The sequence below is a fragment of the Mesoplodon bidens genome (assembly GCF_964165515.1).
Source record: "Mesoplodon bidens genome assembly, chromosome: 14".
Classification (NCBI taxonomy): Eukaryota; Metazoa; Chordata; class Mammalia; order Artiodactyla; family Ziphiidae; genus Mesoplodon; species Mesoplodon bidens.
In genome coordinates this window covers 29,088,461-29,210,356 of record NC_138170.1, presented here as the reverse complement: position 1 = coordinate 29,210,356, position 121,896 = coordinate 29,088,461, and the positions used below count along the sequence as shown (strand labels likewise).

Sequence of the window (121,896 nt, the reverse complement as noted above, 5' to 3'; positions counted from 1 at the left end):
CCACAACAGGAAGAGGCCCGCGTACCACCAAAAAAAAAAAAAAAAAAAAAAAACAGAGCAGAGCTCTTCCCACTGAGAGCACAGCCACCTCAGCAGGCAGCTGGGAATTCTGGGGAATCAACCAGAAAAGCCCTGAGTTTCAGTCTCCAGACAATTGCTTGGGCAGTCGAAGCAACTTTCATGCAGTGAAGATGAGGCTTCTCTGAAGGGATGGGACGCCCCAGGGTGCTGCCCCAGATTGCAGGTTCTGATTCACCTCACTGGGTGAATTAGTGAACTTCTAATCCTCTCCACCCTCAGCTCCCATTTCAACCCAAGATCTCCTTTCGGTTTCAGCTGCCTCTGTGGGGTCAGAGAACTCCTAGCCAAGGCAGATAGACTCCCGGATGCCTTCAAGACAATTTCGAAGCAAGAAAAATTAAGGTTCAAAATCACCCTGGAGTATGAAGGAAAGAGCCACATTTCCTTGAATTCAACAAGCATTGGAGTTTAAAGTTTGAGCTTGGGGGCCACTCCTGACATGGTTCTGATGGGATGTAGGGTTATTTACAGATAAAAAGAAACTCATTGTCACAGGAGGCATCATTCCATGACTGCAGTGAGGACATCTTTATATCCGCACAGTGTTCATTGTTCCCAGTGTTGTTGGGCTCACCTGGAATCCAGAACCTATCAAAGGAAAAAAACAGAGAAAAACATATTTCCAATGAATAACTGAGAGATTTCAACCCCAGCTTTGGTGCCGGGTGATAGCATCTCAAGTTTTTCCATGCCTGAGAGGAAGGGGACCAGTGATCTGTCAACCTCTGAGCCTGCAATCACCCCCCAAGTTAGGGCCACACCAGCCCACAACTCTCAAGGCCCTACAGGAACCCACAGTGCAAAGACCTAAACTTAGAACGAGGTCCCTGCCATGTCTGGGTGGACAGCCATGCTGCCAAACCGCAGAGGGCACCGAGAGGCCATGAATTTGTCCCCAGTTTCACAGCCAATTAGTGGCAGAGGTCAGCTAGATCTCTGTTCAATGCTGCTGCCCCTGGATGATGGGGAAGAATCACAAACCCTGTGGTCAGTAGGAACTATCACTCCACTCTTCATGCCCTGGCCCTGGCCCAAGAGAGCCAGCCTGGGAAGGAGGGTTCTCGGGGCTTACTTCACACTCTGGACCTTGTTGAACAGCGAGTCATCCACCCAGTACCAGTACCCCTCACTCCCTGCTTTGCTCAGGCCGATCCAGTAGAGAAGTCCACCTGCAGTCCTGTAGAGACACTCCTGCAGAGAGACAGAATGAGCAGAGGTGCTGCCACGACTCCGAGTTGGAGCATCTGTCTCTCTGGGAGTTCTTCACCCATCCTCAGTGACAGCCCGTGAACCCACAGACACAGGGTTAGGAGTCTAGACTCTGACTCCAGAGCCCATGATCTCACCTGCTCTGCTAACCCACCTCCAGATGAAAGGAGCTTGTTCAATATTCTGCCTAACCAGGTAGGGGACTTCTTGGGTCAGACAGTGTCATTAATGCTATTCACAAATACTCCTATTTTCTGGGCACATGGAAAGATTGTACTACCCTGCCCTCTTTGAAGCTACAAATACTGCATCATTTTTTTGGCCAATGAAATGTGAGCTGAAGGGATGTCCGTTGCTTCCAGCAGAAGCTTTAAGAGCCAACACACAATGTGCCATGTTCCCTTTTCTCACCTCAGCAATTGTGGAAACATATGTTGAGATGAAATCTCCTTTGACCTAAGCCCTCAGTAACCACAGTGAGCAGAACCCCTTGCTGGCCCTCATTGGACATGCAGTGTACAAGTGAGAAGTAATTCTGAAGAATTACTGATATTTGGGGACTTTTGTCACCGCAGCATAATCTCGCCCATCCTGCCTGATACAGCTACCAATACACCCCCTTCCTAGAGCCCACAGGACAGCACTCACCTGTTCACTCTCTGAGGTGACTGAGGTCAGGTGTGAATCCCTGGACAAGCAGAACTGCTGGGCACTGTACCAGGTCCTTGTGACTTGAGAAAAGTAATAGAAGTTCCCCCTGAAGTACTTCCAGCCTTGAGAAACCATCTGTAGGATGTCATCTGGAGAACAAGAGTGAAATATGTACTCTGGTGTTCCTGTTTTCTCTGGTGCTGGCTAGGTAGGGATACTTGAGTGGGATCCCAGAGACAGAGTGAATGGGGCTGGGCTCTGGGGTCTTTGGGTCCTTGTGTAGGAGCTTGGGGACATTCCCTCAGATCCTGAAAGTCTGACTGAGATTGGTAGAGTCTCTGGGCTCAGAGAGGGGAGAGTGAGAGAGGCTGAATCAAGAATCTGTGTCTCTTGTGGGGAGGAGTAATTTTCCATTGGCCATCACAAGTGTCTGAGCCCCTGGGCTCTAGGTAGAGACTAATGGAAAATGGCTGGCTTTGGATCAGGACAAAGAGACTCCCTAATGCCTTCATATTCTATGCCTCGGTGTGGGAACCCTGGCTGGTCCCTAGTGCCTTCTCTCCTGAACAGCCCCTAAGCCCTCCCCAAACCAAGTGCTGAGCCCTCTCTTCTTAACCTTCCAGCCATGGCTGCCCTGCTCCTCTCCCGCTTCCTCCACACACACGAGCCCAGTGGTGTCATGCCTAAGACTGGCAAGGTCCCACAGGCCACTGGTCAACTTGCAACGTTCTTTTCTGAGTCACTTACTTTGCTGTTGGAACAACTGGCTGATATTCTCCAAACCTCTCTGGAGTCCCCGGACCTTTGCGTTTAAAGCACTGGCTTTATCCAAATCTCTTTTTAGCTCCGGGATTTGGGCATTGAACTTATCGACTTCTTCCCAACTACTTGTTAGCATCTGCAACCGTGCATTGGCTTCCTTCATGCTGGTTTCCAACCTCCGGATCTGAGAATGCACACGATCCAGGCTGGCATTCACCATCTGGACCTGAATGCCAGCTGCTGCCACGCCACCTCTATTCCTCTTTATTTCAGAACTCAGGGTGTTGATGTTGTCCACACGACCTTTCAGCAACCGGGCATTGGTCTTGACATCTGATATTGTGCCCATAGACCAGGGATCTGGATATGAGAAAGTCAAGAGGTCAGCCAAGGGGATCCCCAGGGACTGGAGTGGGGCTGTTGCCAGGGTAATAAAAGGAAGGGGAGGGAAGGGATGGGCTCAAGCTTCCTAAGGACCCAACCCAAGGAGCAGTTGCCTACCCTGCACTCATTCATAATGTATTCATTCAACAAACATGCGATGGGCACCTTTCATGCACCAGGAACTCTGGGAGAGGCAGATCATGCAAAGATCGACAAAACATGGACTCTCTGTTAGAGGATCTCACAGGTAAGCAGAAGAGGGGGTTAGAACCCAGTTCTAAATTTTCTTTGCCTGTTCACGGCGCATTTGGTAAAGGGATGCCTTCAAACACCCCTTTGTCATACTTCCCATGTCCCTCTGGGCCGCACGGCTTATGACTGCCCATAAGCCCCTCGCGGCTATGGAAGGGAGAGCCTATGCAGACTTCTAATCTGGAGGTGATCTCTTCTCCAGAGAATACAAAAAGGGAGAATTACGAAACCACTTCTTCTCTTCCCTTGTCCCACCCCCTGTCACACTCTGTTCAGGCCACAGGCTTAGGTGCCATAGAGGAAACCAAAAGTAAGCCAAGTGGGCTCAAAGCAGAGGAAACTCTGCTCAGACCCTCCAAGTCCAAGACCAAATATGTCCTGAGGCCTTGAAGGGAGAGTGCAGGTGTTCCCTCCACCTGCTTTCTGGGGACCTAATGAGAGGAAGAAGCAGCAGAGGCCATGAGGCTTGGCAAAGCCAGAAGAGGGAGAAAGATACATCACACATCCAATGAGGAAGTAGGAAGTCTCCCTTGACATGACCTTTGTGGGAGCAGGAGAGTGAAGAGAAGGGGTCCTGTGGGGGGGGGGGCAGTGATCCCTAACACTAACCCTAACCCTAACCCTCACCTGTTGGCCAGGTTCTCCATCTAGTCAGTTGGGGCTGAGGATACAGTTGGGACACCATCCCTTGTGGGGTCAGGAAACATCATGCTCACTGTTGGTGGCTACCCACAAGGCTCTCAATCAAAGGGACATGAAACTCAGAGAGGAAGGAGGAAATGACACAGGATGAAGATGGGCAAACATTTCTTGCGGACAAAAGAGCGTGTCCTAGAGCACAAGCATGCTGATCCCTGTCAGGAAAATCTCCCCGGAATTGGAAAGGAAGGAGCAGCAGCTGATCTTACTGGGGACAGGAGTGGGTGGGTGGGGTGGAGATGGGAGGGGACTCTCTGACTGCACGTGGCAAGAGGGGAAACAAGACAAATGAAAAAGCCAGAGGCAGGAGAGACCAGCAGAGAGCGGGGGAGAGAGGGAGCCAACTGGCCATGGGGAAGGATGGAACCCAGATGGAAGCTGAGGACTTACAGAGAATGGCCTGCAGCAGGACGGAGGCGACCAGAACCAGCATCAGGAAGATGATTGCAGATGACTGTGAGAAGTCTTCCCAGAACCAGAGATGGACGCGCCTTGGGAGGAGGCTCTGCAGGAAGAAAAGGAGAACGTTCGTTGGACCAGCAAACTGTGGGTTTGGGCACAGAGCCCTGAGCAGATTCTGCACTGTAACCCTCGTGGCATAGGTGCTCCTGGCCAGCTCTCTCCCCAAAGTCCTTTTATCTAGAGGAAAAGGGAAGTGACCCCCAGAAGTCACTGTGTTATCCCAAAGTTCCCCATTCCTGGCTTAAGCACCTAGGCTACAGCTCGGTCCTCTTCTCAAGGGCCTGAGCTTTCAGGAAGAGGCCATTTGTCGTCTTCTCCGGGGGTCTATTACATAGGCACTTTAACTACCTTGTCCTCAGGCTAAGCTTTTTCTCTTATAAGACGGCTCTCATCCATCTTCCATCCTGCCATCCATTCACCCCACAAATACATATTGAATGTCTTCTAGATACCACGCACTGTGCTAGGACTGAGACACAAAGCTGAATAACTCACAGTCCTTGTACTCAAAGGGCTCACCATCTGGTAAGAAAGACATACCTGAGCAAATAAATTACAATACAGGGTGATAAGCATAATGATAGAAGAATATGTACAGTTCAAGGGAAGTACAGAGACTGGAGTCATTTTAAGAAATTCCAGGTAGAGGGATTAGCATATTGGAAAGTATGGAGTGCCTGGCAAATTATAGGTAGTTTGGCACTGTTGGAGTATAGAGTATCAATATATGACCTGAGCAGGGAGGGCTTGGGCTAAGGAGGCACCTGGGGTCAGATCATAAAGATCCTTTTGGGTTGTGTTAAGGAGCTTGAACTCTGGCTTATAGGTGATGTGGAGCCAGTGAAGGACTTTAGGCAGGAGAGAGACAAGGACAGGAACACTGAAGAAAAATCAATCTGATTGTGGTGAGGAGCAGAGATCAGGGTGTGGGGAGTCTGGAAGCAGGGAGACCAGTAAGGAGACCACTGCAATAAAATATTCTACTTCTGTTTAGGGCATCTTAGATGGTATAATATCCCTCTATAAAATAGGGCTTGGAGATTCAAACTGTAAATGTAAGATTTGGCTTCTCCTCTCTGCTTCCTGCATTTGTGAGGGTCTCAGACAATGTGGGTGGCTCAGCAATATCAGACCACGAGCTGCTCTTTCATTCATGGGAGATGCTCAGGGCAGAGAGGAGCTGATTTGGGGCTCCATGAGGGACAAAGTTTTCTCCTGGGAAGCTTCTGACACCTTGAAGAAATCTGCCAAATCTGAGAAACCTGGTATATAACAGATTCTAAACAAATATTTCTTGGAAGGTAGGAAAGAGAGGAGGGAAGAGAGGAAGAGAGGGAGGAAAGGAGAAAAAGAAGGAACTCAGTCCAGATAATTGGATGGACGGAGGGATGGATGGGTGGATGTATGGAAGATGGATGAATGGATGAAAGAGAAGTGAATGGAATAGTTGATGGCTGATCATGACTCAACTCTGAGATTCCAGCCTGTGGACCGGAATCTGTCTTCTAGAAGCTACTGCATCTTTCTATGGCCTCCAGCAGTTCTCATTCATTCCCATAATAAAGGCATGAGGCAAGTGTGGTTTTAAACCTTACCCAAAAATGCATAACAACTCTGGCCACAGGACTAGAAACCTGACCTGGCTTCACTGACCCTTAGCCAGTGGAGCTGGATGACAGGTTGGTGTCAAGGACCAAGGTTGGAGGCTAAATGACCAGGGCTAAGGAAATAGCTACCTTTACTTGCAGAGGCTTCTACTGCCTTTGATATTTGAGAGGATCCCACCTCCCTCTCTGACTGGTTCATTGTGCTTACAGACCCGTTGCTGCTCCCCTCTCCAGGCCGAATAGGCCTCAGACTAGAGCTATTTCTCTGACTGGTTGAGGGAAACCAGAGAGGACTCCACACCACACTTTCCAAGTGTTGGGAAGGAAGCTGGGTCACAAGGATGGTGTTGTATTCATCCTGTCTCATTTCCTCCCTACCCACATAACGTCCAGGCCTGCTGTCTGTTCTAAGCTTTGACGTTAGCTAATCCCACAGACTGAAGGTCTCACTCCTAATTCACTGCCAGTCTCTGAACATTTATAACCACGCCTGTTCTCTTAAAGCCGCTCACCTAGTTGAAGAGCCTTGGTTCTACCAGGGCTCAGAAGGAGTCAGAATGTTCTGTTTCTGGGCTCTCATGCTTGTTACCCAGCCTAATCCCAGGATCACCTCAGCCCTTCTGCTCCTGGTTCCTGGCCTCACATCCACGTCCCAGGGCCTGGGGATGGAGAAGAATGCAAGTTACTTTGGATTCTTGGTAGAAAGCACCACTGGGGTCCTGGTCTCCTCCTGAGGCATTTGAGGGAGAGCAACTGCCACATACCACCTTGGAATGTCTGTCCCCTTCCCTCTCTGTTGAAAAGTTGACTTTCCCCAACCTCTGTTGTTATATAGCATGAGTGATTGGTAGAATGCCCATGTGCCCTCCCAGTGGTCCCAGAAAAGGATCTGGAAGCCTCGCCAAGCTGGGACGGGACTCACTGCGTAAGGTGGGACTGGGCTTGGGGGGCATTTACTCCAAGTGATGGAAATGGAGGCTTCAGGTAGGTGTTCTGCTGATAGCTGGACAAAAGGCTGATCCAGTATGAGGAAGATAGGCAAGAAGCAACCACAATCCTGTGGGCCCTCTGGGGTTTAGAGATGGTTTCTGTAAAAGTCCCGACCATGAGGAGTTACATTTCCCACTTTGCAGGGAAGATGTGGGTCATTAGCTATTTTCCTCTGGCCATGCTTATCCGCAGGTATTTCCTGAGCAGTCTCCGTGCATCCCTCTGGGTGCTCTATGTGACCCCTAACCTGACAGCCCAGAGGAGAAAAGACCAAGTGGGAGGTGGATGCCTCAGCCTCACTTTCCAGCCAGGAAGGAGGACAATTCTCCCAGACATTTAGGAGATCCCCACTCTTCCAAACAGAGGAGGAACTTTGGGCCAGATCTAGAGTGACCAAAAATCACTGCTGTGATGAGAGAGAGGGAAGTCAGTGCTCATTTTTCTGTTGCCCCACTGCCATGCTCCTGGGGTGCTAAGGCCTCCTCTGGATAAGGATGGAAGAAGGAAACAGTTTGGCCACTCTCCCCTTCTCTGGTTGGGACTCTCCTTATGCTTGGAGGTAGACCATAGGCATAATCAATGGGAGTGGAAAAGAGACCAGGGCTGTTTGAAATGCCCCAGCAGAGCTGGGGGTCATCTCCAAGGAGTGGTGACCCGAGTCCCTCCATCCAAGGCACAGAGGAAACTAAAGTGGACAACAAACCAGGAAGAGGGGTTGGAGAGGATGGGAGGAATGGAGGGGAGGGGAGAATGAGATGAGAAAGGAGACAGTTACGACAGCTGGTCAGACTGATCCACAGGCTTCACAGGGGACTCCTGTATATAATGTGATGCCGTATTTGACCAGCAGATCCCAGATAACCAAAGGATTCCCTGCCACTCTGGATGTGTGCCCTGGGAACAGGGGATAGGGCAGAGAAACCAAGAAGAAAGAAATGGTACGTGGGGCCCTTCATCCATCCTTTCCTCTAGAATGCCTGCTCTGCACCAGCTGCAAAGAGAAAGAAAACCATGGACCCTGCCCTCAGAAACAGTGCTTCTCTTGGGAAAACATGGCATCCATCATCCCAGGGAGAAGGGAAGACTTTCCCAAGACCACAGGGGGCCTCCTCAGCTCTCCCTTGACCCTGGGAATGAGTTCCCCTTTTTTAGAACATTGTGTGAGGGCAATGTTTCTCTGGCACAGTGACAATGGGCTAGACCTCAGTGAACAGGCAGTTAAGTCTGGTACCATCATAAATAATGTGGTATGGATATGGGGGAGCTGCCTGGCTGCATGGAAGGATCACTGTGTGCCAGGCAGAGGAGGCTGCTCTGAACTATCCGGGTCAAAGAGCCCTTGCCTGTGTCCTTAGTGAGAGGGCAAATTCATGGCAGGAAAGTAACACAGGGCTCTTGGGAAAAGTATGCATAGTTTCCTTTTGTATCTTTTATTTCTTTATTAATGATATTCATTATAGAAAAAAATCCAGGTGAGTGGATTCCCACGGCTCCTGCCCAGGGACCCCTCCCCCAGAACCGGGGGATTGTGGAATGAGAGCTGACCTTTCACTTCCATGCATAATGCATAAATAACTTGTAATAATAATCATTTAGTCCTTGACCTCATGGATCCTGCTTGGCCACTGGAGTCAAGTTCCCAGTGCCCAGAGTAAGTAAAACCCAGCAAGTGTCCAGTTCTGTCTTAATGGGACTTTTTTGTGCTGCATGTACTACTCAAACCTGTGCTCAAACCCACAAAAAAGAACAGGACCTCCAAAAACCCAAAATCCCGTGACAATATCTCCAATGCCACAATGGGACATTCGTCCTCCATGAAACTAAAGTCATTAAGCCAAGAAATTATAAAATCCCAACATATGTCCACGTTCTGACGAATCATAACACCGTTCATTTTATACACCGAGGATGTGGATGGTTCCCTCCAACTTGCTTTTTCAACCTTAACTACAGGTTTCTTTTCCAAATAATTCCACTTTGCTCTTTTCAGAAAGTAAATGAGATAACTGCTCTCACCTGCAATCGTTCGCTTTTAGTTTCTTTTCCCATCTTGCTAAGGTTACAAACTTCTGTCCCCCACTAAGCTCTCCAGTTGGCCCTTTAGCTGGGTCAGTCTCCCTAATAGAACCTTGAACTTTCATTTGCTTCCTGCTGCTCTCTAGAGATATCCCTTCAGCTGCTGCTTTGATCTAGAACACTTATAATGAGTGTCTTCCGTCATATTTCAAATGGGAATATCCCCAGAGAAGTGGATGGTCTTGCCTCTCATTCATCCACTCAGGCATCCATTTATCCATCCAGTGTAACTTGTCAAGTGCCCTCTGTGTGCCAAGCTCCGTGCTGGATGCTGAGAACTCAGCCTTGAACAGAAGGGCCATGGTTCCTGCCCTGTAGGGGACTGCAATTCTCTCTGCATAATTCTTGGCACCTTGCACGTAAGAAAAATAAAATATATCCCTGATTAAGCCTAAAGCAGAGACAAAAGAAAAATGTAGTTTGAAATGGTGTAATACATGACATTTTTCCAAACTACTTTTATTTAAAACATAGTACAGAGATATAGGAACATGTTTTCATTTCCTGCAAATTGATCTGTTTCTCACAATATATCTGACTCTTAACTACAGGAGAACTACGTGCTCACACTGCCCTTGCCCAGAGCTCCCTTCCCTGGGCGGGGCGGAGGAGAAGGAGAGCTACGTGTCTAAGACCTATTGCAGTGGTCCTCACCCTCAGAGCATGTTTGTAAAGATGCAGCACCCTACCCCCAGAGATTCGGACGTAATTGGTATGGGTTGGGGCTCAAGCATCAGTATCTTTGTTAATTCTTGAGGTGAGTCACATGCAGCCAGGGTTGAAAACCACCTATCCAGTGGACAAACATGAGTCCTGGGATGGCATTCTGGCTCTGCCACACCCCAGTTGGGTGGGTGATCTGTGGACCCCTCCATCGCCTATGCCAGTTCAAGTCAAGTGAGACAACGCTATGTGGAAATATCTTGCTTAGTGCCACATAACAAGAGTTGCCCAGGCTGAAATACTGTATGTTATCACTTATATGTGGAATCTAAAAAATGCAACAAACTAGGGAATATGACAAGAAAGAAGCAGACTCACAGATATAGGGAACAAACTAGTGGTTACCAGTGGGGAGAGGGGAGAGGCAATATAGGGGTAGGAGATTAAGAGGGACAAACTTTTAGGTATAAAATAAGCTACAAGGATATATTGTACATCTGGGAAATATAGACAATATTTTATAATAACTATAAATGGAGTATAACCTTTAAATATTGTGAATCACTATATTGTATACCTGTAATTTAGATGATATTGTACAGCAACTTACTTCAATAAAAACATGAAAGTAAGAAAGAAAGAAAGTAAGAAAGAAAGAAAAGAAAGAAAGAAAGAAGGAAAATAGACTTAAAAAAAAAAAAGAGTTGCCCAGCCTGGATGCTTGGGTTTTTTTGTTTGTTTGTTTGTTTTTTCTTTTAAAGAGACAGACTTTATTTTAAGGATTTTTACATTGAAGAATTCAAAAAGTGGTACGTTTTTGGAACATACTGATCTGTATTTAAAAGGAACCATTGACAAAGATTCAACAGAAATAATCAGAACAAGCAGGAACATACAGTTAATACTACTGAAACCTACTAAAATATCTCCAGGACATATGGTTTATCCAACATAATGATACCTCTAAGTGCTGTCACTGATATGAAACTGACTGCTTCTTACTTTTCTAAACACATAGTGGTATAATTAACAACATTCAATCACTTCTGTTCTTTCCTGAATATACAAAAATTAAAATACCAACTAAAAAAATAATATATTCTTCTCTTTAAACGTTTCTTACAGATACAATTTCAATATTTTCATTCAATAGTGGTGTGGTTTAAGAGATTTTTCATTCACGAGTCAAACAACAATCCACCCAAAGGGAACTGAGCCTATAGACTAGGCTCATAGAGCAAATAAAGAGTTCTGGAATGAAGCAACTGACATTGCTAAAATACAAAACAGATAAAATTCTTAGAAAGTACATGCAATAAGCTCTACTAAGCAGCTGGCCACAGATCTAGAACATTTGACAACTTTACTGGTGATTTCAATGGGACTCCAGATGTTTCCAAACTTGAACTCTCATCTTAGGCTTTGTATTTTGCTTTTCCAGTTTCACTAATGACAAAAACATGATTCAAATCCCTGAAGTATTCATTATCGTCAAGAGCATATCCTACAACAAACTTGTCTGGAATTTCGAATCCAACAAAGTCAGCCTATATCCAACACTTCGAGGGGTCCTTGTCACCAGCAAGTTTGCAACCTTGACCATCTTTGGATTATGCTGCTTGACCAAGGAAAGCAAGGTTTGCATTGTTTTGCCAGTGTCAATTATATCTTCAACAATCAAGACATCTTTTCCAGTGAAAGTTAAGAGATCATCTCCACCAATTACTTTTATGTTGCCTGTTGGCTGGTCATTACAGTAGCTTGTCAGTCTGATAAAGTCTACAGTCATAGGAATGCATCTATCACTATTTCTGTTCAGTACTTTGATGTAATCCAGCAGGTCAGCAAAGAATTTATAGCCCCCCTTGAGCACGCAGAGGGCCACGATGTGATGGCCTCCCATTTCCTTCATCACATCTCAAGCAATCCATTCAGTCCTGTCCATAATTAGTCCAGGAGGAATAAATACCTTTTCCAAATCCTCAGCATAATGATTAGGTATACAAAATGAATCTAGGTCATAACCTGGTTCATTATCACTAACCTCAAATCCAAATAGTTTCTCTCATCTAACAGTAGGGGGAAAAAATCACCAAAAAGAGTTAAGTGATTCCTTAAAAGCCCAAACTTCTAGAAGTCTGAGATTGTTATAATCAACCCATGAGGTGCCTTTATAGAGATGCTCTAAGGCTGTTTGTGTAAGACCGCGTATTGGTCATCTTGGTATGTCCAGTCCCAAGACGCTGGGGCTGCGGGTCACCACAACGGAGCTGGCTGGCGTGCTGGAGTGCAGGCTGATTGTTGAATGAAAATGTCTGGCAGCATTGGTCCAGAGTTAAAGAGTCTTGAACCAGAAATGGAAAAGAAAAGTGAGCCACCTTGTGGCCAAAAAACAAACCTCAAGACTCTGTAGCCTAAGTGCTCTTGGGTTGCAAGTGTGTGCACGGGGCCTTGAGAAGAGTGGCCTACCGCCTGTCGGTCACACACATGGAACACAGAACACGTGCCCAGAAAATCAAAAACACACCCAGAACTTCTCACCAGAGTGAATCAGATGCCACCACTGCGTGACTGAGACAGTAATGCACAGTCTCAGAGATATCGGAGGTTCTTCAGGGGACATATCCGGAGTCTTCTCTGATGGCCAACCTTCCTTGATCCTGCCCCATTTTCCAAGTCTTCCCATTGAGTCTGAGAGCAAGGGGTTCCCTTCCCAATAAATTCTTTTTATGCTTAAATTATGCAGACATGGGCTTGTAAATCCAATCAAGAACCCTGAGTGGCATATCCACCAAGATAGCTCCGGGCTTCCCTGGTGGCACAGTGGCTGAGAGTCTGCCTGCCGATGCAGGGGACACAGGTTCGAGCCCTGGTCTGGGAAGATCCCACATGCCGCGGAGCAACTGGGCCCGTGAGCCAAACTGCTGGATCCTGTGCTCTGCAACAAGAGAGGCCACAATAGTGAGAGGCCCGCGCACCACGATGAAGAGTGGCCCCCACTTGCCGCAACTGGAGAAAGCCCTCACACAGAAATGAAGACCCAACACAGCCAAAAATGAATAAATAAATAAATAATAATTAAAAATGAATATCTGCTGGAAAAAAAAAGAGATAGCTCCTTTCCTATTGACTGACAGTTTTCCCAAAGTGTGTTGCATGGGACACTAGTCCAGAAGTATGCTCTGCCCAAAAAGGGTTCCAAGATTAAATAAGTTTGGTAAATATTCCATGCTGTGTGCCTTTTTAGAGATTCATGGTAACTGTGAGCATATTAAAGATTCTGAGACATCCTATGTTAAGAAAAGCTGTTTAGGGAATTCCCTGGTGGTCCAGTGGGTAGGACTCCATGCTTTCACTGCCGACGGCCTGAGTTTGATCCCTGGTCGGAGAACTAGGATCCCACAAGCCGTGCAGCACAAAAAAATAGAAAAGCTGTTTAACATTGTTTATATCAGAGGTTTCCATTACTGCTTTTCTTTTATGCTTACATGATGGATGACACTTCTCACTCTGACAAACCCTGGCCTAAAGCCATGAAAGGAAGATTCAGAGAGACTGCAGTTTCCTCAGATTTCCAAGTTCTAGTTTGCTCTGAAGTCTTGCCACCTTCCCAGTTTAATCTCACAAAGACTCATGGCCCCTTCACAGGTGTCCATGCTAAGCAGAGAATATCAGCACCATTCTGTTGAATAATCTGTACCTTCCGCATTAATTTCAGATGTTTCCTTTGTTTGACATTTATAAACTGTTTTATTCGGGCGTCTGTTAAGGGTCTATTTTGTTTCAGTCATCTTTTGATTCTGTCAGTATTACCAAACTAATAACTGCTTTACAAAATATCTTAAAATATGACAGGTCCCCTTTTTTAACCTTTTTATTAATTAAAATTTTCTTAGCCATCCTTAACTTGTTTTTTCAAATTAACTTTTGGCAAGTTACAAAAACAAAGTCCTATTAAGAGTGTAAGTGAAAAAAAGAAGTGTGGACTTCCCTGGTGGCACAGTGGTTAAGAATCCGCCTGCCAATGCAGGGGATACAGGTTCGATCTCTAGTCGGGGAAGATCCCGCATGTCGTGGGGCAGCTAAACGCGTGCGCCACCACTACTGAGCCTGCGCTCTAGAGACCGCGAGCCACAACTACTGAGCTCTGCGTGCCACAGCTACTGAAGCCCGTGTGCCTAGAGCCCGTGTTCCACAACAAGAGAAACCACCGCAATGAGAAGCCCGCGCACCGCAACGAGGAGTAGCCCCCTCTTGCCACAATTAGAGAAAGCCTGCGCACAGCAACAAAGACTCAATGCAGCCAAACATAAATAAATAAATAAAAGAGTGTAAGTAAAGCTCAATTTTAGTAAATTCAGTAATTTTAGTAAAGCTGTAAAATAATTTGGGAAGATTTGGTGTCCTTAAAAATAGTCTTCAGGGCTTCCCTGGTGGCGCAGTGGTTGAGAGTCCGCCTGTCGATGCAGGGGACACGGGTTCGTGCCCCGGTCCGGGAGGATCCCACATGCCGCGGAGCGGCTGGGCCCATGAGCCATGGCCGCTGAGCCTGCGCGACCAGAGTCTGTGCTCCGCAATGGGAGAGGCCACAACAGTGAGAGGCCCGCGTACCACAAAAAAAAAAAAAAAAAAAAAATAGTCTTCATACCTAGATGCACATGAAGTTTCTCTATTTCCTTTATATCTGTCAGTCAACATTTTTCAGTTTTAATGTAAGTCCTAACTTTTTTTTAAGAGAAGACAAAGTTATTATTTGCATATGACTTTTTTTTACCTATGAAATATGAAAGAAGCATCTGGAAGACTTACGTACATTGATAAGAGAGTTCAATAATCATATGGACAAAAATAATCCACATGAGTAACTTTCCTTGATATTAAAAATATGGATATGCAGAGAAATTGAGAGGATTCCAGATATATCTAGGAAAAGAATTAACAGGACTGGATAGTGGGTTTTGTATAGAGTGTAGCAGGATTAATACAATTTTTCAGAATGTTGTGTGGCTTCCTTTTGCCCTACCATCACTCTGCAGTAGAATCATGTTGGATTATATAATCTCATTCAATTTTAGAGTCCAGACTGTTGCCTCCAGATAACATTTTTCAAAGTTCTTGGCCTTCCTTGTCTCAGCACTGCTGGTGTGACTTTTGGCTACTTTATTCATTTTGTTCTTTTCATTTCGGTTGGGTGGAAGTGGGTTTGGTTAGCTAGTCAGCTCCTAGAAAACCGTCTGTAAGGTTCTCTGTGACTATCTATCGCTCACTCTTTTATGGTTGTTTGATGAAGTAGGAGGAAAAGATCATTTGCTGGAACTAAGAAAGAGTATCTGCTTGGAACTGCATACGGGGAACTGAAAGGCAGACCGAGTATTTACAATAGCATAGAGGAGAATGAAAGAGGAAATTCATCAAAGACAAGGAAATGGACAGGCAGCCCTGAGACCACCTACTTGTAGTAGCCCTATGATCCAAAGTGATCCTGTAAATTTCATATGCTCTCAGACCCTTTGAATAAGGAATTTAGCATGCATGGAAGTAGGCAAGGAAATGCCAAAGGCTCTTTTCTGGACTAACTTAAAAACTTGCAAGTTATGCACTCAGAAAAAATATATATATATCAGTGTAAATATTGTTATCAGGGCATCAAACTATTGAGTGACAACCAATCAGAATTATGGACTTTTTTTTTTTTTTTTTTTTTTTTTGCGTTACACGGGCCTCTCACTGTTGTGGCCTCTCCCGTTGCGGAGCACAGGCTCTGGACGCGCAGGCTCAGCAGCCATGGCTCATGGGCCTAGCCGCTCCGCAGCATGTGGGATCTTCCCAGACCGGGGCACGAACCCGTGTCCCCTGCATCGGCAGGCGGACTCTCAACCACTGCACCACCAGGGAAGCCCAGAATTATGGACTTTTAAGGGTTAAAGGCTACACTTCACAGTACATAACAATCTCTGAAGTCCAGGCATCTTAAAAGACTCCTTTGTTATATGAAAACAGAGCAGGATTATACACTTTCAACAAGTCTTCCCACTGGCAGGAGAATAAAACTAAAGCTCTTTGTGAATATTCTCAATATACCTCTTTATCAGAACTCACTTTAAATAGGTCTGCTTTCCTATAGTTTTACGGGAGGGAATATTTTCTCCTTAAGTTTACAAGATCTTTTTATGAGCCCCATGCTCAAGGTTAAACCTATTCTCAAGGTTAAGTTCACTAGTCCAGGAGAAAAAGAAAGTGCTGAGAAACCTCAATATGGGGGAAAAGAAGGGTAGAAGAGAATTTCAAGCAAATGGAATATGCAGGGATGTGCTCATAGATGTTTAACAACTGGTCCTTTGTTTCTAGAGGGGAACCCTCCTTTGTCATATTTGCTAATTACCGTTGTGTAAATATCCCTACATTAGCCAATTTCAAGTTACGGTCATGATGTCACTGAATGCAGAGTTGGGAAGATATGCACACGATAGGCTCTTGAGGGCCAATAAGGTCCAAATGCCAGCACATCATAAGGGACAAGTAGTATTTTCCAGCTATGGCCCCAATCTATCCAATTATGTGGTTTTTTCCAAGCTTGCTCTCCAGGAAGGAGAGGAGGGGATTCCGATGTAGGTTTGGGACAGAACGTCAGGGGTACTGTCAAATGCCATCAGGGAGACTCAGAGTGGGGAAAAGATGCAAAGACTCAGTATAAAATGGAAGAAAACGAGTCCCTGTTCCTCTTGGAGATCCTCTATTCCAAGAACTTATTTGTCCATTTATACCAATTTCCACCAAGAAAGTGCTATTGCTTGTTGTAAGTTCTCTCTGTAAATTCCAGAATGAACCATTCCTCCTCCCTGGCCACAGGAGACCTGGCTGCCTCCACAACCATAACTGCCTGATGTGGGCAGGGTTCCCTTTTCTTGGTGTGATGTATGGTCATCTTCTCAGGAGACGGTGACTGACAGGGGAACCCCCTGGTTCCTGGGTACTTTCCCAGGGACAAGAACCACAGGGACCACAAAGGCCCCATGTTTGGCCACCAGAGAGATGGGTGGGGGAACAGCTACATGCTACAAGGAATAAAAATCCTTTCCATGGGTGTGGCAACTCCAGGGGACTGGGGACATTTGCCGGGTATATGGGAAGAAATAAGCTGCATCATGGGATTTTAAAACATAAATCTGGGGGCTTCCCTGGTGGCGCAGTGGTTGAGAGTCTGCCTGCCGATGCAGGGGACACAGGTTCGTGTCCCGGTCCGGGAAGATCCCACATGCCGCGGAGCAGGTGGGCCCGTGAGCCATGGCTGCTGAGCCTGCACGTCCGGAGCCTGTGCTCTGCAATGGGAGAGGCCACAACAGTGATAGGCCCACATACAGCAAAAAAAAAAAAAAAAAGTAGACTCAAGAACCCCAAATGACCTGGCAGCTGAGGGCCACCTCTCAGCAGCCTCTGAAGCCCGTGCTGTATTAGTGCTATTGTGGTGATGAACACTTTAATCAAAACCACCAATAAATGCCTACTTTATGCTCCTCATGCTGCATTTTGAAGGGCAGGGAACACGTAGTGCATTTAGAAGGATGTACAGCAGGTGCTGGTGCAGATGTCAGAAACACAGGACAGTGCTGGAGCTGCAAACTTGGTTTCCTCATGCTGTGTACCTTCGGGCAAGTTACCTAACCTCCCTGTGCCTCAGTTCCCTCCTATATAATGGCAGCTAAGACAGCATCTACCTCATAGGATTGCTCTGAGAGTTAATGAGTTAATACACGTTTTGAGGAAGTCTGGCACTCGGTAAGCAAGTGTTGGGTATTATTAAGTAACTAAGACACACAGACTTGACTTCCCAGGCTGTATTTGAGTGCATCCAGCCCTAAACTTGTCCCTAAGCTGTGATCCACTGCCTCTGCTCACACAACAACAAACCCCATTTCCGCCAGGTTTTTTTGTTTTTGGTTTTTGGTCATATTCTGGAAAGGAAGTCTTTAGCTCTGCTTTTGTAGGACACAGACATCCACAAGCTTGATCTTTCCCCCTCCTTAATTCACACTCAGACTCACATATAGGTCCGTCCATCTCTTGTGTTTCTTTCACACGTCTGGTCATTAAACAAAGATCATGTCACTGTAGAGTTCACTTCTCATTAGTCAACAGGAAGAACAGGGAATCCTGTTCCTGAGGGCCCCGCCACTTCTATTCCCTTTGTGTTATTACAATTACACGGATGCTCTCACCTCTAGTGACCCATAGATGGCACTATTACCTTTGGCTGGGCACAGCAGGACTGTGCTGCTTAGAGTAATATTTTTACTATGGGTGTGAATCTGGTCCTCCTTGCAATTCTGTAGGACGGAGTGATAGGTATGATGGAATCCTGGCTTTCCAGGGATGCCAGACCCCCTCAATAAATGTGGCCAGTGATACTAGTAATCCTATCCCTACCCCTTCCTCCTTAGGCCAGTAAATGGATAAAGACTTCAATAAATGGATAAAGTTGCCAGATTCTTTGAACAGAGAGACAGGTGCTGGCTTCATGGAAGACAGACAGCTGTAGGCCTTATCCCCACGGAGCAGACACAGAGGATCTGTCGTGGTTTTGGGGACCTAGACAGAGTGGAGGTGGCCTCTTTCCCACAAACTGTTGGATACACCAAGCCCTGACAAGTTAGGTCCTGAGAGTCTAGAACCTCTAGAAACACCAGGGTGCCCTGTTGTGAGGCGGCCCCCCAAAACAGGAGTCAGGCGGCAGTGGGACTGCACACTTCCTTGCTCCACCAAGTTGTTCTTACCAAGGTCCTGGTGAAATGACCATTTTGTTTTTGTTATGGTCTGAATGTTTATGTCCCCCAAAATCCATATGTTGAAATCCTAACCCCAGTGTTATGGTATTAGCAGGTGGGGGCTTTGGGAGGTAATTGGATCATGAGGGTGGAGCCCTCATGAATGGGATTAGTGCCCTTATTAGAAGAAACACGAGAGATGACTTCCCTCTCCACCATGTGAGGGTACAAAGAAACAGCAGTTGTCTGTAAACCAGGAAGAGGGCCTTTGCAGAACCCGACTGTGCTGGTACCCTGGTCTCAGCCTCCCAAACTTCAAAACTGTGAGAAATAAATGTTTGCTGTTTAAGCTGCCCAGTCTTTGGTTTTCTGTTATAGATACCTGAACTAAGACACTTTCCAAATTCAATAGGCACTTTCCTCTCTTTGTCTTTTCTTACCTCTTTGCAGCATTCCATCCAAACCCCACCCCCTTCAAACTCCCTGTGCCCTTGGATTTTGTGGTCCCACATGCTCCTGGTTTTCCCCTATTTCCCTGGCTGCTCCTACTCAGAAACCTTCCTGAGTTCCTTTTCTTCTACCTTTCCCCTAGTGTCGGTCTTCCTTGTAGGTCTAATCTTGATGCTCTTCCCTGCTCTCCACACAAATTCTCCCTGGGTAACCTTCCTTCCCTCCTCACTCCCCGATTTTCTCTCAACCTAAATCAGTCAGCCAGACTCCCCTTCACTTGCTTATCACACAGACCCTTCAAAGGCAGTAAAACCTGAACCAGACCTCATCTGTCCACCACAGTTCCTATCCCCTCCCCGGCCCCCAAGTCTGCCCCTGTCTTTATGTCCCCAAGTCACCTAAACCAGAAACCTGAGTATCACCCTTGACTCCTAGGGCTCCTAGTTTCCTAGGGCTGCTGGAAAAAAGTACCACAAACTTGGTGGCTTAACTTAAAACAACAGAATCTTTTCCCCTCACAGTTCTGGAGCCCAGAAGTCTGAAATCAAGGTGTTGGCAGGGCCACGCCCTCCAAAGGCTATGGGGGAGGATCCTTCCTTACCTCTTCCAGCTTCTTGTGGCTCCATGTGGTCCTCAGCTCATGGCAACATCACTTCAATCTCTGCCTCTGTCTTCTCATGGCCTTCTTCTCTGAGTCTCTGTGTGTTGTTTTCTCTTATATAAAGACTCTCCTTGGGTTTAGGGCCCACCCTAAATCCAGGATGATCTTGTCTTGATCCTTGACTTAGTTACATCTGCAAAGACCCTGTTTCCAACGAAGGTCACATGCTGAGGTTCTGGGTGGTCATGAATTTGGTGGGGACATTATTCAACTCACTAAAACTCCTCCACTTCCCTCAACAATCTAACAACTCTACCTGCCTCACACAATGGATCCACTCACTTCTCTTCATCCACACGGTCAGGCCACCACTTCCTGGATCATGGCACCTGGTCCAGGTCTCCAGGCCTCCAGCCCTGCCTTCTATCCACTCCCTACACAGCAGCCAGAACAGGTCAAATCCTGCTCCTTATCTCACAACCTTCAATACACACACACACACACACAGTCCCTGGGAGAAAGCTCAAGCTCCTTAGCCAGGACCCCACTCCCTCTGTAAACTGCTTTTGCCTTCCTCTCTGCCTTAGCCTCTAACAACTAACTGTCCACCTGCTCTGTACTTCTCTTCCTCAGGCTCCAAGCTTAACTGGACCAAAAACGCTCACGCTGCCCATGCCCAGGTCTCTGCAGATGTTCCCTGTGGCTGAAATGCCTCTTAGCCTTCCCAGACTAACCTCACTGCCCGCCTTCAGCACCTCACTGACTCCTCCGAGTCTCAGGTTGGATGTGAATTCCTCTCTTAGATATCCCTGATCCTAGTCATGGAAGATTCCCCTTGGGGCTCTCCCAGCTCCCCAGGCCACCCTCAGCACAGCCCTGGTCCTACTGTACCACGTGTGTTTCCTCAGGCGCTGGGTCATGTTCACCACGCGGCCTCTGCACCTGGCTCAGAGCTGGATGCAACAACAAATAACACATGTGAGTGCCCAGCCTATGTCAGGTGTTGTCCTCAGCATTTTACTTGCTTTAACTCATTTACTTTTCATAACAGCCCTGTGAAGTGGTTAGTATTATTAGTATTATTCCCATTTTTTAGATGTGGAAACTGAGGTGCAGAGAAAGGGGGTAACTTATTCAAAGTAACAAAGCTAGGGACTTCCCTGGTGGTCCAGTGGTTAAGACTTCACCTTCCAATGCAGGGGGTGTGAGTTCTATCCCTGGTCGGTGAGCTAAGATCCCACATGCCTTGGGGCCCAAAAACCAAAACATAAAACAGAAGCAATATTGTAACAAATTCAATAAAGACTTTAAAAACGGTCCACATCAGAGCTTCCCAGGGCAGTGGTTACGAATCCGCCTGCCAATGCAGGGGACACGGGTTCGAGCCCTGGTCCGGAAAGATCCCACATGCTGCGGAGCAACTAAGCCCGTGAGCCACAACTACTGAAGCCCGCATGCTTAGAGCCTGTGCTCCGCAACAAGAGAAGCCACCGCAATGAGAAGCCCGTGGACCACAAGGAAGAGTAGCCCCTGCTCACCGCAACCAGAGAAAGCCCGTGCGCAGCAACGAAGACCCATTGCAGCCAAAAATAAATGTAAATAAAATAAATAAATTTTATTTATAATAAAATAATACATTTAATATTTTAAAAATAAATGTAAATAAATAAATTATAAAATAATTTTTAAATTAAATAAATAATAAATTTAATTAATTAATTTATTTATTTATTCTGTTAGGTCCATATCAAAAAATCTTTAAAAAAAAAAAAAAGCTATTATGCGACAAATTCAGTATTCCAGCACAGGCAGTCTCGCTCCAGAGTCTACTCTATTTTTTTTTTTTTTTGCCGTACGCGGGCCTCTTACTGCTGTGGCCTCTCCCGTTGCGGAGCACAGGCTCCGGACGCACAGGCTCAGCGACCATGGCTCACGGGCCCAGCCGCTCTGCAGCATGTGGGATCCTCCCGGACCGGGGCACGAGCCCGTGTCCCCTGCATCGGCAGGCGGACTCTCAACCACTGCGCCACCAGGGAAGCCCCAGAGTCTACTCTTAATCATTATGCTATAGTCAAATATTTATGGAAATAATTAATTAGTGACTTCATTAGTTAATTCCTTAGTTAATGTAAAATGGAGACACCAAGGTCCAGAAAAGTTAGCTAATTTTTTCCAAGGTCACCTAGGGAGGTCAGAACTTTGACTTAAGCCCCTAGACTCCTAACCTGCCTGAGTTTCGACAAACCTACCAGAAAAGAGAGAGGGAACCAAGAGGTGCAGGGCTTCTGCAGGTGCAGGATGCCTAGGAGGGAGCCCAAGAAAAGAGGGTCACTCCTCCCTTGATACTCTGACCAGAAGTTCTTATTATAGTCAAGGCAGAAGTCCTCCACCACAAAAGAAAGGCACACAAACACTAAGTGCCTTCTGGTGCAATGCAAGAGGAAGTGCCCAGCACCACTCACAAGCTTCTATTGCCAAAAAAAAAATCAAACCAGAACCTGGTCAGGCCTCCAAATCTAATAGCCAGGTTAAAGGAAGTACAGGGGAGGCAGCAACATGATGAAAGACACCAGAGGGACCAACAAAATCCAGAGTGGAAAACTCAGAAGACATGTGATCTAGTTCACACACACACACACACACACACACACACACACAGAGGTAGGTGAACAGTTATAGATTTCAAAAGATTTCTACTCAATCATTATGCTATAGTCAAATATTTATGGAAATAATTAATTAGTGACTTCATTAGTTAATTCGTTAGTTAATGTAAAATGAAGACATCAAGGTCCCTAAACATGTATCAAACAAATAGAATGTGTGGAGTTCATTTGGAAGCTGATTAAAGCAATCTACCTATAGAAAGACACATATGAGATAACACAAAAGCTGTGAACAGTGACTAGATACTTGATGATGTTAAGAATTAGTACTAATTGTAGTTATAATTATTGTCGTTTTTCTAAAGAGTTCTTACTTCTTAGAGATACATACTGAAGTATTTACAGTAGAAATTATATAATATCTGGGATTTGTTTTAAAACAATTTGAGGAAAAACCATAGGGGTGTAGATCAAATAAGATTGGTCAATTGTTGACGCTAGGTAATGGGTGCATGGGTGAGGACATTATACTATTTTCTCTACTTTTGTATTTGCTCAAAAATTTAGAAAAAAAGGCTAAAATAAAAGAGTGCCCAGCACAGTACACGAGGCAGCCACAGTCAACCAGTCAGAGTTAAAATTATAAATCAGCCTTCTCTGGGTGGGAGTGTGGTAATCCTGGGAAGGAGGCTGTGAACCAGGAAAGAACCCAGGGGTCTGGTTAGGGCCAAAAGCCTGACCTTTAGAACCTGGCTTTTTTTTTTTTTTTTTTCTGGCTATTTTTATAGAATGCATTTTTCCTTCTTTCTTTCTTTCATTTTCTTTTTTTTATTTTTTTGTATATATATATGTATATATATATGAATACTTTTTATTTTTATAAGGGAAGGATCTCTTCTTTTTATTTTATTTTTTAAATAATTTTTATTGGAGTATAGTTGATTTACAATGTTATGTTAGTTTCAGTTGTACAGCAAAGTGAATCAGTTATACATATATATATATATATATATCCACTCCTTTTTAGATTCTATTCCCATATAGGCCATTACAGAGTAATGAGTAGAGTTCCCTGTGCTATACAGTAGGTTCTTACTAGTTATCTATTTTATATATGGTAGTATGTATATGTCAATCCCAATCTCCCAATTATCCCTCCACCCCTTTTTCTTTCTTTCTTTCTTCCTTTCTTTTTCTTTCTTTCCTTCCTTCCTGCCTGCCTTCTTTCTTTTCCTTCTTTCTTTCTTTCTTCCTCTTTCTTTCTTCCCTCCTCCCTCCCTCCCTCCCTCCCTCCCTCTTTCTTTCTTTTAATATTTATTTATTTATTTTGCTGCACCAGGTCTTAGTTGTGGCACGAGGGATCTTCACTGGGGCATGAGCGATCTTTTTTTTTTTTTTTTAAATTGCGGCACGCAGACCTATTTGCGTTACGCAAACTCACTGTGGTGGCATGCATGCAGGATCTAGTTTCCTGACCAGGGATCAAACCCAGGCCCCAGGCACTGGGAGCGTGGAATCTTACCCACTGAACCACCAGGGAAGTCTCTCCTTCCTGTCTTTCTTTTCTTTTCTTTTCTTTTTTTGTCTTTTTGTTGTTGTTGTTGTTGTTATTCTCCTTCAACCTTTGGTAAATTTCTTTTATGAAAATTTGAACTTCTTTCAGCTGTAATTAGTGGAACCAAGGAAACTTGAGTTGGTTTACCAAATGTTGAGACCTCCAATTCCATGTCCAGACCTCTTCTCCTACTAGCTCCCAGCCTGCTGGCAAACCTGGGCTTTCCCTCAAAGCAGGAGACTGGGAGAACCCTCTCTGGGGAATCTGACCAGCCCAGGAGCAATATCTTCAAGGTGATGAAACTGATAGATTTCTCTGAAGTTTTTAAAAGGAGTTTTGGAGAGTTGACAGAGTTTGAGGTTGAATATTTTAAAGTGCATAGAAAACTAAACAAACAAGAAAGAGAAAACAATTATTAATTTTTAAGTAGTACAGGAAAGGAAAATACACATCGTGACTCAGCTGTGAATAATTTTTACTTACTCATATTAATATAAATACTGAATTAATGTGCCATATGTTATTTACTGGTTTTCAATGTCCATTTCTACTCCTGCTATGTTCTCCCCTATGTTGCTGGGAGTGAAAGCTAGAAACTATATTTCTAGATTTGCATAAAGCTTGGGATCTGATTGTAATTTTAGATCTGCCACAGAGACATGATTTTTAATTTTTGGCCTATCAATAATTTAGAAGTGTGCTGAAACCCCCAATAGGGATGATGAATTTGTACATTTCTTCCTGTAATTCCATCCATTTTTTTCTTTATCACCAGAAGCTATGTTATTACGTGCATACATGTTTAGAACTGTTATATCTTCTTGGTGAATGTTTTTGTCATTTTCAGTGTCCCTCTCTATCCCTAATGATGCTTTTTGTCTTAAAGTCCTTTTGGTAGGATAGTAATATGGCCACACCAGCTGTTTGTTGTTTGCCTGATATATCATGTTCCATCTCTTTACTTTCAGTTTGTCTGTGTCTTTATGCTTTAGGTGTGTCTGGGGTATTTTTCTTTTTTGTTGTTGAAGTCTAGTTGATGTACAATATTACATAAGTTACAGTATACTGGCTATATTCCCTGTGTAGTACAATCCTTGTAACTTATTTATTTTATACGTAATATGGTAATTCCCTGGAGGTCCAGTGGTTAGGACTCTGTATTTCCACTACAGGGGGCACGGGTTTGATTCCAGCCAGGGAACTAAGATCCCGCAAGCCACACAGCATAGCCAAAAATAAAATACAATAAAGTAAAAAATAAAAATATTTTATACATAATAGTTTGTACCTCTTAATCCCCTATCTACATCTTGCCCCTCTCCCAGTTCCTCTCCCGACTGGTAATCACTAGTTTGTTCTCTATAAGGTATAACTGTTTTTAAAAACATATAGTTAGGTTTGTTTCTCCTTTTTTGAATTGTTTCTCCAAAAGTGTTTTCAGTATAGGTCATTCTACAGCATATACTGAGAAAAATATTTATTATGCCCTGATATTTTTTTAAATAAATAAATAAATATATTTATTTATTTATTTTTGTCTGCATTGGGTCTTCGTTGCTTAGCCTGGGCTTTCTTTAGTTGTGTCGAGCGGGGGTTGCTCTTCCTTGAGGTGTGCGGGCTTCTCATTGTGATGGTTTCTCCTGTTGCGGAGCACGGGCTCTAGGCTCATGGGCTTCAGTAGTTGCAGCACGTGGGGTCAGTAGTTGTGGCACGTGGGCTCTAGAGCACAGGCTCAGTAGTTGTGGCACATAGGTTTAGTTGTTCCGTGGCATGTGGGATCTTCCCAGACCAGGGTTTGAACCCATGTCCCCTGCATTGGCAGGCGGATTCTTAACCACTGTGCCACCAGGGAAGCCCATGCCCTGATATTTGAATGACAATCTGCCTACATATAAAATTCTGATTTCAAAATTCTTTCCCTTGGACTTTCCTGGTAGTCCAGTAGTTACAGCTCCGCACTCCCAACGCAGGGGGCCCAGGTTCTATCCCTGGTCAGGAAACTAGATCCCACATGCATGCTGCAAGGAAGGGCCCACATGCCGCAGCTAAGACCCAGTGCAGCCAAATTAATTAATTAATTAATTAATTTAATTTAAAAATATCTTTCCCTTCAATATTTTAGAAATACTGCTTGATTGTAGTTTGTATCTGGTGTTACTATTGAGAAATCTAGTGTCATCCTGACTTGTTTGGAGATCATCTACTCGTACTCTGTGGAAGCTTTCAGAATTTTCTGTCTTAATATTCCTAAATTTTACTATAATGTATCTAGGACTGAGTTCTTCCCTAACACTCCTGCTTGATACTCTGTAAACCCTTTCAAACTGAGGTTGTTCATCTTTTTAACATTTTAAGAAACATTTCTATTATTTTTTCAAAGATTTCCTCTTCTGCATATTTAGTTTTCTCTCTATGACTCCTTTTATCTGGATTCTGGCACTTGTATTTCTACTGCCATACCTCTTTTATTCCAAATTTCCTATTTACCCTTCACAGCTTCCTTCTAGGAGGCTTTCTTAATTAGATCTCCCAACTCACTCATTGTTTGTCAACTGTGACTGTTCTACTACTTATCCCATCTCTTGTGTTCTTTGTTTCAATTATTATATTGTTCACACTTAATAGTTCCTCTTGCTTTTTTACAATTTTTTATTCTTACTTCATATTACTAATATCTTCCCTTGTCTCCTTAAGTATATTTATCAAGCTTATTTTGAATTATTGGTTGTCCATCTATTATAATTCTTCAAAAGATGTATTGTCTCGGGCTTCCCTGGTGGTGCAGTGGTTGAGAGCCCGCCTGCCGATGCAGGGGACACGAGTTCGTGCCCCGGTCCGGGAAGATCCCACATGCCGCGGAGTGGCTGGGCCCGTGAGCCATGGCCACTGAGCCTGCGTGTCCGGAGCCTGTGCTCCGCAACGGGAGAGGCCACAACACTGAGAGGCCCGCATACCACAAAAAAAAAAAAAAAGATGTATTGTCTCATTTGTTATTTTCTTTTAAGATAGTTGTTCTCCTCAGGTTGCTTTGGCCTGTGAGCTCATCTTCCCCGCAGAATTCCAACTACTCCATCTGGTAGTGAGTGTGAGGGAAGGACTGTTGCTCAGACCCTAGACCTTGTCAGCCCTGTGAGCACAAAAAGAAGGAGTGGGGTGAGCCCTGAGTTCTGAGCACCAGAACCAAAGGTAATCACACCTGTTTTCTATCACCCCACCAGGCAACTTCTCAAGTCAAGGCTTGAACTTCACACCCCATGGAGAAGCAGCATTGGGCAGAGGTGGTCTCCCTGGAGACCCGGGGGTATGAAGGAGGAGAAATAGAGGATAAATGCAGGAGTCCAGTCAGTGGCCAATGAGTTTCCCAATTATCCCAGCAGGGGCTGTGTTCTGCCCTAATAATACCCCCATGGCCACCTGTCCAAGACTTATGGGCCATTTTCACAGAACAAGGGAGCAAACAATGGTGTCCCAAAGCAACAGGGTGGGGGCAGAGCAAATGGAAATTAAAATAATAGTCTGCCCAGGACTTTCTTGGTGGCACAGTGCTTAAGAATCCACCTGCCAATGCGGGGGACACGGGTTCCATCCCTGGTCTGGAAGATCCCACATGCCACAGGGCAACTAAGCCCGTGCACCACAACTACTGAGCCTGCGCTCTAGAGCCTGCTCACAGCAACGAAGACCCAACGCAGCCAAAAATAAACAGTCTGCCCAAAGTTAAATTGACACCTCCACCTCTTTGCAGCTTTTTTTAAATTTTATTTTATTTATTTATTATTTTTTTGGCTGTGCCAGGTCTTAGTTGCGGCACGAGGGATCTTCGTTGTGGCATACAGTCTCATTTGTTGTGACATGCAGGATCTTTTAGTTGTGGCATGCATGTGGGCTCTAGTTCCCGGATCAGGGATCGAACCCAGTCCCTCTGCATTGGGACCATGGAGTCTTACCCACTGAAACACCAGGGAAGTCCCTCTTTGCAGCTTTTTAATGGCAGGGTTTGAAGGAGCAGTTCCAGGTTCACTTCAAAAATCACAGTCCTGTCCTTGGCTTCAGGGGGAATGCTTTCAGTGTTCCTCCAGTAAGCTCAAGGCAGCTCTACACGTAATGATACAGAACCATCTTCAAAATATGATAAGTGAAAAAGCGGGGTACAGAACAGTATGGTATGATGCCATTTGTGTAGGTGTGTGGTGTGTGTGTGCATTTACCTGTATATGTACAGGACACCCCTGGAAGGTTACACAAGAAACTAACACTACTGAATGCCTCTGAGGAGAGTGCCTGAGTGACTAAAGACTGGGGTAGGGAATTTAAGCTGTTACACTTTTTTGTAACTCTTGATTTTTAAACATGATTTTTTTAAGTTGATAAATATCTCAAACGTACACGTGGTGTCTTATCTTCAGGTTCCAGGGACCCCTCCCAGCTCGCAACTAATGTCTCAGTGAATACAACACTTCCCAGGTCATCTCTCTTTTTTTTTTTTTTTGGCCATGCCGCACAGCTTGCGGGATCTCAGTTCCCCGACCAGGGACTGAACCCAGGCCACAGCAGTGAAAGCGCGGAGTCCTAACCACTGGACCGCCAGGGAACTCTGAGCACTGCCTATGTCATCTCAGCCTGTTGCAACCCTCCCCATTTTTCACTAGCCATCAAAAACACCACATCTTTCATTAAGCCTTCTCTGAACACCACAAGAAGATTGTCTCTCTCCTTTGAACTCTCAGCTCCCTTTGGGGTCAACTGTTTTAAGGTCCTGGTTACTTTCTATTACCTGTTAGTTACCTGCATATCTGTCATGCCACTGCACATTCATTCATTTGGCCTTGAGGAATATTAGCATTCCATTTTATCCTGAAATGGTCCCAGTAACCAAAACACCACAAATTCCTAGTGGCATCCTCCAGGCCCAGTTTAGATGATTCTCACTCACACAAGCCACACATTTGTCCATATCAATGTCCCCTGGTAGCCCCTGTCCTGGTCAGGGGTCTACCACATCCTAGGCCAGTGACCTGAAGACCACCAGGATTCCACATTCAGATAAACCAATGAATTAACGGCCATGGGCCATTTCCTCCAATTTTGCACATACAACAAAACTGAACCACAGAAACCAATAGTCCAAGGTGGCCAGATTTATGGATGAGAGCAGCAGCCTCTGACTCCCTTCTGCGGCTGATCTTCTGGACAACTGTCCTTAGCTAGGGAAGTCCTTCCCACAAGACAGAAGAGGGGTCTGGGAAAGGCGTGTCCGCCTGTCCCCCCCTCCTTAGGGGGACCAACCTTCCCCTGACATATTTCATATTCCTGTTGTCATGTTTTATTTGTTCAGTTAAAGATAATTATTGTCCTCTTAAGTTGGCAAACACAGTAAAGAACTGTCACCCCATGGTCTTGAAGGACCTAATCTCCCACATTGTGCCAAGAAGCTCAGGAAAGAGACAGGTGCTGCTTGGAACAGAGCAGACCCAGATGCATACATCAGAACTGCTACCCACCAGAGCCACCTGGTGGGCTCCAATAGATGCTACCAAGCTTTGCTCAGGTGCAACCTCTTGGTGACCCCTAACCCTCCTAGCACCAAGCTTGTACTTTATTCCCAGAATTATTCTCCTATACGTCATCCTACATCATTTGCTCCTATGTCTGTCTCCCCTCCTAGACACGCAAAATGGACTCTAGTCACTAAGAGGAGGAGGGCGGTGACGTCAGGCCACGGGGAGGCCTGGGGTAGGGGCTGCCATTGTTCACTACATTAAAGTGGGTGTTTTCATCATCCTTGGACCCTCAGTCCTCGGGACGTACCTCAGGAATGAACATAAGACGTCCCTTGCCCCGGCCACAGTTCTTTGGGCTCCCGGTCCTAACGGCCCTCGCTCCGCCCCCTTCCTAAATCCTCGGGAAGGACCGGGGTTGGGCGAGTGCACTCAGGTAAACCAGAGAAATGACACACGTGACCAGCTGCTCGGCGTCTCTCCGAGACATTTCCCCCGCCCCCCACCGCTACCCGGGACCCTGGGCGTGGAGGGGAGTCACGGGGAACCGGGAGGGCCGGCGCGCCCCACCACCAAGAGCGCATGCGCAGGGAAATAGCAGCTGGGCGAAAGCGCCTCTTCGCTGCAAGTCCTTGACTAGCAGGGAGCGGCACGATGCCGCTTCCCTGAAGGTGGAGACAAGGTAGCGGCGTCCGGCTGGAGGACCGGCTGGCACCCGACTGCGGCGGCGGGAGAAGGAGGGAAAGGGGGCCCCCCGCCTCGCGGTAAAATTAGCGGAACGACAGGGACGGGGTAGTAGTGCGCATGCCTGGCGCACGTCCCGCGGTCCCTGACCCCCGGGACGGAGTAGTTACAACCTCGCCCCGCTGTCACTAACGTATGACATGGGTGGGGTCCTGTGGTGCAAAGGTGAAGGAAACGGGCTTTGCCCTGAAACTGAACGAATTTCAGTCTCACCGTTCACTGTGTAACTTTGGGCAAGTTATCGAACCTGCCTGAGCCTTGGCTTCCCCGTGTAGTAAATGAGGGTAGTAGAGCCCATCTCTTTGGGTCATTATGGATCTCATAAACTCACGACAAGTGCTTAATAAATGTTAGCCCTTATCAGCACTTTTCTTATTGCATCATAACTGCCTGTCTGCGTATCTGTCTCCTCCCCACCCCCTCCCCGCCCCCGCCACTAGACCCACCACAGGTGCTCACACTGTGAGCTCCCCTGGGTAGATAACACGAGTCAGTCATCTTGGTATTACCTGGCCCAGCACCAGCCCTTATAAAAAAATAACTGCTCAGGAAGTGAGTGAGAAGCCAAGCAGCTGAGTTGGGATGAGGTTATGGGGGTTCCACATAGGGCCCTACAGAATCCTGCCCAGACCTCAGTCCAAATCAGACACTCAGACCCTCAGACTCCAGCCCCACAGAGCTCTGCTCCATTCCAGGCAGCCTGGGCTCCCTACTGTGCGAAAGGAAGGACTGTCTCTCTCCCAGTCCCCAGTGGTCCATCTAGACAACACTGGTTGTTTAGTCCACCTGAGAGTGCTTTGCCTGCACCTGGGTCTCCATACATTTCCGTCTCTGGCTCCACCTAACTCTACCTGTGCTTGTGTCTGTCACAGGCTGTGGATTCCAAAAGGAGGAAGAGGGAGCACCATCTCTAATTTCTAACTCAACTGCCAGAAGTTGGTATATATAATTAGCCCTCCTCAGCTCTCTGCCAAAGAAAGCAAGTTGAAAGCTCAACCCAACTGCTTCAGTCTGCAGCCTGTGAAAATTCTACTCTTCACTGCACAATCCCACTCAGGCCCCGATGGGTAGGATCTCCCCAGAGAGCCTGGGCTGACCTTCCTGGGGGACTGCTGGGAAAGGAAACATGTTCTCTTCCGGAAGAGATGGCTGGGGAGAGAGAGGTTCTGGGGACCCTCCCCTGGACAATTTCATGAGGCTGGCCTGAGGCCAGGAGCCCTGGGCACTGGCTGTCTTGGCAGGTCCACCTCTAACCCATGCGACACCTCTGTGAAAATGAGCTTAGGCTGGTTTTCAGTTCCCATTTACCTTCTGGGCCAGGCAACCTTGTGCGCTGCACAAACTGCCCAACTACATGGCAGAAAACTGCATCCTGCCAATCCACATGGAGGGGAGAAATTCAGACTGTGAATATGTCTGAATTTTCCACCTCCTCTTCCACCTCCACACTCCAGGGCCATGGAGGGGGGAGGGAGGAGGGGAAGACAGTCCTTGTTCCTATGAAAATATAACACTTCTTACTCCCATCAGTGGACCCACAACTCCACATGGCTCCCTCCAGAGCCTCTGACTCTGGACCTGATGGAGTCTACAGGGCAGTTCCAGGAAGCTTGTCAGGGGGCCTCTTCCCCAACTGCCTGGCATATCCTGGCCAAGATGGTTGACCACTCATCTGTGCTCAGCTCTATCTCCTGGGCACCACCTTCTACGTCTCTTCACATTTCCAAAACCAGGAGCACTTCTCAGTGATGCCTACTTTCTTCCCAAACTCTTGTGTCTGACTGAGTCCCAAGTCTCCACTACAGACTTGAGGACACTGTTACATGTGACTACATACAATGTCTTCAAATGTACATTCTAAATTAAAGACAACACTTCTAGAAATTCCTCTAAAGAGATGTGCAGAGATGTGTGTTCAAGGATGGTTATGGGAGCATTTGTTTGTGAAAACTCCTGAAAGAACCCAGATGCCCATTAATAGGGAAATGGCTTACTACTTTATGGGTCACCCAAGCTGTGGACTTCCATGCAGCTGATGAAAAGATTTTCAAGACATTTTAAGTGAGGGAGGAAAGTTGGAGAATAATGTGAAGAGTCAGATCTATTTAGATCTTAAGGAAGGAGAGGACCAACACAGCTAAATGCTTACGGACAGACCTGGGAAACCCAAAAGACCACCAAGCACTTGGAGAAATGCTCAAGATTATTAATAATCAGAGATATGAAGATTAAAAGAAAATAACCCTTATGCCTCATAGACCAGCAACTAGAGAGTCAGACATGCCAGGTTGGGGGTGGAGGGGATACGCAGATACAGAAACCTGTGTGCCCTGCTGGTGAGTGTGGACTGGAGCAGCTATCTGGACAGCAAGCTGCCAGTGTTTAGGCAAGCTAGACATTTTCATATCGTGTGACCCAGAAATTCTATTCATGGGTGTATAACCCAAAGGTATTTCCCATAGGTGCTTAAGGAAACCTGTACAAGGATGTTCATTGTGGCATTATTTGAGGTGGCAGGGGAGTTGGAGCCACCTGGGTATCTTTCCCCAGAAGAGCAGATAAGTAAAACGAGATGGTCACACACTATGGAGTGTTATACAGCAGGGCGAACAGATTAGGTGTGCACAGAAAAACAGGGATGGATCTATAAAACCATAACGTTGCTCTTCCTTCCTGAAAATTCTTCCCAAAAGCCATTATGTGGGGCCCAGAAAGGCAAATGTCCACACAAGGGAGCGTGTGTGCCACAGTGATCCAGCACGGGGTTGGGATCCAAGTAGGGAGACCCCAGTGGTTCAGTCCTGAGTGAGCCCCAAGAGGGTGAGAAGGGCCCCTGCATTTGGACCAGGGGGTGGGGGGAGGCAAGGCAGCAACAGGAAACTGGTTACACGCGAGAGAAATGATCAAATAAACAGATTGAGGATACTAGGAGCCAGGTTTCTCACTTCAGAGAAGGGAGCTACAAATACAGAAAAGAAGAAGAGCCCTGTGATGTTGGATTGGGATTGGAGCTATTGGTGTGAACTTATGGGTCTCAATAAATGTAAGTGCAAATGTGTCATAGGTACATTCACATATTCCCTGGCTCTGTTCACTGAGAGGGTCTTGTAGCTACAACCCCCAACAGCAATGGCCATGGCTAGGACCCAGATCTTCGCTTCTAAAATAACATTTTCCACTAAGAGAACCAGAACTCCTTGGGGAAAATGGCTGATTCAAGAGCTAGAGCATGGAAAGGTACAAGGTGAAATTGAAGAATCTTGTGCCAGAAAGTAAGGAAGTGCTCAAATAATGATAAGCACATGTCAAGAAAGAAACAGGAACTTTTTGACAAGGGTGCCAAGAGAATTCAATGGAGAAAGAATAGTCTTTTCCAAAAATAGTGCTGGAGCAACTGGATATCCACAAGCAAAATAATGAAGTTGGACTCTTCTTTCACACCATATACAAGAATTAACTCAAAATGAGTCAGAGATCTAAATGTAAGGCCTAAAATTATAAACCTCAGAAAAACACATAGGTCTAAATCTTCGACTTTTGATTTGGCAAGGGTTTCTTAGATCTAACACCAAAAGTATAAGCAACAAAAGAAAAAATAGATAAATTGGACTTCAACAAAAGTAAACACTTTTGTGCTTCACTATCAGAACACTATCAGAAAAGTGAAAGACAACCCACAGAACTAGAGAAAATATTTGCAAATCATATATCTGATAAGGGACTTATATCTAGACTATACAAGCAACATTTACAATTCAATAATACAAAGATAAGTAACCCAATTTAAAAATGAGCAAAAGATCTGAATGGACATTTCTCCAAAGATATATGAATGGCCAATAAGCACATGAAAAGATAGCATCATTAGTTATTAGGGAAATGAAAATCAAAACCTCAGTGAAATACCATTACACACCCACTAGGATGGCTATAATAAAAGACAGGTAATTACCAGTATTAACCGGGATGTGGAAAAACTGGGACCCTCATACACTGCTGGTGGGAATGTAAAATGGTGCAGCCACATTGGAAAACAGTGTGGCACTTCCTCAGAAAGTTAAACACAGAGTTAACTGTTTGATACAGCAATTCCACCCCCAAGTATATACGCAAGAGAAATGAAAGCATATACTCACACAAAAACTTTTTTTTAATTGAAGTATAGTTGATTTACAATGTTGTGTTAGTTTCTGGTGTACAGCAAAGTGATTCAGTTGTGTGTGTATATATATATATATACTTTTTCAGATTCTTTTCCATTATAGTTTATTACAAGATATTGAATATAAGAAACTTTTACAAAAATATTCACAACAGCATTATTCATAATAGCCAAAAAGTGGAAACAATCCAAATGTCCATCACCTGATGAATGAACAAACAAATTGTAGTATGTCCACACAATGGAATATGAATCAGCATTAAAAATGAATGAAGTTTTTACCCAATATCTTGTAATAGCCTATAATGGAATATAATCTGAAAAAAAAGAAAAAAGAATCACTATGCTGTATACCTGAAACTAACACAATATTGTAAGTCAACTATACTTCAAAATAAAATAAAATAAAAGCTATGGGACTCCCAACTGGGAGAGGCTTCCTAAAATTTAAATTTAAAAAAATGTTTAAATGAGTGAAGTAGTGCTACATGCTACAACGTGGATAAACTGTGGAAACACTATGCTAAATGAAAGAAGCCAATCACAAAAGACTGTACATATTGTACAATTCCATTTATATGAAATTTCCAGAATAGGCAAAGCTATAGAGATAGAAAGTAGATTAATATGCAGTTGCCTGAGTCCTGGCGACATGAGAGGCTTAGGAGTAGATGGCTAAAGGGTATGAGGTTTCTTTAGGAGTGACAAAAATGTTTTAAAATTGATTGTAGGGATGGTTGCACAGCTCTGTGACTATACTAAAAACCATTGAATTGTACAGTTTACGTAGGTGATTCGTGTAGTGTATGAATTATATCTTCATAAAACTGTGTTGTAAAAAGGTGCAGAGGCCAACTTGAAGGGACTCCCACTGACTACACTTGGGACACCTTGAAAGTAAATAATGAAGTAAATAATGATCGTAACAAGTTATAGCCATACTGAATACAATAGGAATCCACTGGATTTTTTTTTTTTTTTTTTTTTTTTTTTTTTGCGGTACGCGGGCCTCTCACTGTTGTGGCCTCTCCCGTTGTGGGGCACAGGCTCCGGACGCGCAGGCTCAGCGGGGCCATGGCTTATGGGCCCAGCCGCTCCGCGGCATGTGGGATCTTCCCGGACGGGGGCACGAACCCGTGTCCCCTGCATCGGCGGGTGGACTCTCAACCATTGCGCCACCAGGGAAGCCCTGGATTTTTGATATAAACAATGAATAGAGAATTTGATAAGTAGCAGGATATATACATAGTCTCAAAGTTGCTCCCTGAACAATATGCATTAATTACAATGGAAAAAATAATTTTACAGGGAGAAACGTAGCAGACACCACCTTATACGATCAAAGTTAACATCACCAGTAATGGGATTAATCAAAATTATACCCCACCTGGTTAAGATACAATAAGAAGAATTCAACATCACTTCACTGATATTCCTGCCAAAAATGGATAATCTGAATTGAATCATGAGGAAACATCAGACAAACCCACACTGACAGCCATTCTACAACATGATAACTGGCCATGGAAGTCAAGACAAGACTGGACTGTTACAGACTGAAGGAGACTGAAGGGACCATGACAACTCAGTGCAACACACAATCTCGACTGGATCCTTTTGCCATGGAGATATTGTCAGGACGATTGGTAAAGCTTAATAAGTCTGAACAGTTGATGGCAATAATGCTGAGTTTATGATTTTGATTATTGTATCGTGATTATTGGGGAGAATGCCCTTGTTTGTTGTAAATACAAAATAAAGCATGTGTCAGCAATTCATGCTCAAGTGGGTCTGGGGTACCGTAAGATCTTTATACTTGACAACTTCTGTGTACGTTTCACATTGTTTAAAATAAAACAAGAAACCGTAACGTGTATAAAACAACTGGTCCCTATTCTTCAAAAAGGTCTATGTTACAAAAGGCAAAGAAAAGTCAATAAATTGTTTCCAGCTAAAGAAGACTAGCAAGAACTTGAAAACAAAATGCAATGAGTGATACAGGATTAGATCCTGGACCATAAAAAAAATAATAATATAAAGAACATTATTGGAATAACTGGCAAATTTTGAATAAGATCTGAAGATTATATAATAGCATTGTATCAATGTTAAATTTCTTGATTTTTTTTTTTTTTTGAGATACGCAGGCCTCTCACTGTTGTGGCCTCTCCCATTGCAGAGCACAGGTTCCGGACGCGCAGGCTCAGCGGCCATGGCTCACGGGCCCAGCCGCTCCGTGGCATGTGGGATCTTCCTGTACCGGGGCACGAACCCGCGTCCCCTGCATCAGCAGGTGGACTCTCAACCACTGCGCCACCAGGGAAGCCCAAATTTCTTGATTTTGATCATTGCACTGAGGTCATATAGGTGAAGGTCTCCTTTCTTAGGAAATACTGAAGTATTTAGGAATAAGGAGGCATAGTGTCACTTATTCTCAAATGCTTCAACAACAATAATTTTATAAATACATAGGGAAAGAGAAAGATAAAGCAAATGCTGCTAAGAAACGAGTATACTGGAGTTCTTTGTACTATTCTTGCAACTTTTCCATAAATTTGAAATTATTTAAAAATAAACTTTAAAAAATAATGTAAAAAGTGAAATATAAAACCTAATGTACACAAGTGAAACACACACAAGAAAAAGACACAATGCATATTTTGTGAGAACATATAATGACAAAGATATACACAGTAAACAGAACCCAATGGTTCCTTACTGGGCCAGGGAGGAGAATGAAAGTTTGCAGGCTAAAGAGAATAAATAAAACAATTTTTAAAAATTTATTTTATTTATTTATTTTTGGATCTGTTGGGTCTTTCTTGCTGCGCGCGGGCATTCTCTAGTTGCGGGGAGCGGGGGCTACTCTTCATTGCTGCGCCCGGGCTTCTCATTGCAGTGGCTTCTCTTGTTGCAGAGCACAGGTTCTAGGCGCGTGGGCTTCAGTAGTTGTGGCACACAGGCTCAGTAGTTGTGGCTCGCGGGCTCTAGAGCGCAGGCTCAGTAGTTGTGGCGCCCAGGCTTAGTTGCTCCGCGGCATGTGGGATCTTCCCAGAGCAGGGCTCCAACCGGTGTCCCCTGCATTGGCAGGCAGATTCTTAACCACTGCGCCACCAGGAAAGTCCCAACAATTTGTTTTTTTTTTTTAAGATTGGAAGGAGGGCTAAAGGAACAACTGCCAAATTTCTCACCTCACACTTTTGAGGAATGGGGTGGGATAGGAGTGGAGGCAAGCATGAAGAAGGGAAACATCAGAAAAAAGCCACACTGTTTCATGTTTTCTCTTTATATTCTGGAATTGTTTGAATTGTTTTATGATATAAAGGACATTCATGTATTACTTATGTAAATTTTTCAACAGAGGAAACAATGGTGAAGCGTCCATATAATATCTAGACAGCTGTTAAGAATGAGACAGAGTTCCATCCATTGACATGTGAGAATGCCATGGCCTTTTGCTGGTTTTCTTTTTTTAAGGGCAGTTTGTAGAGTAGCAGGGATAATACGAATCATTGTTACAAAAAACATATAAATAGTTGGCATAAGCAACATTGTAACTATCAGCCATGCTACTTCTGGAGGGAGGATTAAGGCGCGGAACTTGTATACACTTCAGTCTGATTATTTTACAATAATTTTGTTTTAATTTATGATGTTTCATTAACCACATAATACATGAATATATTCTTATTGTGGCAAAAAAATCAAGTAATATATGTGTTGCTTTTAAGACACATATTACTGTAGCTAAGGGAAGGAATTATTTCTTAAAGGACAATTGGTATATCTAAATAAAGAAATGTGAGCTCCTTTCAACAAAATGCCATTTTTACAAATAATGACTAAATATGCCTCTCTTAACATAGCATTCATTTAAAATAGTGCAAATGCTCAATGATGAGGAAGGTTTCCAATTCCATTGGAGGGGGTGGTGAGTCTCACCTTTCCGGACTCTCCCACCCACGTTCTACACTCCTGCAAAATATAAGCCACTACGCCCTCTCCAAACCTACAAAGCTCTCCCAGCACCCAGCTGGTGCACGCGAAGGTCACTTTGTCCTTCCCTCAGTTTCTACCTGACAAGCCCTGCCTGAGACTGTCTGCCGTCACCTCCACTTTGAAGACTGACCAGGCTTTCTTCAGGCAGGGGAGGAACCCCAGCCTTCTCCCTACCCCAGAGCTCCCAAGCCTCGTCTTCCCTCTCCTGGAGAGCTTACCACTTTGCGCAGCAATTCCTGCTGCGGGAGCCTGTCTCAGCAGAGCTTTGGGACGCAGGGAAAAGACTTTAAGGCCTGACCACCAGCACCACGTCCAGCCCATAATGACCCGAAAATAAATGCCTGTACAAATTGCTTTGGAAAGTGGTTTGGCAATACATAAGAGCAGTGAAAATGTCCCTATCTTTTTGTCCCAGTAAGGATCCTGAAGAAATAAACCTCCCCGAAAGAGAAAGCTATATATTTGATCATTTGTGTTTGAGCATTATTTTAATGCTGAAAAACTGGACACACTGGGATATCTAACAATTGAATGGCTCTTTTACACAGTAACATAATATTACACGGCCATTGAAAAGTATACTTATAGGGACCATAGCATCGGACAAATATGTAGGCGAGACCTGAAGTAGCAAAGGCTGAATGCAAAACTACATGTTCACCATGACTAAAATGATGTAAATTAAATGTGCAGTGAAAAAACACTGCCTCTTTTCCCTCCTTTTTTAAGGAATGAGGAGGAGGATTTTAGGTTTGGGCATAGGGATTTTTTTTCTTCTTTAAATTATATTACCGTTGCTGTAACCTTTTGAACAGTGTGCAGAGGTTGGAAGCGGCATTAAGAGTCTCAACATTGTTTATATGATTTTAAAACCGAAAGAGGTATTTTCACTTGGAGGAACGCATTTTGCACCTTGACCGGCCAGTAGGGGCCAGGGGGCAGGAATGAGATTCCCAGGGCCTTTCAGAACAGAGCCAGAGCCACCGAGTGCACCTGGACGCAGCGGTAGGAAATGGACCCCTTGACCACTACCCACCGACCCCGCACCCGCGACCAGAGTCGGGTTGGGCGGAGCTGAATGTCGGTTGGTTGAGTGAGTGGGATTTCTCCAGCGATCGGTCCCTTTAGACCGGCTCCCAGCCTGCTTGTCCCCACCTAGACCAGCCGATCTGCCGACCAAATCGAAAGATTCAAGAGAAATTGGGGAAAAGGCGGATCACCGTCGGCGGAGACCTGGCAGCGCTTTGTTTGGGTCGCGCGCGGCCTCCAGCTTTCCGGCGCCGCCCTTTCCCCCTCTCCGTGACCCGGGCTCTGGCTCCCGGGCTCCTGGGACCCAGTTTTCTTGGCTTCTCTCCCCTACCTGCCGGCTTCGTCCCCGCTCTCTTTCCCTTTCTGCCATCTTCACACACCCACCCTCCACCCTCCATCTCCACCCAGTCCAGCACCGCCTTCACCATCACCGTCGCCCCAGGACTGGCAAACTTTGCCCCTGAGGAGCGGACTTTTCTGTAGACTTCTCCGCGGAAAATCAGCAGAACCCAATCCAGAGAGGCCGGCTTTCGCGGAGATCAGGACATATGCCTGAGCATCCCGGCTCCCTCTCTCCCGACGGCGCCGGCCTCGCCCTTGGGGAAGGGAAGGCGAAAGGCCGAGGATGGGGAAGGGAGAAGCAGGTCCCCGGGGAAGGAGTGACAGAACGTGGGGACACTGGAGATGGCGACAGGGGCGGGGCCACTTCCACCAAGTGACTCAGAGCCATCCGTCGTCTGTTTATCTACCAACGCCAGAATTTGAGTGGATCACCCACTTCGCATCACGCAATATCCCCAAGTTTATTCTTCACCAGCATCCAAGAGATCTTTCAGGAGAGCGAACTCAAGTAATATATGAATACATTCTCATTCTTCTTTTTAAAAAAAGGTTCAAGTCAGGGGCTCGCTGAATGACACACACACCTCCAACACTCACTTCTTTCGGGGAAGAGCTGTCTCGCTCCGCTGTCCCTCCAGCTCTCCCTTCATACACTTTCAGGATTCACAGAAGTGTGGGCTGTGGGTGGTGTTTATCTTTACACATAGGTGTGACACTCCGCAATTGTTCCTTAGCAGAGGCCGCAGCGGGAAGAGAGAGAGCCCCGCAAGAAATTCCTTAGCACAGCTCTGAGGAGTTTGTTGAACTATTTGCGTAAGAGATGTTCTTACCTTGCCAGAAAGAAAAAAAAATGTTTATTAAAAATGGGGTTTAAATCTAAAAGAAAATAAAACATCTAAAAGAAAAGTAGGCTAACCCTGTTCCGCAGATACACGTGCGCGCATCGAGAGATCAGATACATTTGCTCTTTATTCATTGCAATTGTCTCGGGCGGGTCTCCGGGCTCACCTCCCTGCCGGCTCATTCCCCGAGGCCGAGCCTCAAGCTCGGCGGGGTGCTCGTCCCGCGGCCGCCCGAAGGCGAGGCCTGCCCCGGGGAGCCCGCCCAGCCCCTCCGCGCCCTCGGACCTCTGGCTTCCCGGTCCAGCCTCCCCGCGATCGCAGTCCCCCCGCTGCCGTTCCCGCGCCCGGCCCGGAGCCCGCCTCTACCGAGGACCTTGACCTCGCACGGACCTCGTCGCCTCGTTTAGCTCTCCCTGACCTGCTTTTGAACCCGCTAATCCTGTCCCGAACTCTCGCCCCGTGGCGATCCCTCGCCCCGGCCCCGGCGCGCTAATTCCCGCTGACCCCGCCGCCCCGCCGCCACTCTCCGCTCTCCCGGCTTTGAAGCGCGCCGAGGGTTGCGGGTCTCCGAAAACCGGGCGCTTTGATGCGCTGCTTACCACCGCCCGGCCTCGCCCTGACCCACACTTACGCGCCCTCCGAACGCAACAGCCGGGTGTTGCATTCTTTCCTTCTCTTGCTTTCCCTTGTTTCCCCTTAGATTAATTCGTTTCTTTTAGAAATCTATCAGACCCACAAAGATCATAATTTTAGATAACGCCCTAAACTGGCGACGCTGTGGGGAAGCCACAAGAGGCTGGCAAGCAGTGAGGGCTCAGAAAGGGTAAGGCAGAGGCGGGCTTCCTGGAGCAAGTGCTGGGCCTCGGGCGAAGGCGGAAAAGGCAGGACCAAGAACAGAGGACAGTGTGACTTAATTCCTTTTTTAAGGCTGGGGTGGGTAGGTATTTGTCCGATACGGGGCAACAACTTGGGACTTCCAGCAATGGGGCTGAGGGTCTGGAAGACACTCACTTGTCACTTTATAATTCTTTGTGCTGTTTAGAATTTTTTCCCTCAGATGCATGTTTTCCTTTCTGAAGATCAAACTGGTTGTTTAAAGAGTTAATGAAATTAGTGCACACCGTATGCACTTACAAACACATGCCCACATGCACACCCAAGGCGTGGGTCCGCATGTTTGTTTGGGGGGGGTGTTTATATGCTTGTTTGTTTTGTTCTGTTTCGTTTGTTTTGTCAGCCAACTGAACCGGATACGAGACCATGTGTTCCCTTTCTTGGCCCTTCGTTTAGTATAGGGCGGCTGAGGCTGCTCTAAGGTGTCTCTTTAAGGAGAGTTATTTTCAGAGGCGGTTCTCTAGCCAGGAAAACAAATCAGTTGGCATGCGTATCTCTGTGAACCACCAGGTGGAGTGACCTCACAAGATCAAACTCCAAGGTCCCCTGTCCTGACCGTGGAGATTTGTGTCTGTTCGGTTCGCAACTGTCTCCCAGTGCCTTGCACAGTGCCCGGCATATAGTAATAGCTCAATAAATATTTGTTGAATGAAAAATATTCCAAAGAGTGTGGCAGCGGCTCCTGGAGAATTGCTCCCAGTAGATATAAATTACTGGCGCCATCTCCGGAGTAAGGGGCTAGGCTCCCTAAGGGACGATCACGGGATCACGAGGGAGTCTCGGCTACTGGTCAGGGCATTCTCAGCATTCCCACAGAGGCCACCCAACACCCACTGCCAGGAGGCTCCTCCCCCTTCCCTTCGGAAGTCCTTTCCCTGGGTCAGGTGATGGAGAATTCCTCCAGCTTCACCCTACCCCTGTCCCTAGGTAATCCCGTCTTTCGCCGCACTCCTAACTGGACCCAACCCACCCAGAGAGCAAGGAAGCCTCGGGCCCGCCAGGTAGGGGAGACTCCAGAGCCCAGGTGGCCACGGAAGGGGTGCCAGCGACACCGCTCTTCCTCGCTTCCCTGCCAAGCTCAGTCTAGAACCCCACCTACAGGTGACACTGATCGCAAATGATCACTTTTTGGGACAACAGGGCCCGAGGCTCGCGGGTTCCCCTGCGCTGGGAACTGGGGATCGGCGTAGCTGGTGACCTTGAATGTGCAGCGTTCCGGAGGGCGCAGCCAAGACAAAAAGGCACCTGTCTACACGATAAGTCGCTGCCGGCCAGCTACCCGAGGCACAAAGTCGGAGAGGGAAGACGAGCAGCTAGCTGCCCTTGATGGAAGCATGGAAACGAAACGCTTCTGCAAACCTATTCTAACAACATTTAAGAAGTTGTTTTTCTAGGTTTGTTTGAATGGCGTCATCCCACAAATTTAAAAGAAATCAAACGGTATAAAAGGCAGTCCCTGGGCCGCTGCCGCTCTCTCCTGGGCGTGCCTCGTGGGAAGTGCCCGGGAAAGGGTGAAAGGCCTGGACCCTGCCCACCGCGAAGCCCCCTGCCTCTAGGCAGGACTGGGAACCTTCCGGGCTCGTGCAGCTCTTCCTCGCCGCATCCCTGAGTCGTTCCTCCCTGGGCGTCGGGAAAGGCCGCCGGGAGGCTGGCGATCGGGAGAATCTGGCTTGGGAGCCACAAATGCCACGCGTGGCACTATAAACACGCAAAGCTCGGCAGTGTCGGCGCCTGGGCTCCGAGCTGGAGGACTGAAGACAGGGCTGAGTCCGGGTCTCACCGCTCACTGTCTTCTCTCAATGGCCGCTTTTGAAGGAAGGTTGGGCTACAGCAGAAATATTTCTGTCCCGCGGCTCTGGCTGCGAGTCTGGTTTCTCCACACCCCGACGCCGACTCCAAGCGTGGAAGCTGGGGTTGAGGGCCTGGAATCTGGGCTCACAACCCACAGAGCAGACAACCTCCCCCTGTCCCCCTGGGCAGCGCGAGGAGAAGGACAACTACCAACTAGTGCTGAGAGTGGGCTCTCGGCTTTAAGCCTTAAACGATAAAAAGAAAGCGTCAATATTCTTTCCTCCGGCACCCACGGAGTGCCAGACCCTGGATAAAGTGCTCTACACAGACTAACTTACTCCTCATAACAGCTTCAGGTGGTTGGTACTAATATTATCCCCACTTAAGGGATGAGATCACTGAGGCAGAGAGAGGTTAAACAACCCATTAAGAATGAGTTCTCAGTAGAACCAGGATTCCAACCCTGCCTAGCAGAGAGCCAAGGCTCTGAATCTTTACTCCAGAGTCTATAATTCCTACAAGCTTCCCAGTCCTGCCTGGCCCTCCTCTTTAGACAGAAGTAGAAAGGACGCTTCTGGAAGGTGATCAATTAGCTGGGGACACACAGCCAGTGGATGGCTCTTCCCTGAGCCTCACCAGTCTCCTCCATCTGCTCCCAGAAAACTTCCTCCCTCTTCTGGCCAAGCAGGGCACCCTAGGCCAAGGGAGCACCCACATTCTCACCCAGGTAAAATGGAAACAATCCAGATGTCTATCAGTAATGAATGCATAAACAAATGTGGCATAAACGTACAATGGAATGTTATTTGACCATAAAAAAATGAAGTACTGATACATGCTACAACATGAATGAAACTCAAAAGATTAAGTGAAAGAAGCCAGACACAAAGGTCACATATTATATTATGATTCCATTTATATGAAATTTCCATACTAGCCAATTCCATAGAAACAAAAAGTAGACTTGTGGTTGCTTAGGGCTGAGGGGGGATGGGAAGTTATGGGTGATAGATAAAGGTACAGGTTTCTTTTTTTTCCATTTTTAAATTGAAATATAATGGACATATAACATATTTGTTTCAGATGTTCAAGGTATGATTCCATATTTGTATATATTGCAAAATGATACCACAATAAGTGTAGTTAACATCCATCATCACACATGATTACAATTTTTTTTCTTATGATGAAAACTTTTAAGGTTGACTCTCTTAGCAACTTTCAAATATACAATACAGTATCATTAACTATAGTCACCAAAAACTTTCTTTTTGAGGTGGTAAAAATGTTCTAAAATTGACTGTGGTGATGTCTGCACTGTATATCTGTGCCTATACTATATATTTTAGTAGACCTGTGAATATACAAAAACTATTGAATTGTACACCGTAAAGGTGTGAATTGCATGATATACTAATTATATCTCGATAAAGCTATCACCAAAACAGCAAAAACAAAACACATACACAGGACTTCCCTGGTGGCACAGTGGTTAAGAAGCCGCCTGCCAATGCAGGGAATATGGGTTCGAGCCCTGGTCCGCTAAGATCCCACATGCCGCGGAGCAACAAAGCCTGTGCGCCACAACTACTGATCCTGCGCTCTAGAGCTCACGAGCCACAGTACTGAGCCCACGTGCCACAACTACTGAAGCCTGTGTGCCTAGGGCCCCTGCTCCGCAACAAGAGAAGCCACCGCAATAAGCCCGCGCACCGCAATGAAGAGTAGCCCCCGCTCGCCGCAACTAGAGAAAGCCTGCGCCCAGCAACGAAGACCCAACACAGCCAAAAATGATAAAGAAATTTTAAAAAAACCACATACATGGTTCTAGGAGGTCAGTTCACCGTCCACATCAACCCAGGCTCTGCTCTGCCAGAGTCTGCATCCTCCAAGTCCAGATTTCCTTCAGTCACCACAGAGTCTACAGCTCCCTGCGAGGGTGGGTGCTTTGCCCCAGTCCAAAAGCCCCTCCCCGAAGCTCTGGCCCGGGAGTACTTTCCTGTGTTTGGGAGGGAGTTGGGTTCTCACTCAGAGTGAAGGAAGAGTGAGGGCAAGAGATTTTTGCCTTGGCTGAGCTCCAAGATCTGGCGCCCAGGTTTGAATCCACTGTTTGACCTTGGTCTCGGTTTCCTTCTCTGCAAAATGCAGCAACTGAGTCACCACCCTAAGACTTGTGACTATTTCATGAAATTATGAGCCTAGCATAGCTTCGGACAGTTAACCACATATCCCTTGGTAGAAAAAAAAAATGAAGGTGCAATTGTTTTAGGGGATGATCCAAATAAAATCAGAACGTGGCAGGTGTGAAGGGGTTTTGTTAAGAAAGAAGGAAAATGTTTTAGAAGATTCTCTCAAGTCACTGGTGTCTTTTCATTGATTTTAACTCCGTGTGCATGTCAGGATCGTAATTTCCAAAGACAGACAAGTAGAAGAGGGCACTCCTGCTGCAGCAGGGAGAGGGCTGAAGAGAAGAGGGAAAATAAGGGCTTGTGAGAGGCAGAGGGGGTGGGAGAGAGGATGGGGAAGCAGGATGGAGGGAGACGGCCATGGTCCAGAGGTTGGCCTGGTGGGGAGGACAACAGTGCAGGGAACTGATGGCCCGGAGAAGGGAGGAAAGCTGGAGAACCTGAAGGAGAAAAGAAGCAAATGGAGGAGGAAGAGGTGGCAAAGTCATCAGAAGGGGGGGAGCAAGGAATATTCACAGAGAACTATGTGGGGAAGAGAAGCAGGAAGCCAAGAAACTTTTCTCGTGGAATCTGCCTGGAGGAAAGCAAATGGGAAGAGAAGATCGCCAAATCCTGAGTCACCAAGCTCCTGTCCTAGAACCTAGGGACACCCACCTAGCCCTACGTGGCCTTTTCCCTCACCCTTGGGTGGCTTCTACCCAAGAGCATCCTGAGTCCTATCGGGAGGACTTTTCAGATCAAGTTGGACTCTTCGAGTTGGGTCCAGTTGTGTCCTGCCCAGGCCTATTCACCCTCTCTGATGCCCCTCCATGAAACGGCCCCCACCCTCCAGCCCCAAGCATGCTGGCTTCCCCTCCCCCACTCCACCCAAGGTCTTGGCTGAAACAACCATTTCTCATTCCCTGACCTGCCACCTCCAGGCCTTTACACCTGCCTTTCTCTCAGCCAGCAATGCCTGCTTCCCCCACTCTTGGCCCTGTTCAGTGGTTTCCAACCAAGCTTCACCTGGAAGCCTTTCAAATATGGCGAGCTCTCTCACAACCAGATTTTAAGCCACTTGGTCTGTGGCCAAGCAGAAATTTTATTCTCTGAATTCTCCAGGTAATTTAATACATGGCAGGTGTTGAGAACTCCTTTGTGTCCTCCCTTAAGCCTTCCTGGCCCTGGGCCAAGGCCAGAGTCAAGGTACTAGCCACCCACTGTGTGGTAGGTATCTGGAGAATCTCATCAGACCTGATGAGGGTCACTCCAAGGGGCTCCTCCTTACATTCTGGCCAAACCCACAGCTTCCCCTGAGCAGCCTTCCCAGATAGAACCCTGGACTCACAGGCTCAGGAAAGGCATCAGCAAGTTCTACCAGGACTGGGATGGGTGGCAGAACTTGATGGCCCTGGAGCTCAAGACAGCCCAGCTGGGATCCCTGCCCAAGCAGAGGACAGGACAGAGCCAAGCAGGAGAGTGCTGCCTCGGGGAGGGTCCAGGCTGTGCCTAGGAGGTGGCTTTGGGAGTCCAGACCATACCCCAGGATGCAGAACTGGACAAGGTGGGGTGGGGAAAAGGATTCAGCAACCACCCAAGCTACCTAGAATGGGAAGCAACCAGGTGTCGGAGAGGAAATGTCAGGCAGCTGGACAGGCAGCCCCAGGAGGTGGTGCAGCAGCAGGTGGTGCAGCAAGAGGTGGTCCCCCATCTCACCTGGACCACGGCCCTGGCCCAGTCCACTGGGTTCCCTGCTGTCCCGACAGGGGTGACCTCCACCCCCATGGTGGGCACCTCTAGCACCCCAAGCATCCTGCTCCCTGCAGAATTCTCAGAGTGCAACACTGGCATCCAGCACAGACAAGCCTCAGTCGTCTTGTGTTGCCTGAAATAAGACAATGACACTGCAGTGACTGAGCCTGTGGGCAGCTACCGATCTAGGAGTGGCCTAAGCACTGGAATTTGCAGAGCCTCACTCTGGCCCGAGCACCTCTCCCAACATCCCATCATTAGAACTGCCCTCCTTGGGTTTCAGCACTGCTGATGTTCTCAGAAACAGATACATTTGATTGTGTTTTACAAAAATAATAATGCTCATTATAAACAACAACAACAACATCCCACCTCCTTTTAACATGCAAATCCCTCCCTACCTGGGGGTGGGACAGTGGCTCCATCCCTAATGTGCCAGTGCAGGGATCCAGCTCCCAGGCATGTGGAGTGGGGCACAGGTGGGTTGAGGGAAGGAAGTGATGAATGGGCTATTTCTACAAGCTGGGTCCTGTGCCCCCCAGCTGAACGTCCTTCCCTGTTCACCCCAAATTCCCAGTGCCCTTCAGCTACAAGGAAACCCCCATCCCAGCAGTGATGGCTGAGCAGATTCAATCAGCTGGGGGAACTAGATTCCCTGAGGGCAGAGCAAATGCTGCCCAGGATCTCCCACGGACATTTGGGTAGGGTCCCAAAACCAGCGGGAAGAAAGGTGGACAGGAGATCCAGACAGAGGGTGAATCAGGGCAGAGGAAGACAGACCCCTTGAGACTGTAGGCACCGGAATGGGCTGGAGAGATACACAGGCTGAGAGAGAGGGAAGTGGCACGGTAGAGACAGAGAGGCCAAGAGGGAGGACAGGAAAGACAAGGAAGCCATGTGGGGAAGGCATCTGAATTGGCTGTAAGCTCAACCCAGGCTCACCAGCAGTTGTGGGGGAGTGGCCTGGCCCCCAGCCTCAGCAAGGACAAGAGGCATGAGGAGTGGGTTGAGCTGAAACCAGAGGTCCAGGTCTGGAGACCTGGTCAGGTACGCCTGCCAGAGCACCCAAGGAATATGAAAGATGGAAGAATAACCAGACACAGGACCAGATCTTTGAGGTTCCAGGTTCTGAGCACCAGAAAGGATGCTGAAGGCTCCTGCCAGAGGCCAGAGCTGCAGGCCAACTCGCAGTGGAGGACTGGAGGGCTGGGCAGGCAGGTATAGGTAGCTCCTGGGGGAACCCAGGCTCTGACTCCCATCCACCCACATACACACCTTGGCTCCCCTAGAACCCCACTTCTGATCCTAGAAAGCCCTGATGCTGGGTGTGGGAGGGGGCTGCTATTTACCCGCAGGTGGTTGGGACCCAGCTCTCAGCAGCCCATCGGCTTGGGAAGTCAGTCTCACCCACTGAGGTGCCAAAAGGCATGGAGAAGGTGGGTGGGGAGGGACTGAAAGGTTCTTGGAGAAAGAGTGGAATAGGCTTACTCCCTGGCAAAGTGGCAGGAGTTGGAAGGAATTGGAGACTTATGGTACTGAGCCAGGCAAGGGGGTTCTTTCCCCAACTCAGGGGGTTCCTTGAAGAAACTTTCTGGAAACCTAGTCCTAAGGGGCATCTGAGGGGAGCTGGGGTTGGTGGCCCCTTCCTGATGACCCTCTCCCCACTTCATCTGCTGTGACTGGAGAACCTGGACCACCACGTGTCCGAGGAACTCCTAGTGGCCAAGTGTCACCCGACTCCAACCCAGGGCTCACCAGCTCTCTGTGCGCAGACCCGCTCATCCCCTAATGCCCAAGGCCACTAATTCCCGGGGACCTGCTGAGGCCGGAAGGGAGATTGACAGCGCAGATCGAGCTGGGCCTCGAGCTGCCAGGGCCCTCCGGAACCCCGGAAGGGACGGATCAGTACCTGCGGTTTGTCTACACTCAGCCGCCTCGGGACCAGAGCCACTGAAAAAGCAGTTTAGGCTATCGCCCCGCCCCCAATCGGCTGAGATCGCCCCACATCTCCCAAGCTAAGGTTCTTCAATCGCTTTACAAAAAGGGTAAGTGGGTGGGTGGGGGCAGAGAAGCAGAGGAAATTCTCGGGGTTCCTAGAGTCTTGGCCGGGTCGAGGTGTGTCAAACAGCGGTTGGAGACTGGCGGTGAGGGTGAGGGCAGCAGGCATAGGCCACGGGCCCTCTGGTCCCCGCTGCCCGGTGAGGAATCCCAGATCCACCTGGATCCTCGAAAATTCGCGCCAGGCGGACTCAGGATATCTGGAGCTCTGCGTCCCACTTACCCTCCTGGGTGGGAGGGTCCCGGCAGAGCCAAACAGCGTTCCAACCTGTCCGCAGGTGCGCGCGCACGCACGCGCGCACACACACGCACACTCAACAAGGCTGATCCTACACATCCCTGCCACGTGGCCATACAGAGCACTGGCGTTCCCAGCCTTCCTCAGCCAGGGCTCAGAGGATGTAGTCCGGCAGGGCACGGGTGGGAGCCCAGTGGACTCGCTTCCTGGGCGGGGAACTGGGCAGCCTAGGCAGTGTGCCCCAGGTGGGTTCAAGAGCCTGGGTTTAGGATCGCCCAGGCCCCCGGATCGGCTTGGTCAAGGTCTCTGCTGGGCCAGAGCGCGGGATTGACGAGGAGCTCCAACCCACCACCATCCCCAGCCATACACACACGCACACCACAAACTCCGACTCAGGGAGCAGAAGCCCTGCGTTCCTCACTGGATCCCCGCTCGCACAATCACGGAGGCCGTGATCCCATTTCCCAGGCCTGCAGAGTAGAGAGAGCCGGGACTTCTGCGGGACGCCAAATCCCTTACTTCCAAGAGAGAAGGAGAGGAAAGAAGAAAGGGCGCGGGAGGAAGACTGGGAACTCCCAAGAGTCAACCTGGGGCTGGCCTGTAGCCCCCTCCCATGCTCCCTGCCGGGCTCTCCCAGCAGACAGGAAAGGGGAGGCGGCCCCAACTTCCCAGGTCAAGGTTCCACGGGACCCTGCGGGAGGCCACCAGCCTCTCTCTGAGAAAGGCCCGGCTCCCCCGGAAGTGTGCGCATGCCCGGAAGCCCATCGACTGACTTTGGAAGAGGACGCCGGGGACGTAGACCTGAGTTCCTGGCACGTAAACCATCATTCATAAAATGAAAATTTAGAGGGGTGAAAACAAACAAAACCTGGTAGGGTTCAGCAGGTGCTGTTCTATTTTTCTTTGAACAGAAACCCGGGCCTCCCATGTGGTCGACGGAACAGCTAGGACTTGGGGGCCGGGGAGATTCCAGCCGAATGTTTGCTTTCTGCTTAGAATTTTCCTACACCAGACACGTCTTACTTGAATAATAAAAATAAACTTGAGAGAGACAGAGAAGAAAGACTGAAGTGCAGAGCGAAGATGACGGGGGCTGGATCAAGCGACCAGCGTCCTACGGGGCTGGGGTGGAGGGCGGGCGCCCTGGCCCATTGAGGCCGGTGGGGGGGCGGCTCACAGAGGAGTTCGGCATCCCCTCCAGGCACTAGGCTCGGAGGGACCAAATGCAAGTGCAGGGCTCACGGTGCCACGCGGCATGGGTCCTTCCAGCCGAGCTGGGTCCCTCTGGGTTACACTCCCTAAAGCCCTTCTGTAACTATAACCCTCTTTTTTTTCCCTCTGAGAGTTAGGGCGCCACAAATTCTCAGGCCCCGCAGCTGGTCCGCGCTGCTCTCACTCTGCACACCCTGCCCTACACCCTGGGCGCGATCCCGCCGCTCCCCTCCCCCACCCAAACTACCTTGCGGCCGTTTCCTTCCTTTCTCCCTCCCTCCCTCCCTCCCTCCCTTCCTTCCTTCCTTCCTTTCTTCCTTCCTTTCCATTAGTACGGACCAGCAGGCCTCCTCCCCTGCCCCCTTTACCCTCCCTTTTTCCCGTCCCCAACCCTGTGGGGAGGCGCCATTAGTCACCCAATTAAATAATTGGTGCGCCCCTCCCACTTCGCCTTCAGGTGGGGACATTTGAGACTGGAGACGTGCTCACACTCAACCGCGCACATGCACACTGGACACCCACTAAGGCACTGACTCACACGCTCACTCATTTACCGCTCCTCCGGCTCAGGGAGTCATGGAGGCTGCACCAGCAGCGCACTTTGCCACCCCACTGCCACTGGCACCCGGCACAGCCATGGCCCTGCCCCCAGACACTCTCGATCGGACCCTCGGACACACCGAAGCACCCTCGCTCGCTAGCATGCGGCGCAGAAAAGGGAAGCCGAGTCTGAAGTTATAGCGTTTTAGGGAAGGGGGTCACGGGCCCTCCCGCGCGCACACACAAGTTTGCACACACGTCTTCGCTGAGGTCTCTCAATCTTTCTTCCAAGCCCCTTTCTGAGTCAAAGGAAGGGAAATCCGGGCCTGGCCTCTCCAGGCGCTGTCCAAGGAGAAGCTCGACTCAGGAGAATACTGGGATCCTCATAAAGTGCTTGGGACTCAGAGGGCCCAGGAACCCCACTGCTCAGCTTCAAAACCCAGCTCGGCTTCCAGCCGCGCTCACCTCCGCCTTTCCCCTCTCCCCAGCCCGGCGAAGCGGAACTGGGACCCGGGAAAACCTCCTCGGGGCCGGGAGTGGGGTGGGGGAGATAGGGAGATTTTCACCTTCTGTCTCAGTCTGAGATCCCCCGTGTGAAGGCCTCAGAGCCGCAGGGGACCTGGGCGTTTGCAGCCTACCACAGTCTCGGCCTCACTCGACCCTCTCGGCTCCCGGACCCGGCTATCCGTCTGCAAATCTGTCTTCTCACCCCGGCGAGTGCGGGTCATTCCCTCAGTACCCTTGCCTCACTGTCTCGGGCTCTTTTTACCACAGCCTTGGCCTTGCCCTGCAAGGAGCGCCGGGAGGGGCCTGCGGTCTGTGTTCCTGAGTGTGGGCAGAGGTATAAGTCTGGAGGCGAGGGCGGCCACTGAACCCCAGGCCTGAGCCCCAGGCCCAGCCCACCACCCCGCCAAGCGCCCGAGCAAGGCCAGCTTCCTGTTTTCTGCTCGGTCTCGTAGGTGTCGCCTTCCTGGAACACTTGGGTTATTGATCCCGCTGAAAGAGCCGGCGTGCGGAGACAGCGCTTCCCTGGGGATGAAGGGAGTGCGGAGGGGAGTAGGCTGGTGGTTGAGGGAGGGAGTTGATAACATTTAGGAGAGGATGTAGGGCCTCCCTGGCCTCCCTCTGCTGGGCTGAGGGTGGGGCTAGACTAGGGTCGGGGAGCAGGGCCAACGAACCCCCACCCCTAGGCGCAGCTCCCTCGCGCACCGCTGGGAGTCGGAGAACCCCGACTCGAGACCAATCAGCAGGGAGGGGTGGAGCGGCCGGGCGGGGGCGGGGCCGGAGGAAGAGGAGGCGGGCGGGGGGCGAGGGGGGCACGGGGGGCGAGGGGGGCGAGGGGGGCGGGGTGGGGCGGGGGGTGCTAGGGGCGGGGAGGCGCAGGCTTGGCCGGCCCAGGCTGGCCAGGCGGTGGCTAAGGCGAAGGTGGCGGCCGGCATGGGCGATGGGGGCGCCGAGTGCGACGGCGGCACCTCACGCCCGGAGTCGCGGAGCGGGCGCGGCGGGGACCGCGGCGGAGCGGAGGACTCGAGTGCTGATGCCGGCGGCCGCAGCCCAAAGGAGACTGCCGGGACCTCCGCCTCCAGCCCCGCGGGCTCCAGGGAGAGCGGCGCCGACAGCGACGGGCAGCCGGGGCTCGGAGAGGCAGACCACTGCCGCCGCATCCTGGTGCGAGGTAAGAGGACAGCTCGAAGCCCTGGCCCACCGGACGCCCCTCCCATCCCCTACTGGCGCCTCCGATCTTCCTGCAGCCTCCACCTCCCAATTCATATATTCATTCAGACAGTCATCATTCAGGAAACATTGTTTTGAGCGTCTATTGTGTGCTGGACATCGAGCTGAGTGCAGGGGACAAAGCGGCGCCCGGTACCGAAGAAATCCCCATTTCACTGCCTTATGATTCTCAGCTTCCCAGGCCCATCCGGGCGGGTTACTGTGGCGGGGGCGGAGTTGCGAGTGCGGGATGCGGAGAGCCGAGTCCCCGCCCCGCGGCCCTCGCTGCGGGTGCGGAGAAAAGCTTCACGAGCGCTCCGCGGGGTCAGGACGGGGAGGCACCAGCGTCCGGAACCGTGGGAGGAAAAGGCCAGGCTCCGCTCAGCAGCTGGGGCGCTCCCCCGCCCCCTGCCCAGCCCTGTTTCCCGTTCCCAGCCACGCAGACGCACCGGGCTGCTCCCGGGAGAGGGTACCGGGACGCGGAGGGCGGCGTGCGCCCCGCTCGCCCGCCTGGGCTTCGCTTTCTCGGTTCCCACTTCCTCGCGGCGCCTGAGCGCAGCCGGCTCTCGGCGCGGCCTTCTCCCGGCCGGGCCTTTTGCGTCTCTCCCGTTCTCCCTCACCCTTCGCCCTCCTCTCTTCTTTCCTGGCCATTTCTCTCCGCCGAGCTCGCATTCCCTTCCTGCAAGCGTCCGAGTGCCCAGCTCTGCCTGGCTTCCTCGCCTCGAGGCTGAGGCTACCCCGGCCCCCAAAGACAACCTCACGCGAAGCTCTAGGCTCGCCTTTCGCCGTACCCGGCCCTGGCCTAGCGAGATGGGAGAAGAAAGGGAATCCCGGAGTCTTGCCTTCAGCCTGTCCCTAGGCCGTGGTCGGAGCCTGAGGTCTGTTTCCCCCATCATCCCGGAGTCCCAGGACCGGGAGACCCAGCGCCTAAAAGAGGCCACTCGAGAGTAAACGGCTGCCCCGGCCTCCTCCTCCAACTCGCTCCCGGCTTCCTCCCGCTGCCTTTTTCTTGCCTTTTCTTTTTGAGCACCTCTCCTGCAAGCCTAAGGGCCTAGAAAGAAATCAGCCAGAGCTGATTTCCTCGGCCACCGCCTAGGGAAGGGAAACCAGCCTGACTGACACTGGCTCGAGCTCGCTCCAGCGCCAGGACCCCGAGTTTGTCTATCTGGGCTGGGCTGTGTGTGAGCTACCCACACAGACTGGGACACCTTGGCCTGGTCAGGCACAGCCGCTGGGTTTGGGTGGCTCTTGGCAAAGGGGCTAAGGTAGAGCATGGAGGCGGCCCAATGTGAAGTTGACTGATGACCATCTTGGACACAGACTCAGGGACCCTGGTCTTCAGAAAACACAGGAAACTCCAGGCCAGGTATGGTCACCCAGCGCTGTTCTGGGTCAGGCTTGGGTCAAAGGACAGGGTATGGGGAGGTGGTCAAAGGACAGGGTATGGGGAGGTGGTCCCCACCCAACAGGGATTCCAACAGGTATGTGGACCTGTTGGGCACCTGGGATTAAATTAGATCTCATTCCATAGACTGTGGGATGTCCTGGGTACAGGGCGTTAGCAGCCAGCTTGGAGTTCCATTAAGGAAATCTGCAGAGCTTCCAGAAACAGAGAAATCAGCCCCCTAAGCCCACACTCCCAAATTTAGGACCTCAAGTCCCTGCTGGACACTCACCACCTCACACTCCATCTATGGGTAGTCATTTTCTTCTGCCTGGACAATTGTAAGTTCTGTGTCCACCTACCATCCCTTCTGCTCTACTAACTCCACATGTAGATCGAATAGATTTTGTGTATAGATGTCAGTCAAATAACTCCCAGGTGTAGACTCACAAAAGGTAGGAGTAAAAAATTACCCTCCAAGAGACCACCCACTCTAGGAGCAATCCACAGCCAGGAAGAGATGGACCCCCCACTGTATGTGGGGCAGCTTGTGTGCATTGTCAGGTGTACTTTTACAAATGCGTGTAGTAGGCAATACAGCAGTGCCATTATACAGTGTAATGGAAATAGAGCACAGAGGAGGTATTTATGCACCTAAAATAAATAAAAGGTAAACAGGGGCCTCATAAATCCCTCTGTCCTTTCCACTTAATGACAAGGAGGTTATTACAGGCCTGAGATACCAGGGACATCATTTACCGCTAATCCCTCCTAGCCAGGGTCACCTGTGTCACTCTGGCCCCACTGGGCCCAGGGCGGAGGCTCTGACAGATGAAAGGCCCTGCACTGGTGAAGGGAAGTCTGCAGCGTCTTGGCCCCTGGCTGAATGTCCCTCCAGTATGCTCTAAGCGAAGGGTACATTTTACCCTTGACTTCCAAGGACACATCCTCCCAAAGTACCCTTGGAGGAAAAACCATAAAAAGGGGGAAAGGTAGGCTGTTAGCAACTCAGCTGTCAGGTTGCTGGTGGAGTAAAGATTCTGGGAAAGAGCCCCACTCTCTCTGGGTCTTTCTTTCTGTCTCTTTTCCACTCAGCACTTGCTCCCTTGAGGGCTCTACCCCAGGTTAGCAGATCTGTTGGGGGAGTCCCAAGGTGCAGGGGAAGAAGAGGAAAGCCTGGTGCTGGAATTAAGGGAAGTTGGTTTGGAATACAGGCCTTGCTACAGCCCTTTGAACTTGAACTAGTTTCTTTGCCTCTCTGTGCCCCAGTTTCCTCATCTGTACAAAGAAAGCATAGTGCTTCCCTTCAAGGGGTATGCTAAGGGTCAGAGATGGTGTCTGTAAAACTGCAAACAGCCAACAGGATCTCCATAAATATTCCATTGAATGAAAGGGGAGAGAACTCTGAGGAGACTCAAACTGCTTCAGGCAGTGGGCCTCCTTCCTCAGGGGCCTCCCCAACTGCACCCCCTGGTCCCAGAGGCTGTGTTAAGTGTTGGGAGGTGAACGGCCAAGGGGTCAAGGACCGGCTGATGAAAGGAGGCCCAGTGCCACCTTGCAGACCACGCAGTGCGGCCTCCCCCATCCCCTTTGAGGAACCCTCGCTCCACCAATCACTCATGTTTCCCTGCCTCTGCAAAATGTGGGTCAGGGAGCCAAGGAGGCCGACCTTGCTGCATCCCCTGCCTCAAAATGGAGGCTGCTTCGTGCCACACATGGGCACAAACAAGGCCACTGGGATGACGGATGTACACACAACAGGCACCCCACACACCCCACCGGAGACACAGCTAAGCTTCCACAGGGACTTTAAAGCCGCCTAGGCTGCCCCACACCTCTGCTTGCACAGCCCATTGACTGATGAGGGGAAGGGGTGGGAGATCCTTTTGTTTTATGTTTGGAAAGGACAAGCTGTGGGCAGGAAGCAGATGGAAGGAGAGCCATGGCTCTAAGTTAGCTGCAGCCTTGGGTGCTATGGCTTTTTCGGTGGAGCCGGGATCCCTGCAATCAGAAGAGGTGGGACAACTCTCACCCCAAAACTCCCAAACCCCACAGTCTACGCACAGTCAGATGCACCTACGTGATTCGCAAATTAATCCAGTGTCGAATTCAACAACCCCTCTGGATAGAGCCGGAAATGGCTGCCTGCCAGCGTCACCCCACCCAGCAGATGTTATGAACAATGCCTAGCGCTGGTCCCAGCTCACCCAAAGCGTCCCTCTGACCTGCCAGTCTCAAAACCTCAATCGGGCCTCACCAACTCTGTGCTGCCACCTTGGCCTGAGTGGAGCAGGATTTAGAGGCTGCCGGCCGGGCACTCCCACACCTTGAAGGCCTGCGGCACTCCGGTCCTGGCTCAGCACCCCTCTGTCTGGGAGCAGGGGGACAGGAAAAATGTGGAATCCTTTGACTGAGTGAATGGCTACCACCCTCACCCTGTAGCACCAACACCCACTAGCGGAAATGCTTTCATCTGGGAGCCTGATGTATGTGACCAGTGGCTGGGGATGTGGGAGGACACAGGAAGGCCAGGGCCTATGGCTGTGGCTGAACAATTCCCTCTGTGGATGTGGGTTTGGGGCAGGGGGTCATTGAATTTAGTGGGGTGCAGCCCCCTGAGAATCTGAGTGCAGTGCTGGACCCGCGCTGCAGAAATGCATTGGTCGAAACACAGACAGCACAATGGTGTACGCCAGGCAGGGCACTGGATCGATGCTGCAGACACGTCTGAGGACACTGGGCAAGGGGCCAAGCCTTCCAGGGCTTGAGCTAGTAGCGACCCATGGGAACAGACAACTGCCTTCTGCAGCCAGGTCTGGGCTCAGCGTTGACCAGCGTCGCCTCCCTTTCTACTTGGATTTACAGCAGCCCCTGGACCTAGGAGGACTCCGCACAGACCTAGCAGTCCTCCCCTGTTAGGTCGTGGCAGCTCCACAAGGGCACACCTGCCATCTTCCTGATGGGGTGTTTTGGCAGTGGAGTCGCTGAGGCAGGGTGTTGTATTGGAAGGAGCACTGGATTGCGAGTCCCAGCGCCTGGGCCCTCCAGACACCGGACCTCGGGACTATAGCTTCAGTATAAGTTTGCTAAGAGAGGAGATAACCCAGGAGCAGCCCGCCAGGCAATGGTTGAAAGGTTTAAATGATTCATGCAGGGGATTGCACTTTGGGTTTTTTGGTTTTAGTTTTATTTTGGGGGCTTGTGGCGGGTATTAGGTTTCTTTTATATTTTCCTGGGATTGTTTTTGCTTTATGTTTATGCCTTGTTTTTGGCAGAAGGACCCACATTCTCGGGCGGGTCTGTGCTGGGCTCTTTCATTTTTGCTCTTTATTTTTCTCCTTTATATCCATGCCCCCACCCCACCCCCAACACACACAAGCAGAAGCAGACCTGCAGCCAAATGCGTAGTCTTGTTGGTGTGTCTTGCGTGCACCGTTTCATTTTCTGGGAACTGTGCAGGGCGTTTGGCGGCTCCTTGTGTTCTCAGCTCTTGCTGCCGCCCTGGGTGGTCTCTTGAACTCGGGTGCCGGTGGACCCGCTGCCGCATCCCGCGCGCGCACACGCACACCTGAAAGGTCTGAGCTTCCAGGTGGCCCACAGGTGACCCAGCCAGGCAGGGAGGCTGGGACTGCACGTGGGTACTCGGAGCTGGAGGGGAGGGAACGGACTGCAGCAGCGTGTGTCCCTGGGCCTTTGTACGGTGACACCAAACAGATTGGGTCTCCGCACACTGTGCACCCGCTGTGGCGACAGAGGGCTTCTAAGGCTCCTGTTGGCCCTACGCTCTTTCCTCAATTACGCCGGACTCAAGTCTGGGGCCGTAGTAAACAACCCAAGCTCCCTCTCAGTTCGCAGTTTCTTTGATTTGTACTTTAAATGGGTGTGGGGCCGGCGGGGGCGGTATAGGGAAAAGCATGTGAATTTTGCCTTTTATTTCCTGTTTGCTTAATATAAACTAAAGATCGGCTTGACTCTCCTCGGAAAGAGGGTAGCGGATTGCTTTCAGTGCATCCGCGAAGTTGCTTACCCCAGTTTGAACATCTCTGACAGAGGACGCCGAGGCAGAGTAGGCCTGCCCAGAGATCCCCGGGACCAGGGGTGGTCAGTGCGCTTGGTTTGGCCCCCACCCCGCGTCCATCCAGGAGGGAGGTTGGAGGGTCTCGGCTAGGGGTGCCGGGGTGGCAGTGGACACTACGGAAAGAGGTGGCAGTGCCAGGACCGAATCTGGCCTACAAAGCCGAGGAGTGGGCGGGCCCGGAAAAGCCAGGGCTTCGAGCGCGGCCGGGGGGTGGGGGCGAGCGTGGGATGCTGCTTGCCACCCCTCCCCCCAGGCCCAGTAAAATCCCCCGAACCAACTCTCCCACGTTCTCCCATGATCTTGCCCTTCGCTTGCTAGTTGATTCATTCCACAAACATTAATGAGTATCTACTACGTGCCAGACCGACCCGGTGGGGCTGCTGGTGCTCAGCTTACCAACCGAGAGACTGCCTCGCAAGCGGGGACTTGCCGAGGTCCTGACCCGCCCCGGCGGCGGGGCCCGGGTGGCGAGGGGGCGATGTCGGCGCTAAACTCAAGGGAAGCGGGCGCCGGAGCCCGGTTCCCTTGATGCCCCGCGGGGACCACGTAGGAGGTAGTCACCGCACTCGCCAAACCCACGCGATCTCCCCAGACGCGTTCCGGTACGCATACGGCAGGCACTCAGTAAATATTTGCCGAACGAATGAGAGGAGGCGAAACCATCCACATGTCGTGTTTCACTAGGTAGGAGGCCGCAGCGCCCCTTCCTGGGAAGAACATCTGTTGTAAAGTGACCTCCTTATTTTTTGACGTTACAAAGTCGTTCCTTACATGAAATGGTGATGATGCCAGAGCACAGAATAATTGTTAAAATATGAAGTTGACGACGCCATATTTCTGTAATTTCGTGCAATCCTCAACTTGGGAACCACTGAAATACAAAACCTGAAAAAGCTCAAATATGGTTTCTTTTACTGGTTCCTTGGATCCCCAGGGCCGGGGAGGCCCCCTAGAGAAGCAGGAGGCCGAGGGAAGCACAGGGCCGAAAGGGCGGTAGTGAGTCTCCCGGCTCTCTGCAGCTGCTTAGGATGAGGTTCCACCCGCAAAGCCAACCACGTAAATAACTAGATAAATCCGCTCTCCTCCTCCCCGCCCAATTCACACGTCTCCAGTCCTCTGTTGGAGCTTGGAAATGGCCGGGTATTTAAAGTCACGGTTCGTTCTGAGTTTTGCTTGTCCCGCCGCCCACGGCGGAGCTGCGGGGAGCCAGGGCACGTTGGGTGGAGGACCCCCCGCGAGGAATGTTAAGGCCTCGCTCACGATGTAGACAGGAAGATAGAGAAATTAAATTCAAAAAGTAATACGTGCTCAAGGTAAAAACAAACAAACCGAAGTGGTAGAAGCCAGCATTCCCAGTTTCAAGTGTGTTTCAGGAGATTTCCTCGATCTCCTATACAGACAGTAGCGAAAGGGGAATCATATTACATAAGCTGTCTTGCGACTTACCGTTTAAAAAAAAATTCAGTCCGCAGGGGTCATCTCTTTGGCCCATTTCACACAGTTCCGTGACTGTACAGTACTCCTCTGGTGGGGGAATGCCGGATTCTCCTATCCTCTGGGAGGATGTTCCTGTTATTTTTCCCTGGTACAGGGAAGCATTGTTTGTAACTGTGAAAAAGTAGAACCAACCTAAATATCCATCAACAAGGGATTGGTTAAATTAAATTTTATTATATCTGCTTAATGCAGTACTATGCAGTGATTAGAGCACTTCTAGATAAAGATATTTATAAAATAAATTTTATCAAATAAAAAAAGTAGTTTACAAAAAATCTTACTTTTGTAATATATAACTCACATATTTATGTTTTTCAATTACTAGGGAAGGTTTGGGAGATTGCGAAATGAGCTCCCAATGCCCGGGTCTTTGCGCCCTTGAGTGTTTCCAAAGGATAAATTCCTAGCAGTGGAATTGCTGCTTCAAAAGGTTTACACACACTAAAAAATTTTTAAATTTGTTTCTTTTAATTTTAAAATAGTAACTATTTCATTTGATTCAAACATCAAAAAGTTGTTTTAAGCACACAGTGAAAAATCTCTCTCCCATCCATGTCCCCCATCCTTCAGTTCCCACCGGGCTCAAAGGCAGCCATTATTTACTGCTTTCCAATATGTTCTTCGAAATAATTTCTATGCTTATGCAAGTCAGTGCAGCTATATTACCTTTTTTTCCTTTTGTTTTTTACTCATATGGTGACATCTCTGTATATTTTTCTGCACCTTGTTATTTTCACTTACCAGTGTATCTTGGGATGTTAAGAACTTCTTGTTAGTTTTTTTACAGATGCATAGTATTCCATTTATAGAGACTGGATGGACCATAATGTATATTATATAACCCATGCCCTAATGGCAGACATTTGGCTTTTATTTATTTATTTATTTTTATTTTTGCGGTACGCGGGCCTCTCACTACTGTGGCCTCTCCCGCTGCGGAGCACAGGCTCCGGACACGCAGGCTCAGTGGCCATGGCTCACGGGCCCAGCCGCTCCGCGGCATGTGGGATCTTCCCAGACCGGGGCACGAACCCCTGTCCCCAGCATCGGCAGGTGGACTCTCAACCACTGCGCCACCAGGAAAGCCCAGACATTTAGCTTTTTTCTTATCTTCTGTTATAATATACAATGCTGCAATAAATCAGCTTGTTCCTTGGTCATTTCCACATGTGTGGGTATATCTGTCAGAGAGGTTCCTGAAAGTAGGTCAAAGAGTTATCTGTATTTGTAATTTGAAAGACAGTGCCCAGGAGCCCTCCATAAGATGGTACCCACCCACTGCCCAGCAATGCCTGAAAGTGCTGGTATCCCCAAATCTTGCTATCACAGTTCACACTTTGTATTTCGATAGATGTTAAGTTGTTCTTCCAGGGGAAAAAAATTGTTTAGCAATTTATACCCCGCCTTTGCCCTTTCCGCATATTGGACATTGTATATCTTACATACCTTTGCTAAGAAGTACCTCACCGACATTTTAATTTTTATTTCTTTGATTATTAGTGAAGTAGAGCATTTTTTCATTTTTATTGGCCAGTTGTATTTCTTCTGCTATCTATTAATTCATTTCGTTTGGCCATTTTAATTTTCAAATATTCCTTTCCTTACTGATTTGTAGAAATTCTGTATTATGGACAGTAGCTCATTGCTTTCAATATATGTTGCAATTGTTTTTTTAGTTTATAAATTGTTCTCTAATTTTGTTTCTGATGTCTTTTGTTTTCTGAAATACAAAATATCTTTCTAATTACAAAACCAATCTGTGCTGTTTTGCTGTATCATGTAAAAATGGAAGGTTCTTCATTTCCTCCACATAATACACTTCTACTCCCAATATGCAATCTCCCAAATTTTCCCTAGTAACTGGAAAACATAAATATGTAAATGATATATTACAAAAGTGAGAGTTTTGGCAAACTGCTTTTCTTCATTTAATAAACATTCATTTAATAAATATCTTTCTATCTAGAACTGCCTCATTATTTTTAACAGCTGCATAGTACTACATTATGCAGATATAATAAACTTTTGTTTAACCAGTCCCTTGTTGATGGATATTTACGTTGGTTCTATTTTTTCACACTTACAAACAATGCTTCAGTGAACATCTTTGTATCCTAATTCGAACAGATTTTTTTTTAAAGTCTCATTTATGAGACAATGTGAAAAATATGTAAACAGATGAGACATTTTATTATATTAAGGAATGGTTGTTAATGTTTCTAATTGTGACAATAGTATTGTGATTGCTTTTTTAAAGGAGTCTTTAGAGATACATATAAAAATGTTTCTGGATGAAATGATATGGTGTCTGGGACTTGCTTAAAATTAGAGGGATATAGAAGAAATGGGATTGTTCCTGCGTTTATAATTGTTGAAGTTGAGGGATAGGTATATCAGAATTCATTATACTATTCTCTCTCATTTTGTATGTTTGAAATTTCTCATGATAAAAAATTTTAAATTATAAACATCATTTCACATATGTCTGGTATGCATATAATTACAGGATAAAGTCCTAGAAGTGAAATTTTAAAATACAAGTATATATGCTTAAAACTGTGATTGTTATTTCTAAATGCCAAAAATGTACAAATTTATACTCCCAGAAACTGTATATAAATGTGCCATTTCTCCACATCCTCCCAACCCAGGATATACTCAGTCTTTTAGAGTAAAATCTTTTCAAGTGAAAAAAAATCTTATTTTATTTGGCGTTTTTAATTACTAGTATATTTTCATATACTTATTTTTCATTTTTATTTCCTCTTCTGTGAATTTTTCATTCATATACTTAGCCATTTCTCTATTGGTTTGCTCATTGTTTTCTTATAGTAGTAAACATTATTTATACATATATATATATCAATATATGTTATATAAATATACTTATGTAAACATATAACATATATGTAGCATATGTAAACATACAAACATGTACATATTTTAAAATATTTTATAGAAGGAAAATGATCCCTTTTTCTGTGACGTGTTGCAAACATCCCCAGATCTTTTTCTTTTTTTTTTGACTTTGCTGTGAGTTGGGGGGTTTTCTGAACTCAAATTTAAACTTTAATCACATCTAATGGTCATTTCCTTTTGGGCTTCTACATTTTAGTTCTCAATGAGAAAGTTCTTCTCCAACAAAAGGTAACAATATTATATATATTATATATAATGTATATGTTATATATATTTATAATACAATACTCTTAAATTTTGTTACAAAAAATTCAGTATGAATTACAATTTTTTGTTTATAATTTATCTTTTATTTTTCTTTCTATTGTCTCTTCATTTTTGAAGTATAAAATATCCATTTTTTAAATTTTTTATTTTATATTGGAGTATAGTTGATTAACAATGTGTTAGTTTCAGGTGTTCAGCAAAGTGATTCAGTTATACACATACATGTATCTATTCTTCTTCAAATTATTTTCCCGTTTAGGTTGTTACATAATATTGAGCAGATATTAGGGAGTTTGGGATTGACATGTACATGCTGCTATATTTAAAATGGATAACTGACAAGGACCTACTGTATAGCACAGGGAACTCTGCTCAATATTGTGTAAAATATCCTTTTAATTACAAAACCAATCCATGCTGAAATCATGTGAAAGTTGAAAAATTTTCACTTCCCTCACACGATACACTTCCACTCCCAAGACGTAACCTCCCAAACTTTCCCTAGTAATTGAAAAACATAAATATGTAAGTTATATATTACAAAAGTGGGATATTTTTGCACACTGCTAAAACAGTCTGTTCACAGACTGTGATAGTCTTGGCAACAAACCAAATAATAAAGAAGTGCATAAAGTAACACGGGAGAGGGGCTTCCCTGGTGGCGCAGTGGTTGAGAGTCTGCCTGCCGATGCAGGGGACACGGGTTCATGCCCCAGCCGGGAAGATCCCACATGCCGCGGAGCGGCTAGGCTCATGAGCCATGGCCTCTGAGCCTGCGTGTCCGGAGCCTGTGCTCCGCAACGGGAGAGGCCACAACAGTGAGAGGCCTGTGTACCAAAAAAAAAAAGTAAGATGAGAGAAATCTTCTCTCCCTGACCAGCTCCCACTCCACAGAACAAACAGAAAAGAGAGGTGTTCAACCTGCCAGACTTAATTCTATGTAGGTACAAGCACGCACACACACAAAGTTTAGTTTTACCTTTTGTTCTTTATAAAACTGGGTTTGTACACATGTACTCGTCGTTGTTTTCACATAGCAGGATTTAATGGACATCCATTCAGGTCAGTATATGAAGATGTACCTCATTCTTGTTAATGTCTACATAACAGCCAAAGCATGACTATACTGTGACTTCATCAACAGTATTCCTGTTGATAAACATTCAGCTTTTTCCTTTTTTTTTTTTCTTCCTCTTACAAACTGCTACAAACAGTGAGTCTACCTTTATGAAAGTATACCAATATTTCTCTGGGGTAGAAACCTCTATAAAATTTCTGAAACAAAGGAACTATGCATTTTTTAATTTAGCTAGGCATTGTGAAATTACCCTCCAAGAAAAGCTTATTTTGTATTAATTTGTATTCTCACCAATAGAGCTTGAGAAAACCTATTTTCCTTCACCTTTGCCAGCACAACTTTCCCAGCCTGATAGATAAAATATGATATCTGAAAAAAAATTTATCTCATTGCTGTTCTAACTTTCATTTTCTCTAAGTCCCTCTGAGCTTGAGTATTTTTTCATATATTTTAGCCATTAGTATTTCTTCTCCTCTGAATAACCCTTTCATTTAATTTGTTAAGTTTCCCACTGGACTGCTTGACTTTATTTATTAGACTATAGAGGCTGTGTGTGTACTAGACATTAAGACTATTATGCATGTATTATTAACATTTTCTCCCAATCTGTCACTTGTCTTTTAACTGTCTCTCATCCTGCAGAAGATTTGATTTCTAGGTACTCAAATCTGCCATTTATTTTTTTAAATTCTTCAGAGTTTTTATTCCATTTTTAGAGCTTTGTTTTTTACATCTAAAGTTTTAATCCATCTTGTGTATATTTTTGCCTGCAGTGTGAGATAAATTACTTTATTCCAGATAATGAGCTAATCGTCCCTAAAGCCAGGTCTTTAATAATCTTGTCTTTCCTCCAACTAATTTGAAATATCTTTATAATATACCAATTCCTCATATATGCTTGGATTTGCTTCATAACTCTTGTGTCATCATCATACCACTTTAGTTGCTGTAGATATGTAATATATTTTTCTGTAATGGTAATACAAGTATTCTCTCCTCATTCTTTACATTTTTTCTCAACTATTCTTCCATTTTAAATTTTCCCAATAAACTTGAGAATGAATTTTTTATAAGGAATTTTTATAGTGATCACATTATGTTTGTTATTGCAGGAAGGACCTTGTCACACTTAAAAATCAGCACAGGACTTCCCTGGTGGCACAGTGGTTAAGAATCCGCCTGCCAATGCTGGAGACACGGGTTCGATCCCTGGTCTGGGAAGGTCCCACATGCCACAGAGCAACTAAGCCCGTGTGCCACAACTACTGAGCCTGTGCTCTAGAGCCCGTGAGCCACAACTAGTGAGCCCGTGTGCCACAACTACTGGAACCCATGCACCTAGAGCCTGTGCTCCACAACAGGAGAAGCCACTGCAATGAGAAGCCTGAGCACCTCAACAAAGAGTAGCCCTGCTCCTTGCAAATAGAGAAAGCCCGTGCACATCAACGAAGACCCAATGCAGCCAAAAAAAAAAAAAAAATCATCATGTTAACAGCTTATCATGCAAAGGAACTACGTGGGTGCTACCTGGATGAAGTCAGGTAGGACTTTGAGGAGGTCTATTAGGAGAGGTAGGTGGAGAGGGTAGTTTTTGGTCCTGGAGGTCAAGAGCGTTAGCTATCTGTTATCAAGCAGGGGTCATCACCTCTCCCATGGCAAAGGCTCTTTGGATGGAACTCACTCTCCCCTGTACCCCTAGGGCTCACCTCTCTTTGAGGAGATCTGAAGGACAGCAAAACTCAGCCTTCATTCCACTTAGACTCATGCATTTCACCCTAACAAGACCTTACTCACAAAGAGGCTCTGTAGTTAAGCTGCCCGTCCTTCCCGGTGCTTCCCCCGCAACCCCACCTAGAAAAGGAACAATTCCGGGAAGGGGGCTCTGTCAGTAGGACGGACTAGATTTTGCTGCAGAGACAACCCAAAACTTCAGAGGTTTAACAAAAGTATATTTCTAACTCACTTGATAAGTCCATCACAAGTGGGCAGGGGCTGGTCTTGGTACTCAGAAACCCAAGCTCCAGCTTGGCTCCTGCCTCTATGACCATCACAGTAGGGGGAAGTCGGTGTGGCAAATCACGAACCAGCTTTTGACGTGCTCTCCTGAAAGGGCCCGCATCCTTTCCTCTTGACTAAAACAAATATTATGGCCACATCTGATTGCAAAGGGCAGAAAATCAGTGCAACCCTACCATGTGCCTGGAAGGAGTTGGAAACACTGGCGAACAGCATTCATGGCTTATACATTAACTTGACTTTGCTCTGCCACTCCTGGCTAAAATAGCAAATGCAAAAACACACACTATGACTTTTTTTTTTGTCTGCGTCGGGTCTTCGTTGCTGCACTCGGGTTTTCTCTAGTTGTGGTGAGTGGGGGTTACTCTTCGTTGCAGTGCTCAGGCTCTAGGCACACGTGCTTCGGTAGTTGAAGCACACAGGCTCAGTAGTTGTGGCTCGCAGGCTCTAGAGCACAGGCTCAGTAGTTGTGGCGCACCGGCTTATTTGCTCCGCGACATTTGGGATCTTCTCCGACCAGGGATCAAACCCACATCCCCTGTGTTAGCAGGTGGATTCTTAACCACTGCGCCACCAGGGAAGTCCCACACACTATGACTCTTGTATGTTAGCTATTTGGAGAGGGTCAGTAATATCCCCTTATCTTGTTTTATTTTCTTCACAGCATTTATCAGTACCTTTCATATTAGTTTTTAAACTTATTATCTGTCTTTCTCCCTAACACAAGGTCTATGGGAACAGGGACCTTGTCAGTTTTGCTCATTTCTATATCCTCAGACCTGAGAATACTATTTGGCACATAGTAGGCGCTTATTAAATTTATGTTGAATGGTTGAATAGACACAGTTGTTTTATTTACATAAATGGGGTAGTACTATTTACTTTCTTTCACTTAATGTCAGTTCATATAGATATTGCCTCATTCTTTTAAATTGCTACGTGGTATTTTATAAAATATGAATGGTATGAATGTACCATAGTTTGTTCAGCCATTTCCCTTACAGGGAACACTCAGGATGCTTTTGAATTTTCAACATTTTGAACAATGCTGCAGCAAACATCCTTATATATACCTTGGAGCACATGAGCCTGTGCTTTTCTGGATAAATACCTACTAAAATAAAATTGCTGGAGCAGTAGTTGTGTGCATCTTTAAACTTGACAAATGCAGCCTTAAACGTTGTGACAATTTATGGTTCTACCAGCAGTGAATGGGAGTGTGGATTCCCCAACAGTGCATCATTGCTTTAGTAATCATCTGCTAATGTCTTTTCAGTCTTAAGGGAGATAAATGATTATCCATTGTTGCTTGAACTTGCATTATCCTGATTACTGTGAAGCTGTGCTCATCTTTTCATATATTTATTGGCCATTTGGATATCTTTTCTGTGAATGGCTCACATAAATTACTTGACCATTTTTTCTGTTAGACTATTGCCCTTTTTAAAAAAATTGTATATTCATAATTGCATTTTATATATTCTGGATATTATTTCTTTGCCTTTTAAAAAAAGATTTTCTTCATTCTGTCTTTCGTATTTTATCTTGGTTTTGGTGCCTTTGTCATACAAAAGTTTTTAGCTTTAATGTAGTCAAATACATCCTTTATTTTTCCTTTACAGTCTAGGTTTGCATTTTGCTTGGAAAGCTCTTCCCAAGCTTAGGATTCTAAAAATAGCCTCCTATATTTTCTTTTAATCCCTTTATCATATTATAGTCTATGATTTGCTCTCTAATCCATTTGAGACATTGTTCTTTATGGCGTGAGATGTGAAATTAACTTGATTTTATTCCAAACGGGTAATTTATGGTCATCAATCTACTTAACTCCACTGATAGACTAGACCAACCTGTCCCCATATACAATGTTCCCTTTATCATAAACTCTGTCACTATATGTACATAGCTCTATTGTGTATTCCTTATTCCATTTTGTTTCCCAATATTCAGTTATTTGAGTACCAACTTTACCATTTCTATTATATCCATGTCTCATTTATTTACTTAATATTTTAGCATAATATATATATATATATTTTTTTTTTTTTTTTTTTTTTTTTTTTGCGGTACGAGGGCCTCTCACTGTTGTGGCCTCTCCCATTGCAGAGCACAGGCTCCGGACGCGCAGGCTCAGCGGCCATGGCTCACTGGCCCAGATGCTCCACGGCATGTGGGATCTTCCCAGACCGGGGCACGAACCCGTGTCCCCTGCATCGGCAGGCAGACTCTCCACCACTGCGCCACCAAGGAAGCCCAGCATAATATATTTTAAAATGAAATACCTACTTTAGCTTCATGCTAAGCATATAAAATCATAGATTTAAATTTTTTCTAGTAAACCCTAAAATAAGTGCATATCTTTTGAAATGACAAAGGTTTATTTATGTACCATTTTAAATCATCTTACAAACCACGAGTGAAATGCAAAGGCATTTGGGGAAACACTGTTGTATTCTTTCCACTAATGGATTTGTCAGTTTCTGTGACAAAACATCATTCTAGCTTCATGGCATGTTTTGTTGTTGTTGTTAATGTTTTATTTTGAAATAGCTGGAGAATCACAAGAAGTTGCAAAAATGGTAGGGAAATCCCATGTATCTACAACCTAGCTTCTCACAATGGTGACATCCTATATAACTATAATAATGATCAAAATCTGGAAATTGACATTAATACAATGTAATTAACTAGACCACAGACCTTCTTCAGATTTCACCCATTTTTTGCATGCACTTTTTTCTTTGTATATAGTACTATGACATTTTATCACAGTTATAGATCCATATAACCACCACCCCAATCAAGATACAGAACTCTTCTGTCACCACCAAGAAACCCCTATATAGTCACAGCCTCCCTTCCCTAACCCCTGGCAAGCACAGATCTGTTCTCCACCTCTGTAACTTTGTCATTTTGATAATGTAATATACATGGAAGCATATAGTACATAATCTGAAGGACTGCCTTGGCTTTTTTCACTCAGTATAATTTCCCTGGAGATGTATCCAGTTTGTTGTGTCTATCCATAGTCATTGTTGTACCACGGTTTGTTTATCCATTCACCTGTTGAGGGACAATCTGGATTGTTTCCATTTGGGAGCTACCACAAATAACACTACTATGAACATCTCCGTGTAGGTTTTTTTGTGTTTTTTTTTTTGCCGTACGCGAGTGTCTCACTGTTGTGGCCTCTCTCGTTGCGGAGCACAGGCTCCGGAAGCGCAGGCTCAGTGGCCATGGCTCACGGGCCCAGCCACTCCGTGGCATGTGGGATCTTCCCAGACCAGGGCATGAACCCGTGTCCCCTGCATCGGCAGGCAGACTCTCAACCACTGCACCACCAGGGAAGCCCTCCGTGTAGGTTTTGATGTGAACCTAAGATTTCGTTTCTCTAGGATAAATGCCCAGGAATGAGATCACAGGCTGGTTAATATAGGTTAAACTGCCAGGTCAGTTTCCAGAGTGGCTGCACCCTTTTACATTCCCACCAGCAATGAATGAGAGATCTAGTTTCTTGGCATCCTCACCAGCCTTTTGGCACCCTTTTTTTTTTTTAATTGAGATGCAATTCACGTAACATAAAACTTGACTTTTTTTTTTTTTTGGCTGTGTTGGGTCTTCGTTGCTGCATGCAGGCTTTCTCCCATTGCGGCGAGCGGGGGCTACTCTTCGCTGCGGTGTGTGGACTTCTCATTGCAGTGGCTTCTGTTGTTGCAGAGCACGGGCTCTAGGCGCGTGGGCTTCAGTAGTTGTGGCACACGGGCTTCAGTGGTTGTGGTGCACAGGCTTAGTTGCTCCGTGGCATGTGGGATCTTCCCGGACCAGGGCTCGAACCCCTGTCCCCTGCATTGGCAGGCAGATTCTTAACCACTGCGCCACCAGGAAATCCCCTCAGTCTTTTAATTTTTGCTACTCTGATACGTATTCCTCCTGGTTTTCATTTGTTTTCCCCAATGGCTAGTGATGTTGAACATCCTTTCATGTGCTGATTTGTAGGGCCTGTTTGGATATCTGGGGACCAGTCTGAGGTTCCTTTGTTCCATGCTCCTGCCTCTCCTGGCCCTGAGGAGGAGGGCTGCCCTTGGCTGCTCCCCGAGGCAGGAATGCTCCTCTTAGCTCCTCTACAAAGAGGAGAGTGGTGGGGGGCTTATATGATTTGACCTCAGTGGTCAGGAGCACAGGCTCAGAGCTTCAGGTGGGCTCCAGGAGGCTTACCCAGAAGAGGATATGAAGCTTCCAGCACCACGTATGACACCCCTCACCCTGTCTCCTGTTCACAGCCCCCCAAGACACTTTTAATCAAATCAGTGCCTTTGGAGCTGGGCTCACTTGAGTGTTGTAAGGAAAGTTCTGAGACTGGTTTCACAGTTGTAGACAGTAGAACATGTGCAAAGGGGACCCAGTCACAACGAGATCACAAATATTACGCCACTATTTTTTTTTTTTTTTTTTTTTTTTTTGCGGTACGCAGGCCTCTCACTGTTTTGGCCTCTCCCGTTGCGGAGCACAGGCTCCGGACGCGCAGGCTCAGCGGCCATGGCTCATGGGCCCAGCCGCTCCGCGGCATGTGGGATCTTCCCGGACCGGGACACGAACCCGTGTCCCCTGCATCGGCATGCGGACTCCCAACCACTGCGCCACCAGGGAAGCCCTACGCCACTACTTTAAAATGTAGAAGGTATCGGGGTGGGGGGAAGCTTGAGTTGTCCCCAAAGGCCTATGGTTCTACCAAGCCTCCAAGAGCGGGGCGCCCTTCCGTGTGCTGTGCTCTGCCCAGCGCCCTGGCAAGACTAGCCCAGTGGTGGGGGAAGGCAGCCTCTGGGCCATGACTCTGTCCCCCACCCAGGCTCACCTCCCCGAGGGTTGACTGAGAACACGAAGGTGCTCGAACCTCTGAGATCGGGGGCAGGACCTTCGAGCTAGGAGCCCATGAAGAGCTGAAGTGCACCCTGGAGGAGTGAACATTAACTGGCCCTAGCAGGAGGCAGGAAGAACCTGTCTCATAAAATACACTGAGGGACTTGGAGGGAGAGGTCTCAGGTTCACCCTCTAGAGTAGGGATTCTAAAAGTATTCTTTACAGTCCTGTGGCTCAGAAGGAGCCTCTTAACAAACAGCACATCCCAAATGCAATTCCTTTCCTACATCTTCCAGGGCAATGATGAACCCGTTCAGAAGATTCCATTTTCTACCCATGACCAAAGTTTTCTTCACTATAACCTATCAATTGAATCACTAAGGATTACTAAAAGAGGGTATTCGTCAAGTAAAATGAGGGTGTTTCTAGACCTTATTAAACACTGTCAGTATGAACTTGGGTAAGTGACTTAAAATTTGTGCCTCCATTTCCCCATCTGTAAAATGGGGATAATAACAGTTCCAACTTCACTGAGACATGGGGAAAGTTTAAGTACTTAAAACGGTGCCTGGCCCAGAGCAAGCATTGCAGAGATGTCAGCTATTATTATGAGCAGCCACGGCCACTAACGCTTCTGACCGCATTGCAAACTTCCACTGTGCATGCCCCCTGGAGATGGGCGGAGCTCCAGCAAGCTTGGAGGTTTGCTTTGTTACCTGTGCTTGGTAACAAGTGCTGCCTTGAGTTGGTAAGTTTCCCAGTGACACTAACCTTCCTATGTAACAGCAAATTACTCTTAGTTTAGCTTTATCATTCACAGCACGTGTTGGGAGAGGTTTGGTAAATCCTACAGAATATGATGCTGCATATTTCCACACTTTAATTTTTGACATAAAACTTTTCTAATAACTAGATTTCAAGCCATCAGTGTATGTGGTTCAAACGTGGATCATCTTTGCCCCTATACTGAAAGCTGATGTGTGTGTGTGTATATATATATATATATATATATATATATAAAACCCCCCACCCCAAGAAATTTTGCTTTTGCTGAGTTCTTTCAGTGGGACTATCTGGTGAATGTGGGCTACAGATTTTTCAACCTTTCCTAAGTAGGCTCCAAAATATTAGAAACCCCATGCATGGAGGGCATCAGACCAGGGCCCAGGAGGGTGGCCCTACTGAACAGGACTAGGCACACAAGGAGTGGCAGAAGTTCTCCCTCTCAAAGGCACCCCAGAAGTTTGATACAGTGACAATGGTCCTCAGGCTCCTCCTGGGGATCCCAGCTCCACCCCACACCAGCAAGCCTCTTCATGGACCCCAGGAGGGTCTGTGGATAGAGACTGCACCCATACACCCTAGACACACACACACACACACACACACACACACACACACACACAGGGCTTAAGACCTGGCTCTGGACATTTCCAACAGTAAGTCTTACCTGATTGATCATATCCAATTCTAACCCATCTTTTCCTCTGCACTTGAGGACTTGGTATTTCTCTTTCCATTTGTTTCTTATTCTGCTAAGGGAAGACAATCCTGACTGGGTCAGACTGAGTCCTTTCTGACCAGGCTATGATGATAGACCTGACATTTGTGCTGAGGCCCATTCACATACATACATTAGATACAACATACTGCATTGGGTGATTAAGGAGGTAAGGCCCAGAGAGGGTAAACAACTTGTCAGAGGTCACACAGACAGGCCCAGACATGAGGAGCTCCCCATCAGATCATGCTGCCTCTCATTAAGATGCTCATTGGTGGCTTAAATCCTTAACTAGTGAACTAACTTGCCTCTTTTCATGACCCCTGCAGATGCCAAAGGAACCATCCGGGAAATTGTCCTGCCCAAGGGCCTGGACCTGGACCGGCCCAAGCGGAGCCGCACATCCTTCACAGCTGAGCAGCTGTACCACCTGGAGATGGAGTTCCAGCGCTGCCAGTATGTGGTGGGCCGTGAGCGCACTGAGCTGGCCCGTCAGCTGAACCTCTCGGAGACCCAGGTAAAAGGGCAGGGCCAGGCCACTCCATCCCTGCCCTGGCAGCCCAGGAAGTCCTTGGGGTGTGAGGCCTGTGAGCTGCTGCTCGGAGACCCAGCTTTGGAGTTCAGACATGTACTAGGGAAGGGCTTAAAGTTACAGATAAACCAGAACAAATAAATATAGTGCTGACAAGAGAAAGTTGGTATATGCCAACAGGGTGTGGGTGAGGGAGTCGGGGTGGGGGGGGCTTCTGGATGTATTAGGTGCTACTTCCAGTGGAGTATGGGAATAGGAGGAAGGGTCATTCAATTTGCAGGGGGGTGTTTGTTGGTGCAGGAGGGAGCCTGCAGGAAGGCATGGTGAGAGGTGGGCTTGCTGGGAGCAAAGATTCAGCGGCGAGATGAGCCATTACAGAATTGGGCTGGGGTGCTTCCCTGGTGGCTCAGTGGTTGAGAGTCCGCCTGCCGCTGCAGGGGACACAGGTTCGTGCCCCAGTCCGGGAGGATCTCACATGCCGCGGAGTGGCTAGGCCCGTGAGCCGTGGCCGCTGAGCCTGCGCGTCCGGAGCCTGTGCTCCGCAACGGGAGAGGCCACAACACTGAGAGGCCCGCGTACCGCGAAAAAAAAAAAAAATTGGGCTGGGGACCTCTCATTTCCCCATTCTGGGCCTTTTCCCATCCTCCCTTCATCCCAGTGTGCCTCTGAGAGAAGGGGTCTGAATGCCCCCTTCACCCAGGAAGGGCTTAGCACATAGCACTGAGCACCTACTCTGTGTGAATGGAGGTATTTCAAGCTGGTAATAGAGCTAAATAATAAAAATAGTAATAGTACTACTAATAATATTGGGCTGGCCAATAAGTTCGTTTGGGTTTTTCCATAACATCTTAGGGAAAAACCTGAACGAAATGTTTGGCCAACCCCAAAATACTTCCCCAGTACTTACTGTGCTCAGGCACTGTTCTAAGTTAGTTGTTAGTTTACTAATCCATCCCAACAACCCTATGATGTAGCTACCAATATTATCCCATTTTACAGATCAGGAGAGGTTCTGCCCAAGGTCATACAACGACTAAGTTCCAGAAGTAGGATTTAGACAAGCAGTCCGGCCTCTTTATGCTGCCTGTAAACTGGGTAACCACCCTAGAGCTTGTCAAAAAAGACTTAGACACTCTAAGTCCAGCTACAGGTAAACAGCCGAGGGAGGTCAGTCAATACATGTATGGAAAGGGCCAAACCAGGACACATGAAGGGAAGAGGAGAGGAAGGCGAGGAGAAGGAAGCAGACAGTCTGGGGAAAGCTGCCAGAGGATCTGTGAGGTCAGGATCATGGGCAGCTGGGAGCAGCTGCTGTCCTGCAGGCCGGGGCATCTCCGCCTGCACTGTTTCCCTCCAGCCGCCCCTGTAGAGCCCCAAACAACCCGGCAGATGGCCTGGGGTAGCTGGGCCCTCCGTCCAGCTGAGTCACTGGGGCTGGAAACCAGGCTGTGTTCAGGGGGCCTGCAGTGGCCAGGCAGGGCCAGAGCTCCGGGTGGGGAGTCAGGGAGACCCCCTCAGACCCTGAGGTCTAGGCACAGAGTCACCCCTCCTCCTTGCCCTAATTTCCCTCTGTCTTGCCTAGCTTTACCCCCAAACTCTCCCCTGAAACTTTCTTTCCAAGGACACCTCAGATGCCCAGGCCAGAAGCTCCTTCTCAGTGCTCATCCTTCCCCTGCCCTGCCTGCAGTACAGGCTACATTTATCTGCCCTTGAAGGTCAAGGCCAAGCCCCTTCTCCCCCAGGAAGCCTTTCCTAAGGCTTCTTGACTTTGCTGCAAGACCTATTCCACATGGCTCGACCTGTAAAGTGTGGTATGTGTGTGTGCATGTGCGTGCGTGTGTGTGTGTGTGTGTGTGTGTGTGTGTGTGATGTGGTGGGCACCAACCAGTATGCACTTCCCAAAAGCAAGAATGTATCTGAAAGCCACATCTGCTCTTCAGGCCTCCCTGGGGAGCCCAGCACACAGCTGGGCACACAGTGGGCCCTCAGTGAATCCTCGACTAACTGATTATTGCTTACCACCCTCCTTATTCTTTCCCCCATCCTGGGGTTTTGCAGATAATTTACAGTGTAACTAACACTTACTGAGAACTTCCGTGCACCAAGCACTGTTCTAAGTGCTAGATGTGTTCTAACTGGTTTAGTCTTCACCACAGCCTCGTGGGATAGGTGTGCAGTTTTTCTTCTGACACCACTTACCACATTAAATATGTGGTGTTTTCCCACACCAACAGCAACCAATTCTCCAATACCAGCTGGGTTTCCAGCAATGCAACTCCATTCAGTTCTGACCCTAACTCCTGGAGTTAACACAGACACTACAGGTTAAGGGCTCAGCCTCATGGGACAGTCCCACATCAGATGCCAGTAGCAAGTCCCAGGGCCACCCATACTTCTGACCAGCTATAAATAGGGGGGTTCCCACATCCCCCTCCTTAGGCTTGATAATTTCCTAGAATGACTCACAGAACTCAGGAAAACACTTTTCACTGTATTTACTTTTACGGATTTATTATAAAGAATACAACTCAGAAATAGGCAGATGGATGAGATGCATAGAGCCAGGTATAGTGGGGAGAGTTCATGGAGCGATCCTCATTGTTCAAGAGACTTTATAACCCAGTCTCCAGCCCCCTCCGCTCCCTGGAAGGGCGGGGCTGAAAGTTCCAACCCTCTAGTCACAGGTCTGGTCTTTCTGCGACCAACCCCCATTCTGAAACTAGGGGTCCACCCTAAGTCACCTCATTAGCATAAACTCAGGTGTGCTCAGAAGGAACTGGTTATGGATGACAAAAAGCTCTGGGCCAAGAACAAGGTACAAAGACCAGGTGTATTTTTTCAGTACAGCAGAATGGCTCTTTATTATTTTTACGTTAAAGAGAAGGAAACTGAGGCACACAGAAATTAAATAACATGCTCAAAATGTAAAGCAGGCACATTCATTAGCTCTTCTAATCTTTATAAAAAGATGACTTTCAGGACTTCCCTGGTGGTCCAGTGATTAAGACTCCACACTTCCGGGCTTTCCTGGTGGCGCAGTGGTTGAGAGTCCGCCTGCCGATGCAGGGGACACGGGTTCGTGCCCCGGTCCGGGAGGATGCCACATGCCGCGGAGCGGCTGGGCCCGTGAGCCATGGTCGCTGAGGCTGTGTGTCCGGAGCCTGTGTTCTGTGGTGGGAGAGGCCACAGTGGTGAGAGGCCCGCGTACCGCAAAAAAAAAAAAAGTGGTTCGTCACCACGAATAATTTGAGAGACACTGCTCAAAGCACTTATTGCCACCCGACAGCCATGCCTGTTTGTTTTTATTGGTTGTTTATCTTCTACCTCCCCCTCTCCCGTGTGTCCACCCCACACGGCAAGGATTTGCTCTGCTTTGTGCACTGCTGATTCCGCCCATCTAGAACAGCGTCTGGCACAGAGTGGGCACTCAGTACCTACCTGCTGAATGATGAGTGAGTGAGTGAAGGCAGCAATCAACCTCAAGTAGATCCCGTAACTCCCTGGTCACTTTCATTTACTGAAACTCAATCCAATCCCATTTAAAACACCCAACTCACATCTGTTTCAAATCTTTTCTTCCCTCCCCCTTCGCCCACTCAGAAGAGGCCTGACTCACTGCTGGAGGGACCTGCAGGGGAAGAGCCCCTCCCATCACAGCCGCTAGAAGGGAGTGTGCTCTGTCTGAGCCACCTGCTCACCCTCGCCCACCAGCAACCTCCCCCAGGGTAGGAGGGCAAGGAGAGTGGCACCTTCTGGCCTGAGGAGCCTCATGGTTGGAGGTCTTTGCTAGAGGGGCAGTTGCTCCCACAGGTGGCGTGTTAGGCATGGCCCTGGGCAGCCTTAGCTCTGCGCCCATCCTGCCCAGGCCAGCCTCCTCCTCTCCACCTCTCCTTCACCCGGGGCCACGTGAGTTACAGCTTCCCTTATGTACTCCAAGGTTGGAGGGAAACAGCGGGTCTCCCCATGCTTTTCTTTCTGGGCCCTCCACTCCGTGGTCCCTCCTGGTCCTGCTGGCACAGACTACCCAGCCAGCTTCCAGCCTCTGTGCTCCTGGGGACACGGGTCTGGGTGCTGCAGTGATTGACAGGTTTTCCAGCTGAGAAGCAACTGTCAGTCTCTCCTTCTCTCAGGCATTTCCAGGCCCTGCAAGTGATTCAGGACCCAAAACCTGCCTCCTGCGGGGAGCACCCTGTCCTTCCCAGAAAAGGGAGAAAATCCCATCACTGTCAGGGGGCCCGCAGAACTGACCACTGAGCTCCTCCCTGACCCCCAGCCTTCCTTTCCTTCTACAGACTAGGATGGGGTTGGAGTGCTGGGTGCCGGGTGCTGGCAGAGGGCAAGTTCTCCTCCTCTCAAAGGCCTTGAAAAAGGTCTCTGCCCTTTGGTTGGTGGCTCCATTTAGGATGTCCCCAGCTTTGGGTGTGTGGCCATTGGAAGTGTCCCTCACCATCCTGACACATCTTCTTACACTTGGTATCACGTTGAGAAGCCCTTATAGGTGATGGGGTGGGAGGGAACTGCTGAGAGTTTCAAACAGGGGGATGGCCAGATGGGCTAGGGAGCTGCCTTCAGAGGCAGCATGGGGGCCGAGACAGGAGGAGGGGGTTGGCTAAGAGTGGAAGGAGGGCGGGCCAAGAGGGGAACTCATCTGTGCCCTCCCACCTCCACCCTCCAGCTGCCAATCCACCCCTCCATCCTAGGGTCAGCGTAGCAGTGGAGGGGTGCCCATGATTTGGGGGGCCAGTGTCTCTTATCAGTTCCCCCAGTCAGCCTGATTGTGGGAAGATCTTAATGACAGTCTGATTGCTCTTCTTTCCCCTCTCACTGCACCCCTGCTCCCCCCTCCCCACTCCCCTGCCCCTTCCTTTGCTCGCCCCACCCCCCCACCCCCACCGCCACTTTGCTCCGCCTGTCCCCTCTCCCTCGCTGACACCCCTCTCCTTGCTCCACCCCAAGGTGAAGGTCTGGTTCCAGAACCGCCGCACCAAGCAGAAGAAAGACCAGAGCAGAGACCTGGAGAAGCGGGCGTGCTCCTCGGCCTCCAAGGCCTTCACCGCCCCCGACATCCTGCGGCTGCTAGAGCAGGGCCGGCTGCTGTCCCCGCCCAGCGCCCCCAGCCTCCTGACGCTGACCCCCGGCCCGCCGCGCCTGCCTGCCAGCCACAGGGGCACCTCCTTGGGTGACCCCAGGAACTCGTCCCAGCACCTCACCCCGCTGACCTCAGCCTCAGCGTCGCCCCCGCTGCCGCCCCCTCCGCCAGCCCTCTGCTTCTGCACCGCCCCGCTCCTGGACCTGCCTGCCGGCTACGAACTGGGCTCCTCGGCCTTCGAGCCCTACAGCCGGCTGGACGGGAGGGTAGGCAGCGCCGGCGGCGGCAGGAAGGCCAGCGCTTAAGTCTCCACCCCCCGTGTGACACTGAGTCCCCAAGCACAGCACCACCCGGGCCTCCTGGGCCCAGAGACGAGAAGGGGCAGCCACACACCCTGCCCCGCCCACCCTGCAGCTCAGAGACTCTCCAGTGGATGACGTTGGTACCGCAGCTTGTGTGTGTGAGTGCAGTGTGTGTGCGTGTGCCTCTAACTGAAATAAAAGGAAAACAATGACAAGGAGGGAAACGGAGTCCCCACAGCACTGCCACTGCCCCTCAGTCCCCTCTCCTGCTCCTCACTGGGAAGGAAAATGGGCTTCAGTCAGGGGAACCTCTGATGGGAGAGGCGGAAGCTGGGGCCACGTTCGCAACTGGGGGGGATCGGGGTACCCACCTGACTCCCGCTGCCAGTTAGAGCTCCCACCCGGGGGGTTACAAGTCCCATGGTACCACCAACGATGCTTTCGTTGGTAAGCTTTGCCCTCTGCAAGCTTCTCTTTCAAATGTGTAGTCTCGAGAGGGGGGATGTCAAGGCCTTGGAGAGGGTGACTGATGAAAGGTGAGACCAGGATCCAGAGAGCTGGAGAGAGGGCAACACAGGTAAACCCAGGCATGACCGCACAATGCTTTAGAGGACCCACCCATTAAAAACACCCCAATTTGAAGCACTTTTTAAAATTTGTTCTTGCTTAAAGAAGACACTTTTATCTAACTTTTTATTTTGCAATAACTGTAGACTTACAGGGAGTTGCAAAGATAGTCCAGAGAAATCTGAGTATCCTTCACCCAGTTCCCCCCAATGGTCGCATCTTCCATAATTACAGTATAGTATCAAAACTGGGAAATTGGCATTGGTGCTGTGTGTGTGTGTGTGTGTGTAGTTCCACATCACTTTATCACCTGTGTAAGATTCGTGGAACCACCACCACATAAAAGATACAGAACTGTTGATCACCACAGAGATCTCCCCCGTGCTCCCTTCAGAGTCACACCCATCCCCCACCCCAGCCCAAGAGAGTTCTTTGAAAGACTAGGAATCGTGAGGGGGTTGAACCTGAAGTGGGAGAGGGAGGAACCTGAAGTGGGAGAGGGAGAACCCTGAAATGGGTTCTCAGGTCGGAGGATGCAGGGTGAGATTTTGACTCTGAAGGAAGAAAAGGCAAGCACCGTCAGCTCCAGTCTGCTCTGGAAAGCGTATTGGTTTCAAGTTGGCTGCCCTGAGTCACCCAGAAGGGGGTGCTGGGAGACAGGGAGCCCTGGACAGCTGTGCTTCCCCTTTCCCTCGGTGGGGCAGTGTAGTTTGGGGAGGTCCTTAGAGAGGCTGGGAGATCCTGAGTCTGCAAGGAGACACGCAGGTCACCTGAGCAGCCAAACACCAGTGCCCACGATGCCTTGCCCAACAGACCTGTGCATGCTCCACGGCCCAGGGGACAACTTCTTTAGCCACCAGGCATGAAGAGGAGTCCTCCATTTGTACTTTCTACCTTGGGTTGAAAATGTCAGGGCAGCCCTGCTGTCTGGGACCCTGGAGGTGAAATATAAGGTGAGACAGGGTCCTGCGATCGATGGAGAGAGACGTGCCCTGGTTCTCAGGGAGCCCTCAATACTATGAGACAGAAAGGCTTAAGGAGACCCAAGTCTGATGGAACAACACAGGCTGAGCTTGTGGGGGCTCACAGCCAAGTGGTGGCAATGAGAGAACTCCCCAAAACGCAGGACATAGGAAAGAGATCAGATATGTGGTGAATCCAGGGTGCCGGAGGATCCAGGGAAGGCTTCCTGTAGGAGGTGGCACTGAGGCTGGCCCAAGAATGATCCTCTATAGATGTGCGAAAAAAGATGATGATGGGATTTTGTGGGGGAACACGTACCCAGATGTGGTCAGGGCAAGGAGGGCAGGCTGAGGGCAGGCTGGAAGGACAGTGAGAAGACCTGAGGAGATGGCAGCCTGCCGGAAGCTGGGTGTCGGAGGGGGCCCAGGAGGAGGTGTGAGGGGCACGGGGCTGTCGGAGCACCTGAGGTTCTGGGGGGGGGCGGACTTCACACCGGCGGCCGGGCCGGGCGGGAACGGAGGAACAGACAGAGGTGGGGGAGCCCTGCCCTACCCCTCTGCCCCTCCCCTAGCCTCCCACTGCCAGGTGGCCTAGGGCACCTCCCAGATCAGGAAGAGCTCAGAGCCAAAGCGCCAGGTTTCCGTGTTTACAGTCAACCCCGGGGGAGGAGAGGAGGGTGGAAGGGAGGGGTGGCCGCAGGCGGAGGCCGGCCGGCTCTCTCCAGCTCCAGCTGGGCCAGAAGTATTGGAGGCTCAGGCACTCAGCTCCCAGCCCTCCACCTCACCATGGCCGCAAAGGTAGACAGTAGCCCCGGGTGGGTCCCCAGCAGTGGCTCCAACCTGGGTGCAACCCGAGAGCACGTGCAGGCGGTCACCCGAAACTACATCACCCACCCCCGCGTCAGTGAGTATGACCCCCAGTGGGTGAGGTCGGCTGGGCTGCTGGGTCTGCAGGTCCTCCTTCTTAGCCTCAGGGAAAGCGGAGGACCTGAGACCTGGGGAGACCTAAGGGGCTTTCGGTCCTGCGGAGTGATGCAGGTGGGGGGATGGGGGTCCCCAGCCCAGGGTACCCCAGAAGAAAGGGCAGGGGAGTAGCTGCAGGAACCTTCCTGACATCAGTGATCTTGCACTGAGACCCCAAGTCCACAGAGAGCTCCCAACTGCCCCCAAGAGTGTGTGTGTGTGTGCACTCTTGTGTGCATATGTGTGTTTGGGGTGTGTGCATGTGTACACCAGAATACTCAAGTGTCCCTGGGGGATGTATGTGGCAACGCAGAGTGCGTGTGCATTCTCAGGATGGGGAACACCTGACACCGTGTGTGTCATGTCATGTGGGCATTCTGGGGGAGGGTGCCTGGCTGTGGAACCAGGGGAAGGCATGTGCCTGGGTGGGCGTGCGCTCCCACCTTCACTTGGGTGATGACATATGTGTGTGAATATGTATGTGACAGCTTGAACGTGTGTGTGATCAGAAAGGAAATGTGTGAGACTGTGTGTGCATGCTTGTACACTCAGGGTGGGGGTGTGTGTGCAAGCATGCATGCTCACGGGGAGAACATGGATGAGTGTGTGGTCAGATGATGTCACATGTCTGTGTGAGCAGCTAGGAGAAGGGTGCATGTCTGGCATCCAGGGGTAGGGGTGTGGGGACCACGGGCACTGGAGTGGACCCTTGCGGGCTTCCGAGGGGGTCATCGGGGACATCTGTGGGTGTGGCTCGAGTGCCCGTCCTGCAGGGGTGGGCCGAGTCCGGGTGTCTGGGGCGGGAAAACCCTGGAAGTCCCCAGGACCAAAGTGAGCACCCTTGCTCCGGCCATCTTTCCTTGTCCAAGGTCACATTCCCTGGTGTGGCGAATTCTTGAATTCTCAGACAGCCCCGTTCACTGGAGTAAACCGGCCTGGCCGGCACCAGCTAAGCAGAACCAGAGGCTCCTAAGAGGGTGTGTATGGGGAGAAGCTGGCCTAGCACGGCCACCCCTCCCTCTGCAGCCAGCCAGCCCCACCGGGGCCGGGGGAGGGTCCGGAGAGGCAGCTGAGAGCTGGGTGTGCGGCGGGGCCCACACCACGGAGAGGAGAGCAGGAGCAGAACGGCCAGGCCCAGGGCTCGGGGGAGCAGCGCCTCGGCTGGGCGGGCCACCGCCTGAGGCCCGAGGCAGGCACCGAGGGGCGCGGAACACTCCAGCTAAGGAGAAACTGACAGCGAGTGGGGTCGGATTTATCAAGAAGGCCCCGCGGGCCCGGGGAGGACAAAGGTCCAGATCCTCCCCGACTGCAAAGCCGGGGTCACCAAGGCCCAGAAATATGCAGTGACTGTGACCCCCGCCGGGGTCACCAAGGCCCAGAAATATGCAGTGACTGTGCCCCCCGCCGGGGTCCAGAGCCCGGGCCTGGAGACCTGAGTAGAGTCGGCTGACCTTTGTCCAGACCACCCCCTCAGGCTCCTCCTCCGTCTTCCCCTCCCCTTGTGAGAACAGGAGAGCCGCCTGGGTGCTGAGTGGGGGGTGGGGTCTGAGGTCTGGACCTACAGCTCGGCTTTCCTCTTCCCTGGAATGTGCCCTCCCAGGGTGCAACCTTACCCGGGATCCCCTCCCAGCCAGCCTCTTATTTATAGTCCACAAGCCCTGGCACTAGGGCCAACACCCAGGAGGTTTGACCCCGGCTGGAAGCAGGAACAGCAGTGTCCCCCCCACCCCGTTGGCACCATGCGGCCCCCAGCCAGGCAACTGTGTTCACACCCAACAGCCCACCCAGAGTCGTGGGTCAGCGCGAGGTGAGCCCCTCGCCCAGTGCCCGCGTTATAAAGATGTTACTGTGAAGACAAAGGCCACTCCTGTGCTTTCGCTGCACACCAGGGTCCTCACAGGTCCACCCAGGGGCCGGGGCCGGCCGGCACCCCCTGCCCGAGGGAGGCTGGATGCCCCAGCATGCTTCTGCGCCTGCAGCTTTCTCCAACACCCCCCTTCCTCCTCAGGGGCCTGGGCAGGTGGACTCCTGTGCCCCTCTCTGCCCTCCTCCCCCACCAGGGGACTCCAAGCACTTCCAGGCAGGAGAACTTTGTGTAGAGGCAGAAGGGGCCTAGGAGGAGAGCTGGGGGACCAGAGGGCCAGGGGACGGGGCAGCTGACTCCCAGCCCCAGAGCTCGCTTGGCCGTGGGCATGGGTCCAGGGGAAGACTCCCTGGAGGAGGAGGTGGACTAAACAGGCCCGAGGCATTAAAGGTGATTTCTCTGCAGTGGCTGAGGGAGGGAACAGGGCTGAAAGGTGGGGGGGCGTAGAATCAGGATGGGGAGGGACCCCAGCAGTGTCCACCCTGGGGAGAAAGGGACCCCTTTGCCTCCCTCAGAGCTGGAGTTGTGCTCCACGGAGAGGAGGCGGCAGGAGCTCTCTCTGGTTGTGTGGGGCAGAAGGGGTGGGGTGAGGGGTCGGGGCGCCCCGCAGGAGCAGAGGTTAGGACGGACGGGCCGGCAGTCTGGCTGGAGAGCTGGAGCCCGGTCCGATGGCCCAGGGCCCTGAGTGCCAAACCACTGGCTGCCTTGGTTTCCTCAACAGAAAGGCAAGGGAGGTTACACGGAGAGAGTTCCACCGTCGGGGTCTTGGGCCGATTCTAAGAACCCTCCGCCCCTGCCCTCCCTCCCCTAATCCCTCCAGCGGGGATCTGGGAGGAGGTGCAGGGCCTGCTCCGCCCCCCCACCCCCACCCCCACCCCCACCCCCGGCCTCACGCATGGACGCCCGCCTCTGCTGGCTCCCAGGACGCTGCAGGTGTGGCTGAGCCGGCCCTAATTAGCGGAGCCCCGCTGAGCCTTTGCCGGGGAAGGCGGTGGGGAGGTGGGAGCAGAAGGGGCCCGCAGCCCGAAGAGCAACCCGAAGTGTCAGCTAGGACAATGGAGAGGGGGTGGACAGCAGCTGGAGGGAGTGTCTGCAACGTGTCCGTGCCCTTCAGGGGTCTTCTGGTCCAGCCCTTGCCTCCAGCACCGCCTCCAGGGTCAGGGACGTGCCCCGGGCTGGGGTAGGGCCATAAGCCTCGAGTGCCACAGGCTACTGTCCTGACTTGTGGTGGGCCCTAGGAGAAATCCGCCGACTTCCTGGGCCTCAGTTTGCCACTCCATGCGATGGACACCATCAGAGCTGGGGGTGGGTGCAGACAAAAGACCTGGCTTCTGGTCAAGGACACCTTTGTTGCTCAGCCACCACCTTGGCTGTGTCCAAACCAGACAGCCTCTAAGGAAAGATATTGTCTAGTCCTACGGAGGAGACACCCTGGTCTGAAGGGACAGACACACTCTGTCTCCAGTGACGGACAAGCTGGAGAGCAGGGCACCCACTTGGGTGCCAGCTGTGGGACTTCAGAGGGGAAAGGGCCCAGTGAGCTGCCGTAGTTAGTCAACGGCGAGGCCTCGGACAAAGGAAGGCAATAGCCAGAGACTGAACCGAAATGGCCACATAGGTGGATTATCTGTGATGAAAGGTCTAGGCTATGGAGCGATGTATTCACCCAGCAACTAGAGCCAAGAACCGTGTCCGCGGGAATCCTGGGGAGGCAGCTTATGGATGAGGCTGGTGCGATGAGATGGGGACTTAGAGACCTCATGCTGCATAGACTTGAGAAGTGCCGAGCACCCAGCTCTGCTGCAGGCAAGCACTTTGCCTGGGCTCCCCGCAGACCAGCCCCTCCTTGGGAGCTGCAGTGGCCCCCCACATCCAGATCGCTCCCCGCTTTGGGCCCGTGACCTTCACGGCCCCTCCCCTTGGCAGGTAGAGTTGTTGGTATTTAGAGTTGTCTTGGTATTTTCTCCACAGGGCCAGTAAGATGCCAGCTCTTCCCCAGGGCTATTGAAAACGCGGGTCTCCCTGCCCCGTGCTCCTTCCCCTGTTCTCACAATCCTCCACCCTCCCTCTGCTGGGCTCCCTGGCTCCTCTCTACTTCACACAGTCCTAATAACACAGAGGGTTTGATCAAAATGCCCCCTGGGCAGGAAAGGCTGTTTGGTGATTTTCTTGTTGGGCAGGTCGATGCCCTGGCCTCTGCCCTAACCCTCCAGAGGCTGGGGACTTCCTGTGTCTACAACCCCTTTAGCCTGTGTATTTGCTTTCTCATTCCTTCCATTCTACCTTCACAGGGGTGGCAGGAGCCAGAGTAGGCGACAGGATCCTCATTTGGTTTGGGGATGGGAAGGTGTGTGTGTATATGTAGGGGGAACACATAGGTCCTGATGTGGGATATACGGGAACGGGCTGGTGGGACAAGGTGAGGCCTTCCATAATTCATCCAACAAATATTTACTGAGTGTCCATCATAGGCCCACACTCTTCTAAGAGGTGGCATCCAGCAGTGAACACTACAGACGCTCCTGCCCTCATGTGTCTTGGAACTGATGTGTCCTCTTGCACAAGGGAAGTGAGCCTGTGCGCGCCAGACACACTGCCCTTCTTTCTGCTCCCCAAAGGCCCCAAGTTCTTCCTCTGGGTCCCTGGGCCTCCTTATCTCTGCTAGATATGCCCTTTGCCCAGCTATCTGGGGGCTGCCTGGATGACTCCACCTGACCTTGGAGCCTCAGCTCAAATGGCCCTTCCTGCAAGGCGCCTCCTCCATGAGCTCCAAGCCTGGTGTTCAAGCCCATTCCCGCCCACCCTGCTCTTTCCCTTCAGAGCAGTTGGCAATTATTTCATCTTTATCCCCTTTTAAATTGTAGGCTCCATCTTTTATTTGCCTCCTTTATTTGCCTAGCTCAGTATTGTAAAGGCATCTGAGAGGCGGGCTTGAAGATAGGATGGGAGGAGGGAGGAGGGAAGCAAAGCTTGGAGGGCAGGAGTGAGATGTCAAGAACCAGGTCCCAGTCTTGAGGTCTCAGCATCCAAAGGTACGAAAATAGGCTGAGGAGTAGCCAGAGAGGTGGGGGAAAGCGGCAGAGCAGGGTCTCCAGGGACCTGCAGGAGAGAGTGCATCCTGGCCCTGGTCCCTTCCAGGGGCAAAGCCAGACTGGAAGGTGAGGTGTGGGTGGCAGGTGGAGGGAGAGGGCAGTGGAGCCGGGCTGTGATCATCGCTGGACAAGGATTGGGGTGGAGGGCATGATTTTAAGATGGAAAATACCAGAACTTGCTTGATGAGAAGGCCACAGAGAGAAGGAGCGGCTGGCCGGTCACCTTAGTACTCAGCCTTCTCTAGGGCCTGGTTCCCAGTGCCGGGGAGGGGCTGGCTTAGATGGAAGATGGGACGCAGCCTCTGTGGGAAAAGGACAGGAGTGGCTCAGGTGCACATGGGGGCTGCTAGTTTGAGGGCAGGAAGGGGCAAGGAGTGCCCCAGCTCTGGGCCCAAGTCCGAGAAGAACTTAGCTTTCTTGAGTTTTCCTAATAGTCCTTAAGCTCGGGAGAACATAGAAAACATCTGTGCAAGGATCACCTTGCCCAGTCGGTCTTCCTAGACTAAGTCCCCAGGAAAGGAACTTCGATCTGACAAAAATAAGGGGTTGACCACTGAGCCCCGCTTAGCTTCGCCTGGCGGGAGCAGCTGGGCGGCAGGCCTGCTAAAACCATGAGGGCGGGTGGGAGCCCATGTGGTCTGATAGGAAGCACGAGGGGGGCCCTGCCCCTGCTCTGCCACAAGGGTCTGTGTCCCTGGGCGGCCTTTCCACCCCTCTGAGCCCCATTCTCCTGGCCTGTTGAGAGGAGGGCTGGGCCGCTCTCCTGTCGGAGGCCCTTCCAGCCTGGGAGTGACCCAGTGACCTCACAGACACCCCTGACCATCCTGCCCTGCCAGGTTCCTTCACCCCAGTTGTCCCATTGGCACTTCAAAAGGACCCTGGAGAAGGGCTACCATGTCCCGGGGTCATGGGTGATGGAGGGACCCAGGGTCCCTCAGCTAGCGCCTCACAGAGCCATAGTAAGCTTCCTGTCTGCCAGTCTGTGCTTCTCCTGCTGGGGTCCCCAGCACTGGAGCTGGGAAGTATTTCCTGATGTCTATCCCAGTCCCTCCTGTAAGCCGAGCTCACATCCCCATCTGTGGCTCTCTCCAGCCATCAGGACGGGGGCAATCTGCTTCACCCTCCTTCTCTGAGGCTCTGCTCTCTCCCCGCTCCCACAGGCGCCCAGTGAGCCCGGCCTCGTGGCAGCGCAGGGCCCTGGCTGACTTTTCTCACCGATGCCTGCACCCCCAACACACACACACACACACACACACACACAGAGTCAGTGTGGGGTGATGGAGAGAAGTGTGGTCCTGCTGAGGTGCAGGGAGGGCAGCTCTCATCACATCTCTAGCTTTTGGAAAATGCTGTGGGTCAGAGAGGAGGGAGTAGTGGGTAAGTGGGGGCCGAGGCCAGACGGGAAGTAGCCTCAGAGATGAGAAAGGCCTCTGATGGCTGGGGGTGTGGGAGGGGAGGACTCGAGGGGCCTCTGCCCTTGCCCTGGCCCTCCCCCAGCCTCCTGCAGGTGTCCGAAGCAGCGGGGGCCCTGCGGGCAGGGGCATGACCCTTACAGCAATGGTGGCTGGCCCTGTCACAGCTAATGACCCTGATGGCCCAGGCTCCAGAGAGGGGAGGGGGTGGTGCTTAGAGGGAGGGAAGGTGGAGGATGCTTATGTGTGTGTGTCTGTCTCTGTCTGTCCGGGTGTCGGTGTGAGACCCTCACCCACCCCCACCCCTCCCCCAGCCTACAGGACCGTGTGCAGCGTCAATGGGCCCCTGGTGGTGCTGGACCAGGTCAAGGTAAGACTTCTATCTCTTCTCAGGCATCACGGCCAAATCCCAGTGCTCCCGGCCCCTGTACCGATCTCTTCTAAATTGCCCTGCCCCTCGGTGGCCCCCATGCTCCCACCCCCTTCTTTCTGATCCCCAGACACCCACCTCCACATTCTCCCTCCCTGGCCACCCGAGGTTTTCTCTTCCCGCCTTTTCTGTGTGCCCCGCTGTGGGCCTTAAGAGACCTGCTCCTACCAGCAATGAACAGGGGCATTGCAGCTATTGTGCCTCTTTCTTCATCAGTAGAATGGCTGTGTCTAACTTCCCCGGAAGGCAGGACTCTCCCACCTGCCTTTCACGGGTCTTTTTTTTTTTTGCGGTACGCAGGCCTCTCACTGCTGTGGTCTCTCCCGTTGTGGAGCACAGGCTCTGGACGCGCAGGCTCAGCGGCCATGGCTCATGCGCCCAGCCACTCCGCGGCATGTGGGATCTTCCCGGACCGGGACACGAACCCGTGTCCCCTGCATCGGCATGCGGACTCCCAACCACTGTGCCACCAGGGAAGCCCTCACGGGTCTTCTTTTAAAAGGAAGAGGGGGAAGCTGCAGGCAGATGGATACCAGCTGACTCTCCAGAGCTTGAGGTTTTCAAAGGTCTTTGGACTGTCTCAACCTGGGAGCCGGCAGCTTGAGCTTGAGGGAAGTGAGGCGGGCCTCATGGAGGAGGTGGGGTGCGGGCGACTTGGTGTCCTCGGGGAACCATGGGACCATGGCAGACACTGGCAGTATTCTGAGTCCCGGGGTTGGGGATTCTCGAGTCGTAAAGAGCTCTGCAAAGCTACCCGATCACTCTGCTTCCCCCGCAACCAGTTCCACCCCTGTCTCCCACCCCACGCCACCCAACCCCAAACTGGAAATCTGGGTGCCACATTGATTCCTCCCTTCCTGGCCCATGTTCTGTCGGCAATCTCCCACCCACCACACTCTTATCATGGCCATGGCCTCAGGGGCCCCAGCCTGGTGCCCTCCCATCCTCTACCCTGCAACCATGCAGCCCTGACCCCTTCCCTCTGCTGCTCCAACTTCACTAGGTCTCCCCATGGCTTCACCTTACAGGCCCTCTGTCCTATAAGGGTCCTGCATACCTTCCACATCTCATCACTCTCCCTTCCCCACTTAGGAACCCACACTGTCTCTGTGTGAAGCTGCCATTTGATGTCTCTGGGCCTTTGCACATACTCTGCCTTCTCCACTGCCTGTCCCCCTGGTCCCTTCTCCTGACACCTTCTCCTGGAAGCAGTGAGCCTGTCCCTGCTCTCGGCTTTGTGTATTGTCTTGCTGGCAGCATCCATCGAGGCATTTGGTCACCACCTGGCCACATGTCTTCTCCCTGCCCCTCTCCGCCCACCACAATGTGCCCTCCTATTGGGCTTGGATGGTGTTTATAAATCCCAAGCCCCCAGAGCCCCACGTTGCACTTTTACTGAACACCTAGCGCATCATGCGGGCTCAGTTTGTTCAAAGGAATGGTGAGTAAATGAATGAATGAATGAATAAGAGCATGAATAAGTATGGGCCTGTCAAAATCTGAGCCAACTATATTAAAGAGATCAGACCCACTCATTTCTGGAAAACAGATTCCAAGCTCATGGAGACATCACAGTTGGGCCCATTAGTGTCAGGGACGCCCTGGGAAGAAGTGTGGTGGAGTTGGTCTGCAAGTGTGCACTGGAACCAGACCGTGTGATTCAGCTTCTTGAACTTTAATCCCAGATCCTTCCCACCCTTTCTATTAACTACCCATCAATTCTAGATCAATGGCATCAGCACCACCTGGGAACTTGTTAGAAATACAGATTCTTGGGCTCTACCCCAGGCTGACAGAATCAGAAACTCTGAGGGCCCAGAAGTTTGTTTTCACAGCCCTCCAGGTGATCTGATGCTCCCTGAAGTCTGAGAACCATCTGTCTAGGATTGTAAATCCCGGTTTCCTCATCCATTAAATGACTATAGGGGACTTCCTTGGTCGTCCAGTGGTTAAGACTCTGCATTTCCACTGCAGGGGGCATGGGTTTGATCCCTGGTTGGGGAACTAAGATCCCGTATGCCCTGCAGCAAGGCCAAAAAAAAAAAAAAATGACAATAGGATTGTTGTAAGGATCAAATCAGATAAATGTATTGTTATTATTCCTCCTGGAGAACAGCTAGCGAGAGCCCTGCCTGGAATGCGGAAATGCTAATATGCCTGATTAAATAAACAGTTGGTGAATCTCCTGCCCCTTTGCCCACCTCTGCCACACTCCCTGTCAGTCTATAGAGGACTCTGTATGGAGAGTCAGTACCTATACAGACATCCATTTTCCAGCTGTAAGGTGGGGCTGGACTACGAAACTGGAGATAGATTCCCGGGCTATGTTTCTGTGATTACTGGACACATCGGTAACTTGCGTAGAACAGAGTAACTGGGTGAGGGAGACACCCAGAAAATCCTGGGCTTGCAGAGGGAAGGAAAGGAATCAGAAGTTGACAGTCTCATAAGTGCAGGAGATGGAGCCTCTCCACTGTCCCACACGCCTTGTTCTAGAGTTGCTTGGGCAGAAATGCCACAATTCTGTCTCTGTAGCGCCACCTTCTGCCCGAATTGAATCACACAGGCAATAACGCTTTCTGCTTCCATCCTTCTCAAATGGAAAAATATTTGGGGGAAGAATTTTGCATAGATCCAAAGTTCTTAGACAGGTAATCAGGGCCTTGAAATTGTATGAACACCTCTTAAGGTAGCAGCCTGGGTTGAGGCCCAATAATGTGCATTCCTGACCAGCTCCCAGTGGCTAATGCTGCCGGGAGGGCCGAATCACCCTCGGAACCGCTGTTCTAGAGGATCTTCCGCCTGCTATATTCTGTGATTCAAACTGGCCCTTGTTTGAGATTCACATTACCCACCAGACTTGGTTCCAAATGCCTGTGGCTGCTCCCAAACTCTTCAGGGAAAAAGCTTTCAAAAGTGTGTGCAGGGCTTCCCTGGTGGCGCAGTGGTTGAGAGTCCGCCTGCCGATGCCGGGAACACGGGTTCGTGCCCCGGTCCGGGAAGATCCCACATGCCGCGCAGCGGCTGGGCCCGTGAGCCATGGCCGCTGAGCCTGCGTGTCCGGAGCCTGTGCTCCGCAACGGGAGAGGCCACAACAGTGAGAGGCCCGCGTACCGCAAAAATAAATAAATAAATAAATAAAAATAAAAGTGTGTGCATCAGCTCCAAAAACAATTTCCAAAGAGGGGTTCCCAAACTGCCCTGGGCGTTGTCATGGGGAGAAGCCTTGGAGGCAGCACACCCTGTCCAAGTCCTGCCAGGCTTGCTAAGAACTTCCCAGGCTCCTGAGTGGATGCAACAGCACCCCTGTGCCTGACCCCTGGCCGGTTGGGAACTCGGTTGAAGCTCCAGCAGAGGAGGTGGGCTGCGCTGAATCATCCACACTCCCTGCAATTCTCTTAGTAACCAACAATGAGAGCTGAGAGAATCAGGTCTGCGGCTGGGAAACGGGGTATAAATAAAAGCTCACTGCTGCACATTGGAATTCTCCCGCTGCACACACTGCTCTAAGTGGCTAAACCCACCCTTCCCCCCAAACAAATAACTGGTATTCTCTTCCTAAGGATTCCAGATAACACCCTCCATGCTTGGGCGCCATGGTTCTGAAAGTTCTTCCTCCTATCTGGCTGTAACCTCTCTGCTGCTTAAAGTTCACTTTCTGTGCTGTTTCATCTTTCAGTGCGCCACCTCTTCTCCCCTCTCCATCACCCACACAAACCCACATACCAACGATCGCTTTTTTTTTTTTAAGGTAATAGAGAATTTTAAAAATATATTTATTTTGAATGTGCCGGGTCTTAGTTGCGGCATGCGGGATCTTTAGTTGCGGCACGCATGTGGGATCTAGTTCCCAGAGCGTGGAGCCTTACCCACTGGACCACCAGGGAAGTTCCCGAAGGATCGATTTTTATCAGCCTGCTGCCTGTTTTTCATTGGGCCCGCTGCCTAATTGCTTTGGGGCCCGCTGAGGCCGGTGTTCTGTCCAGCATTTTTCCTCCTGAGGTTAGCAGTCCACCATCTGCGCCCCAGACAATGAGGCCAGTGGCCATTTCAGAGAGAGAGAGACACAGGCCCACAGAGACCGGAAGAGGGGTTGGAGCCAGGACTTGTATTTCGCTTGTTTCCCGGAGCCTCGCAGTCCTTGCTCTTGGGCTCCCTCTTGTGGTTATAAAGCCAAAGGCTGTCCGGCATCAGCCCCTCCGCGGACCCCAGCACTCCTCTTGGGGCGATCCCCCTCCCCCAGTGACCCCACTCCGCGGGGCCTGACGGTGGTTTGGGAGGGAACAAGATCGCCTTCCTGGCATCCTGTTCACAGGACAAGGAGGGGCCCAAACCAGAGCTTCTCTCAGTGACTGTCAGAGCTGGGAATCCTCCTGTCTCAGGTTCAACCTCCAGTCTCAGGGAGCCCTGGGGGGAGGATCCCATCCTACTCACACCCCTTAGGGGAACTGAGCCATCCACCCCTCTTCCCTGGCCCTGAAGGTCACTGGTGTGTGGACAGCAGGGGATATAATGATAGTCATGATGGTGACAACGACGTCACTGTACTTGAACATGTTCCCCTACTCCCCCCACCCCTTTTTTTTTTGGCCGCACTGCTCTGCTTGCCGGATCTTAGTTCCCCGCCAGGCATGGAACCCCGGCCCCCTGCAGAGAGAGCGCGGAGTCTTAACCCCCTGGACCGCCAGGGAATTTTTTTGTTTTACATTTTAATTACACGCACACACAAAACATGCTTTTTGTAACTAGTGAAATAAAAGACACAAAGTTAACTATTTGCCCCTAACCTCTTTATTCCCAACCTCGTGTGATAACCAATGTAAAGATCCTGCTGTATATGGGCACATATAAGCAAGTTAGATGTTTACGTTGGTGTTAGTCTCTTAAAATGTATTGAGTATTTCCTCCATGTCAGTAGATACACATTTTACTCATTCTTTTTGATAGCGACTATGGTTTGGACATACCGTGGTATGGATGTACCGTGATGTATTCCATTTTTGATAGACAATCACCATGTTTCCAGGTTTTACTATTACAAGTAGTATAGCAATATATAGCCCTTTTATACTGGTGCCCTTATTGCTACAGGATAGATTCCCCCAAAATGGAATTGCTGGTTCAAAGTTTATATTTATTTTTAAATAGATATTGACAATTTGGAGCAAAATTGCTTGCCCAGCAAGGTTGTGGTAATTCATATTCCAACCAGCCCTGCATGAGATGACCCACTTCCCAGCATCTTTGCCAGCACTGAATATGTGCTCTCCAGTAATTTTGCCTAATGGTTAAGACTAGTCCTGTCTTGCTTTTATTTGCATTTCCCTGATGACTAGCAGAGCTGAGTATCTTTTTATCTGTTGAGATCACACTTCCTCCTCTGTGACTGTTTCCTACACATTGAGTTGTACGTTTTGCTTTGTTTATTGTTCACCTTTGTTTATGGTATCTTTGCCATACAGAAATTTCAAATATTTATATTATCAAAGATTTCTATTTTTTGGTTTATGGCTTCTGGATTTCTTATCTTGCTTAAAGATGTCTCTCTTATCCAGCTTTTAACTGGAGTATTCCATAAAAAAGAAAGAAGAAAAGCTTCTGGTATTTTGTTTGTTTTAGTTTTATATTTAAATTTTTATATGCCTGGAATGCGTTTGTGTTTATGATAGGGATAGATACCCAGTGTATTAGCACCATTTGTACAATAAATTCTTTTTCCCTATGAACTTATATGCCACACTTGTTCTCTAATAGTCTCCTAATATCTAGGATCTGTTTCTGGACTCTAGCCTTCCAACGTCTCCGTTCATCTGCCTCATGCCAACACTGACCACTTGACCTCAGTAGCTTTAGAGCACGTTTCAATATCTGACAAGGCAAGTCCTCCACCCCTGATCTTTTCCATAACTGTTTTTGGATATTCTCAGACATTTACATGGATTTTAAGATCATTTTATCAAGCTCCAGGAGAAACAATCCATTGGGAAAGCATTGAATTTATATATTTTTGAAAAGGATTTATATTTTTATGATAGTAAGTCATTCTGTCTTGGAAAACACTAGTGCTCTCCATTTGTTCAGGGCTTGTTTTCTGTCCTTCAGTAAGATTTTATTATTTTCTTGTACCTTTCTTGTTAAATTTATTTCCAGATATTTTATGGGTTTTGGCCCTATTGTGGATGAAATATTTTTCTCCATTTCCTCTTCCGTTTATTGCTGGAATAGAAAAAAAACAGCGATTGTTTTTTTTCACTTTTTGCATAAATTTTGTTTAATGATACGTTTTAATATTCTGTGATTCTTTTGGGGGGAACACTTTTCTTAATTGAAGTATAGTTGATTTACAATATTATGTTAGTTTCAGCAAAGTGATTCAGTTTTATATATATATATATTTTTTTTTTAATGAGAAGTTTTTTTCTTTTAATAAATTCATTTTTGGCTGCATTGGGTCTTCGTTGTTGTACGCAGGCTTTCTCTAGTTGCGGTAAGCGGGGGCTACTCTTTGTTGTGGTGCGCGGGCTTCTCATTTCTCACTGCGGTGGCTTCTCTTGTTGCGGAGCATGGGCTCTAGGCACACAGGCTTCAGTAGTTGCGGTACGCGGGCTCAGTAGTTGTGGTGCACGGACTTAGTTGCTCCGTGGCATCTGGAATCTTCCCGGACCAGGGCTCAAACCCGTGTCCCCTGCATTGGCAGGCGAATTCTTAACCACTGCGCCACCAGGGAAGTCCCCTTCATCCCTTTTTAAAGCTGACATATTCCACTGCCTGGATATCCCACCTTTTGTTTATCCATTTGTCAGTTTGTGGACATTTGGGTTATTTTCACTTTTTGCCTATTATGAATAATGCTGCTATGAGCCTTCATATGCAAGTTTTTATGTGGACATGTGTTTCTATTTCTCTTGGGTGTACACCTGGGAGTGGAATTGCTGGGTCACATTGTAACTCTATATCTAACCTTTTGAGAAACCACCAGACTATTTTCCAAAGTGACCGCACAATTTTACATTCACACCATCAGTGTCTGAACGTTCCAGTTTCTCCACAACCTTAACACTTGTTATTATCTGTCTTTTTTATTACGGCCATTTTAATGAGTGTGAAGTGCCGTCTCATTGTGTGATTTTGCGTTTCTTTAGTGACTAATTAGTTGAGCATCTATGTGCTTATTGGGCACATGTATATCTTCTTTGGAGAAATGTTTATTTAGATCCTTTGCCATTTTTAACATAGGGTATTTGTCTTTTTATTGTTTAGTTGTAAGATTTCTTTATATATTCCAGATGTTGGTCTGATGCTTTCTACATTGATAAGAATGAATACTTGACTTGATCTTAGCCAAAAGCAAAGTGATTGCCTGATTTTTTAAATTCCTGAAGCCTGTGAGGACTACATGTGAATTGATCCCAGCCCCATGGCTAGGGAAAGATTGCCACTGGTAGATGGGGACATCTGGGAGCCGAGCAGAGAACTTTGCCAGTGTGTTCACCATTAGTCCACAGGGGCAGAAACAATGGTGCTGTCAGGAGACCTAAACAGCCATAATAGCTACTACATTTTTTTTTTTTTTTAGCTACTACATTTTATTGAGCTGTTATAAGGTCCCGGCACCAGCTAATGACTTTCCATATATTTCCTCCCCACAGCAGCCTTATGAAATAGGTGTTAGTATTATTCCCCTTTTAAAGATAAGGAAAGTAAGGCTCAGAGACATTAAGTAACTTCCACAAGGTCACACAGCTTCTAAGTGTCAGAGCTTCAATTCTAACCCTGGTCTTCCAACTCTGAAGTCGGTGCTCCTACCCACCCAGGTATACTGCCTCCCAAACAGAATTGAAGCTTTCCACTTACCAGTCTCTGAAGTTCGTTTCCAAGAGTATCTGGGCACAAGATGGGAGAAAGGAGCTTGAGACTGGGTCAAGGAAGTCTGGAGAGGAGACAGGGACTTCACCTCTGGTCTCACTGACACTCTGGGTTGCTCTCCCCTCCTGCCAGTTTGCCCAGTATGCTGAGATCGTCAACTTCACCCTCCCCAATGGGACTCAGAGGAACGGGCAAGTGCTTGAGGTGGCTGGGACCAAGGCAATTGTTCAGGTAAGTGGTGTCAATAAGATGTTGGTGGTTGAATAAATGAATGAAGCCACAAAGTTTCCACACTATCTTATAAACTCCAAAGGCAGAAAAGGTTCTATTTCCCCTGAGAGAGCTTTGCCCAGAGCTGGACACAAAGGGAGCCTAGAATGGGAGGCCCCGTTCTCCCCAGCAAACCTCTTATTAGACTCACTAACCTCTTACCCGGTAGGTGTTTGAAGGGACCTCTGGGATCGATGCCCAGAAGACCACCTGCGAATTCACAGGGGACATCCTACGGACTCCAGTGTCAGAGGACATGCTGGGTGAGGGGTAGGGATGGGCAGGGTGAGGGCGTCCCTCTGTCCGGCCAGCCCAGCTTCTCTGACCAAGTGCTTACGTAGCAGACCGCACTGTCATTGCCTCTTTACCTAGTCTGCCTCCCCTGGGAGCCCTTTAAGGTCAGAGGCTGTGCCTTGTCTTTGACCCCCAACCCCAGCTCAGGGCCTGACATACAGCAGGTGTTCAATACATGAGGAAGGCAGCTTCAGTAAATTAGAGGCAGAGGAGGTAGCCACCTATTTGGGGTCAAGCTGAAACGAACAGCACATCCCCTAATTTTCTCCCAAGATCTGACATACCTGGCCCTCTCTTCTTTCCAGCCCTAAAACTCCCCATTAAGTCATTGTCCTGGGCCAAGGCCTTGCCTGTAAAGGTTTCCAGGAGAGGAGGAAAGACCCCCAAGGAGGCAGTCACTGTAGCCAGCTCCCTGGGGGTAGCCAAGGGCTGAGGGGAGGGGGACATGGGGCAATTGGGACGCGAGGGCCTGGTGAGAGCTGGTGGTGTGGAGGGTGAGCATCAGTGAGAGAGCCAGGGCTGTTCCTGAGCATCACCCAACCCCTCTCACCCACCCCCAGGTCGGGTTTTCAATGGCTCTGGCAAACCCATTGACAAGGGGCCAGTGGTCATGGCAGAGGACTTCCTGGATATCAATGGTAAGTGACCGGAGGCTCGGGACAGCTCTCGGGACCCAGCCCCCAACTACCTTCCCCACCCCAGTCACTGCCTCTGTCACCTCGCCCTTGGAAATTCTGCCCCAGATAAAGGCCAGGGCCATTGCCCAGGGCTCACCCCCAGGAGTGGTCATACTAACAAGCAGGTCAAGTGAGATACGAGAGCAGCAAAGGCCCCTCTGTCTGGGGCCAGCTGCATTGCATGTCCCATTCCTATAAAATGCTATCATCATTGTGCAAAGTTCCAGGTGCCCAAGACCCTCACTCTTCTGCCTTCTGGCATCCACCTGCCTGCCACTTCTAATGTGCCTGGGTGGCACTGTCCAAGGAAGCACTGGACTGTGGCTATTGAAATACAGACTAATTCAAATGAGATAAAAGTTCATTTCAAAACCACATTGTGGGGCTTCCCTAGTGGCGCAGTGGTTAAGAACCCGCCTGGCCAATGCAGGGGACACGGGTTCGAGCCCTGGCCCGGGAAGATCCCACATGCCGCAGAGCAACTAAGCCCATGTGCCACAACTACTGAGCCTGTGCTCTAGAGCCTGTGAGCCACAACTACTGAAGCCCGTGTGCCTAGAGCCCGTGCTCCGCGACAAGAGAAGCCACCACAAGGAGGAGCCCGCTCACAGCAAGGAAGACCCAACACAGCCAAAAATAAAACAAATTAATTATAAAAAAACCCCACATTATGCATGCTCAATAGCCGCACGTGTCCAGGGCTACGTTTTGGGCAGCGCAGTTAGAGAACACTTCCATCATGGAAGAAAATTTTTTTAAACAGTGCTGCTCCGGAGTCTGGGGCAGGGGTGGGGGAGGGCGGGCAAGGCCTGAACCCTTGAGCAGGGTCCATGGTCACCGTCTCCCAGGCCAGCCAATCAACCCCCACAACCGCATCTACCCGGAGGAGATGATTCAGACGGGCATCTCTCCCATCGACGTCATGAACAGCATTGCCCGTGGCCAGAAGATCCCCATCTTCTCAGCAGCTGGGCTCCCCCACAATGAGGTGAGGACTTCGAGGGGCCTGTGGGCACGACCAAGGGGAAGGGACGGAGCAGAGGCCGGGGCTGGTGGGCCAGCGAGGGAGGCCTCTGTGCTGAGCAGGCTGGGGTCACCGGCAGCTGTCTCCTGGCAGCTCAGGGACTCAGGGCCCCCAGACAGATCTCCAAGCCTCCATCCTGAGTGAGTGGGGCTCTCACTGGCTCATGAGAGAGCCCACGGGTAGCCTCAGTGTTGAATGTCCTGCGCAGCTGAGCCCACGGCTCTACCACTGGTCCTTGCAATGGTCTTTACTTGCCTGCACTGAGCGAACCCCACCTCGGGCCAGCCCCACGGCCGTCTGAAGCCTCCCTGTGCAGGTTTCCTGCCCTACCCCTCTACCCAGAGTGGACAGCCCATTTCTTCGCAGAGCAGCTGGGGTGACAAGGTTTCTAGACGATCCCCCCCCCGATCACCCCCACTTTTCTACTCCTGGATGCGCCCCGGCTCACCCTCGAAATGCTCAGAGGGATTAGACGGCATAAGTGTCCCTGCCTTCCCCCTACACACACGCTCATCTTGGATCTGGACATGGCGACTGGAAACTCCACACGCTGCAGGCCTGGGGCAAACCCCAGAGATACCCCTAGCAGGCTGGGGGGCAGAGGGGACTCTGAAGGGCCAAGTTGCCCCTAACCCGTGGTAGGCAGTTGCTCTCTGGAATGGTTTTTCCATGCTGCTCCTCATGACAGGCTCCCTGGGTCCTTAGGTGCCACAGAATAAGGCAGCCCTCCCCTGGGAGCGGCTGTAGGACCCAGGGCAGCCCTTCTACCTTGCTGACCTTGGGTCCCTCCCACCGAAGGCCTTGGCGGCAGGATGGGCTGGGAATTACCCTGTCCACGCTCCTCAGTGGTGCTCAGAGGGCTGACTCGAGCTCTGCTTCTGATATCCTTTCTCCCATCCCCAGATCGCTGCCCAGATCTGCCGCCAGGCCGGGCTGGTGAAGAAGTCCAAGGCCGTGCTGGACTATCACGATGACAACTTTGCCATCGTCTTTGCAGCCATGGGGGTAAGAGGGGCTGGGCCGATTGGCAAGTTCTGGAAGCTATGGGTGGGCAGCCTTGGCCCCTGGCACACCCAGTCTTATGGGGGAGGCACTATCTTTCTTGAGAAGCCGTCAAAGTTGGAGCCTGTCTGGTGAGAGAGGCAAGAGCATGACTGGAGGAGCGGGCAGTGTGTGCCCCACAGAAGCCCAGAGGCCACGGCAGCTATAAGATGAGCCCAGGACAGCTGGCGGAGGAGGGAATTTAAGGAGACAAGACAGCTTCAGAAAGGGGATCCCGGGGGCCCTTAGAGGGCCCAAGGCAGGGACGGGGAGTTTAGCAGGGAAGCAGCGGGTAGGGTAGGGGGCAGGGGTGGCACTGAGCAGAGCTGAGCCTGAAGTCTGAACCTCTCTCTGGGGCTCTGATGAGACCCTATCCGGCACTGGGCAGCAAACCCAGCCCCTGCCCTCTCAAGCCCCAGGTTCACCCCAGTGACCGTTAGCGGGTCAGTCAATAGGCTTTACTGAGAAGAGAGGGAAGGAGCCTGGGCCCCGCCTCCAGCCCTCCCTGCTGTGTGTCCAGGTGAACATGGAGACAGCCAGGTTCTTCAAGTCCGACTTCGAGCAGAACGGTACCATGGGCAATGTCTGCCTCTTCCTGAACTTGGCCAACGACCCCACGTGAGCCGTCCCCTGGCACCCATACTGCCCTTAGGCAGCAGGCCCTGTCCCCTTCCAAGACCCAGAGTCTCAGGCATCCCAGAACTACAGCCATGGGCCAGAGCTGGGAGAACAGCCCCTCATTGTGGAGCTGGGGACACTGAGGCTGGGGAAGTGGTAGGGACCGCACACGGAGAGACAGGGACCTGGGCCACAGCCCGCCTGCCACCTGCCGCCCCTCCGCCCTGCCCACAATCTGCATCCAGCCCCCATCCCGAGTCAGGGCTCCTCATCCGAGACTCACTTCCACAAGGTCACCACTAAAGAGATATTTCCCTAAACCATTCGCCTAGAGAAACTGCTATTTTAAAAGTTGAGAAAATGTGAGTTTAAATCTGTAGGTTAGGTGATGAAAAAAAAAATCTAATAAACTGTCCTGGGAACTGAAGCTACTCAGAAGGAACTCAAACCAGGTAGCAGAGTTCAGGAGGCCCAGACGACATCACCAGAGAAAAGCGCCACAGGCACAGATCCCGGGGACTGAGAGTGCCTGGACTGCCCCCAGTGGAAGGGGCTGCCAGGGCAGGCCAGCCTCTGACCCATGCCCAGCAAGGAATAGTGAGGGGAACAGTAAGGAAAGACCCCCGAGGACACAGAGTGTGTGAGTGCTCCAGCTGACCCGAGCTCGGGTGCCCTGGGGGACGAGGGACTCTGTCAGCCTCATCAGTCACTCCTGGCCCTGCCTGGCCCTCTCTCACCCAGCTCCCTGCCTGTCCCAGCCTCTGTCCTCATTCCTACCTTGAATAGCAGGACTTGATTGAGGGCCCACTCCCAGGAACCATGGCCTGGATCTGGGGGCTGGGGCCTGGGGCTCATCTTACCCAGTCCTCTGCTGCTGTGCGCTGTACCAGCTTCCCGGTTCACCACCCACTCAGCACTGGGGCTAAATGGAGCACAGGCCTGGGCCTCGAGGCTCTCTAAACATTGGCCGTACCTGCAGGATCGAGCGGATCATCACCCCACGCCTGGCACTGACCACGGCTGAATTCCTTGCCTACCAGTGTGAGAAGCATGTGCTGGTCATACTGACGGACATGAGTTCCTACGCAGAGGCCTTGCGGGAGGTGAGGTGGCTGTAGTCACTGTGCCCAGAGCTGGCCCACGCAGGCCTGTCCCCACCCCTTTCCTCATGGTCACTGAGCCCCCCACTCCCCTTCCTTGTGTCAGCCTCTTGCCCCCTTTCTTACCCCAAGGCCCACGAACATTGCAGGTCTCAGCTGCCAGAGAGGAGGTGCCTGGGCGCCGAGGCTTCCCCGGGTACATGTACACAGACCTGGCCACCATCTACGAGCGGGCAGGCCGCGTGGAGGGCCGGGGCGGGTCCATCACTCAGATCCCCATCCTCACCATGCCCAATGACGGTGAGCCGCCTCCCTGCCCACTACCCTCTGCAGCCCTCCTGCCCTCCCATCCTACCCAGACACTTAAAGGACCCATGCTTCTTTATATAGATGTGCAGTAGCTCTGTTCCTCCATCAGGGTAGACACTGTCCCTTCCTTGCCTCCCCCGATCACCCACTCCCGTGAGGGAATAGAACCTACATGGCCCTGAGTGGGTGGAGACCTGGATCTACACTGACACCAGTGCCTTTCCTTGCAGACATCACCCACCCGATTCCAGACCTGACGGGCTTCATCACAGAGGGACAGATCTACGTGGACAGACAGCTTCATAACAGACAGGTACTGTCCCCTCCTTACCCACTTCCTGCTCTCTCCACCACCTCCAAGGACACTGACTAATAACCAATGTCCCACCACCCCCTGTACTTCATCTCCCTGTGAATGAGGAGGGGCCAGACAAGGCTAACCCCTAACAGGAGATAATCCCCGGGAAGACTGTTTGGTTCCCAGACAGAAGACAACTCTGGGTGGAATCCAGCCCACCTGGATGGGGGACCTTGAGAAAATCATCTCATCTCTCTGATCCTAGGTTTCCTCATCTATAAAATGGGAATGACAGTATATATCACACAGTTGCATTGTGGAGAATAAGATAAAATAAGTTGGCCCACAGAAAGCATCTAGCAGATTGTAGATACAAAATAAGTATCACTTCTCTTTCCTTTCTAGTAATTTGCTTTGGTGAACAAAAACAATAGGTAACTGACACAAGTAGGTGGTGAATAATGTACCAAAGGGTTAGAAAATGTGTCTGTCCCATCTTAGGCCACCCCCTTACTCTTTCCTCTTTGTCTGGCAGCTTTTCTTTGCAACTATGAACTATTAAGTTTCTACCTGGCTTTTGTCCAAATAATCAGAAGTTTTGAAATAGCGAGACTTTCGTGAGCTAATGTCATGTCATCTTCCCCCTCCACTCTCCTGTCTAGGTGCGCACGTGTAGACACCTGTATACCAAAGCCCTAGAATTTGTGGGCGGGCGATAGAGGGCGGGGTGCGACCAGCCGACCTCTCTGTGGGATGAATAAGGACCAGTCTCCTGAGAACCACAGCGGGAGGGAAGACAAGTAGAGGTGGGAAAGAAGGGGAAGTTTGGACCCTGCCTTCTGACACGCCTTCTTCGCCCCGCCCAGATCTACCCCCCCATCAACGTCCTCCCTTCCCTCTCGCGGCTGATGAAGTCCGCCATTGGGGAGGGCATGACGAGGAAGGACCATGGAGATGTCTCCAACCAGCTGGTAAGGAGAGAGCCCAAGGGCTGGTGGGGAAGCTAGTTTCAGAAGCTGGAGGTTGGAGCCCTAGCCGGACCACGAACTTTGCTCCTGGAAGAAAAAAATTCCTCCCCTTTTGGGGTCCCCGCACAGTCACATGGGGGAACACGGGACTCCTGCGGTAAGCCTGCCGTGACCGCTGACCCCCTCCCCCCTTCACCAGTATGCCTGCTACGCCGTCGGGAAGGACGTGCAGGCCATGAAGGCAGTGGTGGGGGAGGAGGCGCTCCTTTCCGAGGACCTGCTCTACCTGGAATTCCTGCAGAAATTTGAGAAGAACTTCATCAACCAGGGTGAGGCGCGTTGGGGGCGTTCAGGCAGCAACCCCCTTAGTCCGACACCCACACGCGCACACACCCTTAACACTCCTGCTCTGTCCCTAGGTCCCTACGAGAAACGCTCGGTGTTCGAGTCTTTGGACCTGGGGTGGAAGCTGTTGCGCATCTTCCCCAAGGAGATGCTGAAGCGTATCCCGCAGAACATTATTGATGAATTCTACTCCCGCGAGGGGGCACCGCCGGACCCCGAGCCCGACACGGCGCTTTAGCCCCGCGGGAAGCCTGGCCCCGCCCTCGCCGGGCGCCCGATCTACACACCCCGCCCCATCGTCTTGGTCCTCACACCTTAACCCACTGCTCCGTGCCCCCCCTCAGTCCCCCACAGGTTATGGGGGGCTCCTACGCTCCAGTCCTCTCCCTGGATTCCCCAACATGGGAAACAGAAGGTGGTTAAGCCTATATTCTCTGTCTTGTTCTGATAGGAGCATTTGTATTTTAAAAGTACCACCGCCCTCTCCCAAGAATTTATCTCATGTAAATACAAGATTGGCAAAACACTGATAATTGTTGGAGCTGCGGGGGTACATGAGCTTCATTAAACTATTCTCTCCACCTAAAAAAAAAAAGAAAGGCTACATTAGTGTCTTAACAGGTGACAACAGAACTCTTCTTAGGGAGATATTTATCTTTGTTAAAAAATATCTTGATACATTTCTTGGGTGGAATGTGAGCTCATGGGCCATAGAAAGGACAATCTCAAGGCCACAGAAGATGTGTCTGATTCTAAACAGCTCTGCCTAAGAGATGCTAGGAAGGAATTTGGTTTGCTCCAGATGGGGAGGGCAGTTGCTGGGGAGATGGCCTGAAGAACAGTGGGGGCAGTGTGCAAAGGCTGAGGAAAGGCCCCCCAGTTAAGAAATGGGCGAAGAGCATCCTGAAAGCCAGGATACCTGATGTTCCTTTGAAAGCTGCCTGCTCTTCTGTAGTGCCATCCCTTCCTGTCTCCCCTGCCCCACCTACGATGAAGTCATGAGTGCTTCCTAAGAGGTGGGGCAGGTTGGGAAGACAGAAGTTCAGCAAAAGGCTGAGTTCCATTTCTGGGTCAGTGTGTTATGGAACCAGGCCAGAATTCTTGGATCAAGAGCTGACACCAAAGGAGGCCTTGAGAATAAAATTCCCATCCCCAAGACAATTTACAGCCATTTTAGGGAAAGCTTTTGGGTGTCCACAGGACATAGGGTTGTTTTTACTTAATAACAGCTTTATTGAGATGTGATTCACGTACCATACAGTTTACCTATTTGTAATTGTACAATTCAACAACTTTTAGTATATCCCCAGAGTTGTGCAATCATCACCACAATCAATTTGAGAACATTGTCATTACCTTAAAAGGAAACCCTTCACCCCAAGTTATCACTTCTCAAACCACTCTTCTGGTCCCTCCCCAGCCCAAGGCAATCATTAGTCTTTCTATCTCTGTAGCTTTGCCTATGCTGGTCAACTCATATAAACGGAGTCATACAATATGTGGTCTTGTGTGTCTGGCTTCTTTCACTTAGTGTAATGTTTTAAAGGTTCATCCATGTTGTAGCCTGTGTCAGTACTTCATTCCTTTTTATTGCTAAATAATATTTCACAGTATGGATACACCTTTTATCTCTTCATCGGTATATGGACATGTGGTTGTAGCAACTTTTCACTGTCATAAATAATGCTGCTATGAACAATCATGTACAAGTTTTTGTGTGGATGTATGTTTTTATTTCTATTGCGTTCATACCTAGGAGTGAAATAACTGGGTGTCAGATGGTGACTCCCTGTTTAACCATTTGTGGAACTGCCAGACTGCAAAGCTACTTCCAAAAGTGGCTGCACCATGTTACATTCCCCAACAATGCAAGAGGGTTCCAATTTCTCTACATCCTCAAGCACACTTATCTTTCCCCCCCTTTTTAAATTGAAGTATGATTAACTTCCAATATTAGTTTCAAGTGTACAACCTAGTGACTCGATATTTTTATACATTACAAAATGATCATCACAAAAGTCTGATTACTGTCTGTCACCATACAAAGTTGTTACAATATTATTGACTATATTTCCTACGCTGTACATTACATTCCCTTGACTTATTTATTTTATCTGGAAGTTTGTACCTTTTTATCTCCCTCACCTATTTCACTCATCTTCCCCTACTCCTCTCCGGCAACCACCAGTTTGTTTTCTGTATCTATGAGTCTGTTTCTGTTTTCTTGTGGGTTGTTTTTTGTTTTTTTTTTTTTTTTTTTTTTTTTTGCGGTACACGGGCCTCTCACTGTTGTGGCCTCTCCCGTTGCGGAGCACAAGCTCTGGATGCACAGGCTCAGCGGCCATGGCTCACGGGCCCAGCCGCTCCGCCGCATGTGGGATCCTCCCGGATTGGGGCACGAACCCGTGTCCCCTGCATCGGCAGGTGGACTCTCAACCACTGCACCACCAGGGAAGCCCTCTTGTGGGTTTTTTTTTTAGATTTCATATATAAGTGAAATCATACAGTGTTTGTCTTTCTCTGTCTGACATTTCACTTGGCATAATACCTTCTAGATCCATCCATGTTGTTGCAAATGGCAAGGTTTCTTTCTTTTTATAGCTGAGTAATATTCCATTGTGTGTATATATGTATATACCACATCATCTTTATCCATTCATCCATCAATGGACACTTGGTTTGCTTCCATATCTTGGCAACTGTAAATAATGCTGCAGTGAACATAAGGGTGCATGTACCTTTTTGAATTAGGGTTATTGTTTTCTTCAGAGAAATACCCAGATGTGGAATTGTTGAATCATATGGTAGTTCTATTTTTTTTTTAAGAAGATGTTGGGGGTAGGAGTTAATTAATTAATTAATTAATTATTGCTGTGTTGGTTCTTCGTTTCTGTGTGAGGGCTTTCTCTAGCTGTGGCAAGCGGGGGCCACTCTTCATCGCGGTGCGCGGGCCTCTCACTATCGCGGCCTCTCTTGTTGCAGAGCACAGGCTCCAGACGCGCAGGCTCAGTAGTTGTGGCTCACGGGCCTAGTTGCTCCGCGGCATGTGGGATCCTCCCAGACCAGAGCTCAAACCCGTGTCCCCTGCATTAGCAGGCAGATTCTCAACCACTGTGCCACCAGGGAAGCCCTGGTAGTTCTATTTTTAATGTCCTGAGGAATCTCTGTACTGTTTTCCATAATGACTGCACCAATTTACATTCTCACCAACAGCACACGAGGGTTCCTTTTTCTCCATCTCCTTGCCAATACTTGTTATTTGTTGTCTTTTTGAAATTAGCCATTCTTACAGGTGTGAGGTGATACCTCATTGTAGTTTTGACTTGCATTTCCCCGATAATTAGTGATGTGAACATCTTTTCACGTGTCTCTTGGCCATCTGTACTCTTTGGAAAAATATCTGTTCAGGTCCTCTACCATTTTTTAATCAGGGGAAAATGTCTATTCAGCTATTCTGCCCATTTTTTCAATTGGGTTGTTTGTTTTTTTGATGTTGAGTTGTATGAGTTCTTTGTGTATTTTGTTTTTGGCTTTGGTTTTTGGGGTTTTTTTGGCTGCCCTGGGTCTTCATTGGGCCGCGCAGGCCCTCTAATTGTGGCATGTGGGATCTTAGTTCTCCAACCAGGGATCGAACCCGCATCCCCTGCATTGGAAGGCGGATTCTTAACCGCTGGACCACCAGGGAAGTCCCTCTTTGTGTATTTTGGATATTAACTCCTTATCAGATTTATCATTTGCAAATATCTTCTCCCATTCAAGGCAGTCTTTTCATTTTGTTAATAGTTTCCTTCACTGTGTTAATCTTTTTAGTTTGATGTATTCCCATGTTTATTTTTGCTTTTGTGTCCCTTGCCTGAGTAGAATATTGCTAAAACCGACAGCAGAGAGCATACTGCCTGTTTTCTCTAGGAGTTTCATGGTTTCAGGTCTTACATTTAAGTCTTTAACCCATTTTGAGTTTATTTTTTTTATATGATGTGAGTCCAGTTTGATTCTTTTGCATGTAGCTGTACAGTTATTGTGTCTTTTTGATTAATAGCCATCTAGGGGGTGTGAAATGATATCTCATTTTTGGTTTTGATTTGCATTTCCCTGATGACAAATATTGATGATATTGAGCATATTATCTTTTCATGTGCTTATTGGCCATTTGTATATTCTCTTTGGAGAAATGTCTGTTCAGATCCTTTGCCCATTCTAAAATTAGGTTGTCTTTTTTATTGTTGAATGTAAGAGTTTTTTTATATTTTCTAGACACAAGTCCTTAATCAGTAATTTGTAAATATTTTCTCTCATTCTGTAGGTTGTCCTTTCACTTTTTTGATGGTATCTTTTGAAGCACAAAGGATTTTAATTTCAATAATGTCCAGTTTGTTTGTTTCTTTCGATGTCATATCTAAGAACCCATTGCCTAATCCAAGGTCACAAAGCTTTACACTTATGATTTTTTTTCTAAGAGTTCTATGGTTTTAGCTCTTACATTTAGATCTTCCTTCATTTTGAGTTCATTTTTGTTATGATACGAAGTGAGGTCCAGCTTCACTCTTTTGTGTGTGGATATTCAGTTGTCCCAGCACCATTTGTTGAAAAGACTATTCTTGCCCCCATTGAATTACCTTGGCACTTTCATAAAAACTCAATTGACCAGGGGCTTCCCTGGTGGCAGGGGACGCGGGTTCGATCCCTGGTCCGGGAAGATCCCACATGCCACGGAGCAACTAAGCCCGTGCGCCACAACTACTGAGCCTGCACACTAGAGCCCATGAGCCACAACTACTAAGCCTACGTGCCACAACTACTGAAGCCCACACGCCTAGAGCCCATGCTCTGCAACAAGAGAAGCCACCGCAATGAGAAGCCCGCACACGGCAACGAAGAGTAGCCCCCTTTCGCAGAGAAAAGCCCGCACGCAGCAACGAAGACCCAACACAGGCAAAAATAAATAAATAAATAAAAACTTGATTGACCATTAATGTGAGGGGTTTTTCTCCCTGGATTCCAGATCCATCCCATGGATCTGTATGTCTATCCTTTTGCCAGTACCAGTTTCCTTAAGATTTTCAATATACAAGATCATATCATCTGTATAGTTTTACTTCTTTCTTTTGAATGTGGATGCCTTTTATTTCATTTCCTTGCCTCATTTCCCTGGCTATAACCTTCAATACAATGTTGAATAGAAGTGGCAAGAGTGGACATTATTGTCTTGTTCCTGATCTTAAAGAGAAATCAATCTTTCACTATTATGATGTTAGCTGTGGATTTTACACAGATACTCTGTCAAGTTGAGGAATTTCTTTCTATTCCAAGTTTGTTGAGTGCTTTATCTAGAATAGGTGTGGAATTTTGTTAAACACTCTTTCTGTGTCTGTTGAGATGATCATGGGTTTTGTCTTTTATTCTATTGATATGGTATATTACATTAATTGATTTTCAGATGTTAAGCCAATATTGCATTCCTGGGATAAATTCCACTTTGTCATGGTGTACAGTCTTTTTTATATGTTACTAGATTCTGTTTGGTAGTGTTTTGTTGAGAATTTTTACATTTTTATTCACAAGAGCTATTGGCCTGTAGGATTTTATTTTTCTTGCGATGTTTGGTCTGATTTTGATATAAGGATAATACTAGCCTCACAGAATGAGTTGAAATTGTTTGATCTTTTACTTTTTACTTTTGGAAGAGTTTGTAAGTAATTGGTAATAATTCTTCTTTAAATGTTTCATAGATTCATCAAATGTCTAAACCTGGGATTTCCTTCGTGGGTAGGTTTTTTAAAGTTTATTATTACTAACAACCTCTTTACTTGTTATGGTTCTATTCATATTTTGTATTTCGTCCTGAGTCCATTTTGGTACTTTTTGTCCTAAGAATTTGTCCACTTCAGGGAATTCCCTGGGGGTCCAGTGGTGAGGACTCCGTGTTCTCACTGCCAAGGCCTGGATTCAATCCCTCGTCGGGGAACTAAGATCCCACAAGCTGCACAGTGCAGCCAAAAATTTTTTTTTAATTAAAAAAAATTTTTTTTTAAAGAAGAATTTGTGCATTTCATCTAAGCTATATAAATTGTTGGAAAATTATTGATCATAGTATTCCCTTGTAATCCTTTTTGTTTCTGTTAGGTCTGTAGTAATGTCCCCTCTTTAATTCCTGTTTTAGTAATTTAATTCTTCTTTTTCTCTTGGTCAGTCTCGCTAAAGATTTGCCAGTCTTCTTGATCGTTTCAAAGAATCATCTTTTAGTTTTGTTGATTTTATCTACTGTTTTCTATTCTCTATTTCATTAATTTCTACTCTCATCTTTCTTTCCTTCTACTTGCTTTGGTTTACTTTGCTCTTCTTTTTACATTGTTAAGGTGGAATTTCAGATTATTCATTTGCGATCTTTCTTCTTTTTTAACATAGGCATTGACAGCTAGCTATAAATAGTCTGCTTAGCACTGCTTAGCTTCATCCCATAAGTTTTGGTATGCTGTGCTTTTGTTTTTATTCATCTCAGAGTAATTTCCCTTGTGATTTATTCTTCGACTCATTTGTTATTTGGAAATGTGTTTCTTAATTTTCATAGATTTGTGAATTTCCCAAGTTTCTTTCTGTTATTGAGTTCTAATTTCATTCCAGTGTGGTCAGAGAACACACAATTGCACAATATACATTTATTTAAGTTTATTGAGGCGTTTTTTATGGTCTAATATGTTGTCTATTTTGCAGAATGTTCCATGTACACTTGAGAAGAATGTGCATTCTACTATTTTTGGGTGGAGAGTGCTATAGATGTCTGTTAAGTCATTTATTTATAGTTTTGTCAAGTCTTCTATTTCCTTGTTGTACTCTGTCTCCTTGTTCTATCCATTGTTGAAAGTGGGGTGTTGAAGTTTCCAACTGTTATTGTTAAGTTGTATATTTCTTCTTTCAATTCTGTCAGTTGTTGCTTCATAATTTGGGGGCTGTGTTGTTAATTGCGTATCTGTATAATTGCTATATCTTTCTGATGGATTAACCCTGTTATCATTATGAATTGTCCCTCTTTAGCTCTAGTAACAGTTTTTTGTGTTAAGGTCTTTTTTGTCTGATAGTGGTATAATCACTCCAGCTTTCTTATGGTTGCTGTTTGCAAAATATAACTTTTTCTTTCCTTTTATCCTTTTACTTTCAACCTATTTGTATCTTTGAACCCAAAGTATATTTCCTATAGAAGGCATATAGTCGGATCTTGATTTTTATTCAGCTTGACCATTTCTGTCTTTTGATTGGATTGTTAAATCCATTCATATTGACTATTATTTCTGATATGGTAAGATGTACATCTGCCATTTTACTTTTCATTTTCTGTATGTGTCTTTTTTGTTGTTATTGTTCCCCTATTCTTCCTTTAATGCTTTCTTTTACATTAAGTGAATCTTTTGTAGTTTAACATTTTAATTCTGTTAATGATGAGTTAAACTCTCGTTTTTTATTTATTTTCTTAGTGTTTCCTCTAGGGCTTACCATACACAATCTCACCTTAGCAGAATATATTTTAGACTTACATTAACTTAATTCCAAGGAGATACTGAATATCCTATATGTCCTGTATATCTCTATTTTCTTTTCCACTTTTTTGTAATATTATTATACATATTACAATCTGTATATATTACATATGCATTATTACTATTGCTTTATGTAATTTTACATCCTTTAACGAAGCTGAGAACAGTATATATTTATAGATTTTGTTATACTAATTTTCTAATTTACAATTTCTGGTTCTCTTCATTTGTTTCTGTGGATTCAAGTTAAAATTGTACTTTCTGGGACTTCCCTGGTGGTCCAGTGGGTAAGACTTCACACTCCCAATGCAGCAGGTCTGGGTTTGATCCCTTGTCGGGGAACTAGATCCCGCATGCATGCGCAACTAAGAGTTCGCATGCCGCAACTAAGAAGTCTGCATGCCGCAACTAAAAAAGATCCCGCATGCCGCAACGAAGACCTGGTGCAGCCAAAATTTTAAAAATAAATAAATAAATATTTAAAATCTTAGTTATTTATTTTCTTACTCTATACAGCTTTGCTCCCATCTACCTCCTTTGTGTTTTTATTGTGAAATATGTTTCTATATATTATAGGCCCAACAATACAATTATATGTATATTGTTTTATACAATTTCTTTTAAAATCAGTTAAGAGAAAAAGGAGAAGAAATACACATTTATATTGTTTTTTGTAAGTACATAACTACCTTTACCAGTGCTCTTTGGGTTTTTTGTTTGTTTTGTTTTTGTTTTACAAGGATCCAAATTATGGTATGGGGTCACTTGCTAGTAGCCTGAAGAATCTCAATTAGTAATTCTTGTGAGGCAGGACTGCTAGCAAAAAATTTTAAGTTTTTGTTTTCTGTTTTTGGGGGGTGTAGGCAATGTTTTTATTTCATCCTCATTTTTTAAAGATAGTTTTGCTGGATATAAGATTCTTAGTTGACAGTTTTTCTCTTTCAGTATTTGCATATGTCATCTCACTGCTTTATGACATTATTTCTGATGGGAAGTCAATTGCTTATCTTTTTTGGATCCCCTTGTATGTGGTGAATCACTTTTCTCCTATTGTTTTCAAATTTTTCTCCTTGTCTTCAGCATTTTTAGTATGATTGCCCAGGTGTGAATCCCTTTGTGTTTTTGTATTTTAAGTTTGTTGAGCTTCTTAAATGTGTAGATTAATCTTTTTCAACCATTACTTCTTCAAGTATTTTTTCTGCTCCTTTCTCTCACTTCTCATCCTGGTACTCCCACTCTGTGTATGTTGGTGTGCTTAATGATGTCCCATATGTATTTTTTTTTTTTTTGAGGATCTGTTCATTTTTCTTCACTCTTTTTTTATCTCTGTTCTTTGAATTGCATAATCTCTATCCACTTATCTTCAAGTTTGCTGATTCTTTTTTCTGCAAGTTCAAATCTACTCTTGAGAATTCCTAGTAAACTTTTCATTTCAGTTATTGTATTTTTCAATTTCAGAATTTTCATTTGGTTCTTTTTAAAAAAAATAATTTCTCTTTATTGATATTCCTTATTTGATGAGACACTGTCATACTTTCTTTTAATTCTTTTTAGTATGGTTTCCTTTAGTTCTTTGAAAATACTTATAACTGTTTTGAAATCTTGGTTTGTTAAGTCTGGTATCTGTGCCCTTTCAGAGACAATTTCTGTTGTATGCTTTTTTTCCCCCCTGCTTATGGGTCATACTTTTTCTGTTTCTTTGTATGTCTCATAATTTTTTGTTGAGAACTGGACTTTTTAAGTAATATATTGTAGCAACTGTGGATACTGATTTTCCCGCCCCCTTCTCCAAGGTTTGTTTGTTTGTTGTTTTCTTGTTTATTCATTTAGTGACTTGGATGGAATACTTCAGCGAAGTGTTTTTCCCCCTCAATGTGAAGCCTCTGATATGACTGCTAAGAGGATGCAGCTCTGGATATGTGCAGGTAACTCTGGGATGGCAGTAGTTTTAGCAGGACTCCCTCAGACTGTCTCTTTCCCTGAGTCCTCTGTTAAACTGGCTGTCTCTGCTGGTATCATACCCGACTTTGAGGCTCCACTGTCAGCTCATTGCTCTATTGTCAACAATGCCCTAGGACATAAGTTGCTCTAGGGTCCCATTCAATTAAACTTGGGTCCCTTTGTGAAGGTAGTTTTTAAAGCCATTCTTTGAGGTTTGTTCTGACCCCAGGAGGGCTCTTCTAAGCCTTCTTTTTCCCTGGTTCTCTCTGGGAAACTAGCTGGCCTACAGCTTGTTGTTTTTAATTGCTTACCACCAGAATCTCCGTTCGTTTTCAGAGCACTCTTAAGTTTGAATGTCCCCATGCTCTGTTCCAAATAAAGTCAGTGAATTTTTTCGTGTGTGTGGGGGTTTGTGGCTTGTGGGATCTTAGTTCCCGGAGCAGGGATCGAACCTGTGCCCCCTGCAGTGGAAGCATGGACCCCTAACCACTGGACTGCCAAGGAATTCCCTAAAGTCAGTGATTTAGGGAAGAGCTTCCGAGCTCTTAGTTTTTATGGATTGACTGGGCATAATCTCTGAGTCTCTGTTGAGGAGCTGAGGGCAAGGACAGTGGCTCATATCTCTCAGAATGACATCCAGCTTTGTGAGCAGGGTTCTGGGCACTGGTGGTAGCCTCAGATCCTGTCGATGGACATTTAGGTTGCCAGTAAGCCTCTCCCAACACAGAACCCCTGCCCCATGAGCATGTAAGCTGGGACAAGGATGATCAGTATTCTCAGACTGCCATGCCTGAAATGAAGCCTCTGCCCTATTGGTGAGGGCTGGGTGAAGGAAGGGAGCCCAAATCTTTTGGCTATACTCACCAGGAATTTAGCCTCTACAACTTGGAGCAGAGAAAGGAGGCATTGGTGAGATGCTGGCGGCCTGCTCCTCTCAGTGAGATATCATATCTCTTGACTGGGAGTTGAGGGGAAAGGGAACCCCATTTTCTTGGCCACCCTCACCTGGATCAGAGCTTCAGTCATTGCTCTGAGATGGGGAGAGAGGAGGGAGGGAGCAGGTTGTAGCTTAAGTGCCACAGACTCACTATTCTTGCTGAGATTTAGTAGATTTTCTTGAATAAGTTTCTTCATTTGCTGTATGCCCTTAGGAAAATTTCCAGAGACTTCTACAATTGGTTTGTAAAATAACCTTTACCACTTATGGTAGGACAGTGGGTCAACAGAGCGCCTCATGCTACCATTCCAGAAGTGGAAGCTGGGCATAGGGATTCGAGACAAACTCACTCTAGCTCTCAGCAGTTCAAGAGACATTAGTATTACATTTTAAATCCCTTCTGGGGTTGTTAGCATTAAGCATGATACTCAGGTGCTAGCCTGATTAAATCATCTCCCCGTTACTGAAAGCTTCGTGATAACCTCCAATCTCTGAGACACTCGGTGGCGGGGTGAAAACACCAGCCCAGCTATGGTCCTGCTGATCCTATGGAATTGCTCTGAGGCTAAAGCAAAGGACTCATTCAGATTTGACGCCTTCACTGAGAGTACTAGGGAGAACAGATAAGAAAATGGGCACACAATTTGGAAATCTGGTTAAGAGATATGACTGGCTCTCTGGGGTTCCTGTCCTGAACAGACTCCACCTCCATGCTCACAATGTGATAGGCACCCAGATTCCTGTCTTTCTCCAAATGTGGTCTCAAGAGGCAGGCATTCCCTCTCCTACCTCTTAGGACCTTTCAAGCTTCCTTCCTACCGCAGATGGGAGTGTTTACCCCATCAACATAGCTTTATTCCTCCCTCCCACAACTACAGCTGGATACCCAGGGTGCTGACCTCAAAATCAGTCAGCCCTGTTTCCTATGCCATTACCACCACAGCCAGAAACCAGACCCATCACTCGAGGACTTCAACTGCTTGCAGCCAAGATCCCCTGTCCCACTACCATTCTCAGACAATGTGCTGGCACCAGCCAGGCCACAGTGAAATGCCAGCCTCCTCCTGCCCTAGCCCAAGTGAGTGTGCCCCTGCTCAAACCAACCAGTCCTGGCGTTCAAAGCACCCCCACCCCTAAGGAACGGGCCCCAATGTCCTCTGGGGTTCCACAGTGCCCTGGCCCACACAGCATCTTCCAGGGACCACCCCACTGGTCCCAATTATTTGTTCCTATGGAGCCTCAGGAAGTTTTTACTAGTCAGGCTTCAGTTAAAAGTGATAGAGGGCTTCCCTGGTGGCGCAGTGGTTGAGAGTCCGCCTGCCGATGCAGGGGACACGGGTTCGTGCCCCGGTCTGGGAGGATCCCACATGCCGCGGAGCGGCTGGGCCCGTGGGCCATGGCTGCTGAGCCTGCGCGTCCGGAGCCTGTGCTCTGCAAGGGGAGAGGCCACAACAGTGAGAGGCCCGCCTACCGCAAAAAAAAAAAAAAAAAAAAAAAAAAAAAGTGATAGAAACAGGGATTTCCTGGTGGCGCAGTGGTTGAGAGTCCACCTGCCGATGCAGGGGACACGGGTTCGTGCCCCGGTCCAGGAAGATCCCACATGCCGTGGAGCGGCTGGGCCCCGTGAGCCATGGCCGCTGAGCCTGCGCGTCTGGAGCCTGTGCTCTGCAACGGGAGAGGCCACAACAGTGAGAGGCCTGCGTACCGCAAAAAAAAAAAAAAAAAAAAAAAAAAAAGTGATAGGAACAATCCAAAATAGCTTAAGCTTCAAAAGGATGTTGGAGTGGCTTAGGGAGCACTGAGGAGCGGGCCTTGGGCATGGGACCAGGCTGTGGAGCCAGCAGGCTCTGAGGTCCTGCCTCCGTTTCTCTCTGGATTTGCCTCTTCCCTCCGCCTTCCATCACCCTTGCCTGGAGGCTGTCAAACCAGTTGTTCAGGAGATATACCCTTACCATCCCCTTCCAGAGAGGAAATCCACCCCCTATGGGCATTTTCTGCCATCTGCCCTCCCCGTGGTCCGGCTTCTGTTGTTCCATCCGGCACTGTCTGCCCAGCCGCATGGCTCTAGCTCTGGCCGAGGGGTCTTTAGGGTGAAAGCCACCCTCTCCTCCCATCTCCCCCTGCCTCACTCTGTGACCCTCTTTCCTCAGGATCACCTGCAGCCTCTGGCCTCCTCAGGAAGAGGACTGAGGCAGGAAGGCCTCAAAGTCCTTCTCAACCCTGGCTGCATGTGACAATCACCTAGAGAAATTTACAAAACACCAACTGCTCAGGCTCTAAACCAGATCAATTAGTTGACCCTTGAACAACGTGGGGGTCAATCCTCACATAACGTAGAGTTGGCCTTGCATAAACGCGGTTCCTCCTTATCCGCAGATTCAACCAACCAGGGACCATGTAGCATTTACTATTGAAAAATATGCGCGTATGAATGAACCCGCGTTGCGCAGTTCAAACCCGCGTTGTTCTAGGGTCAACTTGTAATTTGAATCGCTAGGCACAAGTCCCCTGCATGGATATTCACCCCCCTGCCAGGTGATTCCAATGTACAGCCAGGGTTGCAACCACCGCTATAGAGACCGCAAGATACCCCAGGTGAAGATAAAGAGCGTTTACTTGAAGAGGTCCTGAGATACACCCGCTGACCCTCAACACAGACATAAGGTCCTGCTGCCATTGTTTGGATCCTCATATTCCAAAAGCAACAGCCCAAAGAATCCCTCAGCTTCCAGGAAATCCTCAAAATCTGTCCCTGAAAAGCATTGTCACTTTATCTTACTTTGAAGCCAGTTGCTAAGGCCCCACCTGGGGCAAATATCCAGTAGGAGTTGCTGGTTTTCAAGGTGCTCAGGAGAGGTGCTGACTCCTTCTGACCACTGGGACTGGAAGGCAAGTGGCCTACAAAAGGAGGTTTACCTGGAAAGGGGGAGCGGTCCTTCTGATTGGAGAATCTGCATTTTCGTCTCTCCTTGCAGGTCACTGTGGTCATAATAGACCCTCTCCCCTCCATCATAAACCTTCCCAGTGGAAACACTGGGAAGTCTGGCACAGAAGGAAGAAGGTCATTAGAGGTGGGTGGTGTGGCCAGATAAGCCTAGAGTCGACCCTGGGGCCACAGTAGACCTCTGATAAGCTTGGGGTCTGTTTCCCCTGAGAAGGGGTGAGAATGTGGTTGGTTCAGTAACACTCAACACTGATTCAAGCAACGTTTATTGCTTGGCTACTTGACCAAAGTCACGTGGCTGATTTACAGTGTACCTGTTTCGCTTCAGGTGGAAGTGTAAGGGAATAGAAAACCTTGCTGGAGGGCAGTTTGGAAACATATATCAACAACTAAAAAATGTTCATTCCTTTTCACTTAGTAATTCTACTCCCAGGAATCCATCCTAAGAAAACAACCAGAAATGAGCTATTTAGTTTCCTGCAGCACATGTGAAATTGACAGCGCATCCATCACGATGTTGGGCTCTGGTTGTGTCATAATACACGTTTAGTGTGTGGACTGACAATGGAAGCTAGCTCATAATTTAGCGCTGAATGAAAAGAGGCACAAAAACGTATACAATATGCATACACATAGAATAATAGACCGTGACTTCTGTGGGCGGTGGGATTGATTTTTAATATCTTCATCGTCCTGTTTTGTACAATCAGCACTTAACCAATTTTATAATCATAAACAAAAGCTATGCGTCTTTCAGTGTGGGGGGGGTGGGCGATGTCGAGTCTCCAGGATGACTGGGCCGCGGGGGTCGGGTGGCAGGCTGGGCGGCGCCGGGGCCGAGGAGGCGAGCGGGGCCGACACCGCGACCCTCACCCGAGAGTCCCCGCTCGACCCCTGGAGCGCGAGCTGGAACCTCGGCGGGCGGGCGGGCGGCACCCCGCGGGCGGCGGCGCCTTTCAGGGGTCGTCCCCATGCGGCTGGCGGAGAAGGTGTCAGCCAGCTGCGGCGACTCGGCGGCCCGGCGGCCCGGGTGGGCCTGGGAGCGGGTGTGCGGGCGTCGGGGCGCGGGAAACCGCTCGGGCCTCCCGGAGCGGCCGGGCGTGGAGCGGCGGGGGACGGCCGGGTCAGGCTCGCCTCCTGAGCGGTGCCCGGGGCCCTCGACGACGGTCGCGTCCCCACTGCCCTGCCGCGCAGCGCGCCCTGGCCCGGCCTCCAGAAAGGCCTTCGTGCATGTGGGGGCCTGGCCCGCGCGGGCCCCGCAGGCCGCCGCTGCCCGGCTCACTGCCGCCTTCCTCCCCGCGCCTGCTCTAGCTCCGTGCGTCTAGCCGAGGTGTGGGACCAGAGGGCGATCGGGAGCTACCACGAGCTGTTCGCGGCCTCGTTAGGCAACCTGGAATGGTTGCGGTTCTGTCTAAATCGGCACCGGAGGGAAATCCCGGCCGATGACAAGGTAAGGCCTCGGAGCTCAGGGGCGGGGACCGAAGTCGTCTCCACCCCACAGAGAGCTCCGTACGTAGTAGTTACCTGGCGGAAGAGTGACAGTGGAGCATCCGGGGATGTCCTTTTCTGGGTAGATGGTCCTAATTCACCTTCCGACCGTCTGGAAGGCCATTTTGGGGGAGCGAGGAAGGGTGAGCGATACGGGAGTGCGAAAGGGGTACGTGCGATTCCCCGCGGGCACAGAGAAGAGGGCGAGAGTAACCCCAAGAAATTGCTCTCTAGGTTAGGTGGTGGGCCCTGGGGTGCCAGTCCTCCTCAGCCTCTTCCTGCCTCCTCTGGCCCCCACAGGGTTTCACTGCCATCCACTTCGCAGCCCAGAGCGGCGAGCTTGCATGCCTGCAGGTCTTGGTAGAGGAGTACAAGTTTCCCGCGGACCTGCCCACCAACAGTGGCCAGACACCTCTACACCTTGTCATCCACAGTGACAACAAGACCATGGCCCTGCCCTGCATTCACTATCTGATTAAGCAAGGGGCGGCCCTCAACACGTGAGTCCAGCCTATGAGGGGAGAGTGGCTTGGAGGCTGGGCAGATAAGAACCCCACTTCCAGGCAGGCAGATCCAAGCAGGACAGGCAGAGGGGCTGTGAGGTGACAAGGATTGATTCCCACGTGAACAGTCAGAGCCCACATGGTGTCGTGGTTAAGAGATTTTGGGAGAGGATAGACCTAGTTCGTGTCCCAGCTTTGCTACCTGCTACCAGACGGAAACGCCTCAGGCAAGTCACTCAACCCTAAGCCTCAGTGCTCTGGTTCCCAAACCTGTCTGTACACTGGAATCACCTGGGGAGCTTCAAAAATACCAATGCCTGTGTTCCAATCCAAAGGTTGTCATTTAATTGGTCTGAGGTGTGGCTTGGACTCTGGAAGGCTCAAAAGATCCCCAGCTGTTCCTCATTTGCAGCAGAGTTTGGGAACTACTGCTTCAGTGTCTTCAACTGAAATTTGGGGGGATGACAGTGCCTATCACGTGAGACTATTGTGATAATTGAGAAAATGCATGGAAAGTGCACGGATGGCGTATAGGAGACTGCATTCATTCAAAATACTTATCCAGCATGTAATGTGCTAAGCGCTGGGCCAGAGTTGAGGAATACAGTGGTGAACATACAGCAATGGTCCCTGCCCTCGTAAAGCTGATATACTAGTGCAGGAGCAGACAGCCAATTAGCAAACTAATAAATGAACAAAATGACAGAGTGTGGTTAAGTGGTTATGAAGGGTATAAACAGGGTGGTGGGGTGGTGAGTAAAGCGGGCAGGGAGAAGATCTATTTGGGAAGAGCAGTTACCTCTAAGGAGAGAATGGAGAGGTGAGCCAGCCTAGCAAAGCCAAGGAAAAGTGTTCCAGGCAGAGGTGTAAAGGCCATGCTGGGAGAGAGTGGGGCAAGGTCAGAGGACAAAGCTGGGGAGGAAGCAGGGCCCCGGCCACGCAGGCCTTGTGGGCCATGGCTAGGTGTGGGGAAGGGGCAGGAGGGCTGAGTGGTTTAAGAGGAGATGAGGTTAGTGGTCTCTGAGCCCCAGCCAACCAGCTCTCCTAGCGTTTCCTCACGGTCACATACCCCACAATCAGACTGTTGCTGTTCATTTAGTCCAAGCCCTCCTTCTACAGTTGAAGAAACTGAGGTACAGAGAGGAGGAGGGACATGCCCGGGTCACGCAGTGGACTGGTGGCAGAGCAGGCCTGCAAGCTGGTTGGCTCGCCTGACAGGCAGATGCCCTTCGTCCTTCCTTTCTGCCCTCCTCCCCCCACCACCCGCCCCAGCGGGGCCCTCCACAGTCAGACATGCAACGGCTCCACACCCCTGCACCTGGCAGCCAGCGAGGGCCTGCTGAGCTGTGTGAAGGTCCTGGTGCAGAAAGGTGCCAATGTTCATGCCCAAGATGCCATGGGCTGCAAGCCCATCGACTACTGCAAAATATGGAACCACCGCATCTGTGCCCGGTGAGGCTGTGAGAACCAACCCTGCCTGCCACCCTTCCCCAGGGCCCTCACCCAGAGCTGAGCATGGAAGAGGAGGGTCTGGGGATGAGTCTGCAGAGGGGGCCTCTCCCCAAGACGCTATTCCCAGGGCACTCCACAGGGCCTCACCCCTGGGGTTTAGCACTGCCGTGAGGCCCCAGCTCCTCAGCAGGAGGGTGGGGGCCTCGGGCAGTGGGGATGGGTCATCTTGCTCATCTCACCTCTGGCAGCTCCGCCCACTCCCACCCAGGCCCTCAGCAGCAGCCAGTCTTCCCTGCCCAGGGCAAAGCTCAGCCACTGGGGAATGACACCCGCCCCCACCGCCCCCCCCCCCCGCCTCGGCACCAGGTTCTTGAAGGATGCCATGTGGAAACAGGACAAGAAGGACTTTGCCCGTGAGATGGGGAAACTGAAGAGGCTCAAGAACCAGCTGGCCCTCATGGAGGAGGACTACCTGACTGAGTATCAAGTAAGGGGTAGGGCCCGTAGGACGGGCAGGGGCACCGGCCATCCAGGCATGTGAGCAGAGGAGGCAGGGACCCACGTGCGCAGTTAGTTAGAAGAGTGACTAGAAGTGGTCCCATCCAGAAAGAGCCTCCTCGCCCCCTCCTCTGAGGAGGAGGGCTCCAGGAGGGTGCCGAAGGGATAATGCTCAAGAGGACTCTTTAAAGGTGGGCAGCAGTTGGCCATATGAAGAATCAGGAAAGGACTAACCTGGTAGAAGGAACAGAGAGCCCTGTGGAGAGGCATAGGGGCACATGAGAGCATGGCGTTTGTCAAGAAGTGCAAATTCAGTACAGCCAGGGGATCAGATGTGACCTGGAGACTGACAAGCTAGAGACCCGGCAGGGGCCCAGATCAATGTCAGACCTCAGCTGGGACAGAAAAGGAGAATAAAGGATTTTAAGCAGGTATAACTACATAGGATGTAAGAACCAGAAAACCCCAAAAGATGATGCTGGGAATCCTAAGTGGATCCAGGAGTTGGGAGGGCTTCGGGGCTGGCAAAATCCGGTACCCCAGCTCTGTTCCAGGTGCATTCCTCACCAAATTTCCCTGTCCCACCCTCCGTTGTCAGTGTCACCAGCCTTCATAGTCATGTATGTATCCAGAGGAGGCAAAGCCCATCTGTTCCCGTGGCTCTAAGATTTCCCAGAAGCCCCTTGAAGATCTCCCCTTACCTCTTATTGGCCTCAACTGGATCATGTGTCCATTCTCGTTCCAATCCCTAGAGCTAAAAGAAAGCCATGTGTTGACTGACTTAGGTCTGGGGCGAGGCTGATGGAATTATTATGATTGGCTTAGCCTAATCAGAGCCTACATCTGAAGCTGGGTCAATCTCCAAACCACTTGACTGCTTAGCAACAGTCTGGGAAGTGAGACACTGAGATGGGGAGGGGGGAAGGGGTCGGTTCTGTGACAACGAGCTGAAGGTTCAGCTCTAGTGGAGGCAAGGACAGAGAGCACCACCACCCGGCCTGGAGAACCAGCCAAAACTGTCTCTCTCCCTACACTGACCACTCAAGGCCCACCACTTCCAAGAAGCCTGCCCAGATTAGCTCCATCCAGTTCCTAGCCTTCCAAACTTTTCTGCTTTCTCCTTCCAGGGTCAAGGATAAGTCTGCATCACTCATTTGCCTTTTTCCCCATCAACCCAGAGACTCTCTTAGGGCAGGACATGTCTCCACCGTCAGACTGGGAACTCCTTTAGTGGGGGTGGAGGCTGGTCTCCCCCATGAAGACTCAAGTTTCTCCACAGGGCAGGGACTGTGTCTCCCCCCTCAAGTTGGAGACCTCACCTAGGGCAGAGGCTGTATCTCCGTCAGATTGGAGGTCTCTCATATGGGAAAGGCTTTGTCTGTCCCATGAGCCCAGGGGCCCCCTCCAGGCAGTGGCTGTCTCCCCATCAGAACAAGGGCTCCCACAGGCAGGGGTTTCTCTCATCAGACTCCGGGCTCCCCGGAGGCAGGAAGGTATCTACTCAGTCAGAAACCTGAGGTTTCCAGGGCTGCAGCCACAGGGCCCCCTTCCACAGAAGCACAGGGGGAGTAGCCCTCCAGAACTATCTTGTGCTTTCTGATATTGCAGAAAGAGCACCAAATTCTGAGAGAAGCTGACTTCAAGAAGTGGCTCCATCGCAAGCTGCTGCCCCAAGGCCGATCCCTGATCCGCAACACTCAGGGAGAGCCCCGTCCTCCACCCCAGGCCACTGTGCTCTCCAAGACCCCCAAGCACGGGGCACTGTGGCCTCCCAGGAGCTTCTACCCCTCCCGAGAGGCGCGCCTGCAACAGACACTGCAGCCCAGTCAGCCCTCGGTGATGCCTATACCCACCTGCAAGCAGCCCATGGTCAGGCGGCCCAAGATGTGGAATCTCAGCAACAACCCTGTCAGGTCCCCCACCGCCCAGATCGGCTACCCGCAGGGCATCCGCCTGGGCGTGCATCCCGACCCCAGGCCGGAGCACGACTTCCGTTGCTTCCTTGAGGTGAGGTCCGACGGGCACGGCGGTGCGCTCCTGCGCACGGTGGCAGGCACCCAGGTGGCGCCTGTGCCCCGGCTGCCTTTAGAGGTGATCATCCGCGAGCTGTACCCGTTGGTGTGTGTACAGCCGCGCAGGATGAAGGTGCCCCAGGGCTTCTGTTCTGTCACCATGAGAGAGGTGCCCCGGAA

At 49.1% G+C, this 121,896-nt stretch overlaps 4 protein-coding genes and 1 pseudogene across 5 annotated transcripts in view; 3 read left to right on the top strand and 2 right to left on the bottom strand.

Annotated features, from left to right (window-relative positions):
• Window positions 1-361: 361 nt before the first annotated feature.
• Window positions 362-10,048, bottom strand: CD207 (CD207 molecule; the record flags this gene model as incomplete). The annotated part of the gene is given in 9 exon segments (XM_081253884.1): window positions 362-390; window positions 521-542; window positions 546-669; window positions 1,154-1,272; window positions 1,939-2,090; window positions 2,689-3,063; window positions 4,429-4,490; window positions 4,492-4,543; window positions 10,015-10,048. Coding segments are annotated over 9 exon segments (969 nt in total).
• Window positions 10,049-11,251: 1,203 nt separating this feature from the next.
• On the bottom strand, window positions 11,252-39,670 carry LOC308627574 (hypoxanthine-guanine phosphoribosyltransferase-like; annotated as a pseudogene). The gene is made up of 2 exons: window positions 39,574-39,670; window positions 11,252-11,861 (listed from the first exon to the last, which is right to left on the bottom strand). The product of its transcript is annotated as a hypoxanthine-guanine phosphoribosyltransferase-like (transcript).
• A 12,843-nt stretch (window positions 39,671-52,513) lies between these two features.
• Window positions 52,514-78,312, top strand: VAX2 (ventral anterior homeobox 2; the record flags this gene model as incomplete). The annotated part of the gene is made up of 3 exons (XM_081253677.1): window positions 52,514-52,751; window positions 72,716-72,903; window positions 77,875-78,312. The coding sequence occupies 3 exons, from the start codon at window positions 52,514-52,516 to the stop codon at window positions 78,310-78,312; spliced, it is 864 nt and encodes a 287-aa protein (XP_081109803.1).
• Window positions 78,313-80,528: 2,216 nt separating this feature from the next.
• On the top strand, window positions 80,529-102,729 carry ATP6V1B1 (ATPase H+ transporting V1 subunit B1). The gene is made up of 14 exons (XM_081254197.1): window positions 80,529-80,742; window positions 87,484-87,539; window positions 95,598-95,696; window positions 95,905-95,998; window positions 96,590-96,667; window positions 97,555-97,694; window positions 98,634-98,735; window positions 99,292-99,389; window positions 100,369-100,492; window positions 100,639-100,789; window positions 101,029-101,111; window positions 101,963-102,067; window positions 102,264-102,393; window positions 102,484-102,729. Exons 1-14 carry the CDS (start codon window positions 80,625-80,627, stop codon window positions 102,645-102,647), a joined length of 1,542 nt encoding a protein of 513 aa, XP_081110323.1. The 5' UTR covers window positions 80,529-80,624; the 3' UTR covers window positions 102,648-102,729.
• A 13,824-nt stretch (window positions 102,730-116,553) lies between these two features.
• ANKRD53 (ankyrin repeat domain 53) overlaps window positions 116,554-121,896 on the top strand; it is a gene marked incomplete at both ends in the record, with an annotated part of 5,485 nt that continues 142 nt past the window's right edge. The window contains 8 exon segments of the mRNA XM_081253883.1: window positions 116,554-116,870; window positions 116,872-116,959; window positions 116,961-117,055; window positions 117,057-117,213; window positions 117,552-117,751; window positions 119,042-119,206; window positions 119,573-119,693; window positions 121,313-121,896. The exon segment at window positions 121,313-121,896 is cut by the window's right edge and continues 142 nt beyond it. Coding sequence (XP_081110009.1) covers window positions 116,554-116,870; window positions 116,872-116,959; window positions 116,961-117,055; window positions 117,057-117,213; window positions 117,552-117,751; window positions 119,042-119,206; window positions 119,573-119,693; window positions 121,313-121,896 — 1,727 coding nt within the window.

Coding starts and splice junctions, on each gene's coding strand:
- ATP6V1B1 (XM_081254197.1), top strand. CDS start 80,625: ATGGCCGCAAAGGTAGACAGTAGCCCCGGGTGGGTCCCCAGCAGTGGC. Junction 95,697..95,904: donor GGACCAAGGCAATTGTTCAG/GTAAGTGGTGTC, acceptor CTTACCCGGTAG/GTGTTTGAAGGGACCTCTGG. Junction 97,695..98,633: donor CTGGGCTCCCCCACAATGAG/GTGAGGACTTCG, acceptor TCCCATCCCCAG/ATCGCTGCCCAGATCTGCCG.